Raw genomic sequence first — 142,427 nt, 5'->3', positions numbered from 1 at the left:
CATAATCTTGACAGGTGAAGTGATGCAAGGAGCATGTACATGACTGTGAGTTTCAGTAGATACGATGCTCCCATTCCTACCCAAATGGCTGTCGCACGAATGCCTTTATGTCTCTCTATTTACCTTTGCTGAAACCAGGCTGCAGCAGCTCCCAGCCCAGGACCGCAGGCAGCCTTTCAAAACCCTATGAGAGCCTGCGAGTCTGTGGGGTGCAGCTCTGAGAGATGGGCAGGGCTGGATTTGGCTGCAGGGGCTTGCACCGTTCCTGCCTGCTGCTTACAGTCCAGCATATTAGTGTAAACCACCATCCTTGGGTTCACCACTCTTTCACAATTGCATAAACCCGGGGATTAGGCAGCAAACTGAGTGCTTGCTCAGCAAAGGTCGAGAAAAGGTTGAGTGAGGCACAAAAGAGGGAACCAGGGGAGGACAGGCTGGAGCCCAGAGCGATACAAGGGACCAGCATCCAAGCAGCACTAAGAATCCCATTTACAAAGCCCACAAACTTCAGATGTATCAGGGAGCTTATGTGATTTCAGCTCTGTAAAATTGAAATTCATATGACCAAATGCAAGTGCCAAAATAGGAGTTAATCACCTAGATTGCCCATGCCATCCATGGAAAAAAACGAGCACTTGTCAGGCACTTTCCAGTCCTCTGGAAGCTGGTGCCTGACACTGGTCAGATGAGTTGCCTCTTCCCCTTCATCAACTCTAATGGGAGCCAGGGGTTATCAGCCCAGATACAAATTTCTGTGCCACAGGCATGGGAACTTAGATGAAATTTATTCTGGGACAACTCACATGTGGCACTTGCATGTCGCCACATGCCTGCCCCACGCCAGCAGCTCCTTGCCCAAGATGAATAAATATCCTTTTGACAGTCTGATATTTGAAAATATGCATCTTTTCTACCATGTCAATACAGACTAAGGACAGTGGCTTTATGTGATAATTAACAACTGTTTGGGGACATTATTCATTAAGTTTTAAGGGCGACATTATTTGTCATACACTTGTCCTAATTAAAATCAACACCAAGGAAATGCGGCTGCCTTGTGGGAAATTATTCTTCTTGCAGACAGTACAGGAAACCTCTTGAAAAGTGAAGATTTATCAACAAGTGCCTGATTTTGAGAAAAGGTTTAGAAGATACTGGGTGGCTGGAGGGGTTCTTATGGGCTTTCAAGAAAAGACAATCCACCCTTTCAGAAATCTGTACCCAAAGTACCATGTAGAAAGGCTGTACCCATGCTGAAACCTCAGCTAAGGACACGTACCATCGTGCTTCAGCACTGACCTGCTGCTTCCACACCTCGAGTCCTATTCCAAGGCATCAGCACCCCAAGCAGAGCTAACAGCAAAACCAAGAGTTAGCAACCTTCAGCTCTGGACCTGTAATGCAAGACGAGGCTAATAATATCTTTCAGACACATGGGCCTGGGTAACACAAATGACATGAGGGTGATTCAGTTTAATTATACACTTCCTGTTAGAAATATCAAGGTTCCTGCGATGGCACTGGCAATTGTTCTTCTGACTCATCCAGCTGTTGCCATAACTAGGCAAAACAAACCCTTCTTTGATTCTTAAGGTATAAATAATTAAAGAAACCATTATTTTGAAAGAGTACCCGTCATTTCATCGTTACTGCAACACCATCAAAATAAATTGCAACATGCAGAAGAAATACAGCATTCTGCTTAGGGACAGTGGCTTTTGTTATGATCTGCTCTCCCCTTGAAAGATAGTAAGAAAACATCCATCCCTCCATCCCTCACAGGGAAGAGAAAGATTAACTCCCCATCCATATGGGCTTCCAGCAAGGTTATCTTACATGGCCAGATGGATCATCACTAGTGTTAAGAAATATTAGCTGTTTATCTTAAACAAGTTTTAAATAGGATGAATTGCTTAGACTTGTAATGTTGTGTGATTCATTATGCTGTCCACTTACTTAACATGAGTAGCTAGATTCGCTGAAGCCTTAAGCCACAAGCTTTAAACTTTCACCCGGATTTGCTGAACTTGTACTGAACTTGTATCTGTTCAAGCAAAACAAGGCCTCCAGAGCCAGCACAAACCAGAAGATAAGGAGGGTACGACTGGCAACAGCAGCTGCAATTAGACAAGAAAATGGCCTGTCTGGAGCAAGTGAAGGAATCCAGCACTGAATCGGAAGGTGTTAGAAGATCTCAGACCAGAATCACCACCAGACCAAAGGGCACATGAAAAATCACTTCAAGGGGGGGATGCATAGTCTGTAAAGGGAAAAATCCCAGGCACTTCTTTGCTCAGAGTTCTCTTCTTCAGAGGCACCCAACTCGAGCTGATCCTGCTGCTGTACTATTATTCAATTATTTATTTTTGTAAGATCCAATGCCTGAGACTCTGCTTCAGGAAACCTAGGGTTCAAACTGGAGAGCAAGCAACACCAGACACCCAGACCAAACTGCACTTCTTTAACAGCTAATCAAGTGTGAATCAGAAGTCCATACCCTGCAGGTCACCCTTACAGGGTCAGTAGTTCAGAAAGTCTTGCTCGTTTGACACATAGGCCCAAATTTTCCTGAAAATTACTACTATCTTAAAGCACAGATCTAGACACCCAGATCTTAGGAGCAAAGGAGCAACCAGGGCCAGTGCTAAGGTTGCAAAACATCCCACAAAACATGCTGTTTACTGTCTTGCACAGTGAATCCCATGTCCCATACCACTGCTGCCCCTGTCCCCCCAGCTGTCCAGGAAGACCCTCCTGCAGACAGGGGGAACGATCTCCAGCCCCACTGTTGTGGTTTAGGCCCAGTTGTCAACTCAGCAGCATGCAGCCGCTCACCCATTCCTCCCCCACCACAGTGGGATGGGGAGGAGAATTGGGGAAAAAAAAGGTAAAACTTGTGGGTTGAGATAAGAACAGTTTAATAACTAAAATAAAATATAACAACAATAATAAAATGTAATAATAATAGTAATTAAAATGTATATAATAAAAAGAGAGCAATAAAGCCAAAAGGAAAAAAAAAAAAAAAAAAAACCAAACAAGTGATGCACAACACAATTGCTCACCACCTGCTGACCAATGCCCAGCCAGTCCCCAAGCAGTAATCCCAGTTCTGATCAACTCTCTTTAGTTTCTATACTGAGCATGACGGCCCGTGGTGTGGAATATCCCTTTGGCTAGTTGGGGTCAGCTGTCCTGGCCGTGCTCCCTCCCAACTCCTTGTGCACCTCCTCGTTGGCAGAGCATGGGAAACTGAGAAGTCCTTGACTTAGGACAAGCACTACTTAGCACAAACTAAAATAAAAGTGTTAGCAGCATTATTCCCACACTAAAACCAAAACGCACGGTACCAGCTACTAGAAGAAAATTAACTCTCTCCCAGCCAAAACCAGGCCACTCACACAGGTGACCTGCATGTGCAAAGCAGCCCACGTAACATGCATGGCCAGGTGGGACACACATCTGAAGATGAAGCAACTTCTTCAGCCCAGCACATGGGACCAGCTGCTGGTGCACACTCCTGCATCTCCCAAACCTGCATCCCACACCCATCCAGGCCGATGTCCTCGAGACTCAATTGCCTTAAGTTCACTCACCACCCACTCAGCTCCTGGCTCTGAAGGTCTGAAGTTTTCACCTCCAGTAGAAAAATTTAAGGGCTCTACACCCCTTTCAAGCTCAAAGCCTGACCCTTCCCCATGAGAACAGAGCCCTTGTCCCAGGCTCAGGTGAAAAAAATATTAATGGCAAACAGATGGACACATTGGCCCACACCAGCCCACGGCAAAATGGTGCTGAGACTCACCTCCACCTCAGAAGACTCTCCAGCACAAAGTAAGAAACAGCCTCCTTACCACAAGGCTTTCAGGACTCCCAAAGAAAAAAAAAAGGCCTTTTTTTAATTTAAAAAAAGTCATGTTTTTAACTCACCTCTTGGGGGTCTCAAACCAGATTTACAAAGCCTCAGGACCAAGTGGGCTCCTGCAGCACACAACAGAACATCACCCCAAGCTGGGAAACGTTAGGGCAACAATTAGTTAATTAGGACAGGGTTTACAAAAGCCTCACAGCCTGCTCTCACCCTCAGACAATACCATTCACTCCAGCAAGGGCAGGATCAAGTCATTTGTGCTTCACAGTAGCCCACTTGTTCCTCTTGATGAGTCTTTTGTCTCTTTCTGGCACAAACAACTTGAAAAACCCATGAACCTGGTTCCTGAGTCCTACACAAAGGTGAGACATCCTTTCCACTCTCCCTTCAGTGAACTCTAACATGAAGCATAACAGCCCACATAATAGTGCCCTTGCTATTAGGACTTCGAGGTCTAATTTTTTCCATCACTTTGCCTTCTATTTTATTTAAGAACTTGATTTTGGGAGGCACAAAAGGCCTGATTTGCAAAGATGCTGTAATTGAATTGGGAGGGGGGAAAAACAGATGTACAGCTCTTCTGAAAATCACATCTCACACTGCGAAACCAAAGACCGAAAAATTACCAGTGGGAACTCTATTTTTAGCTATCCAGTGTCATAATATTCACCATTCCCAAGAAAACTTTCTGGAAAATATTTAGAGTGACACTCACAACCCCATGATTTGTCAACAAAGCACAGCAATTACCTAGGAGGGCTGTAGGCGCAGCACCTGCAGCACTGCAGACTGTATTGCTGCAGCCTGTTACCATGGCACTTCTGGATGGATTTTGCCTGTTTGCCTGTGTAAGATGCAAGATCAACCTTTTATGTTTTTAATATGTGATTAGCAGGGCACAACTGACTCCAAATAAAATAGTTCAAGGGGCTCACTTAAGCCAGGGGAAACTGAGTTTTCACATTCAGGCATTTGTGGCAGCTCTGAACCACACTTGCTGGCTGCTGGAGAGCTTTTCCTGGGTGTGTGTTGGTATAAGCCACATTCAGAGGCAGATGCTGCTGTGCCCGGGTGAGCTGGGACTGCAGCAGGAAGAGCTGAGGTTGGGCACCACGCTGCAGCCAGCTCCATCCCCTGCATCACCCTGTGCCCACACCTGCATGAACACAGGCTTGGTCCTTTCAAAGCCACCCGGGTAACCACGCCAGAGGGAACCCCCCGCAGTTGTTCAGAAGATGCGACATATCCGTTTATAGCACAGTCCATTTAAAATTAATTACCAACACAGCAATACATGGTTGTCGCAGCAAGTCAGATGCACCCTTCAGGTGAAGTCACTGGAAACAAGAACCACCTTCCAACTGGGTTCAATATCACTTAGTGCTTTGTTCAGCAGTATTGGGAGGGCACACACCACTGTTTAGGCTGCCTAAACTCACTTTTAATATCTCATACTCAATTCACTGGGTGATTGCACCAGATATAAATTATTTATGGACTGACACTACCCTGAGCTGAGAATCAACCCCAGTTAGAGGATTTGCAGGACAAAATGAAGAACCCCTCTCTGCTTTACTCTCATCACACCCTCCTATCCACGCTTCTGCTTAGATTGGCTTGATTTGCTGAAGGCTGGAAGGAGAGACTCGACCTTGATTCCTGATGAAAGAAGTCAAGATTAACAGACATTAGGATCTCGCCCTGCTGAGAGCACTTTTGGTTGCATCCTGAGAAGTCCTTCTCTACATGAGCTACACTGCTTGTTTGCTACAGTCCCAGTACAGTCCAGAAAGGGCACCCACAGCAGCAGGTGCAAGAGAGCACTAACAGAGTTCTGGCATTCACTAAAACACATGGCACACCTGCTAGAAAACCATTCCCATGCTCAGTATCGTGTTGCATGGTGAATTAAGAGCATATGATGCACTTTGATGCAACCTCATGAACAGGGGACTACAAGAGGCTTCCCATGCTGCAGAAGAGGCAGCTCCCCCAAAAATCCCAGCAGCCCATACCACACTGAAGGAGAAGTTCTGCTAGAAAAATCTTGTGCAGAACAGGAATTGCATGTGTAATCTCTTATCCTGCACTCAGTAAGCAGACAAATGTGGACCCTACTTATATGAACATAGGGAGGGAAAGCCCCAGCAGCCCAGCTCTCCCCCGAGATGGGACAGTTACTTGGCACTTCATGAACAGCCAGTACTTGGCCCCATTACCTGAACTGCTGGAGCAGCTGTTGCTTTCTTTACCAAGGAGCCCCCCTGGTGACAGTCAGATGTAGTGCTTGCAATAGATAACATGCAATCCAGCACACATTACTCCAGAATAAGGTTTTAGATTACCTGCTGTGACAGGGGTCTAACTCAAAGAGAAATAACTTTTGAGCTAGCAGAGGAACAGTACACTTGCAGGCAAGAGGAGGGGAGGGCAGGTCACGCAGCACCATCTGCCTGGAAAACCCCAGAACCAGATGTGCCACCCCAAGGGGCACAGCAGCACCCCGTCAGCCAGCCCCTGCCTGCTCACCTCAACACAACCCCCGGGACCAGTTGCAGGATATTCGTTTTTGGAAAGCCCATTCCTAAATTGCTCCTTCAGGCACAATCACTCCATTGCAGTGACGAGCTTTTCCTAAACTGCACAAAATTCACTCCCCCCTGGGGAGCCTGAAGAGCTACGCTTGAGTGTATAGGCATATTTAAATGTGTCTCAATCTGGTTTTGCATGTGTTATTTGGGGATAAGTGGTAAAATCGCACCTGCTTCTTGAATATCTGCACAGCGATATTTAACATTGTTTGAAACATTTTTGCTTTAATTAATTTAAATGCAACCCAGCCATCCTATTATTTCATATATAATCCCAGGGATTTAGTGGGAAATGCAGTATCACAGCTAAATAATGGAAAGGTGGCAAGATTAAAAATTTATCATAAAATTAGCCTACTTAGCATAGTAAATAGCTTTTCAATTTGACAAGGGATAACCATTTTATGGAAATGTGTTTTAAAAAAAATAATCTTTTAAAGATTGGCAAACATTGGGTAACCTAATTCACACACCAATAAACCCAGATCAGAGCAACTTTTCCAAAGTCTGTATATCTGTACATATTTACAGTATTATCAAGAGCAACTGTAATAGTTATATCAATAGAACAAGATACAATTTTCAGCAGTAATTGAAACAGCAAAGTTATTGCTAAGCCTTTAATAAACCTACAGTGCATTCTGCTTAAAGTTATTACAGAATCCAATATACAATTAATGTTTCTATTCCTTTTTGAAGTGAATTACATTTCAGTTCTCCTTATAGCTGAGATTGCATTTAAGTGGCATTGCAGAAATTTACAGCCAGAACAGCCACTGAACGCTTGGCCCAGCTAACATTCCTCTGTTGTGAAAGGCTCATTTCTAACACACTTGCTGACTTGGAACCCTCCTGCTCACATTCATCTAATGGCCACTCATTGCTCCAGTGCTTCTCTGCCAAGTCACTGCTGTCTGCTGAATGTGAACTTTCAAAGCAGAGAAATGTAGGGAGCTTTTTTTTTTTTGGGGGGGGGGGGTGGGGGGGATGGGTAGGTGTCATGTTGCATCACCCTGAGAATAAATTCAAAGAGAAATAATTCCATTAAATTCCAAGGAGAGGCAGGGGTGTGTGGAAATCCAGCTGTCAGCATATTCTCTGCTACTTACAGAACCGAGATTAAACTAAAGCAGGTGGCAACTCAAGACTGGTATTTGTATCCTGAATTAGGTCTCCCAAAGCAGAGGTCCAGGGCTAGGAGGATGAAGATCCATTCTGAAGCACTGACACACACATGCTTACTGAAAAGGCCTGGATCACATCAAAACAAAATCATTACATAAAAGAGCACAAAGGAAGTGATAAAGTCACCACAAGAAACATTGCTGAAGCCAAATTCTTCGTATTGACTTTGAATCACATCAGGATGTTGCTGATTGAGTGTTTCAGAGAAGTTCTTACAAAATTTTCATTTTAATGAGGCAGCATCTTCCAAAGGGCAGCAGGAGAGCTTGGGCCAACACTGGTCACAAGGCAGACTCGCTGCAGTCCTGGCAGTAGAGCAGCACACAAGGCTGCAGAAGGATGCTAGACAACACAGGCAAAGCAGGGCTTGGTGTTTGCTGTGGCCTGACCCAGATCGACAGGAGCTTGCAACTGCCTGTGAGCTAGATCATTGGGATAACACCGTGGAGAGCATCTCATCTAGGAGCTGGATTCTGACAGTAGTGAAAGGATGAGGTGGGCAGCTCCCTACCCAAGAGGATAGGAAAAATATGTCTGACAATGTAGCTACAGGCATCAGAAAAGGCGAGCAAAATGTGAAATAAAGTGCTGTGTAAATGGCCAAAGACGCAGATGAGCATGAAGTGGGACTTTGAAAGGAATAGAAGAGTCACTCCACTGTCCTCCCCTGGTGCTATAGCCCAAGCAGCACCTTTGGAGCCAGGGATCTGGAGGTACACTTTCTCCAGGAACATACTTACACTGATAGAACTGATTTGCCTAAATATTAGTCCATCTGCAAAAAATACCTGCAGGCACCTTCCTCTGGGGCAAAGCACTTGGCTTTAGACCACCGATTTCGAAGACTGGCTTAGTTACCCCACAATTCATTTGTATGCCATGAATTGGCTTGGTTGCCTGACAATCCATTTGCTAGACCCTCATTAAAATGAGAATTTAGCAAAAAATAAACTCTACCACACTGCTAGACCAGATCCAAGGGGGAACAAGGACCACCCAAGCCATCCTGGATTCTATCAGTAGCACTTCACAGTATGAGAGGCTGTAACAGGAATAGCAGCACACCCTAACCCCAAAAAGAACAGATCCACACAGCTCAACTTTTTTGGAACCTCAGTACTCCCAGGATTTGGACACCTAAGAACTGTAAAATCCCCCTTTACTTTAAACCAAATCCTACAATACTTTGAAAATACAAATTACTTACTGGTAACTAGTAGCAGAAACTGGCCTGGGCTGCTTTTTTCCCCACTCTGCATCTCAGAAGCACCAGTGCACCTAACACCAGAGTCTTCACCCTTAGGCCAAAAAAAAATTGCCTCAGCACAGGAGTGTTTAGCATCAGGCAAATGCTCCCAAGTGCTGTACATCTCAAGCATCTCCTAGTAATTCACTGTAATCTTCATCTGATGAAGAAAGCAACATTGCCTGAGGCACAAACTACACACTGTATTATAACCAGGGAAAAAGCAGAAGAGCGATTTGGTTATTGGAAAGATTTGCAAAGCCATTCCACTGGGGTATTTTTCTCTATATATTTGAAGTTTAATAAAACAACTAATATCAGGGGGAAGGAATGGTGTTCATTTTAAACTCCTTCACCTCAGATGCATCTCAGAATTTGTACTTACAGAAAGGGGATGAGCATCCACAGTAGGGAAGGCTTTAACACAACCCATTCTTCTGGAGCATGAAGCACTCACCTTCAAACTCTTTTCTCCAGCAGATTCAAAAGCCCATTGCGGTGTGGGAGAAACCTAAAGTCGGGAGCCAAAGCCAAAGCTCTGGTGGCCAGTCAGTGCCCTGGGATTTGCTGTTTGTTCAGTTTTACTCCTGAATCATAACAGGTTTCTCAGCTGATACCCAGAAGAGCACCAGTAACACCCAGATGTGGGAATCAAAACTGGTGTTCCTTCATCCCACCCAGTGCCCCATGACTATTTAATAGCAGATATCAAACCACCACCATTCTTCTGCTGATTAACGATGTCAGTAAGATCTCATCACTGAAGTCTGCAATACACTCTAAAGGAATAAAAAGCTTTCCCTCCGTTTCTCTGCAGGCTCAGTAAGTAGCAATATTATTACTACAGCTGGGCATGACTTTAAAAGTAAAACCACTATGTGATATGAGGAGCTGATACATCAAAATTTTTCCCCAACCATTATCTTAATCTTTCAGCTATTCTTCATGTAGAGACTGTTTTACCACAAACAACTTTCTGTGCTGTGGCGATCATAGGATTTCAGTAGTGCGCTCAAGGGACGAATTCCTGACAAAAAACTAGCTGTCCATCAGCAAACAAGACACAAGACTTGCTGTCTGTGAATCAAACCCTTCCTAATGAAAGCATTTACTTCCCATAATTCATTACACACAAAAGAGGCCAAAGCATAAAGAGGTAATTGACAACTTAAAATGAGCCATGGTCAGCTGAAGAGTAGGATTTGAATGAGCACAACTCCATTCTTTTATTGCTTTCTGCCAAAGTTTGATTATTGACTGATGCAGAGGAAGCTGTTGCCCTTCAGGGATCACACCAGAGTTAATATACTTCCAAGCTTGCAGGCTGGCTGTGCCCAGCTGCAGGCACAAGAAGCTGCAACTGCTCTCTGACCTCTTCTGGGCACAAATTGCTGTAATCGCTCCAGGAAATTTGAGAAATCTGGGGATTTTCTTTTTGTCATTACACTCTAATATTGCAGTTGCTTCCTGAGGACAAGGCTGACAGGTCACTGCTCTTACTCCTCCACACCACCTTAAGTTTTCAACATTTGACATGTAACCTGAAGTAAAAATGTGTCAATGAGATACAAGAGCTTTCTCACCTGAACCCAATTTATTTTAACAACTTACAGTAGGAAATAAATATAACAAGAGAAACTATGCTCTAGATTACCGTTCTTCCATTTTATCTGCAGCTATTAAAAGCCATTAACTTTAAAGAAATAAACACTGGGGATAGCTAGGGATAAGTTCTGCATAAACTAACAGACATCAGAGTATTGCACCACCAAATAGACCTATTTGGTTTTACTTATCCTGCACTATTTTTTCCTCTACTAGCCTAGTCACTTTTCACTTACTGCAATTACTGTGCCAGAACCCCTACTAAACAACTGTTCTGATTCATACATAGAAAAAAACACAGCACTTCCATCAATTTGATTCAAATATCTCCTGGCTCTCCAAACTCCATTCCAAACATATTCTAAAGGGTCAGTTAAATTTACTAAAACTTGTTTTTCAGAGTATTGGTTTATTTTGGGGGGAAGAAATAAAGGATTGTTATCCCCTCAATGCTTAGGGAGATCAAATGTCAAAGTAACTGGTATCTCCATCAAAATGGAAAGTAACCTGTTTTCCATATTTTATCAACACTTGGACACGATCTATGCAAAAGAAGAAACAGCAGGACATGTACATCTTTGAGAACTGAGAATTAAAATAGGTAGGATTAGAGGCATAGCTTTTTTTCCAGACTATACATTAAAAATTGATCTGCATTATAGAAAGTATATAAGCCAAAGCTAAGTAAGCATTTAGATGCCAGTGGCACCAGGATAAGATTAATACCTGCCACAGCAAGTCTTATTTTCTTGTTGAATTGCTTCTAATTCCTATCTAATCTATCTCTAATGCATCCATGTCTACAGTATCTATTACCCTATAAGAGCAATGCTTGGCTGAAAGAGACATGCTTCCTACCCACCATTAGAAATGGTTACTTGGCCATCACACATTCATTCTAAGCAGTCCTTCTGTATTATATTGAAAATACAGTTCCAGTTCATATCTCCCAGAATTAGGGATAACAAATTAAAGCCTTCCACCCTTATCATTTCCATGTATTGATCCTTGGCACAAACTAAGAATCAAGTGGGAAGAGACAGTTATACATTAGAAAAATCTTATTCTTTCTACATTACTAAAATACATAAACAGATTTAAATATAAATTGAATACTGCTAAATCATACTTAGGTCCAAACTGATCTCAGTACATTACCATCTCATTTAATCTCTAAACAACATAGAACTCAAGGTGTAGGTCTGATACTTTATCAGACTTAATTTGAACAAAGCTATGCTGAGAAGCCAAGAAAAAGCACAAAGCCCAATTTGCTGAGAACAAAATGCTGATATTTATCCAGAAACCTAGCTTTAAAACCAGCTTTAAGTTTCAGTACTTCAGAATGATGTGTCTGGCTATCCAACTCAACATGTCCCTATGCCAGTTCCTAATACCTGATCCTCAGACCACTGCAATCACTGACCTGTTACCCACAACAGTGCTGCAGAGGCATTAGAGAGCCATCAGTTAACAGTCTTCTATCTTCTGCTTTGAATTCCAGTCTTTGGGTCTTGGGATTTTTCGATTATTTATGATTTTGCTCCCTAGGATAGCCTTGGAAACATGCACATGGTTCTAGCTTCGCAGATCCAGAGAAAGAACATACACCATCACCTTCAGTGCAATCAAGAGCAAAGACCAGCAAGTCCATTAATTTTATACCAAGGCAGAATCTCTCAAAGAAGCACCACGTATTTTTGTATTTCAAAAGAGGGATCATGTTCAATGAAAGAAGCAAACTCCAGCATTCTTTCAAGGGAATGCTTTAAGTTCTCTAAAGTTTATTTTCCGTATCAACTACACTTGAGGAAGAAAGGCAGATGTGTGGGACAGCCCTTGTTAGGTGTTAGATTAGATCATGAAATAAACCACTTCTTGTAAATCAAGTCAGTAGCTAATTTCAGTCTATCCCATTGTTATTTAATCTCTCTGCAGATCATTTGCAAGAACTCTAAGACCATACAGAATGCCTTCACAGACCACGTGCCCTTACCAAAGTCATATTAAGCCTACTCATTCCTGTTGCTCCACGTTTAGTGTGGAGTAGCAATGTTGTAGCGCATACTGTCTTCACTACTGTTCTGTATTAAAATCAAAATTGCATGATGCAGAAGCCAATAACAATGGTCCAGCCTGAATTAGCTGAATTTCCCCTGAAATGCTATCCATGTAGTGCAATCAATCTTGAGAGTCAGAGCTAAGCATAACGATTTCACTTGGCATCTACCAGCCACACAACTAGGCAGTTATTTCCTGCAGAACTTGTATTTCCTCAGGAAGTTTGCAATTTAGAAGGATATTAACACATAACTTTGCCCACTGAAGCACTGGAGCCAGTACAACACTGAAACCAACCAGCTCTTTATTCCTATTGTGAAATACTGTCCACAGATATTAAAAGAAAAAGCAATTAAGTCCAGAAGCCAACTGCATGTTATTTTTCAGTACCCAGAATATCCAACTTAAGTTCTTCGCTTTCCATACCAAGTTGTTTCCTGTTCTTCAATAGATTCCAGAATCATTTGATTCACAGCACCATTTAAATTACACACCCAGAAAGAAACACAAGTCATAAAAAGGTTAGGTTGCAAAATTCTAAAGGTTTAGGCTTGCATTTTACCATTGTCGAGTATTACAAGACAGTTCTTTATTTTAAACATTAAAGTGCCAGGTTTATGTACAAACTATTAAAATAGTAAAAAAGGTAAACTTAAAACCTGCTAAGAAAGCAGTGAGGTCACGTAGCTGCCTCCAGAGTTTCCTGCAGAGAATTCAGCAAGTTTAAGACTAGAATTTCTCAACTGCTCCTTTTTTCTACAGGGAGAACAGCAGAAGCTAGTGGTCCCTGCCTATAACCTCCCATCTTGCAGAAGGAAGGCACCCATCTTTCAAAAAATGGAGTAGCATATGTTGTAAGAGATACATCTAAACATTCTATGAATTAACACCATTGGCAAAGTCTAATAAAAAGGGATTTTACTGCTGGAGCTACACTAGCCTCCTGAAAAGTACCAATATCACCACACTTTAAGAGTGGGATTTTAGTACAGGAATCAAGTCAGACTGTGACTCAATGGTTCCCTGTGAACAGGGGAGTGTATACACTAACTCATAGGGTCTCAGCTCATTTAAAATTCCGCATCCAGGGTGAAAGAGTTGTCTGTGGGCTTCGACATGACTCCCATCCTCTGATATTCACCTACTCGCTTCTCAAAGAAATTGGTCTTGCCTTCCAGAGAGATGTTTTCCATGAAGTCAAAAGGATTCTCTGCTTTGTATATCTGAAATGCAAAGGCAATTCTACAGTCATCACAGGTGCTCACACCTTGAATATGTGAGCATTAGAGGTCAGCTGGAAGGAGTCTAATGACATCAGCAGGCTTACTATGCAGTGAACCAAAATCTGCCCCAAGACTTCACTACTGCATTTGTTCCTGTCTTTTAGCAGCAAACAAGCTCAGCAACTTTTGTATATAGTTCTTTTTCCATAGCATCCTCTTGCTTTTCCTTTTGTGGGTCTCCAAACAGCATCTAGCAGCAGGACTGCTAAATGGCTTTACGAATGATACCAACACTGCTGCAGCCATTTTAGGATTTGGGTTTCTGGAAGAAATTAAACTTACTATTATCTTTTTCCCATGAAAGAATCGGTGTATTAGGGCCTTACCTTGTTAAATCCCAGTTCCAACATAAGCCGGTCTGCTACAAACTCTATGTACTGTTTCATTAAAGTGCAGTTCATGCCAATGAGCTTTACAGGCAATGCCTCCGTCAAGAATTCCTGCAGATAATAGAAGACTTTATGTACAGAAACTGATATTCACTCTGTATTGTCTAGGTAAGTTTTATACCCAACAGCTCCCCAGCTTTCCACTTAATTGCTATCAAGTTCCTGAACAAGGAGCAGACAATTACCTGTTCTATGAGAACAGCATTCATGATGATTTCCTTTACTCTTTCCTCTGATGGTTTGTGTATCAAGTGCTTGAACATGAGGCAGGCAAAATCACAGTGCAAGCCCTAGAAATAAGTTTCAGAAAATTATTTCAGGAAGATTGATTTAAAAGAGCCACTCAAATCAGTAGCACAGAATAAATAACCCAATATCTAGACATTTTTGCACTTGCCATGTTATTTAGGGTAATCTACAGACAACTTTCTGCCTAACCAGAAGGAGGCATAAGTGAGTTCAGCCAGTACCAGCTGCACTTGCTCCAAACAGGAAGGTATACTGAGCCCAAGAGTTGGTGAGAACCCTTAAACTTAGATGAAAGTAAAATGCCAAATTCATTCATTCTCTGCTCTAAGATCCTTGATGACACATGTTTACACACTAGTGAGCTTTACAGACTGCCTGTTTTTAAACATACTCCTGTTTTAAAATGTAGGCTCCAACTGAATGTCATTACTTTGAGCTACTGTAGCACATTACCATCTTAACTGCTAGAATTTGATTCATACCTCATCTCTACTGATGAGTTCGTTAGAAAAAGTGAGTCCAGGCATTAATCCCCTTTTCTTCAGCCAAAAAATTGATGCAAAAGAGCCAGAAAAGAAGATTCCTTCCACTGCTGCAAAAGCTACTACACGTTCTCCTGTTAAGAAAAGATTGACAGTAGTATCTCACATAGAACTTAACAGGATTAATACTTAGAAGTTGCAAATAGGCAAGTGAAGAAGTTCCTGCTCAAGTGTGCTACAGCCTGTCCTTAAGAACTATTACAGTAAAGGCTTCTGGTCATTAAGAAAAGTTTTAAAGAGAGGGAATAAAAATTAATTAGAGTAGCTTCTACATAACTGAAGCCAAGGCTCCTTCTCCCACGTTAACCACCAATACCATCCTTTTTTAAAGACTGCACACTGTAAAAAAAGTCATTTTAGCAGCTGATTTAAGTCAGTGTCTGCTCATCTTTGATTAAGTAAGGAACTTTGGCCATAAAGAATGCTTTAATACTAGTGAAATAATGACCTGTACCATCTCATCTCACCTCTGAAGCAAGACGTCAAGAACAGTAAGGCAGAGGAGCTACAGCATCCAACTGTGTATGTCTGCTGGAGATAGATGGCCACCACAGTTCTGAACACATGACAACAGTTTACAATTTGATCATATATCCAGGCATACAAAAATTGCCACGTGAGCTGCTGGCATTTTGAATGTTAATTTTAGAGATTCATGCCAGTAGCTCATTTGCTAGATTAAAGTTATTTTCTTCATATCTGGAATTATACCAGTATCTTATACTGGAGAGTATATATTCTCCCTGTGACAACAATCATTTCTGAACTGTGAAGTCTAGAGAAATGGTGGTTCCTCCACCTTTAGGGAAGAAATTTCACTTTGCTTCCAGTAGATATACTCACCATATGTTGCTTTCTTGTCCCCAATCCAGCGCATGGCCCAGTCAGCCTTCTTTTTAACACATGGTAACGTTTCAATAGCATTAAAAAGAAATTCCCTGAGAAGGACAGAACTCATTAGGATCAGACATGAGCAGTAGTACCATAAGGATTCACTGCCACCCACCACCCTGTTCACTTACAAGTGCTCTTCACCTTTACCCTGACAATCAAGTCTCCTTCCCCATCTTTGCACCAAGCTAACTCCATTTGCATCCATCAACTACCTTTTCATCACATCAACACCAGTTCACATGAATTCCCATAACAATTATCAAAGGGAGCACTAGTTCAAAGGTTGTATTTGAACAAGGCTTTCAAAACGACAGATCAACCAGGTACCAGAGCTCTCCTGTAAGCAGTTCTTCCTTAAACATTTGCTGGAATTGTGCCTCTCAGTACACATGGCATGGTCAGCTTTCTACAAAGTAGCAGCAATTAAATATATCTAGACTGCAAATAGCACTGCAATACCACATGACATTTTGTTCAACAGGGTGTTGGTCTGACAAGACAACACTAGAATAACTCAGTCTGGACCGCTCAAAGCCCTGTGTTTAGTTTTAAGATACCATTCTCGAATCGATTCATCTTGTTATGAAACTTTTACACTTTGGTTTTATTTTTAATCAAGACCAAAAGCCACTTTTCAGCAAATGCAACATACTTTTTTCCCCCCAAGCAAAATAGGCAAGTAAGGGCAGCACACACTATGCGAAAGTGCTAGCCTTTAACTAAATGCACTGGGTTTTAGAGATAACATTTTAATAAGTGATACCATTCTCAGAAAAACTTTCCTATATAGCTTTCTACTAGGTGCAGGGATCCTCCATATGAGGACTTACTGTAATTTAACATACTGCTCCATTTTTTTTTACATAGTTTAATTTGCTTCTTTCAGTATTAAGTGGCTTCAGTTTCACTCAATCTAAGAAAGTTCTTGCTCATAACACTTCAGAGAATAAGTATTCTGAAGTAAAGATACTCTTACACAGCAGTGGCATTTTACATAAATCTAGTTTAAATCCTAAAAATAGACTTAAAGTCAGAGAATGATTGATATACATCATTTGAATCTCAACACTTAAAGTTTTGAACTTTTCATCACCAAGCAATACAAACCTCTCTTTAGAATCTTTAATGTAGGTGTCAATAAGAAGACTGTACATTTCTGAATGTATATTTTCCATGGCAATCTGGAAGCCGTAAAAGCAACGAGCCTCTGTGATTTGTACTTCTTGACTGAACCGCTCCACCTAGAGGAAATAAATGGGTGTTTGCAAAAGGCATTTATAACTAAATTGCAGGTTAAGGACATCGATGCTGTCTATAACAGTTCTTGCTCAGAATGTATTAATCCTTTTCAGATTAATTCCAGATGTGTGGATTATTAGCAGCAATATGAACAGCAGTACCCCCTCACAGCTCCAAGCTGTGAGTTATTCTTTGGTCCCAAGAGAAATAGGAAAACTTCTTAGCTTTCCTTACCCCCTATTCGGAAGAAGAGCACTGAAGCAGAACAAGGGCTCCAAACCAGTCAAGAACTGTTGTAAGGCATCACTCAGTGCCCCAGGGGGAGTGGGCAAACTAGGGGGTTACAAAAGCAACCCTGATTTTTCTAATTACCATAAGGCAGCATTACATGCTGTAATGCTGGAAGACTACACGAACTAACAGGCTAGAGCAGTCAGCCAGCACATCAAACTTGTAGTTATCGGGTTACCTTCACCAAGTGATGTTTCTGTCAGGATTGGTTCTACACACTTACCAAGTTTTCGTTGACAATGCCATCGCTAGCAGCAAAGAAGGCGAGGACGTGAGAAATGAAGTACTTCTCCTCGGGCTTCAGGGACTCCCAGTGCTGGATGTCCTTGGAAAGGTCCACCTGAAACATTGCGAAAGAAGGATGAAAGGAATAGGCCAAGGCCTCGGGTTGCGCGGCCCGTCGGGGGGCCCGCCCACCCCCTCACCTCCTCCGCCGTCCAGAAGGAAGCCTCGGCCTTCTTGTACATCTGCCAGATGTCGTGGTACTGGATGGGGAAGATGACGAAGCGGCGGGGGTTGTCCCGCAGCAGCGGCTCCTCTCCCTCCTCCTCTGCGCCCCGCGGCACCTGGAGCGGCGGCAGCGGCTCGGGCTCGGCTCGGCGGCAGGGCCGGGCTTTGGCGGGAAGCTGAGGGACGGCAGCAGGCCGGGGGGGGGAGCCCCATGAGGGGCCCGGGGGGACAAGCGGGGAGAAGAGGGAGACCACCCGTGGGGGAGAGGACAGCGGGGCGGGGGTTACGTGAGCCGCCGGGGGACGGGGAGAGGGAGGAAGTGAGGGCGCGGCGCCCGGGTGTTCCGCACTCACCGGCTTCCCGTCGCCCTCCTGGAAGATCTTGCGGGCCGCCTTGCTGGCTAGGACGCGAGTGCTGCTGAGCGTGGGGGGCTGCGGGGAGAGAGGGACCGGGTGAGAGCGCTGAGGCGCTGCTCCCGGGCGGGGAGCGGGAGGGCGGGCGGGCGCTCACCGTGTTCTCCTTGTCGCTCAGCGCCAGGCTCTTCATGGGGGACAGGCTCTTCGCGGGCGACACGCGGGGCTGGTCGCGGCGGGCAGCGAGCGGGGCGCGGGCGGACAGCATCGTGGCGGCGGTGGTGGTGGTGGTGATGGCGGGAGCGGGCAGCCTCCGCGCCGCCCCTTTATATCCCCTTCGAACTTGGCGCCAGAACGCCTGGCTGGCCACTCACAGCCCGCGCAGCGCCCGCCACCGCCCGCCCCCCGCGCTCCCATTGGCTGGAGCGCCGGCCGCAGCCCCGCCTCCCACTGTGGCGGCGAAGGCGGGAGGTAAAGACCTGCCCTTCTCTTTGGCGCCGGCTGGAGCGCGGGAAAAGGCGGGAGAGCGGCCAGGCCCCGCCCCCCTCCGCGAGGCGAGGCCCCGCCCCCCCCGCAGCGGGGCCGCGCCCCCTCTTAGCGCTGGTAAAGCGGGGCTCAGCTGCGGGTGGGGCACCCCGTTTTAAAAGATTCAGGGTGCAAGAGGAAAGCAGGAAACTCGTTTCCAGATATGGGAATGGCCATAAATCTGGGTTTAAGGTAGAGATCTTGGAAACGCCTTGCTCTCCCCCGCTCTTTTCAGGTTCCCTCCTACCTACTGATTCATTTTCACTTTCAACATGGATGCGACATCTGGGGACAGATTCCTGCATTTGGACACAGAAATTGGATTCCTGGAGAAACTGACTCCGTGGGCCACCTGGTTCCACATGTTTTAAATAAATAACACAAGAAAGGGAGAACACAGGTATGATGAAGAAGAGGTGAACATTCATCTTCTTTAAAATGTCAGCATTTATTTTATATTTATTAAATTGCCTTTATTTAAACAACATCGTTTCCCTCATGCAACTCTGCGAAGGATCTGTTCCTATTGACCAAGATGGTTTCCCTGAAACAGTTTTACTGAAACCAGGAGCTTAATGAGACTTGGAGGCTCTTCTCCCATGTGGGATGCACAATGTCCTGGAATGACACTGAAGGGTCACTGTCATCTGAGCACATGCTCCCGGGAACTGGGACGGTGAGTTACACGGCCCAGCACTGCGCTGAGCTTGGCTGGAGGAGAAGCAGGTAAGGCAGGAGGGCAGGAGAAGACTGACCCCCCAGGGGAGCCAGTAGGGTCCTTTCAGCTGTGTGATACTATGTTAAATTCACTGCTGTAAGGAGTGGATTTGGATGAAAAACAAGAGTATTCCTGTCTGGCATCACCTTTGACACTGTAAATTCAAGCTGATTATTCATTTCAGCAGGTCGGTGTCAAGGTCACAAATTTGGGTTAGAGCTCTCCTCAGCTGGGACATGTCAGAAACAACCAGCAGAGAGGTTAGGCTTGTTGTATTTACGAGTCTTGTTTAGTACATTGGACTGATGCAGGCACCGACCCAGGAGATGTTCTGTGGGATCTTCTGTGCTAAATATACATCCAATATACAAATTAAATATACATCTCCATCCCAGGAAAGCAAGCACCACAAAACCCCATCCCAGTAGGCAGCCTGGACAGGCACGGACATGCTCCAGCTCTGTCCCGGGAAAGCAGGTCCCAGGGGCAGGAGTGCCAGCCAGCTCCCAAAAGGGCTCACCAGTGCCCACGTAGCGCCCTGCTATCTCCTGCCACCTCCACAGCTGCTGGGTGGGAGTTGGCAGGGAGCTACAGCAGCACCCTCCCCGCCCCAGCCAAACTCATTTACCCTCCCACCCCAATAAGGACCCCAAAACCACCAGCCCACAAGCCCTGGGCTGCTGCCAAGGGCCATCATGATGCAATAGCCGTGCTATCACTGCAGCTCAAACGCTCTTCTCAGAAGCCCATGGCAGGGGATCAAAGCCCTGCCTTGGGGACAGTGGCTCTACGGGGAGAGAAAAACCCAGGGAGAGCACAGAGGGGGCCTGTGAGGAAGCATGTTGCACCTCTGTGCTGCTGTAGCTGCAGCAAGTGTTTGAGAATGAGTGTCCACACTGAATCTTCCTAATATAGCAGTATAGCCCATTACATTTGTTCCTTGAGGCGCATCCCCAAGGCTTATATGCTGTGCACAGTACTTTGCCGTGTACCTACTTGTGGTGTCTTGGAGGAAAGGAAGCATGAGGAGCCCTTTCCCCTTCACAAACACCCTCGTCCGTGATGCAACTGCATTTTGGGCCCAGTATTTTCAAGCCAGCTCCTTTGCCAGAACTGGATTCAAGGCAGCAGGCTCCTGCCCTGCTTTGAGGTGCCAGCGCTCAGCATCACACCGGGGGATGCCAGATGGCTGGTGCCCTCTCTTTGGGTGTGTGAAAGGATGCTCTGCTCTTCTGACTCCTGACCTGGAGTGGAGTCCCATGTGTTTTTAAAAAAAAAACACCCCAAAACTTGAATTAGTTTCACACCTTCTTTGTTTACAGGAATTTAGACATCCAGAAAGGTGGAAGTAAGTGCAGCCCAGGGCGGTTGGGCGAGGCAGGGGTGGTGTGTTGTGTAACCATGCTGTTCATACAGGTCCCCCTCCAGACTGCCCACCCAGGGCTCCCAGCCAGAGGAGTGACCCCAGCACCCACCTCCACCCAGGCCCTGGCATGGCTCATCAGCTGCAGGTGGAGCTCAGCAGCAGCCTCTGCCCCGGGCACTGCTGCTGTGGTATCCTCAGCGCCAGCACAGCAAAGCCCCTTCCCACCAGGCACAGTTTACGGCCCTCAAACCTCATGTCCCCATGTCTGCTTCTTCCTGACGGTTGCTGTCTTGGCTCTCAACTGAGCTACCCAGTGGCACTGGGTAATGCTCAGGGCAGGGTCTTCCTTTCTCAGAGGATTGTGTTTCTTCCATTTTAATGCAGATTGCTCACAGGACAGATAAACAGTGACTCCAGGCTGCTGACTGCCTCCCACCACTGCAGCGACTGGTCTAACTGATGGAAGTTGGTGAGGATAACTCGATGGGAGACATGGGGTAACCCACCTCTAGCTGAGGACACAACGTTTGCTGGTGGTTTTCGCCCAATTTGAGGAAGGGGGTTTGTTTGCATGGCCTCATCCAACCACATTCATCCATGGCAAATCCTGAAATCCTCATCCAGTGCTCATTCTGTCAGGTCCGATATTTTTATAGAGCATTGTGCTGAAGTGTCCCTGCTTAGGCCTACAGATCCCAAAGCCTGAGTTCCACATGCAGCAAAAACAAATCTAAATACTCTAAATGTAAGCTGGAGGCAGGGTAAGTGAGCAGGAGGAGGCCATCAGCCAATACTGCCAAGATGACAAGTGGTGATCTCAATGGCCACCACTTTCTCCAACAGCATTTCTTCACAGCTGTGCTGAGGAGAAGGATACTCTGCGTCTCCCTAGAACTAATCCAAGCCATAAGGATTTAGACCAAAACTTCAATGGTTTGAATGAAAAATTTGCCCAAATAGCTTGCCTCCCTGTTTAGAGGTGATTGCCTTCCACTCGCTGCAGGGTTTATAACTTGAGGGAGCACTCTGCAAAAACTAAGGGGCAGGGCTCTGCCTGTTGAGCCAAGGCACTTTAATAGACTGCCTCACTGAGAAATGTAGAGCAGAACAAAACAAGTCTTTATTAGCTTGATTCTAGCTGGATATCACCTTTGCTGACGCAGCCCATTAATTTGTGGGTCTGAGAGCATTGTCATTAGCTGCTTGCTTACCTGATGACCAGCATCTCTGGGGCTAATGAGCAGCTGTTAATAAGCAAAGCCCGTGCATGCTTAGCATCCCTAATGTCTTTAATTTTTTAAACCTATGTTTCTCACCTATTCAAGGTCCTTGTCCGCCATTTACAACTCTCAGGACAAAGTCTGCAGGTAATATATGACCTCATATGGGGCTATACTGGTGTAGCTGGACGTGTTGTTTCTTTGCTGTTAATGAATCTGAGCACAGTGCTGAAGACACCATCCCACAAGTGCCAGGTAGGAGAACCAGCATTAAGACTATCAAGAGCTGGAAAAATTAAGCCTTCCAGTCAGCTGCACTTGCTGGTCATCGGTGGTCAGTAAGAAAGGTGTAAGAGCACTACTGATTTTGGTGCCTTCCTCAGGCTCTATGAGCACATTGTGGAGCTGGAGTTGCAAGACCTGGCACTGCATTCATACATATGCTAAAAAGGTTGTCGCTCTTCCTTTCTGGTAGCACCACCTTCTTGTTTCCTGCAGCAGAAGGCAGCAGTGACAGCAGCAGAAGACTTTTGGCCCACTGTTGACTTGCCTCAAGCAGGTGCTGTGCTCTGAGCATGGAGACTGTGGCTGATCTCTTGCCACACATGGAAAATTACAGGTCATTCCTGCTCTAGCAGCCTGTCAGTCACCACGGAGGAACAGCAAACTTTCCTCAGAGTTACATTCCTCAGCACTTACTCATTGGAAACTGCATATAGGAGGAAGGCAGCCCCAGGTCCCTCATTTCTGGACCGGCTCATGTTGTTTATGTTGAGCTGGGCTCTTGCACAGCAGGATTTCTGATGCATCTCACTCACTGCTACCACTCATACCAAGCGGTCTGAGCTACCCTTTCCCTCTTGCTCCAGAAAACAAGCTTGTCATCTTATCGGAGCAGCCAGGAGCCCCCCCCTGTACTTCTGAATGGTTTCAAAGAAACCCAGCCTCAACCCATGAAAGTCAATAACTGAGGAGACAAAGGCAGGGCTCCAAATCATTTTTCTTAACCAGGCCAGTGACAGGCAGCTTGGTTATCACCCAAGCCTTACTCATCTGCAGGGAAGTCCTGGGTCCTAGGTAGCCCCCATCCCTCCTCTACCTGTTCCCAATGATATTTTCTTCCCCAGCAGAGATTTTTTTCCCTGGAAGATGCCAATTATCTTCAACAAAGCGGACACCTTGTACCACCAGACATTCTGGTGTACACTGGCATCCCTACCCCAAGAAATTATCTAGCCAAGATTGGCATGAAAGAAACAAGAAAGGATCCTGCCTCTTGTCTTTGGGATAGTACATTTTGGCTCTGTTCTGCTCCAGATGCCCATGATATCTACACTCTTCCAGCAGGGCAGAGAAAACAGGGATACTTATCATTGCACATTTTTCTGGTGGCATCTTCCAGACACTTCCCTGCAGAGCATGAAAAGGTTCAGTATTTGTCAGGGTTCAGTTGCAATTATGCCCAAAAAGGGACTAGGAAAAGCAGGCTCCTACCATGCTGTGTCTTGTTCCTCTGCCAGGGCAAATTTTGTTGTGGGGTCTAGCAGTGACTCCATGGCGATAGGACAAGGTGCAATGGACTGTTTACCTGATCAGTCCCTGTGCACAAACAGCAGTAGGAAAGATCCAGAATACATTCAGGTAAGTGAAAGATGAGATAGGCATACGCCTACGTAGAAGGCAGTAATTGACCCTGGGAATTGTAACTGGGTTAAAAAAGAGGTAAAATGGAAATTAGAAAGACAGAGGCAAGTGCCCCCAGCACTCAGGGGACCATGAAAACACAGAAAAGTGGTTTTATATTGCACTTGTATTCAAAGGGATAACCACAGGTGGACAATTTAATGCAGGTCTGACATTAAATGACATAAACTTGTATGGGGATACAGAACACAAAAAAAGATTGGCATCAGTTATCCTTTTGGCAGCACAGTCACGCTGATCAAACAATATCCCTTGCTTTATAAGGGCACATTTGATTTACTGCTTCATGACATGTAGAGGATTAAAACTGGTTAACCGATAGACTTTAGAAAGTCATTGTAGACGCATATCATTACCAGCTCAGTGTCCTGAGATTGTCTGAAAAGTTTTCACGTGGTAGATGTGGTGGGTGGTGAATAATGAGTGTAAAAGCAGCCTATCACACTTTGTCCTTGGTGTTAATGAGGCTAAAAGCAAGATCACGCACTAGGGAAGAAAACTGAAGATCACATTTAGGAAATGCTGGACTGGCCCTGCAGAGAGGGGGCCCCTGGGTGATGATACATAGGAGGTCCATCAGAGCCTCCCAGGCTAACACATGGTCAGGGGCCAAACCTTGTCCTTCGCTCCATAGGCAGAGGGATCGCAGCTGGAGGCAGCACTGCTTCCCTCCTGCGTTGCCTGGGAGGGTGTCCATGGGGCAGCCCTGGGGGGGCTCGTTTCAAGATTCAGCCACCCAAAGGCAGCGTCCACCCGTGGGTGGGGTGTGTAGACAGACACTGAGGGTACCCAAAGCCATCTTAAAGCTTCCTGTCTGCCCTCGCTGATCCCTAAAGGTCTTTCATACCTCTCATGTCACCCCTGCCAGCCATACATCTCGGCCCCCCTGGAGCCTCTCAGATAGCACCAATGTCCATATTTAGGCAACTGAGTCAAGCCATCTGATACGAGAGAGACAGACCTGCGTCTGGCTATCTAAGCACATTGCCATTATCTCAAACAGAACGCACTCGCTGTGCCCAGTCCCGGCAGCAAAGGGTTGAAGGGGTGTTGACCGTATGGGAGCAGTTCAGAAGACACCTCCAGGGCAGACCAGAGGCTTAAAAGCCTGTCCTGGAGCAAGACATTGGAGAAAGCTGTCCTATTCAGTGCTCCTGAGAAAAAGCTGAAGAGTGACTAGATAACCACTATGACCAAGCACTGCTGTAATCAACTGATGAGGAAAAAGAAAGGCATAAAATCTTACAGCTTTGAACAGTAACCAGAACATGGGTTTCAGAAAGGAAGTATTTCTCATCAGTGGTAATTATGCACTGAACCAGCTTTCCTGGGGACACGGTACATTCCTCAATTCCCAGTCATGATTTCAAGACTTCACGTGACAGTTTTATTCAGTCACATTATGATTTGCTCAGCAGTTACTGGCAAGTTTCTCTGAGGGTAAAAGGATTAGGATAGATTATTTTATTAGTCCTTTTGTCTGGCATCCATCAAGATGCTTTTTCATTGCACAGCAAGCTCAAGGGCATGCCAAGACCTTAGTTCCCCCCAGGTGTGCCTGTTTGCACACCCAATTGAAGGGGGGAAAAAATTATTCAAGGTAAAGTTTTAACTATGAAGACACCAATAAATCAGCCACTGACATTTTGTTTCAGCAGAACAAGCTGGTCTCATGTAACTTTAATCAGAAAAAAAATATAAAACAGGAGACAACTTTTAGCCAAGAGAGACCCACTGTACCTGCTCCACCACATATTGCCACATGTCCCATTTGGGGGTTCAGTGACCTCTGGCATTTTCAGTGAAGCTGAAACACAAATAATTCCTTTAAAAGACACAGCATTTCCCACACTCCCTTCCTTCTAAAACCCTTAAACAGATCCACTCTCTCCTCCTTTCCCACACCAGTCCTTGGCGAAGAAGAGGGGTTATTTTGTTGTGTTAAAAGATACGTTTCTGGAGCTGAATTACTACTGGTGTTTCCTTCCTAGCAGGAGTTGGGAAAGCTTCCACTGTGTAAGCACCCTAGATCAATTGCAGATGGATACAGCAAGGCATTATATGACCACTCTTTGCCTACACTGCATTACAGAATTGCATCATCTCCTCCACAGTTTTCTACAGTAGTTACCTTCCCTGTGGCTGTCCCCATCTCTTCTCTATTTTTTTCCAGTAATTTTCAGTGTTAGCTTTAAGTTCCCATCTATTCCATTTTCTCTAGTGCTGCCATATGAAATCCTCAGGACAAGGCAATTTGGACCCTCTTTCCCCTGGGATCTTTCCCCAGCTTGGCCCTGGGGCTCAGGTCTGAGCTGGTCCTGCTGAGCACAAGACTGCCTCAGCCGCTTCCAGCCTCATTTTCCACAGTTGCCCCAAATCTGGATCCCTGTGCCTCAGCTCCCATCCCACCGCAGATTCCAGCTGAAAAGAAGCTTTGAAAAGCTGTATGGATGTACCCCATGTGTGACACACCCCTTCCCTGGCCATAGTCCTGACATCCCAGGTACACATCCTTTATCATAAGACCCAATGTTTCCAGCTCCATGCAGTGAGGATGCAGGTACATGACAGCCTCGACTTGAAGTGGTTTCCTAAGGCCACAGTCAAAAAAAGGGATGAGTGCTCCACAGCTACTAGCCTGCCTATTGTCTCTTCTCTGCAGAGCTCATAAATGTTCAGCTGCAAAGGTAATGAGCACAGGCACAGACCTGAGAGCAGCAAAGCCACACAGGTGAGAGGGTGCAGAGGATCTGCACTGTTTGGACTTCATAATTCAGTCCAAAAGGCCATAATCCTTCTTGGCAATCTCTGGGCACTGCCTGGAGGGGGAACAAGACTTCACACGGGTTAGCAGACCAGACAGGGGAGTGGGAGTAGAAGAAACCAGAATGAAGGGATCAGACCCTTTGCCAGAGGACAGCAAGGGCAGGCAGCAAGCAATCACAGCCCTGGGTCTCAGCTCAGGGCTCTGAGGAGTCCAGGGTAATGTCCCAGGGGATGCATGGATGAAGGCATTTTAGTCTTCCAGATCCCAGACACCACGTGCAGTAGCTGCTCTTTTAGCAAACAAAACAACCCAGAGATGTTTCTCCTAGTTCGGATCATCCATTTTTAAACTCAGTCATTTGAACACATTATAAAAAAACAGAAATGAAAAAGAAGCAAAAAAACAGAGGGCTGGAACATCCCTCCTATGAGGACAGGCTGAGACAGTTGAGGTCATTCAGCCTGGAGAAGAGGAGGTTCCAGGGAGACCTTATAGTGGTCTTCCAGTACTTAAACAGGGCTTATAAGAAAGATAGAAAGAGACTTTTCACCAGGGCCTGTTGTGATGGGACAAGGGCCAATGGTTTTAAACTGAAAGAGGGTAGATTTAGATTAGATATTAGGAAGAAATTGTTTACTGTGAGGGTGGTGAGACACTGGCACAGGGTGCCCAGAAAAGCTGTGGCTGCCCCCTCCCTGGAAGGGTTCAAGGCCGGGTTGGACGGGGCTTTGAGCAACCTGGTCTAGTGGAAGGTGTCCCTGCCCATGGCAGGGGCTTTGGGACTAGATGATCTTTGAGGTCCCCTCCAACCCAAACCATTCTGTGATTTTATGACAGACAAGCGGTTCCCAGGAGGTTTCCATCACTCCTGCAAGCGACGTGTGCGTGGGAAGAGTGTTCCCCCCATGCCTGTCCCCAGAGCAGGGACCCCCCCAGGCAGGGGCAGGAGCGGGAGTTTACAGGTCTGGAGGTCAGACACAGGGCGTGGGGCTGCTGAGGGTGAGGGTCCCTCCATCCCACCCCTGCTCTGGGCCTGCCATGATGCTGTACCTCAGCACACACACTTGCCACCCACCCTGAGCCTGGTTATATCTTGTATATTCAAAGCCACTTACTTGGCACATGTGGAGAACAAGGTGCTGGTCGTGGTCCATGTGTCCCATCGCACTGCTTCTACAAAACACCTCTCGATGACCTGTAAATAATCTAGAGCAATAACCCCAAAACCCAGAGACAGATGTGCCACGGGAAGAAAGCAGAAGGAATTAAGGCCATCACCAGTTTCCCAGGTCCCTGCCATCACAAGGAATTAGTTAACCATCAAACAAATGCATATTCACACAGGTGTTTAAATGCCAAGAGGAATGGTCCTCACCAGATGAGAGCAAAGAGCAGGCCCTTGTCTCCCACAGTAGTGCTAGTGATTAGGGAAAATATACATTAACTTCTGGCCGAGCCTTTCTCGCTCCCACCGCTGCCGGGAGGAAAACATGCTGTTTCCTAATCTGCTGACACTGCTTTCATATGGAAGCACTAATAAAAACACAGTGTCTGTCCAGTGTGTCCTTTCTTGCAATGCTAGAGGGGAATCAGCTTTTCTTGTCCAACTATTTGGCAAATTTGACGTCTGCGCTCTGCTCCTGGAAGCAGAGCTTGGGGCTGTGCCAGTGGCAGCAGCTCTCTGACGATACACATCTGCACCGCAGCATGCACCGGTGGGCTTTGGGAAGTGGCTCACGTCAGCTGGCAGGAGCCTGCTGCTGAGTCTCTTCTCAGCCTCTATTTGTCAATTGGCTCAACATTTAAAAAGACATTTTCAATTTGCATCACCCAAACATGCATCAAGCCAGCATCTTCTCCAGCGTGGTGCCTCCAGGGGAAGTCAGGGATCAGGAGGAGCATAGTCCATAGCTTCACAGGGCCCACAACTGCTTCGTTTTTTAAGTCAGTTCAATTGACTGCAGCCACAAATCATGCAAGGTTTTGTTAAATCAGGAAGAAAGCTGTATTGAGCTTGCCTGGCAAGCACAGGAGGAGCAACCACAGCTCAGGAGAAGTTTATTACCTCTCTCAGTGGTGCTAAGCTGGCCCTGCTCCCTTTTATTGCAGAGAGAGGTGAACAGCTATCATCTGCTCTGATGAGGCAGAACAGAAATACAGCAAACCCAGACATATTTAGCAGCTGGGCATTTATACAAGTACCTGACGATGTAAAGAGTAACTGCCATCCTACTGTCACCAAAAAAAAAACATTTGGCTGCCTGCCTTGACCGTGGTCCAGGCCTTGAGGAGCACAGCACGGCCATTGACACCTCCCTCCACCAGCTCTTAGCCTCCAGAGTCAGCTGGGGCTTTTGATCCTAATTTCATGGGGTGAGCCCAGATTTCAGCAGGCAATTTGCAGTTCCCCTGCAATCTACAGCTCAGTGAGTTGCGATGAGACCTGGGAACAAAGCATTGCTAACTTCCAGAGGTGATGAGGTGAATGTGGTCGTCTCTAGAAAATGCTGAAAAGCATTTTCAGGGCGCTTTGAAAAGACTCCCACAATAGCAGAACCTCAAACCAATGGGGAAAAAACCCCAACCTTGGTACAGCACAGTGTCCAAGGGCAGGAGAGCAAAGAAACCTTCCCAATCAGGTATGCCTGAGATGGTTTTTACTCTCTGTCCCCTTCTCACTCCACGAAGTGGCAAGAGTGCCATAAACCCACTAAGGACTTACCTGCCACCACCACTGTTAAGTGGGGGTGTTATACCCATCCCAGCGGGAGTCTGGAGAACCAACATCTGTCTCCTAGCAGGTACCTCAGACATTTATCCCTCATCAGACCTCCGGCAGACTCACCCATGTGCTTGCAGAGAGGTGAGGGACATCGTGTCCCTGCAAAAGTCAGGCAGCACGGGTGCAAGAGCTTGGCCAAACACTGGCCTCCCTCCACTGGTTTCATGGAGATGGCTTTATTTGAACAAGGACTGCAGGGCTCCGCTAGACCCTGCTCACAACCGCAGGAAAGCCTTTCACAGCTGTCGTGAGATGTGGGTACATCACTCCCCCTGGCTATTAATTACTCTAAGCCAGCTAAATTTAGGGCAGGGGCTAAAACCAGCCCTGGCTGTTGCTGCTGAGGCAGGAGGAGGCTTGTCCCCGCTGCGTCAGGCGTACAGCAATGCTCTGCTTGCACTCAGCGTGTGTTTGCACACAACAAAACCCACACCGGGAGCAGCCAGCAGGCCTGCAGACCTCGGAGCTACTTCTGAAGACTCAGGCAATGGCATGTCCCACGATCAGGGGACATTGCACCCAGCACAAAGGTGGTGGCCGTCCCCTCGGGGGGCTCTGGCACAGCCCAACAGTTGGCAAGGCTGGCGAGGGACCTTGTGAGCTGAAAGCCTGATCCTCCATCTCCTGCCACTTCCCAGGCTGCAGCCACAGCGTCCTCAAGGGGTTACAAGAAGCGCAGAGGGGGACAGCCTTCAAAACTGGGTGGCCATGGCCAAGCCACCCAACAAGAGCAGTCGGCAGTGGTGTTAACTCCCAGGGTACCAGGACCTGGTGGGGAGAGCAGAGTTGTGCAACAGGAGGTGCCACTGAGCTGGGCATCCCTTTCCACCCTTTTTTTTGAGCTCCTGGGTCTGATCCATCCTCTGTGTCGGGGACAGTGCTGGGCAGCGGCCACCCTGAGTACCCCAGAGCATTGGTGACACATCCTGGTGATAAATACGGGTTTTCCCAGACACGCAACAGTTACAGTCAGGTTTTCACTCTCCCTCAGTGCCTGACGTTGGCTGAAGCAGTAGCCAATTTCCACATACATCTGTGCTTCAAACTGTGTGGTGTCAGAGATGAAAGCACTGATGGCTGCACCCCTAGGATCTACTCCTGACTCCGAAAGGTAACACGCTTTAGATGTTCACTGTTTGAGAGGTGCTCATAAAAATCACCATATACTGAGGTGACAGAAAACAGTGACTTCTGTCACCAAATAGGACAAAAGTTTCCCTGTTCATTGTTATCTCCTTTTCACAGGCTTCCAGTGCTGACATTTTATGAGCATATTTTTAGATAGCTTCTTCTCACTGTTTGTTCAAGCCAATTCAATATGTTACAACATTGTACAACTGGTTATGGTTGATTTATACTTAGCATTGTAACAAAAAAAGACTCCTGACAGTTTGGGTTTAGACAGGGAAAAAACACAGTGGAGTTCGGGTTTCTTTGTTGGGTTTTTCTGCACCTAAAGCCAAATTAGCCTCTAGGCAGTGAGCTAGAAAAAACTTGTTTCTAATCCAGAAAAGCTCACTGGTCTCTATTAAGCATGAAATGTCTGTGTTTTACTCATCAGGGGGAGGGTGGAGGGTCTTCCACTCAAGGTCCTTTCGAGATTATTTTTTTACTTAAAATGCCTTTAAAATTCTGCTTTTGAGTCTAATATGTGTTAAACAGGAGCTGGGAGAAAGCTTTGTCTGGTAAGCTCAGAAGCCTTATTTCAAACTCAAATAACCTCTTTATGGAAAATTCTGGAATCAGTGTAAGAACAAACCTTAAAAAAAAAAAAAAAAAAACAACCACAAACCAAACCAAAACTAACAAACAAGGAAGAGAAGAAGAAATCATGTCCTCCTTCTCTCCAAAGCAGACCTCTGTTTCCACAGTTACCCTCCATGTTGTGAGGAGTCCTTTTTTGTAATCCCCCTTCCCTGGAGCATGTGCAAATCCCAAGTCTATGTGCATTTATTATCAGACTCAGATCTGTAAGGGTTAAAAGGCTCATTTATGATAACATGAAAATTAAGTATATTTAGACTCAAAGAGAGTAAGAACTTTCTTACAGATGCCTGTACCCAATATTCAAAACTAACACAAATAAACCATCATAAAACTGTTTTAAAAGACCTGACTTTTTCTTTTGTTTTCCCATTTTTTAAATAAAGCTAGATGAAAAACAACAGAAATCTTCAGTAAGATGCCTGTCAATACCAGCCTGTGTTTGTAGCACAATGTATGTGCCTATGGAGTTGTTTCAGCATTATTATAAATGTTTAAAATAAAGACTACTAAATATCCATGTCTGAAATTCAAATAGAAATCTGATTATTACAAAAAAGCTAAAGAAAACAATATAGTTAAATAACAAATCAAAGCACTGAGAAGTTCTCATGTCTCTCCAGATCATATACATTTATTTCTCCTTTATAAAAAGTTACTGAATCTAACTTTAAAAGGGCTTTGTTCACCTGATGTCTTAAAATGACAATGTAAGGATACACCTGTAACAGCAGCACGCTCTAAAAGTCACTGCATCACTCTTATAGCTAATAAAATCAAGGTAACTTTGGTACAATATTAAAGCAGTCAGTGTTAATGGATTACTGGATTTGTAAGCAATCCTGCTGCAGAGGCATCCAAAGCACTGCAGGAATGCGGTGGTGTTCCCAGCATGGACCTGAGGTCTTGGTCTAGGACTTCTCCACCTCAGGAGGTGGTAGGTCATTCAGACCATGGCCTCGTTTGCTTTGCTCTTGCAATAGAGAGAATATCTGCAATAGCAGAAACACTGCAAAAAGCAGGCAGAGACAGTGGCTGAGGTTATAAATGTATCTCTCAGCCCAAGCGTGCAGCTGCCGTGATGGGACAGAGGACTCCATGCCAGTCACACCACAGAGTAACCCAGGGATGAGAAAGCTACTCTCAAATGGATGGAGGAGGTATCACCACTCGGACACGTAGGGACAGACACAAGCGCCCAGCAGGGCCCTGTGCCTGGCATATTTTCCCTGTACTTTGGGCAGCATGGTCTGGCATGTGTGCATCCTCTGGGCACCAACATTGGGGTGTGGATGTTTCTCAGGTCACTGCATGACCAAGAGCTGCATGGCTCAAACCACATCTTCCGTGGGCACAGCAGGACCCACTCTGCCTGGTGCTGTACATGCAGCACAGATCTGAAAGAAAAGAGAGAAAGAGAGGGGAGGGAGGGAGGGAGGGAGGGAGGGAGGGAGGGAGGGAGGGAGGGAGGGAGGAAGGCAGGAAGGAAGGAAGGCAGGAAGGCAGGAAGGCAGGAAGGAAGGAAGGAAGGAAGGAAGGAAGGAAGGAAGGAAGGAAGGAAGGAAGGAAGGAAGGAAGGAAGGAAGGAAGGAAGGAAGGAAGGAAGGAAGGAAGGAAGGAAGGAAGGAAGGAAGGAAGGAAGGAAGGAAGGAAGGAAGGAAGGAAGGAAAAGAAAGAAAGAAAGAAAGATTGATTCAGTCACAGAGCAGGTCAACAGCAGAATTTTCATGTTTTCTGTAGACCCCAAGAGTCTTTGGACTAATTCTATAGGTCTTCAGAAGTCAACTAAACCTATTGCCACAACAGGCTCAGGCTCACACCTCTAAGAAACATTCTTTGAGGATCCCTCAGATCAAAAGGGAGCATGAAGACATGCTGCATCCAACCAAACAGCTTCTGAAATGTGGCCAGCTGTTGAGAAAAGGCTTTTGCCAGTGCTGAGGACTGACTCAGCTGAGAGCAGTATGGCATTCAACTGCCTTATGCAAAATGTGCCACCATCAGCACAAAGTGAGTCCACGGACGAAGTTTTATAGCACACAATTTATTATTTCCATCCTTATTACACCAAGGTGTCAAACAAGATCCTGAAGATGAAACAGCAACAGTTAGCATGCTAATAGCCATACTCATTTTCAGCCCTGCACCCTACTTGACAGCATACAAACCACTCGGAAAAAAATTGCAGCCTGCCTCAGCATTAGCACGTTGCAATTAAATCCTTACCTTTTCATCTCTTGCTCACAGCGCCATGTTGCTAGAAATAGTGCAACCCTGTGCTGGCTGCCCACTTTTTTGACATTTTTACTCTTCCAGCAGACTGAGACCGCTTGGTGTGGGGGGGGCAGCAGTTCATAAAACCTTGCCTTGATTTGTGGGAAGCCATATCATGATAGAACAAAACCCACACTGACGTTGCTCTGTACACACAGGCTTTGAAAGCTTTGCAATTAAATCTATTAACCATGTGCATTTAGAGGAGATGCAATTACTCAGCCTGTAACTGCACATAAGCGAGAGATCCTGCAGAAACACCGTGGACATTGACTAACAACCAACTAGACCTCCATAAAGCAAGAACTTGCTATCTAGTCACTAGGCCGTACAGCACGTTGCCAGCTAAGGGCAGTGAAGGCAGCCTCTTCTACTTCTCTTTGTAACTGTGGTTTTGAAGGAAAAAAACACAAAACTTTTAATTAAGTAAGTCTATGCTTATTTCAAAACCAAAACCTACTCACATTATCAGGAGATTTAGCATTAACGTCTTCTGGGGATGTGGGAAGCATTTATAGCAGCCAGCAAATCATCTCTGTGCTTTCTGTTTTGCCCTCTGCAGAGCGGAGGTGACCACATCCACCCCAACAGGGGCAGGGAAGCTTAATTAACTCACGGTTACTCAACGCTTTCACAGGGAAACCACGTGTTTACAGTTTCATTTTGTAATAATTATTGTCACATACTACAGCAATGTCTCCAGGACTTTAATACCCGATCTGTGTAAGGGGCATTTCACAAAGCTCAGCAAAAAAATCCTTGTTATTAAGCAACCTATTATTCCCACGTAAGTATGCTCTGCTCTTATAGATGCCCTGACATGTCTCAGAAGAAGCAGGTAGTAGGCAAAAGTTTGACTTGCTCATGACTCAGTGACATTAAATCAACTTGCTTTAACTAACTGTCTCCAAAGCACTGAACACTATTTACCCCATGATTAAAAAAAAAAAAAAATGTTCTACCTTAATTGAAAGCAAGCCTGGCTCAGATGGCCATCTGAACACAGGACTGGAGAACAGACAAATGGCTTGGTGCCTTCCAGGCTAAAACCAATACATTTTTCAGGACTGGTCAACAGAGACATGCAAAATCGTGTTGTTCATTTTGAGATCCGAGTTTTAACTGCAATTCTCTTCCATTGCAATGCTTCACTGACCCAAAGTCTAGGCTTTGGTCTCTCTTGGGCTCAAGACAACTGATCAAAAGAGCAGATGTGACAAAAAGCTTCCATATGGTCTGCTGATGAAGATCACTAAAGGCATTCAGCAACTATATCTTTTTATATCTCCTGGACAAAGCTATGTTTTCTTTTGATCACTGTCAGATGTCATTTGAGTATTAACCCCTAGAAATACCTGAGGCACTTGACCTCCTTCTTCTGGGAACCACTCCCCATGTTTTGGAAACACAGACTTGACTGTGAGCACTACTGAAGCGTTGCTGACATTTCATGGCATCCTGGAGCTGGCTAAACAGGGACAAGAGCCCTAGAGGAAGGAAAAGGATTTTTGCAGAGTTGATGTTCAGGTGGCATAGTACACAGATTTTTAAAATCAAGGGCATAGAGGGTCATTTAAGTTCATGCCTGACATCATGGTAATAAACAGTTCAGGCCTATAGAAAAGCAGATTAGTGGTAGCAGAAAATCACATGTGAGATTAAAGGTAATGAGTACATAATGTGACAGATCCCATAGTTTTGCCTGAAATTACTTCTCTATGCAGAGCATATTTGCTCCCTGGGGTCTGTCCTCATATGGTATCCCCATCTCCCCGATTCTTTTGCTTAGATTTTCAATCTTTAGTCACACATAGGTGGCAAATCCACCAAGATGATCATTTACACACATCTGTATCTACCTCCAGCTTTCTATCATCTCCAGAGAAGACTCATAGGGTTCATCCATGCTGATAAATAAAGCTAAATGGGGCTTGTGCGTGACCAGAGGCCACCTGTCACAACCTGGCCACCTCTCCATATCTCCAGCCTCATCACGCTAGTCTCCAGGCTGAGAGGTGTGGGTGTAAATCTGACCTTCCCAACACTGGTGGAGGCCAAGGGAAGGATGGAGCTGCAGGGAGTGTGGGCACGGGGCTGGCCTGAGCTGGGCACGGGGGGAGGCGCAGATGGGAGGAGGGAGGGTGAGCTGAATGGATGAATTCAGAGGAAACATTTCCCAGACTTTTCCCAAGTCCTGAGACCCATCCCAGATCACACAGCTGCCTCCACAGCTCAATACCAGGGACACGAGTTTTGCCTGAACTCACCAGGCACTGGTGGGGGGGACAGACAGGGACAGCATTCAGGCTCACCCCCCTGTGCTGAGACGGACACAGGCTCCCAAGAATCAGGGGGGCTGTGGCAGAGTGAACTGAAGGACCCCTTCCCCAAAGCCTCCTGGACCCCTTGCCTGGGCTGATAGACCTGCTTGGGGCTCGTCCAGGCCACGGGTGGGCACTTCAGGGTCCAGAGAAGCACAGCACTTCCTTCCTCCTCCTCCTCCTCCCAGAAGGAAGGTCTCTGCCACCAAGAACCAGCAGCTTTGTGCCCTATGGCTGATACAACACCCTGGCAAACCCAATACAGGGTCACAGGAAAATTTAGGTGGAAAGAGCTTTGTGGTTGTTGCCTGCTCCAGGCCCATGATCACCACTGTGCAGAAAATCAGGCTTTGGTGCTCTTCTCTGATTGCCCTCTCGTTCACACTCCAGCCATTTATTTGCCACCCTGACTTACTTGTCCAGCCTTAGATGCAGCTCAGAGAGCCCAGCGGGCAGCCTGGGAGTGGGGTCCTGTGAGCTTCAGGTACATGCTGGCCCAGCCAGCTTTGGGGCTGGGGGTCACAGCCCGTCTCTTGCCCTTCTTCAGCAACAATGCTAGGTCATGGCTTCAGTGTGTCCATGACCATGTCACATGGACGTTTTGAGAGAACTAATTAACTGATGGTGATGTAAATGTGTATTGGGAATCATCCTGAGCAAAGAACCTGAGGGTTTCAGTAGCCCACTTGTGGGACAGGTAAAAAAGCAAGCACTGTCATTTAATTCAGTTGTTTCCACAGGTCAGAAGCTGGGCCATGTCTTGTTTCTCCACCCTGTGTACACAGGCTGCATGCACATTAGCAAAAATACACCATTCCCCCCCTTCCCGAGGTGGAATCTGATTGCTCAAACATAGGCTGGTGTCAGTGATCTACTCAGTCACAACATCCATGACTCTTCTCAAAGGAGCTCAGCAACAGGACAAGAGGCAACAGCCACACACTGGAACAAGGGAAATTAGTTTTTACCATGAAGGTGATCAAGCACTGGATCAAGTTTCCCAGAGAGGATTTGGAGTCTCAATCTTGGAGATACTCACAACTGGACAAGACCTCGAGCAGCCTTATCTAGCTGGCCCTGCACTGAGCAGAGGGTTGGACTAGAGCCCCTTACAGATGGGACATCTCTAGGGCATCTAAAATGGTTCTGTGTTCCCATGTGGAGATTCAGTTGAACAGTAGATTGCTGGAGTCTCTGCTCCTCTGTAACCCAGAAAAGCAAAAATCTTCCTTGCCAGGAGTACCGACTTGCCCATCTCCATTCCCAGTCAAGCTACTATGTGTTTCCAGATTTGTCTCTCAGAGAAGATGCAGTCACTGAGGTTACAAAATCCAATCCCTTGGATGTGTGACCAGTATTTCTGGGGAGATCAAGGGAGCAATCCTGGCTCTTTTCCTTCCTTTTTGTAACTTTGCAGCAGCACAGAGGTGGAGGCAATGTCAATCCCTGTGCTTCCAAACCTCAGGCTCACCTTCTGGAATAGCACAGCTTGACATCATTAACTAGATGCTGGAAAGTATAATGTACATTAGATACATGCTGTATGGGTCAACTTTTTTTATAAAGGAAATTCTTTTAAAATCTTCCCTGCCATTAGTTTCTTCAAATGTGAAATACCAAAAATTGTACGAGTTCTTTCAACAAGAAGAATGCAACGGCTTCCCCTCTAGGTAAAAGCACATGATTTTACATATTAAAGCCAAGGTAGATGAAAGGAAGGTCTCTTCACAACTGTTACTGCCAGCAGAAGGGATCTGATCCCATTCACACCATCCTTTACAGATAAAGCCCTGCAAAGTCCTACCCTGCCTCTCCCTTAGTCCACCCAACTGGTGGGCCCCTCTCTACCCCACACTGGAAATGGACACGCTCTATCAGTGGCCAGCTTCAGAAATCTTTGTTACAAACCTGCCTCATCCCTGGGGCTCCATAGGAGACACAGGTTTTCTAGCACCAGGATGGGTCATGCATACCATGAAGGGACCAGGCAGGATCCCGTTACAGCCACTCAGCAAGTTATTCCATGGCCTGAGACATAAAACCTGTCATTACCCAAGTTCATGCTTTTAACTCAGCTCATCCGTGAGCCATGGGCTTAGCTCAAGCCTGAAGCAGGCTGCGGGCACAGAGGGACAGTTAACACAGCCCTGCTGCCAGGGGATAACCCTGTCAGAGCCCATAACTCAGATGTGTGTCTGAATACCAGGTCAGTCTTATTGCTTGCTGGTAAGGCATTAACCTCAGCTGTTTTCTACCTCTGTGCAAGTCAAACCAGTTCAATTGCATCTATATTTGGGGTTCGGTCTCTCTCAGGCTTCCCTGCACAAACAGGGCTTGGCCCTAGCTTCGCAGAGCTGAATAGCAGAATATTTATTTAATAACAGGAGTCCCAGTTTGGTGGTGATAAAAGGCACAGAGCTGGAGACCAATGAGCATAACAGTGTCTCAAGTCACAGCAGTTATCCCCTCGTCACCTCATTTGCAGGGCTCCAGGCTATCAGGCTGGAACAGAAAGCAGAGGTGGAGGTGTAAGAGGGGAGAAGTTCCTGGTGAGAGACCTTTGCAGTAGCTCAGCTTGGTGAAGGTGACCAACAGCAATACCTGAGATCACTGCTGCCTTTTGCTCTCTGAGCAAAGCAACACCAGCCTGCAGCATGTCTGCGATGAGCAGGCAGCCGGGGAAGTGCTCCTGCGGCCCGCTGCCTTCTCCCAGGCTGAGACAGGGCAAAAGCCACGGGAGAATTGGGTGCTGCACAGGCAAGAAAGTGACTTCTGCCATGGGAAGCCAGGTCTGGTGTCACCTGCCTGCTCACCTGGTGTCACCCCAGGCTTGTGCAAATCTGTTGAGGTCCAAGCCCAGCAACCCTACATCACGTTTGACTCTGCTGGGATGTAGCGCCTTGCTTAGCTCAAATCCCATATCTTGCTGGACACTGGGGACATTAGGCTTTGTGAGGTCAGCCAGTCTTCACAGACTTCAACCTTGTCCACACCGAGGATGAGAAGCAATCTCACAAGACTGGAAGAAGAACAAAGTTTCTACTGGGAAGGGGAGGTTCATCCCTTTCCAATTAGCTTCATACACCTATAAGATCTCTGCAGAGATCTTCTGCTTCCCTACACCCTTGTGTGTACCCAAGAGAGTTAGACGTAGCCATCTCTAAAGGCCACCCACAAAGTCCTACCTCGAGTACCAGGACAAAGAGAAGAGAAGGACATGGCCAAGGAGCCACAGCAGGAAGCCCAGCAGGGCTCTGGAGAAGGATAACCCACCTAAGATGGGACAAGGTTGCAGGGTCCACAGGGCATTCCTGTTTGGAGAGACGGGAGGGTCGAGAGTCATGGTGGGAAGGACAGGGGAATCCAGGCTTCAAACAAGGAATCTGGGCCAAATTTGAAGAAGCCAAGTGGGGCTGGGGTGGGGGTGGGGGTGGTGGTATTTATGCTACCAGTGGAGTGTGAATATCACACAGACAGCTTGAATCATCTCCCCACCTTAATAACTACATCCTTACTGTGGTCACTCACTTGAAATTATAGGTTGAGTTGTAAGTCGCTGCTGGGAATGCAGCACTGCCAGGTGGACACCAACTCATCCGCATGGCGCTGTGCCTCCGCTGCGGGATGCCCCGAGAGCATCCCTCCCCTCTGATGCAGTTGACAGTAGGATTTTGGCCTTTTTCCTCATCTGGCCGTAGCTTGAGCCTCTCACAGGGACTCGACAGAAAGGGCTTGCCTTGTCAGCACGCAAGCTGCTCGTACGGGACATGCCGTCATACTCCAGCTGTGTCACAGCTGCCTCTCCGGCACGCAGAGCTGCCCGGGCAGGAGCCGGCTGCAGCTGGAGCGGGCAGAGGTACTCCCACAGCACGAGCCCTTTGTGCTCCCCAAGGAAAGACCACAGAAGGACAGCCTGGTGAGACACACAAAATGTAACTCTTTGCTGGGTTGGGTCGTTGTTCTCATGTTTTTGAACAAAGCAGAGCCATTCCCTTAAAATGTGGGAAGCAGGGAGGAAAAAACTGTTTACTGACAATGCTTAGGGTGCAGTAAAATCCAAGATGTTTTGAAAGGACACTCCTAAAAAAGATGCTTTTATATTTAAACATCTGTTCTCAGCAGGTTTTTTGCAAATTAGATGAGTCAAACTCCAGCCCTGGGCCAAAGCACGGTTCTTCTAATTACATAGGGGAAACCTCCATCCTCCTCTAGCTGTGGCTTCCCTGCTGCGTCCTGGCCCTGATCTGCTGTAGGACGGCTCTTCTGTAAGGGAACTGCTCTCCCCTGCTGTGAAGCACCCACCTTTCCAGCTCATCTCAGCCGGTGAAAGGGGTGCTCAGCATACAGCAGCACTTTGAGCAGCAACAGAGATGAGACAGGCTTAGGAACATTAGCTCCTAACCATTACCTTCCAACTCAGCCTCTTGGACCTTTCCTCTCTGTGTCTCACTGGCCTCTCTCTTGTAGTTATTTTTCTCTGGACAACTTGTGACAGCAAAGCCAATTCCCTCCTCCCGCTCCCCCTTTGGGTCCCCAAGCAGACAGTGCTGGCTCTGTGCTCGGTTCTCAAGCCCTCCTTTTTCCATATACTGTATTTCACAGCACATCAGGTCAGGACATGGCTCAGACTCACAGGACATGAGATCTCTGCACCAAAGCAAAAGCCTGAAGAACTGTCAAAGTCAGAAATAAATTTTGCAGGAGGTTTTGGTTCAGAACTGTAGAAAAACCCAAGTGAAGATGATATCTGGAAAAAGGTTTGGAAAGCCAGGTGATAGAGGCTGTCTCTGTTTTGAGCAATGTACACATTGCCTTTGCTACACACAAGTTAATGCTAGAAAGGCAGATTAATAAATAAACCTGTTCACTGAAGTGTAACAACAGCCCAGCAGTTTGCAGTGGGAAAGATGAAGGTCTTCCCACTTGCTCCGTGGAGACCAAATCTTATTATTTTCTTAGAGCGTGGCAAAAGCTGTCTAAGCCAGTTTGGAATCTAAACAGACATCTGATGGACATTCACTGGGCTGCTTCTAACAAATCCAGAGCAAAAATCTGTACCAAGATCTCCAGGCTCACTCCAAACTGGCAAGTGTGTCCTCATGGTGCAAGATGAGAGTGTGCAGGTCCTGGCAGTGGTCAGCCAGTGCCCGTGCCGCGGTGGGGGACAGCCAGGAAGATGCAGCATCTCTCCATGCCACATCCCAGGGAAGCGGTTACCTAAAGGGAAGACTTTGGGATGCCCAGACAACACAGGAGAAACGACCCTTTTAGTCAGTGAGCAAGCAGGAGAGATTCGTTCTGACATGATGTAGTTTAGCTTTGAATTTTAATCCTTCTAGTGGTTAATATAGAGGACCACAAAAAAACCTATAGCTTTCCAGAGCTCTTATGCCAAGGAACCGTATTTATCTCTACTGAAGACTTGCTGAAAATACAGAAAGTGTTAGGAAAGAAGACAAAACCTGAACACGTGGCGTCATATTTATTGTTACAAGATCAGCTCCTTCAATGAACTAACTGCAAATAGCCTAGAAATTTCTGGTGGAAACAAAAACCTGAAAAAACAGTGCTCCCCAGGCTCTGTTTTGGTTATTATATCAGAGGGAGCCCGTTATTTTACCCAGCAAGGAAACTCCTCATATGTTTGCTCTCTGGTGCTCCCATAATAACTACTGGTAGTGCTGCAGCTGCCCCTCATGCCTCGCTGGGGTGAAGGGCAATACAGCCCAGCCACAGCACCCCCTCCCAAATGCTGGTGCTGGGACCCTCGCCAGGTGTTGCTCCTGCCAGGAGAACCTGTCTGTGGGGCAGAGGGGGTATTGGTTTCTGCCCTCCATCCTCCCCATCCGCTTCTCGCATTAATGCTGCCAAGTGTGAGGGATGGGCTGTGCTGGTCCTTGCACCGGCTAAAGCCATGAAGGTCTGTCCTGTGGCCAGGGCATTGCTTCAGGGGTTAGAGCCAGAGATCAAAGTCCTGAGGAAGGAAAAATCTCAGGCTCTGGATTCCAGAGGAACAACAACAGGCCCTGGGCTTCAACAGAGAGAAAGCCTGGGACTATGGGGTCTCATTTGGAGGTTGAGATGAGGTGTGGGGTAAAGTCTGTGAGACCATCCCACAGTGACCAGGGGCTGGGGACAAGACAGGGAATAAGCACCTTGGATGGAGCTGGCTGCAATTTTTTACGTGCCATGTCCCTTCACAGATGAGATACTGTCAGGAGAGAGAGGAGTGACAGGCCTACCTGTAGCCTGGGGATAGGATGAGACATGGGATGAGCCAGCGTCAGTCTGGCTTATTCTCATACTCGGGGAATGAGCAATGAGAAAATAAGATCTGAAAGTCACATTTTGTCCAGGCAATTGCATATCTTGACTCTACTTTGGCCTTTGCTCTTGGAAGTCCAGCAGGACAAATCAGTGCTGGTTGCTTCAATGGACAATAGCAATCTTAAAATAATCCTATATCCCTCAAATAAAAGTGATGATTTGGGCAAGATGTGGGTGTTAATATGTGTAAGTATAGATGTGTGTGTATGTGCACGCATATATATATATCTCCATAATTCTTTTATTAGAAGAAACGATCGCCAGGTTTGAAGAGTGCTGTCTAACAGAGATAGGCAACATTTAATTGCATACAGCATACCTCCTTTTCTTTCCCAGAGCTGAGGCTGAGGGTGCCAGCACAGCAGGAGTCAGAAGAGGCCACCAACCATGTAGCTCCAGCATTGTTCTCCAGAAGAGCTCCCGGGCTCCTGCAGGACTCGGGCGAAACCAGGAGCCAGCACCACCGGCTCTCTCAGTGCTGTGCTTTGGATGTGAAGGCCACTGGCCCTTTGCCGGCCTGTCTGGGTGCCATCCAAAACTGATCCACATGCCATACTTGGCACTTTCACTACGCGCTTCCAACACTTGCTGTTGAAGATCAGCCAAGATATTATCCATTGGTCCTGCTGGGAAATGGCATTAAAAGCCACCAGTCCATCCTAAAGAGGAATTTGATAGCTGAATTTCATTGATTTTCCTGAGAGGTCATGTGCTTATTGGGCCTTTAGCTTTTGGAAAGTCTTCTCTTTAATTCTCGGCAGTCCTAGTCTTTGCTGCAGGGAAATATCACTGAACAGGCTCAGAGTCCTTCAGTGTCACTGCTAAACCACAGCAGTGTTTGGGGTCATCGCTGCTCAAACACTTTCCTGGCTCCAGCAGTGAGCTGCTTCAAAACACAAGGCATTTGGCTCGTTTCAACAGCTGGCTTATGCAGCCAGCATCGCTTCCAAGCAAATCTGCCCTGGAATGAACTGTTTCCATGGGGGCAGCCAGGAAACTTTCCAGGAGGCTCCAGTCCTTCAGAGACAGCCCGCAGGGATGGAGGAGGAGGAGAAGGAATTTACTCACTTCTTGTTGGGAATGCTTTGTGTCCCTGATGCCTGCAGAGCCCTTCCCCTTGGGGAAGGATGTGCCACACATGGTGAACCTCAACCCGCAGGCCCCCCAGGAGCCCGAGCACCTCTCTCTGTCTGAGAAAAGAGGCCGGGAAAAGGCAGCAGAGCCCCGTGACCCCACGAGCCCTGAGGAAAAGCCCCACCACAGCCCATGGGGGTTGATGACACCTCTGTTCCCACCCAGCCCAAAGCCCCAGCTGCCTCCTCTGCTTTCGGAGACGCTTAAGTCTTATCCAATGACCAATATGACTACAGGAATGTTCCTTCTCGGGATGAAACGATGTAGGTTGGGTTGATTCAAGGAAGCACCCTGAGTAAAAGCTTGGGACTGAACTCCCTCAGTGTAGTCAGCAGGGCCAAGGTCAGAAGTCCTCTCCTGTCCCTTCCCTCTCCTCCAGCTGGAACAGCCCATCACACGGATGCACGTGAGATGTGCCGGTGCCCGGAGCCAGGCACTGCATGGGGAGAGATGGGGCTGCCCTTAACTGCTCAGTAAATATGACCACATGGCCACTGAGAGTGCCTTGGCCTCCCTGCCAAGAGGAAGGTCTTTATAAAGCGTGTGCTGCCAGGTCAGAGCAGAATGATGGCAGTTCCTCATCTTTCATCCCTCAGCCATTTCGTGTGTTGAGCATTTTGCTTGGAGCCATTTAATTCACACACTCAGCTCCACCATTTCCTCCTCAACAGCCAGGCCCCTTCACTTTTCCTTTTTCCAAGACCTGCCTCAGATCCAAAGCATCTTTTCTGTCCCGGAGCCAGGCCCTGGATGTGACCGTACACTCCCAGACTCTCAGCTGATCTCTTCCTGCAGAACATCCTTCATAGAATCACAGAATAGTTTGGGTTGGAAAGGACCTTTAAAGCTCATCTAGTCCAACCCCCCTGGCAATGAGTAGTGACATCTTCAACCAGATCAGGCTGCTCAGAGCCCCGTCTAACCGGACCTTGAATGTTTCCAGGGATGGAGCATCTAAAACCTTGCTGGGCAACCTGTGCCAGTGTTTCACCACCCTCATTGTAAAAATGTTCTTCCTTGTATCTAGTCTGAACCTACCTTCATTTAGTTTAAAACCATTACCCCTTGTCCTACCACTACGGGCCTTATCAAAAAGTCTGTCCCCATCTTTCTTATAAGCCCCCACTCTTATAAGCCCATCTTTCTGGCAGTGATCTGACCGCTCATTGCCTTCCCTCCTCTAGCCCCTCCATTACAAACTTTTGGGCTTTAGCTTGGTGGTTTAGGAAGAACCGGGAGAAAGGTAGATGCAATCATTGCAATCGGGGATGAGGAGCAGCAAGAGGAGTCATACCTCCACCCTTCCTGCTTTTATCAGCCTCTGGCTTGTGAGGAGGGAAGCAGCAGCCCTGCGGGACCTGCTCTCCCTCCCACTCACATGTGTGCTGCAGACAGGGGCTGGGAACCAAAGAGCCGCTTTACCCCCCTGCTCTCCTCCCCAGGGGGGAAACAGCAGCCTTGTCTTTAACAGGTACTTTTTAATTTAAGTGCTACCTTCCAGAGCATCGAACAGTTGCGCAAATAGTTTCTTGTCGGAAGCAAAGACAGAAAGAAGCAGTTGAGGATGGTTAGGGGAAGCAGACAGTGACTCCGTCCACGGGGATGGGGAGCGGAGGTGCCCAACTGTCCCACCCTTTGACCTGGGGCTGCCTCGAAACTCCACTCCTTTCACCAGCCAGTCCAAGTGCAGAAAATTTCCCCAGCACAGGAACAGTGTCAGAATTGCCACTCAGTGCCCCAGACCTGCCCCAAATGACATTCTCCGGGCTGTGTTACTCTCCAAAGGTCTGCAAGACGGGTCTGAGTGAGGTGTGTGCTTGAATTTAGTCCAGGATTGCTGTCCCTGCTGCACGGTCCCTGAAGATGACAGTGTTCCCTCCCCCAGCTCCCGGAGGTGTATGTAAGGAGGGAGAGGCTTAGGAGGCCTGAGATAACAGGCTGCTTTTGAAAGTTATTGAGATAACGGGCTGGTTTTGAAGGTTTGGGAGGGATTAAGCAGAGCGAGGCAGCCTGTCCGCGCTCTGGACTCCGAAAGCGCGGTTAGAAACGTCCATCCATCCCTCCCCTGCATCCAGCTCCCTCCCTTGGCCTTCGGGGCGCTTCTGGGTGGGATTCTACCCCCCCGCCAAAAAAAAAAAAAAAAAAAAAAAAAAAGGGTTTTGGGAGACCGAGTCTCCGGGGAGCGGCCGAGCGCCGCGCCCGCGTCCGCCCCGTCCGGGAGAGGCGGCGGGGCCCGGGAGCGCTTCCCGCCGCCCCCCCGCCGGCCCAGCCCCGGGGCCGGCGGCCATGGGCAGCGGCAGCAGCCGGCGGCGGTGGCGGGGGGCGGCGGGGGAGCGGCCCCGGGAGCCGCCGGAGACGGCGCTGGCCGAGCGCGGGGGGGAGGCGGCGGCGCCGGCGGGCCCCGGCCGCCGAGCCCCGGCCGCCGGCGGGCCCCCCCCGGCCCGGGACGGCCGGAGCTGCGGGGAGGCGGCGGCGGGAGGCGGCGGCGGGTCCCCGCCCCGACAGGCGGTAAGTGCCCGCCCCGGCCCCGGCCGGGACCCCGCGACCGCCCGGACCCTCCCGGCGGCCACCCGGGGACCCCCCCATCCCCCCGGGGGGGCCGCGCTGGACCGGGGAGCCCCGCCGGAGCCGAGGGTAGCGCCGCAGCCGTGGCTTCCTCAAACCGTAAACGGCGTTCAGTCTTTTTTATCTTCCCTGGCAAGCCGAGCTCGGTCACGTCTGCTGCGGCTTTTTGCATTTTCTCCCTCTGGTGCACGGGAAACCTCGTCCCGGCAAGGGCCGTCCCGTTCTCCAGCTTCCCTCCGCTACTGAAAATTTCTTTTCCTGCCCTGTGGAAATAGCTGGACTTGATGAAGTACAGCTCGTGCTTTTCCCCGGCTCGGGCTTGTAAACAGAAGTTTAAATATGTGAGCAGAAAGCTGCCGTTTCACGTTTGCCAGTCTGCTGCAAAAGCAGTCTGGCTCCTGCTAAAGAAACGTTTCAGTCTCTATTTAACAAATAATGGATTTGCCTCTGAGGGAGATGAGATTTATCTTTTTTGGGTTTGATTTTTCCCTATCCAAAAGTAACAGCAGCATCTACATAATCTGGTGATGAGACCAAAAATCACCAGCTTCTTTATCTTATCTTGGCTTTGGAAGTTGTGTGTTGTTTGTTAGATAAATGCTTCTCTCCACAGATGCACAAAAGTCAGAAGACTAAAGCAATAAATTTAAAAATAGAAATTAGTATTTAGGACTTTCTGCCTTGCATGCCTCAGTTTTGCTCTTTAGATGTGTATTGTTTCCACTGCCAAACTGCCTGTCCATGGGGTACGGGTAACTTCAATACAAAACAATTTCGGCTTTAGGAAACTTGGCAGGCTTCAGTATGAGAACCCTTTTTTTTTAGACAAGCTTTAAAGAGAAGCCTCAAAAACAGTAAGATTTGGAAATGAGGAGGAAAGAAAAAAAAAAAAGAGAGATATCTTGTACTGTCATATTTTTTCCTTGCTCTTTTAACTCCAAACCCTCTGGTGGTATCAACGGGAGCTCAGTCCAGCAGTGCTTTTTCCTCTGAGGGACTCTCATTTATGAGCAGTTCTCCTGACTTCTCCCATTTATCTTTACTTACAGGAATAGAGGCTGCTTGTGTGTGTTTTCCCTCGGTTTCCACATGTGAATATCATGGTTAGATCTTTAAAAATAGTAATTATATCTGTTGTGAATTTTCCTGTGCATAAAATGGTATTTTAGCTGTACTATGAAGTGGTGTATATTCTGGGTAATTACATATCAGAAGGGCAGTGGAGCCGACCCCATCTTTCTTTACAAAAATCAGTAGAGGGACAGTATACCATGGCAGTGGATACTAGTGAACTAATGATAAGGAGCAAACCAGAAAGGCTGAAATATTTAAGACGTGACCCCTGGGGTGGCACAGGGGGGTCATCATGCCCAGCTCCCTGCTGCAGACCCCCTCCTCTGGCAGAAGTGAGGCTGAGGAACCCGTAGCATCACGTCGGCCGCCCCGGGTTGGGGGTCACAGCCAGTGCAAACCCAGGGCGGGAACACCGTCAGGCCTTGCAGCACAGACGTGTCCTCAAAGGGCCCTCAACGTTCAGCCTGAAGGAGGGACGTTGGGCCTTGGCCACCCAGTGTGGCCAGTGGGCCAGCATGCAGCTTTGCAGCCCGCTCGGCGACGGTGATGCCGAGCATCTTCTGCATCTTCTCCGGCAGCTGCTGCTGCTGCCTCTTGTTTGGGAAGGAAGGTCACATCTCTGGTTGCACCCAGGCAGGTTGTTTGAAAGACAGCAAGGAGTCACCTGTGTTTTTCAAAGATATAAAAGGCATACAAGAGAGGTCTTAGATACTTTCAGAGCAAACTCAAAGCTCTTCTTGGTAGCACTTTCTTTACCTGAACCTGAGGTGGCCATGGTACGGGCAGCAGTCATGGGCTTACTGGTCTGACTCCTCGAGGCCTAAAAAGTCACTAGCCTGTGAGAAGGAGGGATGAAATTCCTTGCAGCACCAAGTTTTGTTTGTTTACTGGATGCAATTTAGTCTTTCAGGTCATTGTGCAAACTGCAGTCCCACCCTTCCCATGAGGCTGTTGGAGGAGGTTTCTGGAAAGGGATACCAGCTTTGTTGCATCACTAGTTCCTTGCTAGAAATTTTGAAGACAATTTCTCTCAGTCTTGCCAGCTTCTCAACCAGTCATTTGCAATTTCTGTCTTTGTGGTGGGAACTTGCTTGCTTTGCCCTTTTCAGCTGTGCAAACTGGAGGATGAGCAAAGAAAGGATGAGATGATTTGACAGAGCTAATGGGAAAAAGATGAAGGAGAAGGAGAGAAGGCAATGAGGAGATGTTACAGTAGGAAAGCCTGATGAGAAATAGCCCATGGAGGAGCATATTCTGGCCCATGGGAGGAGAGGAGAGGTTTGCACCAGCCAGAAGAGCGCAGTTGCCTGCAAGCAGGACTCAGCTCTCCTGTCACGGTTGGGTTTCTCCTGGGCGTGATGCGCGTCACACCTGAACCCCCGATGCACTTTGTCATCCAGCAGCAAGCCAGCAGCACCGATGGCCACCAGGCCAGCTGGAAGGGCTGGTGGAGAGGGGTGTGGCTGCATTTAAAGGCTTGAGCCACCTCTATTGCATCCAGATAGTGCTTGGGAGTGAGAAGGGTGAGAGCACGTCACAGCAGCGCGCTGGGAACCAAATCCTGATGGGGAACCTGAGTTCAGCTCGAAGCAGACCCCAACACCTCCTTATCAGCATCAAATATCCATTTTCAGGTTTGCCCTCAATTCCAGATGGTCATCCATGCTTTTTTCTCGTTTCTTTGTTCAAGACAGAGAAAAGTATTTGTGGTTTTGCAGGTGCTGCTGCAGTACAGAGCAGGGTGGAAGCTCCTGGTAGAAAGCAGGGGAGAGGCTGTGGCCTCAGGCATTTCCCGATTGGTTTCCTGAAATGGAAGAATCACACAGACATGTTAGAGTCTTGCTTTTAACAGCTTTTTCCACAGCGCTGTCACTCCTCCTGACTGGAGACGGGATGTGATTACAGTAAGTTGATCACCCCAGCCGCAGCGCAGGAATAACACGGGTAGAGGGTGTATTAACTGACTTTTACAGGGACTGTCGTATACTTTCAAAACACCCAGGCCTTCAAAGCTTTGCCTGATTTGCCAGATAAATGCTCTTTTTGCAGATTGATGTGGTGCAGCGTCATCTCGTGGCTGGCTGGTCCCAGATGCAAACACTTAGGGGTTCTGTGGGGACATTTAATGTCATGCCCCATTAGTTTCTTACAGGAACTCAGATAGGTTTATTTTTCTACTCTTGTTAAAATGTGCTTCCCTCAAACAGAAATTTGATCTTTCCAATTCAGCGCTGTTAGTAATTTATTTCAGCATGTTCTTTCTGGTTGTATTAATGGTCAAAAATTCCGAGTCGAGATGTTCTCTTACAGTTGTGTAGGGAGCCATGCTCTACTGGCCAGGGTGCTTCAGAGAAGGTCTTTTCCAGCTGAACATCTGGGACTCCTTGAACTCCAAACTAGGGAAGCAGCAAAGTGAAAAGTACAAATTCAGGTTATTTCAGATTCTGCAGTTAATGTCCAGGTGTGGATCTGGCAGTTGCTGAGCAAAAGGTCTCCCTCTCTCTCACATTATGCTCCTTGTCTTTTTAAAAGCACCTGAAACTTCACCAGAGTCCAGCAAGCTGTGCTGTCCCCTCAGCTGTGTTGCAGCTGCGCTCGGAAAACTGATTAGGTATTTTGCCCCCCCCACATCACTTGGCAGAGCACAGGTTGCTATTGCCCCGAAATCATTCCTGATCTAAGAACTAAGCACAGGGCATGCGCAGAATAGGTGGGAACTGGTGTTTTAGTTGGCAGGAGAGGAGAAGCGTGGGAAGTCCCCACATCCCTGACCACTTCCCAGCCTGCTCCTAATTCCTTTGCTGGCCAGAGGATGTTGCTGCAGACCAGAGCAAGGCTGGGATTCAGTGGGGGCTGTACATCCCGTTTGGTTCCTACTGCCACGTTAGGTAAGCTAGATTTTTTTTTTTTTTTTTTTTTGCCAGCAATAACTCCGGCTGCGGGTTCGTGAGGGGCGGTTTTCGGCAGTGACGTCTGGCTCAGCCACACACAGCATTTGCTGGCTTCGCTGGAGGGTGCTGCCCTGCTGCTGTACCTGCTCAGCTACCTGCAGCTGTGCTGCAAACTGCATCCGCGATGCGCTCCGGCCGACATCGCCTCCCTCCCCACCAAGGGAGGGGATTTTAATTTCAGCTCAGACCGGTCCCCTGATCCAGTTCATGGGGTGTTGGTGAAGAGAGATTTAGGAGGAGCAGAGGCAGGGAAGGAGGCTTATATCCTGCAGAAAAGCTGTGCTATGTAACCACAGCCCAGTGGCCCAGCGCTGGCAGGGGAACCACGGTTCTCCCCTGTAGATGTTTTAGGTGGCTCAGTCACTCTCTAGGCTCCCCTGTACATGGTGGGACCACTCAGGGTCTATATCTCAGGACTATATCTGTACTGGTAAACTATACCACAGCAGCTGCCTGGTATTGCACCATGATGGCCTGCCCCACTCAGCTGGCATGGTTTTGGCCAGGACCAACTTGCAGCTTCCCAAATAATGCTTGGGCAGGGCTTCAGGGGCCAGCACGGGGATTCTCGCTAAGAGACCACTCAAATTTGGCCACACAGTTTTGGAGACGATGCAATTTTAAGGGTCGAGACTGTAGTTGACTGGTTTTAACACAGCTCAGGGGCAGCTCAGAGCCCCTGAAGGTGCCCGGCTCCAGATTGCCCCGCGGGTCCCAAGGGAAGGTGTTCTCACCCAGCTCACCCACGGCAGCTAGAGCTGACAGAGGGAGAAGGGGGGAGCAAGGGGGTGAGGGCTTGCAGGACCATGAGCAACACCAGCCACAGCTTACACCGGGCTGGGGGGAGTGGAAAGCTGCAGCCCGTGAGTGCTGGCTCATGCACACAGTAAGGAGAAATAGCTCCTGCTTCCAGCTCTCCGCTCCACCTTGCTCCCAGGAGCCGCTGCCCTGACATAAAGGACAGCTGAACTGTGTGTGCAATGGCTGTCAAACCACTCCACCTCACATCTCATTACATTAAGTTAAACCCAAGTACATGCTGGGTGAGCTTGATATCCGAGCCTTTAAACTTGGAGGAGGGGGTGATGCGGGGCTTCGTAGCACAACAGACCCCAGCACGAGATGCCAACGCTGGGAACAGGGTGGAAAACAAGGAGACACTCTGTGGTCTGGATGAGTAATAAAAAGATGACTGCAAGCTGTAGAAAGGAGAAGCTGACTTCATTTATCTTTTAACAGGGCATAGTCCAACCAGGCCAGCAATACTTATTTAGCTGTCGGGTAGGAACCCATAATATTAAAGTGTCATAATGTGCGCATCATCTTAACCCACATAAAGAGCTAATACTAATTATATGCTGAACTTGCAACATACACATTACAGCAATCCCGAGCGGGCTGGGTGGGGTGGGTTTTTATTATGTCTCACTGCCTGTGACAGCCCTCACTCCGCATCCCGCCCGCTGCCCGGCACGGGGTGTCCCTCGGGCAGTGCCGAGTCGCCCGCCCTTCACCCGGATGAATTTGGAGCAGCTCCCAAAGCTCTGAAGGCGTTGGAAAGCCAGAGGCTGGAAGCGCCTTTTGTTTTTTCACTCGCTGCTTGTTTTTCCTTATGAACCGGGTTGAACGTAGGTAGAGATCTACCTGCACCAGGGAAATAAGTGTTGTTGCCGACGGATCCCTTGGAGAAGGTGGGAGCTGATTTTGCACACAGAAGCAGATTTTGCTAACCAGAGCTGCTCCGTCCCAATGACTAATTAATTCTGTCTTCCACCCACACAACACGTACAGCTCGTAATATGGAGGAGTCAGCCACAAGGGAAGAAAAAACGACAACCTACTGTACAATTCAAACCCCTCCCTAAAATGATCCAAACCCATCCTTTGTGCAGAAGTGTTGGAAGCTGAGTTCTCGCTGTGGGAAGAGCAGCATCAGAGCACTCCTGGAGAACTGTATTCCCCTTGGTGCTGAGGATGAATAATGTTCTTTGCCTGGTGGAAGGAAAGCGGGGTGGCAGCAGTAGCCCAGTGGGTGATGGTGATGACGAGGATGAGGGGCTGCACCGTGGGGAGAAGTCAGCTCTTGGAGCTCAGCACGGAGTCCTCCCGGCACTGCTGCTTGCTCTTGTCGCTTGTGGGAGATTGCCAAAAAAACAGTGCTAAATAACCAGGCGGGAACTCTCTTCCCTCATCGTCAGCTTTTCACATAGCCTCATCTCCGCTTGGACCCAGGAGCTGTTTCTAGAACAGTTCAGGCTTTTCCAGAGAAAACAAAGTGTTGCCAAAGAGCGGGGGTTCTTCTGAAAGGAAGTGGAGTGCCTTTTGACAGGTATCAAAAGATGTTACAAGTCTCTTGTAGATTTAGCTTGTAATTTTAAGCAAGCAGCTGGGGCATGAAAGCCTGTGGATAGCAGACACCTTTCCCAGCTCCAGAAATGGAAGACACTTAGGACTCACCTGGAAGATGTGTTGACCCAGTGCCATGAGAGAGGTCTTTGCTGCAGCCCCCTTCACCTGCTCAAGCATGGGAGCCAAAGGTGACCACGGCAGCACAAAGCCTACCCGGGAAGCAGGGAAGAGCCCAACAGTTTGCTGCCAAGCACCGACCTGCCCAGCAGTGTCTGAGACCACTTTGTTATAACCTCGACTCCTGTCCATCTGCATGTGAAGCAGCTAAGGAAGGAGAGCAGTGAAAGCATCTCCTCTCAAATTAAAATCAGGTGCCATGGAATAACAGCAGTTAGAAACGCAGGTGGACATTTCTATCCAGTGGACAGCACATAAGCCTGACCGATACCAGCTGATTTAAATCAGAGCAAAACTGCATAAAGCCATCATTCCTGTGCTGGCACTGCTCCGACACTTACCAGAACCAGTCCTGTGCACTGCTGGACCTCAAGGCAGTGCAGGTTTGAGCTGTTTCAAGAGCAGATACATGACCTTACTTAGGAATCACTTGATTCCATCCAGCCCGGCAGAAACACCACACAGCAGATGTATAGGTGTTGGCTCTGAAGTGCAACCTTTTCCACACCACTCCCTGGTTCCTTTGCTTCCCTTTTTTGTTGTACAGAAAAGTATTTTTCTCTTTTCCACGCTGATGGAACAACTTTTCACTTCTATTTTCTGGAAGCCAAGTCCTCACTTTGGTTCTCCATACCACCTGTTTAACATCTGTTGGTGTCATCGTGAGATTCAGGATAACTTGTATGACGGAGGACCACCAGCTTTGGGACTGTGACTCAGAAAAAATAATGGCAAACCAAAACAGGTCTAGTTTTGTGCAAAGCCACAGCCCTTGTCCCGGTCCCGCTCCCTTTCCCTCCGAGAGTACAGTAAAGATGTAGAAAAAGATGAAAGTTATAATCTTCTCAGTAGCAGCTGGCGGCAGGGGGTTCATTTTCTTATTGGGAAAACTGGGGGCTCAGACAGAAACAGGGTCCCATTGTCTTCCCATTTTAAATGCCATTAGGTTTGGCTTTGGTTGTGCCCCCTGCGCTGGTGTCCCATTGGAAACCTGTGGGCTTCCAGCATAGGAAGGTGGATGTCTCACTCCAAATGGATCATTTCAGGGAAGCAGCTTTATCAGGTGAAAAGAATTAGATGCGTGTTGCCATAACTCCCTTCTTTTGAATTACTTTCGTACTGCTAACTGTCATCTGGCAGGGCAGTGCCTATTCATAGGAAAACGGGGAAGTTTCATGAGTTAATGTTTGGTGATTTCAGTTCCGTTGCCTGCAGCCACCCAGCTGCCCTGAATGCTGAAACATAGCTAGCAGAAGGGTGGTTACTAAAGGGAACTCTCTTGTATTGTCTCCACAGGGGTTGTTTGAGGGTGTAAACCAGGGCAGACATGGCTCAGAGATAGCTTTCATAGAAACACGGAATGGTTTGGGTTAGAAGGGACCTTAAAGATCATCCAGTTCCAACCCCCTGCCATGGGCAGGGACACCTTCCACTAGACCAGGTTGCTCAAAGCCCCGTCCAACCTGGCCTTGAACCCTTCCAGGGAGGGGGCAGCCACAGCTTCTCTGGGCAACCTGTGCCAGTGCCTCACCACCCTCACAGGAAAGAATTTCTTCCTTATATCTAATCTAAATCTACCCACTTTCAGTTTAAAATCATTACCCCTTGTCCTATCACTACAGTCCCTAGTAAGGAATCCCTCCCCACCTTTCCTGTACCCTCTTTAAGCACTGGAAGACCACTATAAGGTCTCCCCGGAGCCTTCTCTTCTCCAGGCTGAGCACCCCCAACTCTCTCAGCCTGTCCTCACCGGGGAAGTGCTCCAGCCCCTGATCATCTCCATGGCCTCCTCTGGACCCACTTGAGCAGGTCTATGCCTGTCTTGTGCTGGGGACCCCAGAGCTAGATGAAGGACTCTAGGTGGGATCTCACAAGAACAGAGTAGAGAGGCAGAATCACCGCCCTCAATTTTAAAATGTTATAACTGAAATGCGCTTTTTTTGTTCTTCCCCAGGCCTTGTCAACCAGAAGCCTGCCAGGCCCAGAGAGCAGCACTGACCATCAGTGAGTACCCCATGCTTTAGTTTTGTCTTCAGAGGGGAAAAGCAGCTGGAAGGAAGGAAGCATAAAGGAGAAAGCTATTCCTGCATGCCTCCCACTGTGCAAAGGAGAGGTGGGAGTGGTGTCAAATTGTTCATAGCCCTAAATAGCCTGTCCTCTACCTAATTGCCGATTAAAAAAATTTCAGGAGCTGCACTGCCTGAAAAGATCCAGGCTCCAGCTCAAGTACAGCATATAGATTCAGTGCAGAATTTAGGATGTCCACATCACACAGGCGTCTTGAAGGAGCTTGTGAAAAGCTGGAGAGGAGTGTTCCAACAAGTACCTCAGGGCCTGGTTCACCCACAGGTCATCTGTGGGCTCTGCAACATGTAGAGAAGGAGGATAACATCTCCTTGCGCCACAGGAACCATGAGGAAAAACTCGTAAGACTCTGCCATGCTACACCTGTTAGAGACACGAGCATTCCTCAGGGACAGGGGAATGGTGATGACCTACTGCACTGTGTATCAAACAAAAGAAATGTGAAATCTTCCTTCCACAGGCAAAAGCTACCGAGCAGAACCCAGAGGGATAGGAACCATTTGACCCACATGTTAAAGTAACTCACATGAAACAAAAAGGCTTGGAAAACCACCTTAAAATACCATCTCCTTATGCTAAAGAGTAACTCTCTTCAACCTTAAGCGTTCGCGGACTCTCATACTCTGCTCCTGCAGCACTCGAGAGCAGACGGATCTGCGGGTCCCCGCTGCCGGGTTGTGTGACCTGCTAACGCTGAGCGGTGCTGGTGGATGTGACACGAGAGCCCGGGCACCAGCCACCGTCCCCCCCCCCTCCTCTCCCTCCCAGCTGGCAGGGAGCTCGCCTGGCGAGGCCGCTCATTTCGGGAGCGCTCGGAAAACACGGCTGCCCTCGGCGTTCCAGTCAGCGAGGCTCATGCAGGGGCTCTCATGGGGACTGTAACCTCTCTTGGGCTCTCCAGCGTCGCCGATGGGCTTTGGGCTACGACGGCACCTGAGCAGTCTCCTCTGGGGGTGCACACCCAGCCCTGCCACAGTCCCCCACCAAGCTCCCCAGCCCCAGGCTCTCACTGGCCCCTCTTGTCCCCTGCCAGGGCTTTCTTTCTCCCTCCTTCTTTGAAACACAAAGGGGAGACTTAAGACAGCAGAAACCGGTTTCTGATCTGGGATGACTGAGCAGGAGCTTATTTTCATTTAGATAACATTTACTTTACACCCACTGCAGAGCCCCATAGTGCAGCTCACGCGTGAAGTGCCCGGTGCGCCCATGATAAGCAGGGTTGCAGTTTCTGCTGGCAAGAACTGCATGCAAACATTTTCTTGGAAATTGTCCAGCACCCAGCAAAACTACATTTTGAAGAAATCAAATCAAACCAAGCCCCAGAAGCAGCGGCTAATGTGTGTAGGTGTTTCATCCTTCACATTTCTGTGGCTAGAATTATTCCAGGTAAACACTCACGTTACAAGCAGCAAAAGTCAGCCTTGTCTCGATAGAGTTACTGACCCAAGAAATTCCCATAAAGCCATTTAAAGAAGAAATAAACGTCAAGCAAGGAGGAAGAAAAATAGATATGGAGACTTAATACTATCTGCCAAGAGAATAGTCACATGAGATAGATGCTGTAGGTGTGCACCTCCTGTACTGCAAACATGCCTGTGTGACACCACGTAAGCATCTAAACCGGACCATAACACATACTTTCAGTGCACATGGGAACACAGCTGGATGTATTCTTGATCGTGCTGTGTTACCTCTCTTTCCCCCTGCAATCCTTTTGGGAACCCCTCTCTAGCATCTGGTAGTGCACGGGCGGGATGACACAGCCCGGGAACGCTGTAACGATCTTACAGTCGCTGCCAAGGCTCATGTCACTGGCAGAGTTACCGGGGCGTTGTTTTGACCCATTTTTCAGCTGCAAGGTCTTGCAGAAGGCATTTTAATGATTAACCCTGGACTTTCCCATCCTCAGCAAAACAATGAAAAACACTGGCCTAGATTCACCCCAACCTAAATTTCAGCCACTTAACTCAGGTTTCTACCTTGGAGCTGGTCACCCTAGCCACCCATCAGGGACATTGTCACCAGAGCCCACAGGCAGCTCTCCCCCACACCAGGCAGCTGCCTGACTCCAGGGACGTGGCACTGCCAGCCATCCCCACCCCTGGGATCTTGCTCAAAGGTGGTTTTGCTTACTTTTGGTCTAATTTTGCCTTTTGCATTTCCTTCTCCTCATTGCATAGTTCCATTAAAAAAAAAAAAAAATAAAATTCCTCCTTAACAAGCTTTAAATACAGAGAGGCCTTTAGCTGAAATGGAGCACATTTCTTACTTTCCTCTTCCCTAAATTGCTTTGCTCTAGCCTCTTAAATCACTTTTATTGCTGCTTTCTAAACTCCCTCCAAGCTGTTAATAACTTTTCAGTAATGAGATATCCAGAAGTCTGCACAGTAATCTTGGTGGAGGTGCACTGCCCTTTTTTTTCTTTGCTGTCCTACTATGCTGCAGATTCCCTTCTTTTATGCTTTTCGGCTAGCTCCTTCTCTCTCAGCTTTGCTCCTTTACAGGTTTCTCTTCTCCCAGAACATCTGGGGTTTGAAAATTTTTCCCCTCAACGTCCTGACTCGTTATTTTTCAAATCGGGAAGTCTAACATCGCTCAGCTAGATTCAACATGATTGCAAGCCCTGGCTGCGTGTGGGTGAGGGCAGCAAGGGGCCTCCTCTCCTGCTGGAGTGGCTGGAGGAGCACAGGAGAAGGCTTGTGGTCCACCAGCTCCTGTCCTGCCCACAGGATTTCCCTGCCACAGCCTCTCCCTTAATTCCGGGACCAGCAGAAACAGCTCCACCAACGTGCGTTTGAGATCAAGGTGCAGTTCGGGAGGGCCTCAGGAGGGCTCTAGTCCGATCTCCTGCTCCAAGCTGGATCAGCTGTGAAGTCAAAGCAGAATGCTCCAGACTTTGTCCCGTCAGGTCTTGGAAGCCTCCAAGGATGGAGCCTGTGCAACCACAGCCTGTTCCTCTGCTTGCTGTCCTCAGGGTATAGAAGTTTCTCCTTTTATCCAGATTGAACCTCCCATTTTTAAATTTATTTCAGTTTTTCCATATAAAATGATACAGAACTTTGTGCCACAAAAATAGAAAGAACAACTTTCTTCTCCTTTGCTCTTGAAATAAACACAGCCTTCTCTATTCCTCTCAATTCTGGAATATGCATGGTAAGTGGGGTTCACTTTTGTCTGTTTAAAGAGACATCTGTGTTTCAATAAATTCTCATTTTACCTGGAGATTTTCTCCCATGCTTGGAGGTCACCATGCAAGCCAAAGCATCAAGAATAATTAACAGTGGGAAATTATGTAAACGCTAAGAGAAACAATGACTCTTCTGTGGGCCTGCAAGCAAGCTGCCAAGAGCTCTGCCTCTAATTCATCACATAATATAAAATTAGTTTAAGGATTGTCACAGTGCAGAGTTTAAATCAATAAATCATGTGTTTAAGTCAGATTTCTGCATTTCCTTTTCCCAATTCTTGCTTTGTGGCTGCTGGTGTATGGTTCGAGCTCTTGGACTTTTAACTTTCTTCCCAGCTCTCATTTACTGCGGTGGAAACCAGATTGCCTGCAGCTCATCAGAAGACTGAAAATGAATGAAAGGATTAAACAGAAGAGTCTACTTGCTAAATCCTACTTGCTGCCATCTTGCTACCAGTAGAACGTGCCATCAAGGGCAAGGGGCAGCATAAATAAGTGTAGGACATCCACATGACCCAGCTGTCATGCCAGCTGGTCATCAGGTGGCTCCAAGGAAAAACACCAACTATTTCTGACATGCAGGGTGACGGCATTAACACAGCTAGGTCAGAGCAGCTGGACTGGGCAGGAGCCTTTCTGACCTGGACAGATAAGAATAGAGGAGAGGCTGCATTGGTGCAGTTGCTCCCCAGCAAAACGGCAGGATGCTGGCTGCTGCCTGTTTGAGGGACATTGCAGATGCTCCCTCGCCCAAGGAGGGCAGTTCCTGGCTGTCAAAGACAGCTGAGGGTTTGTGAAAGCGCCTCCTCTATGAGACAAAGATTCCTTAGAAAAGCATTTCAGAGCTCTTCTATTCTGATTCTGCATTTACTTACCTGCTTTGGGGCAGCTCCTGTGACTTCATCTAATAAACAGGTCTTCAGTTTTGTCACTAAAGGATGCTCATGACCAAATTCATCCCAGCTGCAAGACCAAGGATGTGGGAGATCTCATCCTTAGAGAAGTGGTAAGCCAACAGATGCTACATAACAAGTCTGGGACAGAGTTGGAGCCATGCTATTGCATATGAAAATCTCTCCTCTGGCAACTAACCAACCACCATACAAAAAAAAAATTTCTTGCTTATTTGTTCTCCACCAGTGGATGGCCACAAAGTAGCCCCACCAATCTCAGTTAACATGGCATCACAGAGCACTTTACAGTTTGGATTTACCAACTGAAGTCTTCACTTAGCTCTGTACCTCACCGCTACCTCCATTTCATGGAGCCACATGCCCCAGCTTCCAGAGACTAGCCTGATGGCCTGGGTTGCTCACCTTCCAGTTGTCTACAGGGTCAAGGAGGAACACTCACTTGCCAATTGCTGTCTCCTCTCTTGAGTCCTGGAGGGCAAGATCAAGTAGACCTATTGGTACTGTGAGCTACAGTGGTCAAAGCTTGCAGAAGACTCTTCACTGTCCTCCCTTGGGCAGGTAGGGACAGATTTCCCTTGTACCCAACATAATCCACCTCCAATCAGAACCATACCAGTTCCCTTCAAATACCAATAAGAATCATGCCTGTTCCCTTTGGATTGTACATCAGTTCCCACTTACGGGAGAGTTGTGCTGATGTGAAAATAAATAAAAACTGTAAGAGCAGTTTGAGATAGCTGAGTTCATATTTTAGTTGCAACTCAAATCCCTTACAAACAAAAAATCCCTTTCTGGATAGAACTTTAGAACTGGTAACTAGAATAAAGGTTAGGCAGTGCTTTAACTGGGGCCTTGAACCTACACTCACCGAAAGGTTATGGAAGTTTGATATCAGGTGTTGTAAGGACTGTACTGTAATGAACTCGCAGACTAAAATAGATGCCAAGTGATAGCAAATGTCAGCAAGCGATGTGCCGGGGGGGTATGGGAACTAGACGTGACAAAGTATATGTGTCTCAGCAAACCACATGCAGTTTGATCTTTCCATTCACAAAAAAATGACATAAGGGTCATCTTGTGCCTTCAGAACTTGATTCTCTCCCATGACACCAATAACTCATTCCCTTCCCCAGCAGGTGCCCACAAAGGAATAGCAAGAAGCCGGTGGGAAAGTCTACAATATCATATGATTACTCGGAGGAAGAACTCATGGCAAGCATTGAGCGGGAGTACTGCCGCTGAACCCATCCCCACACCACAAGAACTTCAAGCATGTTCCTGGAGGCCCAGCTGAGGCAAAACTGCTGCTGACAAAATAACCCCTCACACAGCAAGACAGCACGGGAGAGGTGGCTTGCAAAGGAAGGTGAAGTGTGGGAAGCAGTTGTGGCTGCTTGGGAAGCACAGAGGAGAAAGCCCTCCTGACCAGCTCTGAGTGAGAGCATGAAGATCCTCACCAACTGTTGATTTCTCATCAGTGCCACTGGAAGAATGACCAATTCATCTTGTGAGTCAATATTTAGAAGCTCATTTCTAAATGGTATTTACAAATGAAGACATATAGGAATCAAAGTGTCACGGTAGAAGGGTTGAGGCATGGTGCTTTGAAGAAAGATCTTGTTTTGTCTTAGCAGGAAAAAAAAAAAAAAAAAAAAAGCAGTAAAACAATTTGATTCAGATCTCACTTAGGGGGGATGTTGCATGAAATTCATGTTCCTGCCACTCAAAACAGGCCAAATTCACTCCTTGTGCTGCACAAGCCTCCAGTTCAGGTCTGAATTTGTCACTGTTTCATCAAGCATGGTCCTCTCCCCAGCATGGGATGTAAGATGAAAAGGGGAGTGAGCCCACCATCCAGTACGTACACAGCATCATCCCAGAGTTAAAATCCCACCATTTAGGAAAATTAGGCTCTTGGGAGCCATCAGGGAACACAGGATTTGTACAATCCCTTTGGGTTGAGATCCCAGTGTCAGTGTCCTACCTGGGGCTCCTTGGCATGGATCCTCCAGCAAAAGCAAGAGGCATGTCCCTGGTGCTGCCTCACTGCAGCCAGCAATCACCCATCCTGAGAGGGAGTTGCACACCATTGCACAGCAGCTGCTTGCGATCAGTTTTCAGAATTATCTGTCTTGGCCTTCCCATTTATTTCTTGTGGGTTACCTAGAAGAAAAGTCACTACCTTTTACCATTAGTTGACTGCAAAATAAAAGAGAAAGTCTGCTCTCCAAAGAAAACCATATATTTTCAGTGCTCCCTGACAGAAAGCCTAATATTTTAGGGTTTCTGCCTTTATTTTACCTCCATCTTAATGTATTACTAGTAAGTTCTTATTATCAGAAGTAGGAAAATACCTTATTTCTGTCTTCAGCTGAAGCATAAAAGACATCAGAAGAAGTCGTCACATAGACTGTGTAAATGCAAGATGAAACAGCAGGACACGTCTTAAGATACTGCATTTTAACTTTTGTAATTCCTGGTACCTGTGGAACAGAAATAATGCATCTGTACTCTATGTAACCCTCAGTAAAGGCATCAAATGTTGTTTTGAAAAACCCTCCTCAGCTTACATAGCAAATTGTCTTACCGTACCTGCAGAAACTAAGCAAAACACATCCTTGGAGAATGGCAGGAGGGATGCCATGAGGCAGACACTAGATTACACCCCTGGCACATGTACTAACGCTCCAGTTGTCTTTCCTGCAGCAGCTTTCGGCGAGGCTGGTCATCGTGCTCTGCCTGAGGGCTCGGGAGCTGCTGGGCAGCCCACAGAGGTGGGCAGCAGAAAGGGAGCCGACCTCCTGCAAAGCTACACAAGCTTGGAGGCAAAGAGCTCCCAGCACGGCAGCCAGCACGCTTTGTTAGAACGAGGGATAATGGTTTTAAACTGAAAGAGAGTAGGTTTAGATCAGATATAAGGAAGAAATTGTTTACTGTGGGGGTGGTGAGGCACTGGCCCAGGGTGCCCAGAGCAGCTGTGGGTGCCCCCTCCCTGGAAGGGTTCAAGGCCAGGTTGGACGGGGCTTTGAGCAACCTGGTCTAGTGGAAGGTGTCCCTGCCCATGGCAGCTCTACAACACATTTCAGGCTCTCCTAAGGCAAAGCTTAAGTACTAACAATTTTGCAGAAAGTGACTATTTAAAAAAAAAAAAAAAAATGCAACATCTAAACTGACCATGTATTTGTTAGGCTGCAACAAACCTCTCTTAACTGAACACAGCATATCACTCGGCTTCATTACAAAAATAGCTTGTCAAATAGCCAAAAGACAAGCATATTTCTGCACCAGGAATTAAAGTGCAGTGGGTTTAACAGGTAACATTTTCAGAATCCCCAAGAGAAAAGGAGGAGCCGCGGGAACACAGGATGGTCCAAGGAGGGAGTAGTGCATCTGGGACAGTCACTGCACCAGGGAAGAGGTGGGAGAAAGAACTTTTGGAATGCAAAGAGAGGCCTCAAATCATACCACAGTCTCACAGGCTTTCTCTGTGCTGTAAAATGATGCATGCTCAGAGCTGTGCTCTGACCATAGAGCCAGCCGGCACATAACCCCTCCCAACCTCCCATCGTATTGTCATACCATGCACAATGGGGTGGTGGTACCCACCCAGCTCCCCCGGTCTGCCCAGGAATTGTCAGGGACTGTGCTCCTCCACCTGCGTCAAACCTGTGCCAAACAAACCCAAAAAAAGGGAGGGTGGCAGTGGGGTTGGTACCTAGGAAGGCACGATTGCACTTTTGAGCCATCCTTCACTCAGGGAAAATAGTACACTAGATCATTGGCAGGTAAATAATCATATTGAAGTAGTACCTGAGCCCACAACTAATTTCAAGGGAAACTTCTTGAATGAATTACTCTTCAAAAAAGAAAGGACAATTGCACTATAGGGATCACTTTGTCACATCTCTGGCAGTGAATGCTGCTGTCCCACCAGCTGAATTATCAGAAAGTTTATTTTCTTTTCATTGTATTCCTCTAACCATCATCAAATCACAACCACTTGCAAGACAAAAAATGGTTTGACTTGCCAGCACTTCTTCCTCTCCCCAAAACGGTTCTGCTGGATTTAAATAGGGTTCTGCAGAGTCTCTGGTTCATCATTTTGGAATCTATCCTCCTGTGTGGTACACGAAGCATAAGACAGGGTAGCTGAGCACAGGTTTTGACCTGACACTATTAATCTCCATTAATAAAACAGCAATCAGTCATGCATATTAAACAAATTGCTACATTATTCATCTAACAAAGACAAATGCTGCACACTGTGTTTTGCACCAGTCCAAAAGGAGTAAGAGGGCCTCTCTGGCCAGCTGGCCATCTATACGTACCTCCTATTACTACTATTTTCTAAGTGAGGCAAAACCACAGCTGCTGAGAAGACTGAAGAAGGTAATTTTTTCAGCTAACCATGAAAAATTACACTTTAGTGCATGAACAGATATTGCCACTTCTGAACCTAGTGACTTCCATGAGTTCTGGTGGTTTCTTGCCTGGCTGGGTGTTGTGGTTTAACCCCAGATGGCATCTAAACACAACACAGCCACTTGCTGACTTTGCCCGCCATGGGCTGGAGAGGAGAATCGGGAAAAAAAGTAAGACTTGTGGGTTGAGATAAGAACAGTTTAATAATTGAAATAAAATATAACAATAGTTGTCATTAAAAGGAAGATAACAAAAAGAGAGCACAAGAAGAACAAAACCAAGTGATGCACAAGGCAGTCGCTCCCCACCCGCTGACCGATGCCCAGCCAGCCCCTGAGCAGCGATTGCCCCCCCCAGCCAGCTCCCCCAGTTTCTATACTGAGCACGACGGCCCGTGGTGTGGAATATCCCTTTGGCTAGTTGGGGTCAGCTGTCCTGGCCGTGCTCCCTCCCAGCTCCTTGTGCACCTCCTCGCTGGCAGAGCATGGGAAACTGAGAAGTCCTTGACTTAGGATAAGCACTACTCGGCAACAACTAAAACATCAGTGTGTTATCAACAGTATTCTCATACAGAATCCAGAACACAGCACTGTACCAACTGCGAGGGAGAACATCAGCTCTAACCCAGCTGAAACCAGGACATTGTGCAACAAGATTCCAGTTAAAAGGTTTTGATGGTGAAAGAATTGAAGCCATCTTTTTTAAATTATTAAAGAAAAGATCTTAAAAAACAAAACCAATGAACCTGAAACTACAGAACCAATTTGCACGCTTACTCAGACTCTGAGTTTCACTCAAATCTGGGTTTTTCATGTGCAAACATATGTTTTTAATCCTTTTTTCCCCTTTCTTTGTGGATGCCTCTTCTTTCTGGCAGCACTGTGATGGATGCAGACCCCTGTCTTTTCAGTAGCCCAGAAAACGGGCATAACGCTTTCCCAAAGAGCAACTATGGAAACAGACGGATGACAGAGCAGTTTTAGGAAGCAAGTTGTCTTTTACCTGGCACGTAGTCATACAGTGAAGTTTCCTGCAAGCTTCAAGAATTCAGTCAGGAGCTGTAGGTAGACTTGAGTGAGGAAAACAAAGCTGTGATTTGATCTGTGCTTGGATGAGGTCGCTGGAAAGAACTATGAACAGCTAGTCACCATAACCATAGCTCCTTGGGATAGGAGGTCTTCATAGTCCATCTCTGGCCCTGGGACCCCGAACGCCAGTCCTTTTGCCTAGTGTACGTGAGGATGGCTCCTGTACATGCGTATCTGCCAGCATCCCATTGCCAAGACCTCTGAGAACAGAGCAACAAGTAGTTTCCCGATGCATCGTGTCCAGTGCCCTGCTGTCACCGAATCACCTTCACAAATATTAGAGGAGAAAGAAGGGTGGCACCCTCACCACCCCAGGGATGCTCTTCCCCAACCTCCTTCCTTTGAGGATCAAACCCCCCACAAGCTTTCAGCCAAACTGTTTGCACATACACCCCCTGGGAGCTGAAAGGGCCCCAGATGAGGTGCAGCCCTGGAGTTGTGCCACACGAGCGTGGTGGAGCTCCCCAGCACACCGGGCAGCAGAGGTGGAGCACCAGCTGCCCGGCATGGATTTCATCTACAACAGGTTTTTTTCCCCCAGCCCCACTCTGGACACAGGACATGGCAATTACTTGCACAGGGTGAAGCGGGTTTATCTGGACAACAATAAACAAGAGAAGAGAAATCACTCTGAACTCGAGAGACACTACAAGGGAGAAAATTAAGGTATTCTTCCCATCTAAGAAAAAATCTCCCAGGAAGGGGTATGCTCCGGCTTCCTCAAGTTTTCTGCACATGCAAGATGTGCCTATGGCCTCCTGCACACACCGGAATGTAAATGTCACCTAATTTCCTCCTCCTGCACTCAAGGACTGAAGCAGAAATTGAGGCAGGCTACATTTGACAGAGGACAAAACCAGTCTGGAAAGAAAATGCCTCAGTGCCAACATGCTTGCTGCAGGGCAGGTAATCCCACGGACCGCGAGCAGATGTAGCTGAGGCTGTGCAGCATCCTCCTGAACTGTCTCGTCATTTCCTCAGCCTGTAGGTTGTGGGGTTTGAGCCATGACTTTTGCTACACGCATCGAAGAAGTTTGCCTTCTCGTGGCCATAGCCTGCCTGCCTCAATCTGCCTTGCCAGGTACGAACAGAAAGTAAACAGGCAGATGGGCTCACAGATTAAACTTCAAAACCGGTTAGATTTATCCTCACAGATGAACTCAAGCCAGATGCAGCCCTGAGGCAGGATCCGGCTCACCAGAGATGACAGATGAAGTGCCACCTTCATCATTCACAGGATGTTGAGCACAGCTTTCCCAGCTGGATTTGGAGTTAGCCAGAGGAGCACACCAAGCGTGCAACCACCTGGCAGCACGGGCCACCTCTGCAGCCTCAGAACAGATTCACGTTTCCAGTATCTTAACTGCAAGCGGTCGGCACACGTCGCTTTGCGAGGCAAGCTGCCGCTACGCTGAAGGTTTGGCTGTATGACCACATGCAGGAAAGCAGAGCTGATCTAACTGCAAAATGTAGCATTAAACCGATGGACACGTTTGAGCGCACCTGCATTTTTCTTCAGAAAAAGTATTAGTTTTCATGGATTTTGAATGGCTACAAGATAGAAGGACTTTTGCTCGCATGATGCCTGTGTTACCACAGGGGTAGCCAGGAAGGTTTCCTCACCTGTGAGCTGTTTTCCCTCATGGGATCAAGCTGTTGCAGACTCCAGCCCCATCAGAATCTGTACTGACTGCACCTCCTGGCTGCGCCCAACAGCTCAGACCACAGCTGGGGTCTAAGGAAAAGCAGGAAGATGAGCACAGAATTCTGAAATCCATAATCGTGTTTCATGTAAGCAAAGCAAGGGAGACAACATAAAAATCAGCAAAAAAAAAATATTGTTTAGGGTATGACTTGACATTCAGAAAAAACGTTCCTTGAAAGACAGTAGTAAGCACATCTTCCCCTGGGAGACAACAGCATCGTGGAGACCTGCGGAGCACGGGGGCCGAAGAGCCTGTGCTGCCCTGCCAGAGCCCTGATCCTGCATCAGCTCCTTCCCTCCAGCTGCTCTCCTGAGGCAGAAGCAGGACCACCCACAGGATCTGCTTTTCCTCCTCCTGCGCTTGCGGGAGCGAGGTGCTGCTCTCTGCGCACAACGCTTCGAGCCGCCGCTCCCGGTCATTACACCCTCTCTCCCCCCCCCGCCTCCTCTTCCACGAAAAGGTGACCCTGCTAGAAATAAACACTGCTGCCGCTTGGGAACTGGTCAGAGGGAAACAAACAGCAGAGATGCTTCAAAATTTAAAGTAGTTGCTGCTGCCGCCAGCGCGGCCGGGCACCTCCTTCCCAGCAGAGACCTGGCGGTGAGACCCAGCCTGCCAGCACGCAGGTACGCGGGAACGGGAAGAACCAGGGCTACCGCAGCCAACTTTTGAGTCAAATTCTCATCTCTCCTTTATTTCCAGCGTTCATGCCATGCACAGCTTGCAACACTAACAGAGCAGCACTCGGACCATCAACTTTTGTCGATAGCTTCTGGAGGCCATGCTAGAAAAACAGTTACGAACCCCGCGACTCTTGTTTTCAGACGACATGCAAAAGCAAAAAACCCAAACCCTGGCGGTGGTGTACGCATCCTAGCAAACACACAAGAAACGTGTAAAATTATAAATGGACAAGCACTGGTCAATTTACAACAGGACCCAAAAAAATCCTGCCTTTACAGGTGAGTGAGCTAGAGAGCCCCAAAGTCTTCCACTGGCCTAGATATATCACCTAATCCAGATGGATTTTCAGAATTCTGGAATGGATGCGTACGAAACCTGAAAATTCACTTTTTTTTTTTTTTTTTATGATTTAAAACCAGTCACGTTACATATTTTTTATTTAATAAAAGTTAAGAACAGGTACAAAAATGTGATTCCATTTCTTTAAAATATAGGCTCAAAATAAAAAGACTGAACAATAGAGTTCAGGCAGTAAAGTGCAAAGAGAGCAGTTACCCCAGTCATGCTTAATCCACAAATAACCCTTACACAGCAGGGAGGAACAGGAAGAGCAAACGGAGCAGCTGCAGCAGTGGCTCAGCTGTTTATGCACATCCAGGAGAGAAGGAGCCACAGGCCCACGCAAGGCAGCACCACCCGGGGCAGCGGGGCCGTGCCGAGGGGGGCGTACACAATACACACTTTTTGAAATTCCCTAGGTTCACTCCATTTCCTCCCCCTGCCACCGCGATGCAACAAACTAACATGACAACTTATTAAGACAGAAGTTTCCAAACTCTTTTGCTCAGGTGAAGTCTGTGAAAAAAAAACTAAATTGGCTACTGGGCTGAGGCAGGACGCTCTTCCCCTGGTTCTTAGCATGCCAAAATGGCATCCAAAAGTCAAACTTTTTGTTCTAAAGGACTTCTAAGAAAAAAAAAAAAAAAAGAGCAGCAACGTCTCTCTCTTCGCCATGCAAATTTGGAAAACTAGGTATCGATGGAGCACAGCAACACTACAAACACCCACTCTACCAGGAAAGGGGGTTTCAACCGAGCCCTTGGGAGAGCACAAAGCGAGGTCTGCACACGCGCACCGGCACGCACGCTGCGCTCGGTGGGGTTACAGCCTGTGTCCAGTGAACAGGGTGTGGGCATTTTAAAGGTCAGGCACAAACACTGTGGTACTCTTTGCACAACACTCTGACTTAGTGCAGTTTGAAAACTTACTACCCTTAATTGTAACTATAGATTTAAGCGTAAAAAATAATGACATATACTGCTTTCAGCTGAAGCAGGTCTCTGCCCGTTACAGGAAGTGCTAGCTGAAATCAACAAGTCTGCACTCACCGAGATGAGAACCGTGCTTTGCCCACACCGGGAAGCAAGACCAGAATTTCAGAACAAAGCAGTGCAAGAGATAGTGCATTCCTAGCCATCCACATTTTACACATCCAGGAGGAAAAAGCTCTCCTCGGTGCTCAACTAAGCTTCAGTGCACAAGTGGCTGAAGGAAGAAGAGTCCAGAAGGAATAAACATGACGGAAAAAAAAATTCATTCAGCAGGTGAGCTGTCCCCCAGCAAAACAACACCTGGTGCTTCACAGCACAACAGCTCTACCATCAGCTCTGCTACAACACGTACATCCTTCCGCACCGCGGAAACCGAGCCCTCCGACTATGCTACGGGCATTTTGTTTTATTACTCACACCATGCCACTACAACACAGCACTCCTGCAGCCAGTGATTCCACTTCTTAGCCATATTTACACTTGGTGTAAAATAAAATCCATTCAACAGGGAGAGTATCTCGTTTAATAGAAAAGGGTGATTTTATACAAAGTACTGGGGGGAAGTATAAGGCCACATGAAGAACATCATCACGTTGACATGGTGGCTGTTTCTTAAGTCAAGACATAATTAGTACTTCCTCTGGTGCTTTGATACAGGTAAATGAAAGCCTTGAACAATTTCCTATAAGGTGCACAAGCATCCATGATACATAAAAAAACCCTTAATTTTCTATTTTTCCTGTACTCAAAAAAAAAAATAAACAGAAACCCAGCTAAGTATTTGTGGGTTATCTTACCATTTTTGCATTTTTCAGTAGATTTTGATATGCTGGTTTAGTAGGACTGAAAGTAAAGCATCATTTTTAGTGTCAAAGTTTCTAAGCAGTGTTTGTGCTTCTACCTCCAACAGAGTAGTCTGGCTCCCCCAAACTTTGCTCCGGTGGAGTGTGGACTCAGGAATGCCCAGTATGTCAAACTTCTACCAAAAGCCACAACGGCTTCCACTTGCAAAGGGTATGAATTTATAAAATGTTGAGGATTTCAACACTTGTTTTCTGAAAGAAAGTAATTCTGGTTTGGTTTGTTTTAAAAATGATGACACAGTTTGATCTTAAACCTCCAATGTCACCTGCGTAAGGAGGGTATAACAGCACCAGCTCATTGCAGGATCAGGATCTGCAAGTGTGAAAACCCCAACCACTATAAGTTATCAAATATTATGGGTTTGCAAAATGTTCTGAATGCTATTCTTTAGGTTTACTGAAAAGAAGTTTCCAAAACTCTGGGTCTCATCCTGCACACCCTTACTAATGCAGGTCAAGTAATTTACCTGCATATCAAGACCAAAATGAATAAATACAAAATATATTTGGTATAGAAAATACTAGTATAAAAATTAAAAATCACCCTGTTTTACTGTCCATCAAAATATTAACAGCAAGCATTACAAGTGACTTTTTTAACCTATTGCCAAAATCATTTCCAAATAGTTCTGCTTTCCTGAAGTGCTGGTGATTGCATTTGCCCAAGTATTGAAAAGAACAAATAGGGAAGGGACGAGGAAAGATAGGATAGATTTCTCACACAGCGTTATTAACAGAGGACCTAAACTGAAGGAAACTGAAGTACGCACAAACACGGGGGAAAAAAAAAAAGCCATTGTCAGTTCTGTTGTAGCCATCGGAGCTCTTCCTAATCTTCAGAAAGAGTGTAGAGAAGGAGCTTTCTCTCACTAGCCCTGACAGACAGACGACGGCACGGGGATGAGCATACTCAGAGCACTGCTGCTTTTCGGTTTCTCTGTTGTGGCAATTCTGTTGAGTTTGCCAACCTCTGTCTGCCAGCTGGGGATCTTCTTTGTGGTCATATGGCGGCGGGTGTGCTTTGTCAAGTGATCGCTGCGCATGAAGCGACGCTCACACACAGGACAAGCAAACTTCTTCTCCCCCGTGTGGGTTCTACGATGGCGTGACAGTTCATCTGAGCGGGCAAACTTCTTGTCACAGCCTTCCCAGTTGCAGCTGAAAGGCTTCTCTCCTGCAGGACATAAAAGAAGGGTAACTTACTTTTGAGAAGCCGTGTTACAGTTTTACCAAAGAACTAACTTAAATCCTGCCTTGTAAAAACTGATGAATTCCACAGAACTGCTTGCATGTGCAGTCAACACTGAGCTTAAGCTCAAGCTGTGTTTCAGAGAAAAATCACTGTTGTTTATACTTATTCCCTCCTATCTCTTTAAATGTTCTTCAATTGAGTCTATTTTCTTCAACTATCCCACGCTCCAATTATCCAAGATTCTTCACCTTTTTCTTTAAACTGGGTTTGAAGCTCCCTCACCTGCTGACCGAAGTAGAAGCAGCCCCCTGCCCTGTGTGACCACAGCTCTAGGGCTGCCGCACGTCACCGGCCAATACTGCGGGCGAGCAGAAGCCTGGAACGGAGCCCGAGTGTCCTGCTGCTCCAGTGACCCAGTGCGACACACAGACGCACCGCCCCGGCCTGCCACCCCCACGCAGCTGGAGCTCCAACAGCCAGCTAAGGTTGTTCTGCTCGCCCGGGAGGGACAGCAGTGGGGAAGGCTGCTCTCATCAGCTTCTGCTCATCCCGCGCGACGGCTTAGCGTCGGACCTCTCCTAAACAATGTGATCTACCGCCTGCAACCCCTGTCAAGCTCAAGGTAAAACATCTGCCACGTGACCCAAATTTATGCTAACACTTTGGAGCAGAACAAGCGTCCAGCAGAAAGGAAGCCCCACAAAAGCCTTATTCTTATTTCAGATATTGAGAGCAAATGTCTAGGTTTGGTGTGTGTGGTATCACCTAGCTACTCAGTGTGCAAGGGAAAGGTGAGAAAAGAAAGCTGAACTACTCTGCCCCTCAATCCTGTAACATGAACTGGCTAGTGAGAGGTCAGCGTGCTTCACCCCCCATAGACATCCTAGTCTTAATCATGACACAGGGACACACACAGCTTCCCCATGGATCAGCAGCAGCACATGCTGAAAGCGGGACACTTGTTGCTAGTCTGTGTTTATCCTGCAGTGCCGGGTTAATTCAGCAGCCTGCAGCACTTGCTCTCAAGCCAGAAGCAGCAGCATCATTCTACCTCTGAGCTCAGGTTTACAAGGATAATCAGCTTCATACGAGGTTTAAGCTCTTTCCCCAAAGGAACTGTAAAGACAAGCTGGCAAACTAAGGCAAATCCTGCCATAGAAGCTGACATCCAATAAACCACAGTGTCTGTGGGGCAAGGGAGAATAGGGGGAAAAAAATGAAGGAAACCCAGAATTAGAGAGACTTTTGAATGAGCTATTCTGTACCAATCTCCTGCTATGACTGTCCTTCAACATCAAAAACAGTCCCTGAAAACTCAAAGTTAGTTTTAACTTAAAAGGATCTTGGAGTCAGAAAAAGGATAAGTAAAACTCACGTACATACTGTCTCCACGTTGACCAGATTTTACGGAGCAAATCAGCTTCATATTAATTACAATTAATTTTCATTTACCTTTAAAATTCCCCTTCTGTAACTGAATAAACTGCCACGTTCCTGTAGCAGCTCTACTTCCTACCACAGTAGCCCAAAACCTCAAATTATTCCCACTTAGCTTAAACAAAACTCTGGGAAAATGTGCAGTTTCTGACTTTCTTTTACTTGGGTAACAATTAAGACCAACTACCTGTACTATGGTTTGCTTACTCCAGACCTCTCCGTGCCCCAGAAAAAGGGACTTGCACAATTCATTTCAAGCCAGTCCAGATGGCAGGATTCCACTCAAATCTAAACACACACAGACGGCAAAGCTTCACTCCAACTAAAGCATGTGAAATTCAACTAACGCTATGGGGTCAGCTGAGGTCTCGGCACAAAGTCTGTCTTGTTTTGCTTGCCCATGGAGAATGAATATTCCTCCCTTCCCCGAGATGAGCAGAAGTTTGCCGATCACCTGCCTCTTCCCTTCCCCACCCTCTCCCCCAAAGAAGGTGCCTTTCAGCACCCCAACACAAGCCAGTGCCAGAGCGACAAAGGACTCGCCCTGTCGTACACACCAGTGTGGGTGCGAAGGTGGGCTTTGAGGTGGGAACTTTTGAAATAGGTTTTCTTGCACCCAGGGAAGTTGCAAACATAATTCCTCCGTCTAGAAAAGTCCATCTGGGGGGCGCAGCTTTGACCAGAAGCGATGAGCACAGGAGCAGGGGCAAGGGGCAGTAACTTGGTGTTCCCAACAGTCATTACTGCTGGCGGGCACTGTGGTGTTTGTGTGACAGCAGTCTGTGGAAGAACCAACATGACGGTCCCCTGAGGCACAGAAGGTCCCATGAGTACAGGCTGAGAGAGCGGGGCCGCCTGCGGTAAAATAGGTTTCATGGGAGTTGAGACTGTTGGAGTTGAAGGCTTGACGTAGGCATTGATCATACTGCTTTGTCCATTTAAAGGGATCATTTGACAGAGAACCTGGGGACTTGAAACGGGGGCAGGTGTCACTGGGGTAGCTCTTTTTTGCAAGTCATTCTCACAATTCTTTGGTAAGTGGGTCTGTGGCGAAACGGGCCTGACTGGTAGTTGTCCTTTATTGGTCACAATATCACTGGAGTTATGTGCATAAGGTTGGTGTACTGGAGAGGTTTTGTTAGTTAAATTATCTGTGGCACACGTGTCCTGTGGCAGTCTGGAATGTCTTCGGTCATCCACTCCACACCAGTCTCTGGAAGTGCTGTAGTCTGAAGTTACCTTTGTTTTCTCTTGCCCAGCAGGAATGTGATGGTAAGCAGAACTATCACCTGTGTGGCGTATGACGCTTGTTGCCATGGCCCTGCAAGGCTGAGGGGCAAAGGATTCAGATCTCACTGGCTTCTGACTGCACTGTTGCTCCACGTTGATAACAGATGGCTTGGTTATGGGAGAGGCACCAGTCGCTGATGTGACTGAGCAGGCAGCTGTATTTGCCATGACAGTCCTTGGTTTGGAATAAGTGACTTGTGAGGAGAGGAGCATAGCAGCTGACATCTCAACAAAGTCAGGGCTGTGCGGAGGGGTCATGCACTGCAAAAAAAAAAATGCTGTTATACAGCAGTGTCATTTCACAGCACAGTTTTTCACCATCTTTACTGTGGAAAAAAAAAAAATTACACTCCTTCCCCAGAATCCCAGAACCTGCCTCTTAGGACAAACTGATTAAAGCATACATTGCCTCATCTGATGGTCATCCTGACTATGCTCAAAGGAGGCAATGAGGCAGCTGTAAACCTGCATAAAACATTGCATGTCTACTCACTGCACTACAAAAAACTCTCTCATTCCTTTCTCCTCAGCAATGGGTGCAGCTGTAAGAGGCTAGAGCGCTTTGCTGTTCAGAGAAAACAGACAGAGTAACTGTACCCTTTCAATTCCAAGCTTCCAGCAAGCCCCAGATCTTTTATCAGTGATTACCCATCAGCTGGTGGCTACTTGTGAGATAAAGACAAATGGAACTGCTCTCTCCCTTCTTATTCATCCATTTCTCTCTACTCTCTCCTGCTATCACCATCTCTCCTTTACCACTGAAAACTCTTGCCTAGCTCCTGTGCTGCTCCAGAGACAGTACCAGCACTGCAGGAATATGAGAAGTCCATCCAGCAGCTGCCATACCATCTCAGCCTCTTTCATCTGTTATTCCCCTTTTTCATTGACATAACTGCTAGAAGCCCACAGATTGAAATGGGCCTTAACCATCTAAAACCTGAATGGCACCAAGCCCTTTTTTAATACTTATTTTTGTTGCAACAAATAAAATATTTGTGATTCAACCAACGTTAGTCAGCTGGAGCAGACCAATGCTCTGGAGAAATAGCAGACTACATGTACAAACACATAGCATAGAAACTAATTAAATTGTCTGTTTCATAATGGTAATCTGTACTTTCTCTTATAATGACCAGAATGAAACCAAATGTCATCTAGAACCTTTTTCATACAGTGCTTGCAGGTGAGTTGGTGCCGAATCACTGAGGCTCACTCTGTCATTCTTACTCAAAGTGCTCCAAGGAACCTACAGGAACCATCCAGACAGCATCCTCAGCGCACCTGTCAAACTGTCAGATTAAATAACCTCTCAGCAAGGGCTTTCACATCAAAATTTAACAAAGGATCAAACTCCTACATTTGCCATTCCAGAGACCACAGAAAAACCCACACTCGGTATGCCCACCTCACTACCCTGTGTACACACACACAGCACTGGCTACACTGTGGCTGTTCTACACCGGGCACATGCACAAGCTATCTTTTCCAGCCAAATTAAAACATCGCAGAGACATAACTTCCAGATGTGAGGTATATTTATTTTGCATTCATGTTTTTCTTACCAGTGTAGATAAATAGTCCTTTGGTAATTCAGACGTAGCCTCAGCATGCATTGTGAAATCACCAGAATCCGAGAAGGGCGTAAGTGGCCTTATCTTTAATATGTCACCTTTCTGTGATCTTTGACCCCAGGAGCTCATACAAACAAGCGCTTCAACGGCTTCAATGTCGTTCTGCTCCAAGGTGCTGCAGGTAGACCTCTCACTGTCATGACGCTGCCTTTCACGGATAGACTCATAGATGTCCACAATGTCAACCTAAATATAATCGGATTACTGGCTATTAGGACAAGTCAGAATACAAAGCTGACACCACCCACATACTGTCTGCTCATGATGAAGGTCATCTGAAACAGATCCCATGCCTGCGGCAAGACTTTTACCAACCAGCTCAACTCTTACCCTCCCCCCACCAGCTCATCTCCCCACCCCTGTTACTCTTAAAAAAAAAAAAAAAAAAAAAAAAGTGTGATTTGCAGGAAAGGAACAGATAGATGTGTAGCTCACGTTTCCAGAATTATTTTCCTGGATTACACTGCTTTGAATAAACGCATCTCATGTTTGCAAACAAGCAAAGGAAGAAAAAAAAAAAAAACAACTTTCAACTTTGTTTAGCCAAGGCTGTTTCCTGGACTCAAAAGACGACTGCTATTCAGCATTAATCTCATTACGGTAACATTAAGACAAATTTCAGCTGACAGCAAGATGCTTTAAGGTATGATCACTGACTCAGAGTTCCACACCTTGCAAAAGCATTTTAATCTTATTTTTACCAATAGGGAAGACAGGGTGGGAGGGAGGGAAAGAAGGGAAGAAAACAGTCTTCAAAGTGCAGTGGGAATTGTTTGTATTGCACTTTAGAGAGGTATGATACTACACTGGTGCTAGGTATCTCAAAACACACAGGAGTAACAGGAAGGCAAATGTAACCATACTGATTTGTTTCCAGCTGCAAACATCACATAAAATTTATGCGTGTGCACATGTGTATGTGCATGCAAAACACTTGACTTCTCTGCAAAAGGATACCCAAACTTCATAAAGCTCTCACAGTGCTTGGCAGCAACTCCAAAAGCTACGTCACACTGCTGGTTTATCACTCATGTGCCAGCTCAGTCTTAACTAGGCATCCAAACTCTTCCAGTCTTTAAGCACACCAGCTAACTGTGAAGGCTGGGATTCAGAAGCGTGGACCAAAAGTCCTGAGCCTACTGCTGCTCTACATAGTATTTACGTACTGCAGCAAAAGGGGTTTGACTTAAAAAGCACCACCACACCGTTAGCACAGCCTAAAGCCCTAGAGGGAACTATATTTGTTGGGTGACATCACTTACACACCTAAGTCAACAAGTTTTGTTAGCGAGTTAAGCAACGTGGATTGATCCTAGCTCAACAGTGCCACAGAGATGCAAAGCCGTGTGACACTGTCTCCACTATCCGGATGGGCGCAGCAAACACAATGGCTCCAAAACGCCGGTACAGCACTGAGGACTTTCGCCTAAAACATGAGGTACCAGGCATGGAGATGTCAAGATCGGGGGGCAGGGGCAGGAAGGAGTTAAAGCACCCTAAAGCTATTAACTGCTCTCAGAGAGACTTCTAAGGATTTCCACTGAAAACAGTGAGAATGGGAATGAGGGCAAAAAGCGATGTCTCCTGCAAGCCTGAACCTAGACCGCCTGTCAAACAGGAGCCACACCAGGCTTGGCTCTGCGCTAAGCTGCCAGAAAGACTGTGAGTGTTCCTCAAAGTGTGACTGCAGGTAACCAAGACAGCAGACTTTTTTTTTTTTTTTCTTTTCCCAACCCTACGTTTCAGGAGAGCAGTTTTCGCTGAAGAAACATGCGAAAATATACCCCGCTTCAAAGAAAAGGAGAAAAAAAGCAAAACAAAACAAAAAAAAAAAACCCAACACACTCTATAAAAGCCCTTTCCCAAAGCGAGCGCCCCAGCCCAAGCCCTGCCGCTGCCAGGGGAATGGCTAACCGCGCCGGGCTGCCTGTCCTCACGTCACCCCGCCGGGGACCTACGTGCGCGGGCAGCGGCTCTTCCTCCCCCGCCCGCTCCCCGCCTCACGGCGGCTGCCCCCGGCCGGGCGGCGCCGCGGGGGGGGCGGGTGGCGGGAAGGGAAGGAGGAGGAGGAGGAGGAGGAGGAGGAGGAGGAGGAGGAGGAGGAGGAGGAGGGCAGCTCCCGCCCCGCCGCCGCCCCCACAGTGCCGCTGCGGGAGGCCGCCCCCCCCTCACCCCCCGCAAGCAGCCGGGGCAACACCCGCCCCGAGAGCTCCCGCCCCGAGAGCTCTGCCCCGGCACAACCGGCACCCCCCCGCACCCCTTCCCGGCGGCACCGACACCCCCCCTCCCCCCCCCCCCAGCCCCTCGCACCGGGTAACGGTCCCAACCGCCCCACACACACACACACCCCCCTTCCGTGAGTAACGGCCCCACCGCCCAGACCCCCGCGGCGAGCAACGGTCTCGAGGCGCCGCCGCCCCCGCTGAGGCGATAACGGTCCCCCCGCCCCTGCCCGCCACAGAGCACGTGTCCGCGTCGCACCGGCTGCCCCCCGGGCTCGCGGGGGGGGGGGGTGGGGGGGGTGGTATATGCCCGCCGCCTCCCTCCCTTCCTCCCCGGTGCTTACCGCGGACGCATCTCCCATCTCCGAGCAGGGCGAGCCGTGCATGGCGCGGCTCCGGCGGGCGGCAGCGTGACCGGGGACCCGCAGCAGCAGCAGCAGCAGCAGCAGCAGCACCAGGAGCAGCAAGAGCAGGAACAGCAGCAGCAGCGCGCGCGCACGCAGCAGCAGCCGGCGCCGCCCCCTCCCCCGCCAGCCGGGAGCCGAGCAGCCCGCGCGCCGCAGGAAGCGCGCCGGAACGCCGCCTGCACCAGACACCGCGGGCGGGGCGGAGGGAGGGGAAGGAGGGGGGGGAGGCCGGCGCCTCACCAATCACCGCCGGCCGCGGCCCGCGGCCAGCCAATGAGAGGCGGGCGGCCGGCGTGATGGCGGCGTGGCGCGGGGCTGCCGGCAGGAAGGGCGGCGCGTGGGCACGTTCGGCGGGCGGCGGCGGGAAGGCGGGGAAGGGGGCGGGGTCGAGGGAGGGGGGAGGGGGAGGGGGAGGGGGGGGGAGGGGAGGGAAGCGCGCGCTGGAAACTGGGGGAAAGGTCGGGCGGGGGCGGGGCGGCGGCCGGGAATGCCCGTGCGCGCGGGGGTGTGGCGGGGCGCGGCGCGGGGGCGCGGCTCTCCCCTCCCCCCTTCCCCCTCCCCCCCCGCGGTGCGTGCGGCGCGGCACGCAGGCACCCCCCCCCTCCCCCCACCCCCTACCCCCCCCCCCACCCGCGCGTCCCCGCAGGGCGGTGGGATTTTGGGGGGGAAACACCCGTTTTCCCGCATATTCCCCTCGCTTCAGTTGTTTTGCCGTCGCGTTGGACGAGGCGGCGGGCGCCCGCCTGGCCGCGGCACGGCTCCGCCGGCGGGATCGGCCGGAGGGCCCGGCGTTCAAACAACCCGAACCCCCCCCAAAATAAACGCGTTACTCCGGGGGGGTGGATCCGCGGCCTCGTTGGGGGGCCGTACGCGGCCAGGGGGGGCCGCCCCAGTGCCAGCCGGGGGGGCGTCTTTTTAAAAAGACCTCACATCGCAACATGTTTTTTGATAAAAAGTACATGCCCTTTGTTTCTTCACCTTCCCGTCCCCAGCCCCTTGTCTTCTCTTTTTAATGGAAGCCGGAACCTCTCGGCCCACCCAGCTCCCAGCGCCAAGCGAGCGCTTTCCCAGCCCGGCCCCCCCGCTGCAGACAGCAACAAGCTTTTTTTTTATTATTTTTTTTTCCTGCTGGGTTATCTCTACTTGTTCCTGCCTCAGTTTTTCAAGACGCGACATCCTCATTGTCAACACAGGGGACATGAGTGGGATCATCTTGAGCCTTTCATCTCCATTCATTGTTAGCTTCAGTTGACCACAGGGGCTCAATTTTTTTCCATCACAGCTCTTCTGAATCCTGGACCTTCCCCACTGTCCACATAGTTTCTAAGACATCGCCATACTCTGCTCATCTCCGGACTCCGTTACCGCACATTTCACCTGCTTTAGCTTCCATTGCACTACTACTTCCCAGCCCATCAAACACCGCATTAAAGCGATCTCCCTGACCTGTCCAACCAGGCATTCCCATTCCCTCCTTGCGTCTCTCCCCAGTGCCTCCCGTATTTAACCTAATTTTTTTCTCCCACTGCCAGGGTTCCCCCGCAGAGGGTCCTGCAGGGACTGCCGCAGCCAGTGCATCTCCAAACTCTTCTCCCTTGAAGGTCCCACTGGGTTCCCTGCACGCCGTTGGTCCTGCCTGCAGTTTGCAACCTGCAAGTTCGTGTCCCTGCCCAGCAACTCGTGCTGTACTTAGGCTGCAGAGGCAGCTTTCTGTTTGCCTGGTACCTGTGAGGCAGAGCCCCATGCCTCATGATAGTAAGAAAAATGCTGATAATTCAAACTGCAAATCCAACATTAAAGTGTTACGTTTGCAGAAGGAAATCAGTTGTGTGACATGGAGCGAAACAAATTCGGGGAAAATGTCAGCGACTAAAAAGCACGGTGGGGGCAGAGAGTATTTGCCTCTTCTGTAAATCTAGCTGTTCCAATACCAAAGCCACTCACACACTCCCATTTCGAGGGAGACCTTTAGGGAACTGTAAAATTAAGAAAATACTGTGCCATTCTATTTTGCATTTTCTCCAGTTCTGCTGTAATTGAGAAGCGGTTGTGTTTGTCTCTCCGCTGCTTGTTGAAACACATGCAGTTTCTGCTTAAAGCACTTACACACACAGCCTTAGTCATTTATGGCGCAGATTTTTAATTGAGTAATAGCATCTGAAGGCAGCACAGCAACCTCGCCAGTGAAGCAGCGGTTGCAGGGAAGCAGTGTGGATCACTTCTCCCAGTTCCCAGCGAGATTTTTTCCCATGTCATGTACCACAGGCTGTGCCTACATGTTCGGAGTACCCAGGTGGAAATTCCTGGACTGGGGGTCCTCGCTACAGTGCACGGATGCAAGACCAGTTAAAAGAAGTGGTGTTACACGTGTGTACTCCGACTTGCGCCGTAGGGAAAGTGTGTTTGATTGTGTTCCCTTTGCTGAGCTAAAAATGGCAACTAAGGTTTTTAATATAAACCCTCAGAGCTCTTACTGAAATCACCTGGTCTGCCTTGATCTGCCGCTGCCAGTTGAGGCAGTGTTAGATGAGATGAGTTAGCATCTCCTCCATCCTCACACCAGATGTCAGTGGCAGGGCGTGGGTCTGAACCCCACAGAGCCCAAGCTCCCACCCCTAACAGCCTCGAGCTTCTCCTCGTCTACCCCCTCTTGCTTCTCCCTCTTCTCTCTCTCCTTTCCCGAGGCTGCACTAAGGTGATTATTAATGCAGTTAATATTATCTCGCTTCTTTGTACTTCTGCCTACACCCACCGACTTCCCGGTGGGTTTTGGCCAGCTGCACGGCTTCCTGAGCAACGTACGGGCGTGCTCGTCGGGATGATCCACGCTGGCCATGGTTTCACTCCTGAAACCAGTAACCTGGAAGCGGGGCCCAAATATCCCCCCAGACTCCTTTCTGAGGAGCTCGGGGGAGCCTGCCCACGCCGGGGGCCGCAGGGTGCCGGTGCCCCTGCCCTGCCGGGCTGTGGCTGAGCCATCCCCGCCAGCCTGAACTGCCGCGCTGCCGTGCCGTGTCCTCCGGCCCGGCTCTCCCAGTGCCATTTGGTTTTTATAAAGACCTATTTAACTCGGACTGTTGGCAAACACTTCAGCGAAAAGCTCTCTTTGTCAGAGACAGACAATGTCTTTGTTCTGTTGTAGGAATGAGCAGATGTAAGTTGCTTCGGCAGAGGGCTGAGAAGGCTCTGCTTGGGTTATCTTATCCTTTAGGCTGGGAAGACAAGAAAAGAATCAAACATTGCATGTGAGTAGGAGGGAAAATGTTTAATACCATGGACTGAAAACAACTAAAGGGCACACAGTCAGGTCTCCCTCCTTCCCTTTTTGCAGATAATTATACAATAAACTATTCAAAAGAGACTAGAGGAAGAGTCTTATGGGCTCAGACAGTTTTCCTAATGTTTACCAGAAGTTAAAAATAGACCAAAGCAGTTGTCTGGAGTGCAGCTTTAGAGTTAGTGCAATTTGGCAGCGGCATCTGGTCTGACTGAATACATCAGCAGGCTACTGTAGCAAACACATATAACCTAGCAAATGGCATGGGATTAAATAAATATAGATAATTACAATCAGAGCTCTCGTACGGGAGATGTGAGAAGATACATCGGAAGAAATGGAAGCCTGCGATGTACGTGTAGGATGCGTCTCTCTGTCCCCTCTCCCCCTGTTGTGCATCTGAAGGATGGAGCAGTCGGAGCTGCCTCAGCCCCAGATTGCCCCAAAAATACACTTGCTGGGCCAACAGCAGCAGCCAGGGGAGAAACTCCCCGCCCCAGAGCAAATGAAGCAGCTCTGGCAGGTAGTGCCCGTCACCAGCTGATGGAAAGGGCTGGAGGAGCCCCCGGCCGAGGGCAGGAGCGGGACCGGAGGGATTCACCCAGGGGGTGAACACACCGACCTCAGCGGGAATAGCAGAGTTATAGAAGGGATTTATAGTCATAGGGTTATGTGTGGGATATCTGTGAGGAATAGAGGGAGGGAAGGGATAACCAGGAAGAATAGAGTGGGGGGAAAGGGAGGAAAAGGGAAGGAAAAGAAAGCAGCCTGACCGGCTGTTTTCCGCTAGAATAATTTTTGGACGCAATAGCAGTGATAAATCCTGGGCCGGGCTGGCAGCGAGGGCCGGTGTGCGCGCTGTGCGGATGGATGGATCCCCGCCTGCCCGGTCAGGCTCGGCCGAGGCGAGGGGCCGCGCTCCCACCGGGCCGGCGGAGGCCCGCGCCGTGCCGGGCAGCGCGCGGGAGGGGAGGGGAGCGCGAGCCCGCGGTCCCCCCCGCGCGGGAGGGGAGGGGAGCGCGAGCCCGCGGTCCCCCCGCGCGCCGGCCCGCTGCGCCTGCGCCAGCTGCCCGGGGGGGAGGACTCGGTGGTCGCTGCGGGCTGGCGAACAGCACAGCAAATCCGCCCCCCCCCCCCCCCCCCCCCCCCGCCGGGCGAGGAGCCCCAGCCCTCCCCGGCAAACTGCGTACGTGTCTGCTCGCAGGGACAGGCTGCGTGACACAGCAGCCTTTGCCCGGAGGGAGGACGGAAAACACGGCCCTTGCGTGCCGTCCCCGACCGGTGCGAGTCGAAAGTCGGCTTCTTCCTCGCCTGCATCTCTCCTGTTCGCTTGCAGCAGCGGATTGCGCTTTCATGGTGTCGACAGGCAGCCAGCGCAGCGTAAGGAAACACACCCAGGTTATGGCAAAAGGAAAGAGTTCAAGAGAAGAGACACACAGGCTGTTTCCCACTTTATTTTGGACCTGGGGTGCTTATAGAATAAACAGACGCTGCCATTTTTTTTTTTTTTCCCCACCCCCAAAAACATGTTTCTACCTGAAAAAATACCGACTGCATCAGACACTTCCTGAGACCTGGCAGTACTACAGAGAGAAATCACCACTCAACCGGATTTTTTTCCAAGTATGTGAAGCATAATGTTTACTGAATTAAAAAAACCCAATCCAGAAATATTGATTACAGGTGAGGATCGTCCAGAGATCCACTGTAATAGAAATAATAAAGTAAGTGACAGTAATAAGTATGACACACTAGTGCACCATCTGCTCGCTCGAGTGCACCATCTGGTTTTTCTACTGCTGCTATTCGTGCCCCGATCTTATTTTAGTGGCACTAGAAGATGGATTCAAATACCAGCAAAAATAAAAATGACATGTTATTTATTGTTCTGCTTAAGCGGATGTCTTCGTTGTTTTCACCGTTCTCTTGACCTCCATATTACTGTTAGCTAAACCCGCGTGCGTTTTCTGACACACAGTATATTAAAGCGTTAGCAATGCTGACAGATGCTCCCCTCTTTTGGTCATCTCACAACTTGCTAGGGCAGGTATCAAGCCTATGTGCAAACACGTGTTTCATCCTGAATCATCTTCCCCGTTTTATTAGCACGTGCCTTCAGGCAGCACTCGGCTGGTGGGAAGATGTCCCGTGTGACCAGCGGCTGACCCCTGGGCTGTTGGACATCGTTCACACTCACAGCTGGGGGTGACCGGGACCACAGGCTTCCCCGGGGCAGGAGCGGCCACGCACACAGAGTTCGTGATGGTGTCCTCCCAGTCAGAAAGAAGGTCCTCCACTACCTACACTGCCACCTCCTCGAGGACGTTGTCCCTATGCACCCGAGTGCTCGTGCAGCACCGAGCCCAGCACGGTGCCAAGCCCAAGGGAGGTCTGTGGGTGGGGGGATTTGACTGATTGCCGTCATCCAGCTGCCTCGTCATATGTGTTCAGTTATCTCTTCACCAAGGTCCATGTGTGGTCAGAAGAGATGGTCGATGCGGTCTTCCCGCGTGGCCCCTGCGGGCAGCTCACTAAGGCTCATCTCCTTTGACACGGAACAGGGTTTGGTTAAGATCCTGGCACTTCTTCCCATCCCTCGACCCGCTTCTGGATTACCCAGCTGATACCGGCGGGGCTTTCTGCATGGCTCAGATGTAGGAGCCATGTACGTCAGTCCTGTCCCCTGTCATGTTTGATAACCTGAGACACTACTGAACATCTTCAAAGGCTTCCCCCAATGCCCCTTTCTAGGAATGAGCCCTTCGTATGTGCCTGGAAAGGGCCATGACATCCCAGACCTGGTTGCCCGATGAGAGGTTGCAGCCTCTTGGGTCACATCTCTAAGCAGACCTTAAAATAACTGTCCATTTTATTTCTGGGCTAGTGCCTTACCTGTATTTTTTCTCTCCAAACCCCGTGGTGACTCCTGACCCTGCACTTCCCAGGGCGTTAATCGCTTATATGTCTCTGATCTGCATCATCCATCCTGCAGCTTCCCCACCTCCTCCCCGGAGCCGCATCTTCCACCATTCCCTTCCCCAGCCCTGCAGAAAGAGCCTCCCCTCTACTTTCTTTGCACTCTCCTGGCAAAACGTTAAGATCAAGGAACATCCATGCAAAAAAAATAACTATCTTGGCTTGCAGTTAATGACCATCACTGAAAATGAGACAGATGAGGGGACTGAGGAAGGGCAGGAGACCAGCCAGGGCATCCTTGGACAGAAGTAAGCACAAGAGCTTGTGTGGAGGAGAAGGGGACAGACAAGACGGCCACTTGCAACTGACCAACCTTGGCACGAAGCACACTTTTTACGGCTGCCCTCCTGCACACAGATGCCCTCGCAGACACCAAGGCTCAGCCCCGCTTGCCTCCAGGCGTTTCCTGGCCAGGGCTGAGGAACCTGGCTGTGGGGCCACCGGCGCAGCGGGAGCGTGGTCCTCCCCACCTCGGCGCTCGCAGGTGCCTGGGGTCCGCAGGAGCAGATGAGCGGGAGGCAAAAGCTGAGTTACCCCTGCTCGGCATGCTCAGCTTCGCTTGCTGCTTCCTATAACAACATGAACGCCTGAAATAATGTCTGAGTGAGTGCCACCGTGAATTTTGCTGGATAAAATCCTCCCCGTGACAGCTAGCTGTCACGCTACACTGGCATCCGAACTGAGATGAACCCATTATATTTATAAATAAACTCCCCACCAACCAATGTGGTTTCTGGCGGCGGCATCACCTTCTTCATTTCCTTGGACTGTGCTGTGCCCATTCCTGTCTCTGCTCCTCATCCCCGGGTCTCCATCTGTGCCCACCCGACACCTCCCTTTGCCTCCCCAAACACTGCTTGGTGGGAAAAACAGCAGTGCTCTTAAAAACACGTTGCTCCCAGCTGAGTCAGCCCATGCTCCCTCGCAGGTGATGGGGTTTCTGTGTCCCCCTCCAATGCCACCTCCCTGCTGGGGGGCCCAAGAAGAGCTGCGTGCCGCAGGACAGACGGCAAACCCAGCGCCAAGGACACGTCCCTGTTTAACAGCAGTCAAAGCAAGGGGAGGCAGGAGCTGGAGATGGAATCACTTACAAGGGTAATATCCCCCCACAAAGTCTGCACTCAAACTATGCAGCTAATAATTATATGCCCTGAGCACCCTCCATATATAGAATGCTGAATTAACACCGTACTTCATGATTAGCTGTATGTATTAAACAGATACAATCAAGTATAGGGTTTTACTACCGACAAAGATGTTTGCCATTTAGAGCTGAATAAATAAAAACTATTTACGTTCTTTCGAGCCTTTGGGATTTTGGGGGGAAAGTCAGTAGCAGTTGAGTCCCTTAACAGTTTAAATCCCTGTCCTAGTGTCTAAGGGGGTTGTTTCACCCCAGAGATGTCCACATTCCATCCCTGCCCCGGCTAAGGAGCTGAAAAACTGAAATTCCTGCTCTTGTGAGACTTCCCCAGTGGTATTGCTGGTCACAGATGACTCAGCCTCTTCCACCCACTTGCTCAGAAGCAGAACGCATCCTGCTTGCTGCTCGGATAAAGTATCCCACCAAGCTGGGCTGCTGAATATGACTTGATGCTTTTTCTCTTAACTGGTTCTTGCTTGGACTTACTTGCTGTTACTCCCCTGGCACAGTGGAGAACCCAGTGCCCCCCTTCAAAGGCACTTTCCCACTTAGTTTTACACTGTTTACATAAAAAGGGCAAGGAGTCTGCATTTTCTTCACAGCATCGGTAAATTCTTACGTCAGTGTTGGGTGTGCACTTCCCCTCCACTACTGCAGGGCTTCAGGATGTTAAGATGCAATGAGACGACTGATGTGAAATAAACTCAGACTCAGATTCTGGGTTGGGACTCTTCTGGTTTGTAGCTGTGCTATTTCCCCTTCCCATGTACGGACAACACTGTTTACGCTGAATTTCTTTCCCCTTGGACATCCTTCCCTGCTGCCAACAGAGCAGAGAAATGAGCCGGCACCCCGTGTTGCAGAACTTTCCCGGGGGGAGTGGTGCTGTCCAGGGATGCCCCCGTCATCTGCACACCCCGCTGTGGGGTGCGTGGGGTGAGCTGCAGCCGTGGGGAGCGAGGTGCAGCAGCCAGGCGTGGGCTGTGGGATGCCAGCCAGCGGACCCGGCCCGGGTGCTGCCGGCCTCAGGCTGCGTCACTGCCCCCGAGTCTTACAGCCAGGATCCACAGCTAACCCCCCAGCATTATTTAGGCTCTTTAGGTCCCTCCAACATACCTGTTGGGGGGAGAGGCAGGCGACTGTATAATGCCAAAAATCTGCATTTCATGCACCAGTTGCCATCCCCCCGTATCCCCAAAGGTCTGACTTTCCTCCTCTGCTGAGTAGGTGAACTACTTTATGCTTTCCTGCCCTGTTGGACTATCACAGGGTGTTGTGGTTTAACCCCAGCCAGCAATTAAGCACCACACAGCCGCTCACTCCCTCCCCCAGCAGTGGGATGGGGGAGACAATCGAGGGAAAAAAATTAAAGGTAAAACTTGTGGGTTGAGATAAAGACGGTTTAATAGGACAGAAAAGTCAGGGAAAATAACAACAACAACAACAACAACAACAACAATAATAATAATAATAGTAGTAGTAGTAGTAGTATATACAAAACCAGGTGATGGGCAATGCAATTTCTCACCGCCTACTGACCGATGCCAAGCCAACCCTGGAGGCGCTGTCCTCCAGGCCAACTCCCTCCCAGTTTCTATGCTGGGCATGACATCATATGGTATAGAATACCCCTGAGGTCAGTTGGGGTCAGCTGTCCCAGCTGTGTCCCCTCCCAGCTTCTTGTGCACCCCCAGCCCACTGGCTGGCAGGGCAGTGTGAGGAGCTGAAAAGTCCCTGATTTAGTGTAAGCACTGCACAACAACAACTAAAATACCAGCATGCTATCAATAGTATTCCCATCCTAAATCCAAAACACAGCGCTATACCAGTTACTAGGAAGAAAATTAACTTTATTCCAGCCAAAACCAGGACACAGGGCTTTGCTAGTCAACATTTTCCCAGGGCTTTCAAGCTGAAGGAGCTTCAGCCACCTTCTTCCCACTACAGATTTTCTGTCCCCTCAGATTTTACATAGTACCTGTCCTTCCCTGTAAAGTTTGATTGCACTTTCTGTTAGAAGTAACTTACAGCTCCCGGGCACAGCAAGGCCTCCTCACTGCTTGGTGGGCATCCCGTGCTGCTGGGATGCTGCCCAGGAGGAAGCACACTGGCTTTGATTGAGTTCCCAAAATAAAGAATAAGGCGTTTAACATCTGATGGCTTACTCCACTCAAAACAGTTGCTTGAGATGTTTTGACTCCAGGACTGCTTTTTTCCTCTCCCAGATTTTTCAGTTTTAATTTAATTTGTGAGTAAAACCCATTTACATCCCCTTCAATACCAAGCTCTTTCCTCAGCACTCGATGTTTTAGCCTAGGAAATGGAAAGCTGGAAAGGGAAAAGGGAAGCAGCACAAGAGACTTGCCCAGAGCAGAGCCCTGAGATCCAGGATCTTCTCACCTCCAAGAGAGCTCTGTGCATATCTGTGATGCCTGTGATGTGGATCCCATCTCTAGTTAAAATCCCCTGTGGTCGGAGCAGGAAAATGTTGGGTGTACTGGGAGGACGCTGCAGGGCTCACAGCACAGTGTCTGAGCTTGGAGCTATGACACTAATACCTGGCTGCTGGTCCTCTCCTTGCATCCTATGTTCAAGCCTCCCATCTCACCCATGAAGAAGAGTGCAACCCTTCCTTGTCTCACCTCCTGCTTAGGCTCAAGCCTCAGTCTTAGCTGTTCTCACCATCCCAATCATGGAGTCTCCACCGTCCCCTCTGAGACACCCTGGTACCAGTACGTACCATTTTATTTTCATACATGTAACAAAATCACAATGTCATCTCTCTGATCTCTTGATAGTTTCCTCCAGGAGACCCATCACACACCTTCACGGGGCAAGAGGCACAAACCGAAACACAGGAGGAGTTTCTGAACATCGGGAAACACTTTTTCACTGGGAGGGTGATGCAGCTCTGGCACGGGTTGCCCAGGGTGGTTGTGAAGTTTCCATCCTTGGAAATATTCAGAAGCTGTCTGGACATGGTCCTGGACAACTCATGGTCCTGAGTGGTCCTGCTTGAGCAGGGGGTTTGGGCCAGATGACCTCCAGAGGTTCCTTCCAACCTCAACCATGCAGTGACCCTGTGAAGAGCAGCCTGAGGATGAACATTCACAGTTCTGCTGGATGGGAAAGGCCACGGACTGGGGAGAAACACTGCTTTCACCCCAAAACATTCCCCACGCACACAGCAATTTCCAACTTTGTGGTCAGACGGAGCCCTGGTCACAGCTCCTTCTGCTCCACAAGCACCACCTCTGCTCTTCTCCCAAGCAGAGTGACCGAAATAAGCTGAGCTGTGAACACCCTGCCTGAACACCGTAACCTGGAGGGCTGTGCTTCCATTTCAGTGCCGAAGACAGACGTGCTTAGATGACAGCTTATTTTTTCTCCAGCTCTATCAGTCTCAGGCCAGGTCCTCATTCTCCTTTCACCCGGGCATGAAATCCCAGTGCCGCTGCAGCCAGCCAGGTCCCCACCGGCCACAGTTCCACCTGCTATCTCTGCACTTTATGGCAGCCACATGGCCTATTACATCACGCTCTATTACATCTGCCCGCGCCATCATCAGGGAGCTCAAATACGCTTCATAAAAGCCTCGACATGTACCTTTGGAGCAAAGCAACAGTGGGGTAATGGATAGATGTAATGCAGCGTGAAGAAAACCTTGAGGATTGGAGAGAGCGGATTTTCAAAGCAGGATGATGGGGGGGAAATCCTGCCAAGAAATTAAATATGGCAAAATTTGATGGATCATTAACCCCAAGCATTTAGAAATTGGAATATGGACCTGAAAAAAAAAAAAAAAAAAAAAAAAAAGCAAAGAGAGTGATTGGAGTGATTTAGTGATTCTGATTAGATTGACTTTATAGCTGTTATTGATATTTAGCTATTAATTGCCAGGCTTCTGTGCTTGCCATGGGGCTTGATGGCCTCTCTGTGTATTAGAGCCTGGTGTTCATTAGGGGCTGCTTTTTGCTTTCGCTGCTCGCCCTGCTGCTGCAGTGCTTATCATCCTGCCCCGCTGTGCCTGGGAGCGTTCCGATAACAGCGACGGCGACGCGCCTGGGCCGGCCGATGGCCGGGGCACCGCGGCTGTTTCGGTGCTGCCGTACTGGGAGGGCTGGAACCCCAGCGTGAACTCGAGTTGGAGGGACTGTGACCCGTGGACGAGTCCCCCACAGGAGCAGGACACCCCGAAGCATCTGTGGCCGTGGCTATGTCTGTGCCGCAGCAGGTACGCCGCTGAAGGGGTTGTGGCCCGAGGATAAGTCCATGCTGGACAAGGTACACCTCCAAGCATCCGTGGCTGTGGCTAAGTCCACGCCGCAGCAGGTACACCCCAGGAGAGACTGTGGCTCATAGATAAGGCTCTTCTTGGAGCAGGTACAGCCCCGAGGGACTGCAGTCTGTGGGTAAGTCCAAGCCGGAGCAGGGGCAAGGAGAAGAGTTCATCGCAATGTTAAACCTGACAGTCTGGCCCACGGGGACCAGGGGTGGCGACTGCAACGGAAATACCTTTCAACTGTCGCAACCCCTGGTTTGAGTTGCACGTTACAGGAATTACTACAGCAGGAACCACCTGAACTGATGGAGGACGAGCCTTACAAGCAGCAGCGCGAGAGCAGCAGTGCCCCGACCCGAGCTGGCTTTGGGGCCCGGGAGCTCCACACAGCACCCCACCTCTCCTGTCCTGAGTGAGCACCCTAAGAGATGGAGCCCAAAGTCACCGACTAAATGAACTCAACGGACGTTTTACAACATTTCACAGGGGTGGTCCCCAGACTAAGGGAATAGTAACTGGGTTATCGAAGGATGGGAAAAGGGGGGTGGTGGTTAATGAGGTTCTGTTGGATAGGGTGGGACCTGAGCATGACATAAATGGTATGGAATAAGGGGTGGAGAATGTGCTGGTTTTGGCTGGGGTAGAGTTGATTTTCTTCACAGTAGCTGCTATGGGGCTATGGTTTGGATTTGTGCTGAGACCAGTGTTGATAACACAGGGATGTTTTAGTTACTGCTGAGCAGCGCTGACACAGCGCCAAGGCCTTTGCTGCTCCTCACCCCACCCACCCACGAGTGGGCTGGGGGTGCACAAGGAGCTGGGAGGGGACATGGCTGGGACAGCTGACCCCAACTGACATCCCACACCGTATGGTGTCATGCTCAGTATACAAAGCTGGGGGAAGCAGAAGGAAGGGGGAGGGGGGGTGTTTGGAGTGATGGTGTTTGTCTTCCCAAGTCACCGTTACGTGTCCGGCTGTCCTGGGGATGGCTGAGCCCCTGCCTGTCCCTGGGAAGGGGTGAATGAATTCCTTGTTTTGCTGTGCTTCGGCGCATGGCTTTTGCTTTACCTATAAAACTGTCTTTCTCTCATCCCATGGGTTCTCACTTTTACTCTTCTGATTCTCTCCCCCATCCCACCCTGGGGGCAGTGAGTGAGGGGATGTATGGGGCTTAGTTGGCAGCTGGGGTTAAACCATGACAGTCCTCTTCCGAATTTCCTCTGCAGTCCTCAAGGAGGGCTCAAAACTTTCCTCTGAAAAAGCAAAAGAAGTCAGTATGGGGTCCCGAGGGTGCTGCTGGCCGGGGAGGGGGCAGCACCACGGTCCCCAGCACATACGGACGAATGTGGACAAGCTGTGCTTCTGCAGAGATCGGGTGGATTGGGACTTCTCTTGCTGAAACCATCACCCCTGCTGAGCTCCGGGAAGCCCACGGGCATGCAGCATCCCCACGGACACGGCTCAGCCCCTGCCAAGGCCAGGTTGGGGGTCACTCACAGGCAAAGCTCCGCACAGGACTGCCAGGAGGTGCCAGCTTATTTGGGAACAGGCCCATGGTAAGGCAAGGGGTGATTTAAGCAGCAACAGGTTTTGTTTTTTTGTTTTTTTTTTTTTTTTTTTTTCAGCTTGCCATCACTGCTTTTATAATTGTCTCCTTTTGTCTCACGTGTTATCCTGACCTGAGGCTTTGTACGCAGCAAGTCTCAACCAGCTTCTCACCTGGAGCCTGGGCTCTTTCTTAAACATGACAGAGCAGAAGCAAGCAGGCGAGCATGGGCTGGTCTGGGGCCCCAGCACCCACAGGACAGGGGGCTCAGCACTGCTGCTCCCCGAATGCCCTTGGCCAGTGCTGGCTGAGGAGCTCAAAGCAAAGTATTTCAAATGAGAAGAGTCATGGAGCAGAGACCGCAGAGACACAGCCTGCAGAGCTGGCCCCTGAGTGATCATTTTTACTTTATTTGCTTATAACTGTTTGCAAAGCTTATGTAATTATTTACTTTAAGGGGGAAAAAGATAAAAAAAAAAAAAAAAAAAAAAAAATCAAGCAAACCTTATAATGACAGAATTAAACACACCACCAAACCACGTCCTGTCAACAACCCCGGTGCTGCCGGCACAGCTGCCCGGCAGAGCCGGTGCCGATCCCTGCACCCCTGTCCCAGAGCCAGCACCCACACCCCTCGGGGCAGGGCTGAGCATCGCCCAGCGGGTCCGTCCCCACGGGTCCAGGTGGGGGTCCGGGCTCGGCCCAGGCACGCACCCACGGCCACGGGGGGCAAGTTGGTCCCAGCTGGGCTGGCCAGCCGCAGGACTGGGCTCTCTTCCCACCCCAAGCCATCAGTCCCAGAAATGGCAGGTGCAGACTTGACAGGTTGGGAGGGCCGGGGCTCCCCCAGGGAGTGGGGGGCTGCAGGACCGGCAGCCAGAGCCCCCCCAGACCCGCCTGCTGCAGGCTGGCCCTCTGCAACCCAGCACGAGGGCTCTGTGCTAGCGCTTGGGAACCGCAGGACTTGAGCCATCCGTCTTTCGCCACGTCAGTTTGCCCCCACTCCAGATTTCACTCCGATTTACACCACCTTTTCCAGCCCGGGGGCAGCAGCCACTCACACACCATGCTCCATCACCCCTCGCTCCCAGCGCTGTCCCCACTCCCCAAGAGGTACAAACATTTTTCCCCCCTGCGTTCTCATTCCTCAGAGGCGCTGCCAGGCTCAGCCACGCTCCCTTCCTCAGCCCGGCTCGTGCTTCCCGCCCCATCAAGCTGCAGGGGAGGTGACCGACCCGCAGGCCAGTGCCAGGCTCGGGCTGCTGCCCGAGACAGCCAGCGCCGCAGGGGCAGCACGCAAGCTCGACGCCAGTTTGTATCCGTGCACGCACAGGCAGGCTGGACGCCCAGCAGGACGGCTGCGCCGGAGAGATGGCAAAACAAATAACACTTAAGGCCGGCGGGCACGCCGTCCACCCACAGGCTGTGTGCGCAGGCAAACAGGGCGATGGGGTAAAGGAGCATTGCCCTGCGCAAACGGGAGGCTGCGAGGTGCACCAAGAAGCCCGCAGCTACCCTGGCCACAGCAGCTACTGAAACCGGCCAAGAAGAAAAGTCAAAATAATACACAGTATTGTGAGTTTTACAAATGTACCCGGGGAAGAGCGCTGGTGGTACGGTAGGGTAGTCGGAGGACAAACAGCAAACCGAGTTATAAGAGCTCCTATTTTTTCATTAGACCAGTTCATCTAGTTGAGGTGTCATCTAAACACTATCTAGTATTTAATCATTTAGTCGCAATAACAAATCAAATCATCTAAAATACCTATCAAACCAAATAAGGGAACAGGTAAGCTCCACGCTCTTGCAAAGCTTTGAAAACAAGCTCTTGCAATTAACAGACAAAAGATCCACCAAGAAGCTGGAGACTGCTGCAGAATTCAGCTTTCCCATAAGAGAAGAGATCAGATCTTAAAAGCTTAACTAAACGTTTGCGGTATTAGAGCCCCGAGTCATACCCCAGGGAAGTAGCACGGATCTCCCTGTAAGGCTGCCTGGCTTGGGAGTTCAAAGCGGCATCTTTGGGAGTTCACCTTTCATCCACCGATGCTCCCGCTGCAGGTAACTGCTTGAAAACACTCTTTAAATTCAGGAGAGAACAGAAAAGGACCAACGGGGCGGCGGCAGGAGGAGGAGGAGGGACTCTCTAGGTGCATACCCTGGCGTCGTAGAAGGGCTGGTGCAGAGGGAGGTGTCTGGGGCCCAGAGGACCCAGGCCAGGGCCGCAGGCAGCCCTGCAGCCGAGGCAAAACCCCGCTCAGCCTCTGCCCGCCGGCACCCACTCGGCTCAGGACACACACACACACGCTTCTGCATCCCACGCTGCGCCCCAGGACTTGCTGGGCCACATCCTGCTGCACCTCCCTCTGCCTGGGGGACAAACTCCGTGGGCGCAGCCCGTATGAGAACTAGAAATAAATAAATAAGCGTTCCCTTTTTCTAGCCCAGAAACCTTCTGCCAGCCAGGCTGCTCCCCAAGGAGCCCCGGGCACGCCGGCACCAGCCCAGCCGGCGGGAAGGTGTCCCAGGGGAGCACGCTGCAAGCGCTGCGGGGGCTGGAGGGCCAGCTAGAGCAAAAGCTCGAGGCGTTTTCCGACAGTGAAAAAGAGGAGGCGAACAGCTCCCCAGGCACTAGAGCGACAGCGGCGTTAGGGTTATTTTGCAGAATTACCCTGGATTTTAACCGAGCGTTTCCATCACGTCAAAGCCAGCTCCTGCAGCTTCACCAGCCCCTCCCCGCAGCGATGGGGCTGCCGGTGACACGAAGCCCCTTGGACCCGGCACCGCTGCAAGCCCCCCGCTCCCCCCCCCCCCCCCCCCCCCCAGCGGTGCAGCGGCCAAGGGGTCCCCCCCACAGGGCACAGGCAGTGCCCCCCCCCCCCCCTTTTGTCCAGCCTCCAGCAGAGACCCTCGGGCATCACCGACCTGCCACCCCTCCGAGTTTACCGACGGCTGTTTGGGTTTGTTTTACTGCCAAGGGAAAGGGTCTTACGGGAACAAAGTGCTACGCAGCTCCCCCGCGCTCAAAAGCAAAAGAGGTCAGTGGAAATGAAGCAGGGAAGGAGAAGGGGACCAACCACTTCTTATGCGGGAGTAACACACGGCTGGCATCGGGATTATTTTCTTCTGCAGAGAAGAGAAACTAGAAAACAATCACTGGGGCTTTGTTTTATAGATTCCCCTCTCAAAGGAAAAATAAAGGTGTAAGAGCAGATGTGTTTGCTATGTAAAAGACTCATCATTAGAAATGAACATATAAAATTTAATAGCTTGGTTTAAAATACATTTTCAATTAAAAAACAGCAGGCAAAACAGAAAAAAAAAAAAATCAGTTTCATAAAACATACATGACATTGCTGCTACTGTTACAAGACCCGTGTCCCAGAATATCTTGGAGTGGAAAACAATCGTCAGATTTAGTTCACATACTTCATTAAGCAGTAAAAAGAAATAACATTCATATCAATCTTACCTCTATGAAGACTCTAAAACTACATCCCTGACCCTAGACTGAGTTTCTGTAATAAAACTTCAATGTTCAATAAAAATGTGTAAATATATATATGTATTCTATATATCAGGTTTTAAAAAAAAAAAAAAAAAAAAATTCCCTTGCCATAGTACCGTTGCTCCCGTGAGGGCTGAGGGGAAGCCCAAGCAGGGCTGGCCTGGCTGGGGACGCGCCCCGGGGCTGCTCGGCAGGCAGTGGAGTCCTGCCCGGGGGGGGGGGGGCCGGTGTGGGCCCAGTCCCTCCAGCACCGCCCTGTCCCACACACGGGTCTCTCCCCCCGCAGCCCCAGGCCCAGGGGCCCGTCCCCAGGCCCGCAGCCGTGGCTGCACCCACACCGGGTTCACCCGCCACGGAGCCGAGAGGGGAGCACGTCCGTGGAGGAGGAGGAGGAGGAGGAGGAGGAGGGAGGGAGGGGGGGAATGGAGCGGTCTATGAACCAGCACAGGATTGGTCTGAACACAAATCCCAAAATACCATATTTCACATAAATCATTAAAAAAAAAAAAAAATACGGTGGGGAAGGACTTCAAGTGGTCACCTAGTCTCAGCACCAAGGGAGAACCAACTCTGTGTTGGGCCAGCCCAGAGGTCCCTTTGCCCGGCCTGAAGACCTCCACCGCCTCCCTGGAGAAAACTGCCCCGACACCCAGCCTCAATTTCTGCCATTTACACCCACCGCTTCTCCTCGTGCTTGCGATGGGCCGGGAGGACGCTCCCACGTCCTGGGAGGCTGCTCCCCCCCCAAAACCTTCCCTTCTGAAGGTGACCCCTCAACCAGGCAGCTCCTCCGGGGTGCAGGAGCAGGCGGTGTCCCCGGCCTGGCGCTCCAGCCGCGGCCTCGGCCACGCCAAGAGCAGCAAAAGGCCCATCTCCTGTGTCTTGCAGGCCATGCTCCTGTCTACCAACTCAACATGGCATTTGCCTCCCTCTTCCCAACAGCAGCACCACACAGCCGAACAGCATTCGGTTAGGATTTGTTTAACCGTTAAGTAGAATCGTTAACCATTAGGTAGAATCATATCCTACTTTTCCAGGCTATTTCTCCAGCCTATCCAGATTGATCTGCAATGTCCTAGGTGAGGCACGTGCAGCTCTTCCCAGCTGCGTGCTGTCTGAAAACTTTATAAATCTCTCTTTCATCACCCAGATCCCTAAGAAAAGCACTAAGTGACACCAGACCTGGTATCCATGGTTATCTGCTCACTCCACAATGCAGGTTTTTCCCTTAGAGCCAAACGCTGCTGTTTAAATGTTCCTCTCTCACTTGCTACTAACCAGAGGGCGACTTTCCTTCATAAGCACATGCACACGGTGAGTAGATACCGTACAGCCTACTGCAGAGCAGCATTTTTTGGAGGTGTTTGGCACTCCCAGCTGGGGCCAGGCTCAGGACAGCTGCCACTGCCCGGCGATATAGGCACCCCAGGAACGTTTCACCTGCTTGCAGCTCCCAAGTCCCCGCTGACGCTTGGCCAGCAGCGCCAGGATGTCACCTTCCTCTCAAAAGCCTTGCCTGTGCACTTCCAGTTGTCAACACCCTAGGACCTTGCAAGCTGGCTCCGACCCACGGGCTCATCCAGCCTGAGCTGCTGTTGCAGGCAGCATCCACCCGAGCCTTCAGTACATTGCTACGGAAAAAAAAAAAAAATAATCCACCCTCCAAGAGACCTTCTTCCTGACCCCCAGAAGTGAGATTTCGGGGAAACTGCATCTGTTCAGCTCCTCTTGGGACTCAGCTCTCAGACGTGGTCCAAATCACCTCCCAGGGCAGCAGTACGCAGCCATTTTGGGGCTCAAACTGGCAGTTCACATGAGAAGCCAGGACTGCCACGGCCTGGCTGTGCAGGAGGCTTTAGGAGGGAGCTGGTACCTTTTTCCTTCCCGCAGGAAGATCCATGTTGAACGAGCAGGTCTCTTGTGCCTTCTATCAACATACAAACGTGTGCTCACCTTTGGTGCGTGTTAAGGGTTTGTCTGTTTTTAAATAGCTACGTTAAATACCTGTTTTTCTCAGGATATGGCATCTTTTTCGATGGGCTTCATTGCATATATTCACCATATATACGGAACACCGTATTTTATATATATTATATATCACTTGTATGTACACATTTACAAACCTTCAAAAATATATTGCACTTATATACAATGTAGCTTCATCTGATGAGAGTTCACACAGTTACTAAGGCGAGTTCTTCATAAGCAAGGCAGTGTTACATTCCCCCCCCCAAATGACACAAGTGATTTCAACAGTCTGCCCTGTTCAAGAGTAAACATTGTAAAGACTTTTCTCCAACCTGCACGCAATTCCTACTAGTATCAATTAGTAGTTTTGCAGCTCTACCTAGCAGAAAACAGTCCAATAAAATGGTATTAGCTGATAACGGGCTCAAACATGGATACTGACTAGATAAATAAGATATCACCACTCTAAAAGGCCACCTTCCAGGAGTTTTCCCCTCCCGTATTTACTAGTGTTTTATACATGCTCTCTATTTAATCGTCGATCTTTGCTCGCTCATTTCAAGTGCAAATAAGGTTATGAGCATTACAACGTTCTTTGGAAAGAACAGAAACACAAATGTATTAAGCAAAAACACTGCTCTGCTCCCCAGAACAAGTCAACACCTGGCTTTCTTCTGGAGAAGGCGATTAGTGTTTTGCCCAACATCCAAAATTATGGGAAAATGTTCACTTGAGACCTTTGTTTAAAATCCACAGAGGATCCATGATCTTAGATCTCAGTGAGAGTGAGCTTGTAAGTTCCTCCAACTTCTTCAATCTGCAACTGGAAGGTATCTTCATTAGAATAGTGTTTCACAATGTTATCGTCCATGTTGACCAGAATTCTGGAAAAATAAGTCAGGGAAATATTACAGTTCTAAATGCCAAAGACAGCAAAGGTGCCCTCAAGTCTCAGAGAGCCTGGACTGTCCAAAGGTAATGCAAGAGCCCTGCTCCCCTATCTCCGACCCGTTGCTGCCTACAGCCAATCCAGCTGTTCTTACCCAAACCCGCCATCAAGGCTCGCGGCTGCGCCTCTAGGATCTGAAGGAAAGGGTTAAGCCTTGGCTCTTGGACCGGGGAAGGAGGGAGATCTCAGAACTAACAGAAATCCTTCCGAAGCTGCAGACGCTTGGGCAACCCTGAGGCTCTGAACTGGTTTGTTTGACAGCTACAGACAATCAGCACAAGACCCTACAGAGCTCCAAGGGCAGAGACAGCCATGCCTGGCCACTTCATTTGCTGCAACAGTCAATACCCGTGTGTCTGTGTGAACACAGGCACGTGAGTGTGCCCGTGTGCACGCACCCACAAAGCTGTCCTTAGCAGTGGTTTAGCGATCATCGGTTCAAACCTCTTCCAGTTATTCTGGTGGGTTAATTCTGCTATGAAAGCACAAGCCTTAAAACTACATTCCAAAAGCGATTAAAGGACATACTTTTCCAGCCAGAGGGGCTTTGGGGAAGGGACTAAGGCACCAAAGTAACTTTAGAGAAAAAAACACCAAGAAAATTACTGAGAGATTAAAAGGAAAAATCAAAAGCAGACATGTTCAGGAACTCAATTATTTACGTTACAAAATAAAAGGACTGTGGACCGTGGCCTCTGCGGGGAATTGGTCTGTCACAAGTAAAGCTCTCTTCAATTTAGCACACACAAAGACAACCAGGTTTAGTAATTGTAGCTAAATGTACACATAGCAAGTACAGGTAACCGCTGGAACAATTTAACATGGGTCCAAGTAGGTTATTCATCACTGGGAGTGATGAACACTTTAAACGAACTGAACTACTATTCTTCTGACATGATCAACTCTCCTTCAAACAGCAATTAACTCGGGGAGGTTCCCTGACTTGTATCTACCCAGGAAGCCAGACTACATAATTCTGTAGGACCCTTCTGGTCTTCTGCTCTAGGATTGACACTGGGACAGGATCAGTGTGTTGCATGCACACACACATCTGCAAATGGCATTTGCATACGTGCAAGTGCATGGAGGAATTATAAAGCAGATTCGCCTACAGGTTTGAAAAAAGGAGTTCATATTCTCAGATAGTTGCTGCATATGTACATACTTACCCTTTTTTACATTTTTTGAAGATTTTTCCTATTTTATCAAAAGGAACATCATACTTGTCAGATATCTAGAACAAAAGAAAGCAAGCGTTGGTAAAGCAAGGAGACTGCTGGCACTGTCTTCCACTTCCTATTCTACAGAAAAGGAACAAGAAAGGTCTGCAGACAAAAACAACTGCTCTGCCCTGTAAAGGCAATACTAAATCCTGAACTATAGTATGTGCCTATAGATGAGAAACCCTCCTCGGCAGTTTGACAACTTGCATGCAAAAAAATTTAATCATGTTGTAAACCTGGCCTCTGACTTCTCATACAGCAACCTCTTGCCCCCACACCAAAAAGCCCAGGCATTAAAACACCCCACAACCTGGTTCTTATCCTCTCTTGGCTCTGTTCTCTTAGCATATAAAAAAGCCGTTTTTAAATTCAGTGTCAAAGGGATCAAGAGAAAACTAGTTATCACAGTGGCTGGTGCAGGAAACAAATAGCAACAGAGCAAAGACCTCTCCTGCCAAGGACACGAGCTGATCAGAAACGTCCCCCTTACCCAGCAGGGTGACCTCAGTGTGAAACCACAGCCACCAGCCACGCCAAATCACCGTACAAACCTCCAGAAAGTCACGAGGTCAGTAACCCAAGCCTGGTTTACTTTGGCAAATTGCAAAACTGCAAGTACCAAACCAATATGTCATTTCAGGATGCAGAAGCACAAGGGGTTTCCTCCAAGCTACAGTTTTGAGCTCTGGCTTCCTTGCTTTAACAAGTCCAAGTGAAAGAACAAAGGTGCAGCTTCACTTCAGGACCGTGAGGTAATGGAGGACTTCACAGCCTTCAACCCCCCTCCCCATTAGCCCCCACCTCCAGCCTGCCTGCGCTGGCAAAGCTCCACAGCCAGGAGTGAGCTTCAGGTTACAGAACCATCTCTGGGTCCCAAAGCTAATGGCAAGACCTGGCAGTACAGCCCCAAAGCCTCCATCTCTGAGCACTGACGAGGCATTAGTCACAGAAAGAGACAGCCAAAAACGTCAGTTCTGAGCTCATGCCAAACATTACACCATTCCTTGGAGTTAAGCTCTGTATTTCCTTTGCAGCACTGCAGCAGCAGGGGTAGTAGAAGGCTATTTTGGAAGTCAAGTGCCAGAAAGCAATTTCATGCACGCGTGCACAGATATATAAAACCCCTCAAGCACAGTCAGAAGCCAGGACTTGGAGCCCTTCATAAGCAGGTTATGAAGGGGGAGGGGAGGCCCCCAAACAAGGTTTTGAAAGGCTGAAATAAACCCAAGCCACTGAACGCATGCTGGAAATCACTCCATCTTCTAATGAAACTACTCTCTCTGACGTGAGGGGTATCCACAGTGCCGGCCTGTTGACCATGTTTTGACAAAAGTAGGAAAAGACCTACACAGCTGCTTCCGCAGCTTGGCCAAAGCAGAGCCAGCATATGAAGCAAGCCTAGCAGGCACTCTCTCCAGCAGCACCTGTCATGTTGGGACTATCTCGGGTATCCAATCAAGCTTGACACCTGGATTTTCAGGAAGGCTGAGAAAGACCTTCTTACACCCTGACCCCACAGATGTGGGGTAAAGTATTTAAGAGAAAAGGTTTCTGGAGTCCCTTAATAATGAATCAAAGCATTATTTACATTAATTTCCATGTTATTGAAAGGAAATCAGCCTTATGCTGCTTATCCAGAAGAGCAGGAATATGTAGACACAAGCTGTGATTGAGAGACTAGCTCCTGTGACTGTTCAGGGTATAAGGACTGAGTAACTGGAGACTACACTCGCTTTTTCTCAAACTGGAGGCAAAAACTATAAAACAGCCTTCTTACTTACTGCTTCCATTAGACCTTTCAGAGACGGTGTCTTTAACATTAGTGCATCAAAGACTTCCTCTGACTCTTTTCGGACATACAGCAACACTGAAAAGCAAATTGGAGAGGGGAATTTACTGCAAAATTGCTCCTCAAAAGCGATCTGTCTATGATAGTGGTTAAGCACAGACTAATACACATTGAGGATCTCATGAAGACATATATATGTACATTCAGTATACACTGAAGATTGCATCAAAAACATGCATAGTTAACTCAAAACATACTTTCTGCACACAGAAATACTGCGTGTCCAAGCATCTTTATTGTCAGAATACTTCTAAATTTTTCTCTATTTCCTATTTTCTCTATTATTTGAAACAAAAGGTTATATTTAGAACAGTGTCCTGGTTTCAGCTGGGATAGAGCTGATGTTCTCCCTCGCAGTTGGTACAGTGCTGTGTTCTGGATTCTGTATGAGAATACTGTTGATAACACACTGATGTTTTAGTTGTTGCTGAGTAGTGCTTATCCTAAGTCAAGGACTTCTCAGTTTCCCATGCTCTGCCAGCGAGGAGGTGCACAAGGAGCTGGGAGGGAGCACGGCCAGGACAGCTGACCCCAACTAGCCAAAGGGATATTCCACACCACGGGCCGTCGTGCTCAGTATAGAAACTGGGGGAGCTGGCTGGGGGGGGCAATCGCTGCTCGGGGGCTGGCTGGGCATCGGTCAGCGGGTGGGGAGCGACTGCCTTGTGCATCACTTGGTTTTGTTCTTCTTGTGCTCTCTTTTTGTTATCTTCCTTTTAATGACAGCTATTGTTACATTTTATTTTATTTCAATTATTAAATTGTTCTTATCTCAACCCACGAGTTTTACTCATTTTTCCCCCAATTCTTCTCCCCATCCCACCTTAAGCAGGGAGTGGGAAAGAGACTCCATGGTGCTTAGTTGCTGGCTGGGGTTAAACCACAGCAGACAGAAAGGTGGAATGCAAAACACAGCTTTGAGACTCCTGGGTACCCACCTCACAGGTCACCTGCCATATGACTGCACAATGAAGTGACTTACAGATGCTACCACAGCAGATGAAGCCATCCTAGCTGCCTCCTAGTTTTAAAATAATTTATTTGTACAGTCCTCTGCTCCTCCTACACTGTCTCATCTCTCTTCCTACCCCTTGCCATGTTTCAGCAATACTCATACCACCCTAGCTGACACAATGCAGACTTCGTCTCCTGCTAGGAGGGGAACAAAATTATAAGGAACCCAATTAGGTAAGCATCCCTAGCATTCTCAAGCTAGCAGAGAGTCATTGTATGTAACATCAGCCTCATTAAAAACTGCATTAAGGCTGAGGAATAAGCCATAAGAGCAAGAAAGCTTAGACTTTAACAGCTTTGCTGTCTTTAATCCATTTTCTAATGACTAGGTATTGCAGCCTGGATTGTTTACAAGGGTTCATCAGCCTCAGCTTTGACACACCTGCAACACAGAACAATTACTGGCATATCGAAGTGAACAAGGTGAAGTGAGGACAGCACAGCATCTTGATGGATTTCATCTGCTAAAAGGAAGACTATAGATTTAAAAAATGAAGACAGCACACACGCTCAGTTACTGCACAGGTCAGATGACACACCAGCCAGAGGACAGAGAATGGCTGTCATTTTATGGCACACAGCAACAAGAAAAAACAAGAACTCTAATTTCCTTTTATAAAATCCATCCTTCCTTAATAGTGTATCTAGAATACAGAAGTTCAGCCCCATTAACGTCAGACTTGCTAGACTTAACCCTATCCACACCACAAGTTTAATGTTGTTCTTTTAATCCTTTAAGCTTTATCGTGGCCCTTCCACACACAACTGTCATCAGGCAGGTAATCCTCTACATCTCCAAAGGGACCTCTCATCTTCCACACCACCACAGCAACATCCAACCCCACATCAAATTGCACAGGTTGACAACAGGTTAAAAATAAGCAGACTATTCCCTCAGTTTGGCTTTCAGCAGTGAACAGCTCATTTTCCAGCACTATGAAAGATGCAATGATTTTATACCCAAGACCAGTTCTTGGCATCCATTGCTTGAAGTCCTAGAGAAGATCTCCAAAGTATTTTGTAGTGGATTACATGAAGAATTCTCTCTCCCAATCCATCAAGGAGATTGGTAAGCAGCTTACCTCCTCTGAGTCTCTTTCCCTACAGGTTCAGAGTCAATTAGTGTCTGAGTTGGCAGAAAAACCCAGAAATTCTGACACTGTAAAAGATTTGCAGTGCTGAACTACATTGCGATACACAAACTCTTTCTATTACTATTCAAAGCCAGAAAAATCAGGCTAAAGTATACCCCAAAATAAATTAAAACAACTCCTTAACCTCAGATGCATTTCTCCATCAAGATGGACAAATACTCAAATAATTCAGTCTCTGAAAGACAAAAATAATACCTCTTTTTGGCTCTTCTATTCTGGACATCTTATTCGGAGTGGCAATAAAGTCCTCTTCACCAATATAGGCTCCTCTCTTCAGGCTGGAGCTGTCATTGACAGGGCAAAAAGTTAGCAGAGGTACAATTACAGGGACTTGCCCCTCTGTCTGAGGGCAAGACTTCAGTAGGCTGAAGTAGTGCAGCTCTTACCTTTCACCCTCCAGTTCTTCTGAAGCAACAGGAAGGACCTTTTAAAACAAAGGGGAGATTTTCTTGACATAGGCAGAAAAACACATGCTGCATTAGCTAGCTAGCGAGAACCTCATGTGGTACTCAGTCCTTGGAGAACACTACAAAGGGCTCTGAAAGCTACAAAACAAAGTTGCATAAGGACAGACCCATTAGCTGGTGTAACATGGTCTTCTCAGCAATGCTCTCCCCACCCCTTTAAGTGCTATCTGTTAACAGCGACTTAGCAATAGCTAAGTCTAATTGCATTAGAGAGTCACTGGCACGGAACAACAATTCTGCTGCATCCAGCATGAGCAGAGGTCCAACAGCCTCAAGTTACAGGAGAGGGAACCCCTGAGCCCATGGCAGGAGCTGGAGGGGACAGGCAGATGGCTCACCCACCCAACTCACTCGTAAGCACATCAGTATAGTGCATCAGGGGAGAACAAGGCTGTCAAGTGGGGAGCCAGCCACGACTACGCTGCTAGAAGAAGGATATTTTGGTCCAAGCAACAAACACGGACCTTCATTTTAATACACAAATAATACTTGTGCTTAGAGTTGTGAAAATTCTATCCAGAACTAGAATTCATTTTCTCTTATCTTTCAACCCTGTATCAAAAGACGCTTTTGCTCAGTTTTCCAAATGTCAGTCAGAATCATCTTCACCTCTTTTCAAAAAGAGAAATTAAAATGATCTTAAATGGGAGGGACAGGAACATACAAGAGCTAACCAGCTTTCTGTCTGGACTGGAGTATAGTCTTCTGACAGAGCTCAGTACTAGAGCCTTCATAGTAAAACACGTGGAAAAGTCAGCCTTACAGACAAAAGTTTATTCTCCATTCATTAGGAGTTTAGGCAATGCTCTTAAAAAGTAAGGTTCAGATTCTGTTAGAGCATGCCAGAACTCCCAGCACAGGAAAGTTCAAGATTTTGAAACTTGGTTGCACTCTTAATTTTTTCCCTTCCAGCTTCCTGTCAGCTGGGACTTTCCAGGAATGCTGAGGCAGGGCGCTCTGGCAGCAGATCACAGAGCTGACACACTTGCCAGTTCCACAGAACGGCTTTTCACCCTGCAGCAGCGGGCTGGAGGAACCAGAGGGCTACAGCAGTGCACCTGGATCCCAACTGATTTTACAAGAGAAATTTAATGAACTGTCAAAGCTGGAGATGCTTTCGAAATATCATTTCAGGTTCATGGAAGTGGGAGTACATGGGTAAGTAATTTATTCGTAAGACATCCCCAGTTAACTCCAGCAAGTGTGACTAGGAGCAATGTCCCTTGCTCGCATGAAATTCAGCCTGTATTTGTTTAGAGCATCAGTGCACATATTCTGGCACATCGTATGTATATACATACATCCATAGAGCATCCTAGGCTTTTTGCAGATACATCCCACAGCCCTCCTCATACCCACACCCATGAGCTTTACTTACGTGAGCACCACGCTGAAGATTTGCAAAGTGAACATCAGGAATGAAAAGGACTGGCTGAGTGTCTAGATCCATGAAGGGCTTGAAGATGGTGATGTCTGTACGTTTGTGAGAGGGAAGCATTGGCACTTTGACATCAGAAACTGCAGAGACACCAAAGATTGGAAGAGAGGACAGTGAAGATGCTGATGGGGCTGGGGCTTTCCTACATCATTTAAGAGGCACATACACTGTTGAGCAAGGGTTCTGTGTAGTCAGGGTCAAAGGGAGAAGCTCCTGTGGTATGAAGCTGGGCTGTCTACCTCTCAGATGAGGACCTAGACCCTGAGGAAACAGCTCATTTCACAGAGGAGTAGGAGTTTGCTCCACCTCTCCAAGTGAGCTGCTTGACTTTGTTCCGATATTAAACTGGGCTGGACAATGGTCTGGCCACTCATCCCAATGGAGGAACACTGGTCTGCCATGTACCAAAGCAAACCATCTAGAGGACAAAAGCTAGTCCAAGTCCCCTCTTCTCTCTGTCCATTCCCTCAAAAGCTTCCTTGATTTCCCATACCAGGAAGGCAAAAATAAGGCAGAGAACCTGCAACCAACATGGTTTCAGTTGGGAACCTCTCAGAGACAGCACCACCACACTACAGAGGTGGTACAAATACTGTTTCTTGCAAGATGCTGCATTTAGAGTTACATTTCAATTCCACACTTTCAAATTTTGTATTTTTGTTCATCCTGATCACCTCAAGCTGACAGACTCCAGTTCATCCCCCCACCGGAACCAGCACTGTCCCACAGAGCACTCTGGCTCTCGTGACACACCAACTGACATGACGCAAGTCACTAAGTGGACAGACTTCACCCACACAAACCCGTTTGGGAGACAGTGAGCCAGAAGGTGCCTTAAACTGCACTTCAGACATGTTCATATCAAACTGACACTGGCTGAAGACCTCCACTCATTTTACCAAGTGGAAACATTTCAATTTTGGGTCAAACCAACTGCAAGCAAAACACTTCTCATGTTCTTAGTGGAAAACGATTTTTTTTTTTTTTTTTTTTTTCAAAACAGATTTTTCAAAGATTGCTCAATCCTTGTAGAAAATAACTTTGTCCAGAAGTCAAGAACTATTTCTGCTGTTGAGTCCATGAACACATGGCATTTGTGATCCTGGAGGTGGGTGTAACAGGCTACGGCTTAAAGCAATCAAAAATTTCCCACACAAGAACTAAACAGCAAGGGACTGTACTTTCCAGGAAAATAAAGGCCACATCAGGCTAAGCCCAAGCCTAGGAAATTCACACTGGAAAGCAACTTTCATAAAATCATACAGTCGTGGAAATCTGTAGTGAAACTGTTTGCACTTTCCAGCTATTATGCAAAGGGCTGCATGCAGTAGTCTTCTGCGAGCTGTCCGGGTTATTACATTTGTGGAACACTAACAGTGTGCTAAACCTACCTTTTACCATGTACTCTGGGAAAAAAAACAAAACCCCAGCCCTTTCTGCAACTGCCCTTGAGCAAGTGGGTTCCCTTGGAGCATAATCTTCTTCTGAAGCTGCTCCAGCAGCCTGTACCTGCTGCGTCAGGAAAATCCTGCCCAGCAAGCCGTGAGGTGCATGCCTGTTGAACCAGTTGGACTGTTAATAGCACACTGAGCAGAGCCAGGGAGCATGCACACCTGCCCTGTGCAGAGGAAGAACAGGGAGATACATTTTCCTCTAGGCAGCCCTGCTGGTGAATAACCAGTCATCCAAACACAGGATCTGTTGCAGTCATCTGCAGCAGTTAAAGGGAAGATGCTCAGCATAAAGAAGTTCCACAATCTTTATGTACTACCAGTGCTGAGCCCTTCACAACTTCTATTGAAATTATTTACCTTCTGTTGAAATGATTATTGATATTATTTATTATAAGGACCACTTTACTCTAGAAGGGGTGAGGCTGGGAGGCTGCAGGCTCAGTCCCAAGGCTACCACCACCTTGATGTACAGTTACAAACACATTTTTAACATAAATTAAAACCTAAGTTTAGGATCAAGCCAGAAACACTTGGAACAGCTCCAGTACTTCTTGCCACACAATGCTGCAAGGGCTCCAGCAGTGTCCAAAAGTCACACACTCACCCTAACATTCCAACAACTAAAGACCATACCTAATTGAAAACATAGCAGGATCCTGTCTTGGAAATGAAGAACTAGGTAGAAGCGAAGTCCTAAGTGACTCAGCACATTGCAAAACACAATTAATGGCTCCATAAGCAACTGCTTAAAATAAACACTATTCCATAGGGAATAAAAAATTACTTCGAGATCTACTGCACAATTTATTTGTAACCCAAATGAGATCTGACATTTAAAATACCAATATAGTAATTTCTACTTACAGGCATTCAACTGAGAGCTGGGGTCAGTGCACTTGCCTTTTCTTTTGCTTTGCTTTCGTTCTTCATCCCTGATCTTCCTCTCTGCTCCCTGCCAGACAAGATATTAAGGGGAAGGAGGAGAGGGGGAGAGAGAGAAGGTTGTTTTAATTTTTTTGTTTTTTCCAGTTGCAGAAGCAGGAACACAGATTCTTCCAGAGCTGTGTTTGTGGAGGTCAGCTCCATGGTACCTGAGCTGCAGGTCTGCCAGTGTGCCAACTTTGAGATCTTCCCACTGTTTACTTCCAAGTCCTGTCATCTAATGAAATCCAGTAACCATATCCAAGATGCAAACACCTGCTTTTCTTTCAAGTCAGATGGGGATATGATGACAAAAGAGACCCACAACTATGGTAACTGTACGAAGTGTGAGATAAAATATATCTGAAGTGTTTAAAACAATCAAAATTTGCAAGTTTCCTCAGTTAAGAGTTCATTAGATCCTGATCTATAAAAATCAAGCCACACTTCATCATCACCAAGTGCAAGATACCTCCATGTTGCACAAGGGTCCAGCAGCAGTTATACCGTCCTTAATTGATCTCAAGACGAAGACACACCTACTTGTAAAGTAGGCATGACTGCTTCTCTTTTTATTGGGGCCAGGCTATGGGTGAATCCACAGATACTTAGCCAGGTTCTTGCCACAGTTCCTGGCCCTCCAAACCAAGCAGCAGGGGGTAGAGAACTATATTTTCTGCAAGATGCAGGCAGCTATGACAGAGAGAGAAGGAAGGAAGAAGGTTTGTAATGGAATCATGTTCATTCCTCCAGCTCTGCCCAGACCTCCCACGTGACTGTGGGTTAAGGCAGGGATGTCACATTGCCAGTTGCATAAGTTGATAAGCCCACAGTAGAACCCCAAGTCAATCCTGGTGTTACCACCAGATCACTGCCCCAACTGGTATACACAAGTTCTACCTGTCTCCCAAAACCCTCCTGCAAAACAGGGTAAGAAGTAACAGTTACCTGGGCCACAAGAAGCCATTGCTTCTCATTGCTACGCTTGCAAAGCTGCCAAAATACACTCACATCCATATACAGTGCTGGAGGAAGACTAGATTAATTATGGCAAATGAGATGTCAAAAAGCATGTGGTGATGGGGTGGGCAACGGTGCCTAACACACAGCATGGTAAAAGGGCAACAGCCCTCCCAACCTCACAGTAAATCAATACCCTACAGGTCAGAGGATGCCTATGCCTGCTAGGTACCAGTGGGGATGTCTGCACTAGCAATAAAAAGGAAAATTAGTCTAGATATTTAATGTGTATTAACATATATCACATTTGCTCCCACCTAACAGAAGGGACACAAGCAGCTTCAGGTAGCTGCTGGGAAAAAGAGAAAAAAATCACTAATGAGGACACAACCATTGCCAGCTTTGCTCAACTCTGTAAAGCTGATACAGCCTACTACAGTATAGACATCCCACCGTAACCTCAGCACAGCTGGAGCCACATCCCTCTGCAACTTCCTTTACCAGAACAGTCACAACATCTCAGCCTGACAGCAGACAGATCAGATTTGGCTCCAGCCCTCTCTTCTACCTTTCACATGGGAACAATGGAGTTCTGCTACTCAAACACTGTGCTACAGAGAACAGTACCTGCTTCCTCCTGGAGAATGGGCTAATCCATCAAAAGCACATGTTTTAAGAAAACACCTGTCCTCCCATACCTACAGCCAGAGTTCAGCTTGAAAGCCAACTTGTTCCAGGCTACAGGGGCCCAGGTAAACACATCTCAAACCCCACATAAAAAAAAAAAAAAAATCAAAGCCATGTCTTGGTAACAGGCTTTTCTGCCTTGCCAGCAGAGCTCACCGACAACCAGGAGCAGACACTTTTGAAGAAAAGACACTGGGAATCCTGTATTATGCAATTAGGGAATAAATAAGCTTGTAAGGAAGAGGTTTTCCCAACTTCATCACCTAGAGAACAGTCTACAGTCTCAAAAGCAAGATTTCATACTCTCAGGTATGTGTTAAAAGCTGCAGGGTTTTTTTTTTTTATATTGTTCTTTCCCTTGAAGTTTCCAGGCGCGTAATGGATTCTTGGGCTGAGAGTGGCATTTCGGGGAGAGCTGACATGCCTCCCTCACTCAGAGAAATGTGATGTATTTGCTCAGCAATAGAGATGCAGGGAGAGGATGAGACGTCAAGTCACAACACCCTGGGGTCCTTCATGACACCACGGGACTCCCTCCTTCTGCACATGTGCTGCATCAGCCAGATGTGCTCCAAAGGCAGAGGGCTGCTCCTCGCTCCCTCTCGTGCTGGGTGCAGCTCTGGCACAGAGCTCTTCTGCCCTGTAGACCCAGTGGCAGAGCTGCCATGGGATACTGGTGGACAAAAAATTAGACCCAAGCCAGCAGTATGTACTTGCAGCCCAGAAAGCCAATTGTGTCCTGGGTTACATCAAAAGCAGTGTGACCAGCAGGTTGAGGGAGGTAACTATGTCCCTCTGCTCCACTCTCCTGAGACCCCACCCGCAGTGCTGTGTCCAGCTCTGGGGCCCCCAACGTAAGAAGGACATGGGCCTCCTGGAGCAAGTTCAGAGGAAGTCATGAAGATGATCAGGGAGCTGGAGCACCTCTGCTATGAACACAGGATGATTGAGTTGGGGTTGTTCAGCCTGGAGGAGGCTCTGGGGAGTCTTTTTGCAGCCTTTCAGTATGTAAGAGGGGCTTATGAGAAAGATGGAGAGACTTTTTACTAAGGCCTGCAGTGACAGGACAAGGGGAAATGGTTTTAAACTGAAAGACGGTAGATTTATATTGGACATAAGGAAGAAATTCTCTACTGTGAGGGTGGTGAGGCAGGGGCACAGGGTGCCCAGAGAAGCTGTGGCTGCCCCCTCCCTGGAAGGGTTCATGGCCAGGTTGGACAGGGCTGTGAGCAACCTGGTCTAGTGGAAGGTATCCCTGCTCATGGCAGGGGGGTTGGGACTGGATGAGCTTTACGGGTCCCTTCCCACCCAAACAATCCTGTGATCATGCAACAGAAGGAATGATCTTAGTGTTGCTGCCCATCCACATCAATGATGCCTCCAGCTGCCCTGCATCATCTCTCTCCTTTCAACAGGATCTCACACGTCCTTATTCCCACCATGCCATAAAGCCTTCCCCACAGCACTGCCCATCACTACAAGGGTAACAGCAAGTCCCAGTGGACACCACTCGCTATAGCTTGCGAAATCTTGTATTTAATCTTCCCCCTGTGGATGCTTAGCTGAAGTACCATTAACAGCAGAGGAGGTCCTCTTCCTCTGGGACAGGTCACCTCAACCCCCGCACAGCCCAAATATTGCTGGGCTAAGCCTGAACAAAGCTTGTGCTGTAACATGCCACAGGATCACACCATTACACCCATGCTTTTACTCAGGTTTTGAAATAAACATAGTATGAGATGAAAACCAAATATCCTGGGCAGCTGTGGACTCCCTTTCCACAGAGAAAGCATGAAGGGGAAGACAAACGCATGAAGAAACTTGGTCGCAGAGGCAGCAGCCAAAAACTAGAAAACAAGTATCAGCAGCTTTCCCTTTGACTCCAACCATGGGAACCCTCCTGCTTCACTTCTTTCTCATGCAAAGGCCACCACACAACATTAACTAAACTGTTGGACCTTCTGTAGGATATCTATCTATTTGCACGCACAAAAAAAGATGGCAGGACTGCTATGCCAGTGTCTGGGTTCAAAGTCAGTTCAGGCATGCAATGCAAGCACAGCCTAAACAAAGGAATAGAGGGGACTGACACAGAGCTGTTCCTGTTAGGTGGCCACAGCATCATCATTTTGTGCCGTTTGTTCCAACGGACCTCCACACTAGAGACTTGGCCCTCCAAGAGGTAAACATGAATAACAGCATTTCTCCAGGTAAGGGTGGCCACACGAGGACAAACACATTAAAGGATTGCAATATGTGTGGATACTATAGTAACAATGGTCCTGTAAACATTCAAGACCAGCTGAGTGATTACCCAAGAGTCAAAGCAGGGCAGAAAATACGGTTGCTCCTTCCGAAATGTCAGTGCTCCTAGAAAAGCCTGGAAAAAGGGGCCAGCGTTGGGGTCTATGAGTCAGTACCTGCAGCTGTAAGGACACAGGTCTGCTCACAGGAGCACTTGCTCAGTGCCTCAAACAAGCGACTGAGTACAGTTTGATTCTACGTGGTGACAAACAGTATCCAGCTTGTCGGCCTCTGTCTCCAGCTCTCACTGCCAGACCCGGCCCAGATCTGAAAGGCAAACTTCAACACCATCTCTATAAATAAAAATTGCAGAATCATCAGGCACTAACCTCACATTGGCTACATGTTCATAGAATAAACAACAGTGAGATTCAATACAGAAAAGTAATCTTTTCTCCTTCTCTCCTTTTAACTTTTGCAAAGTATCTGGAGGAATAAAGCAGGAGCAAAGGTCAAAATCCCAAAGGAAAAGTTATACTGCCATTACTGTACTAATAGATTTGCTGAAATTTATGGTATAGACTCAAATGATTTCTTTTAAGCTATGTACTGGCTATACATCTGCCTTTTTATTAGCCATTCTGTCGCCTTAGCAATAGCACAAGCCTGTCGGTAATCTTAGCACGGTGTCAGTAATTGACTGGACAACTGATGAGAGTAAAAGATCTCCCCCTTCCCTGAAGCAAGTCTGTACTCACTAGTATTGTAGAGAATACAGGTTGATAACACACAAGACTGTCAGATAATGAAAGAGCTTTAGATGACACAATTCCCTTGGTCTCATTTTAGAGGAAAAAGAAAAAAAAAAAAAAAAAGGAACAAAAACAGTCCTGGAAAAAAAGCCCATGAGACCCAAGCCTCTTCAGCTTACTGGCAAGTCTAAGATAGCTCTGGAGAGCATTCATTAGCTCCCTGGTAAACCCTTTGCAGAAATCATCACAACAGGAGCCACCTCAGGAGGCACTTGAAAGAAGATGACTAAATAGCTTTACACTGGCAGGCAGCTTCTCCCAACCATGCAGGAAAGCAGAGGGGCCTATTCAGAAGCCTATAGATGGACAGTAAAATGCAGCAGGATGAGTCAATGGGATGCTACAGCAGAGGCAGGCTGCAGAAGGCTCCGTATATTTTAGAAGGTAAGTGGAGGCAGATCAACGGCGTGCGAAATGAACCTTTGCAGCAGTGTCCTGGGGAATGACAATGCAAAACCACAGAGCAGGTGACGGGGGCGAAGCTAGCGCAGGACTCAAGGGTGGGGGGTCACAAGCCTGTCTCAGACCTCCAGCTGCTGGGAGGTATTTGAGATATCACTCGCAAAGCGCCTGTGCTATGAAGGCAGAGTCTGGATGCAAAGAGTGAGAGGTCCTAAGCAAGTAGGATGCTAACTAAATAGGGAGTCGGTGTGGTTCACAGCAATCAAAAGAAGGACTGGGGAAGACCAGGCGGCATTTATCCCAGCCTTGAAAGATCTTGGTCACTCTGGAAATAGCAACATTGCACATTACTTGCTTTGGTACTTCAAGAGACTGTTCGGGCAGGAAAAGGTTACAAAGGTTGGGAAACTTCCTTTCTTTGCAAACTCAGTTAAGCTTTTACAACTGCTTTCACCTCAGCTCCTGCTACATTTCTTTCACAGCTTCTGGTGAACAGTGGCTTTGGGAAGGGTGTTAATTCTCTGTGTGCTAAATGCATTAGGCAGAGCAGCCAAATTACAGCACCCGTCAAGACTGGAATAGGGCTTTGTTATACTGCTGTATCTCGCAGCAGTACAATGAAAACAGCAACACTTTTTCTTGGCAAGATATGTAAATTTTTTTGTTTTGTTTTGTTTTTGTTTTTTTAATACAAACACAGTAAGAGTCCACAAAGACATTTAAAAGGACCAACATGACAAAGTTTGGGCAAAAAGACAAGCCTCCACTTGCTCCAATCAACTGCAATGATTTCTGCCACTGAATGCCCTCTGCAGGACCTTCCAGGGTCTGGAGTACTGACAACCAGTCTTCTGCCACTGACTGACCTTTCTCCAAAGCCAATGCTCAGGAACCCTTCTCAGCACTCCAGTGTTCCGAGATCAGCAAGTTTATCTGAGGTTATCATAATATCTATGAGCCAAAGCAGAAGGGGTTGAAATTTTTTCCTTGCAAAGACTGAACACAGATGGGAGTTTTCAGTGAGCCAAAATAACAAATGGCAGACTTAGGAGAGGAAAAACAAAAGAAAAAGCTAAGCTGTGGAACAGCCCTTCCCCAAAGGGTCATGGGCATATTGACCCAACCTCACCTTGTCACAGAAGACTTTAATCTGGCAGTAGGCTCTGTGGACAGGTTTGTTACTCCTGTTATTGTAGCTGTAGGTATCAATCTGAAGATTGAGGGGCAGGCCTTTGACTCCCTTCTGAGAGGAGAAATCCGTGCTGAGGCAGTTCACAGAAATGAAAACCTGCAGAAGAGGAAAGCAGCACCCATCAATAGTGACACACTGGCACCTGGCTGGCCACTGAGCAAGGGACAACTCGGTGAGTGCCAAGATCTAAATGCTGGTCCTTGCCACTACAAACAGGACCTCCTTTCTTCTGAGAGATCAGGTAAGCAGTACAGCATCCTTAATTCTTTATATAAGCTATTACAGGGGACAAAGCCACTCCAAACTTTATGAAGACTCCACCCACCCTTGCCAGATATTTCCACCTAAGAGATCCCAAATGTCATCATCAAACTTTCAACAACAGTCATCTTCCTATACCCAATCCTCACTGCTCAACCATCTTGGTAAGAACACAACCATGCTTTGAGAAATTTCTGTTGCTTTGGGCAAGTTAAAACAAAGCTTTCTATGAGTTTTACATAAGCTGCTCTGCGCACAGCTTACACTTGAAACTACTTGGGATTTTTCTGTTTTTTTGGCAAGTGATGTTAAAAGCTTTTAAAAAATAGAGAACATGTTATCTTTAAGCACAGGAATAACGTCATTATTTCAGTGAAATAGTTTCTTTCAGTGAAATAGTTGCTGGGATTTACACTTAAATATGAACACTATTTTGCTATTTTAAATATTCCCCAGTAAGACCTACAATACTCTCTTAATGTTCAGATTAAAAGGGAAAGAATAATATTTTCATTATTCTAATAAAAAAAATCAAATTATGGAGAAAATTAATTAAGAGTGATTTTGAACATATCTGATTTCATTTTCATAACAGCCAAAAAAAACAACCCACATTCCACAACCAGAGAACAAGTCCAGTGCTGCTTAACAGAAGGAAGAAATATCCTTGTGTGGATATGAACAGGTAGACCAGAGTACTTTGTGTCCAGAACACCGACTTGCCACGTGCCAGGCTTTTCTCCAGACACAATCCTCATTATTGGCATCTCTCAGAAGAAGCTGCAACAATTAATTACCAGGAATTTACAAGCTACCTAGACCTACAATGGCTCCTCTCCTCTCTGACTCAAAAATCAAGGATGGGAACCCACTGCTTTAAAAAACAATCAAAGCCTTGAAAGCCAGAAGCACTTTGAGACAGACTTTGCAGGAATACTATCCCACTACCCCGATCGCTTGCTTACTGTGCTACTACCACAAAGCACCCATTTGACAGTCTATGCAGTGAGTTAGTGCCACCTCCCGGAGCCATCCCGGTGTTGCAAAGTCCAAAGGCAGGTTTTGAAAAACTTATGGGTTTGGGTTGGATCTGTGGTTTTGCAAAGTGCTTATCATGGGCTTCTTCGCAGAGGTTTTGCAACACCCTTTCCTGATTTTAACAAAAGCAGGGAAAGGGAAATGTAATAACTATCAGCAGATTAGGCATATAAACTCTCTTTTTTTATTTTTCCCCACATATAACAGTAGTATAAAAAGCACGAAGAGGGGAGGAATAGCACAGATAAGCGTCTTCTCTCATAATAACTTGTCTGAATGTTGGAGATTCACATGCAACTTCTTGCAGCCCCGGTGAGCCCTGGTTTCCCCAGAGCAGCAGAGCACGGCGTGCTGGCAGAGCCCCAGCCCCAGCCCAACCTGTGCTGCTGGCTCTGCAGTGGCCCAAGGCAGGACAAGACGCAGGGGCAGCAGCGCCGAAGGTGAGCCCGCGCCCAACGCCCGCTCGCCTTCCAGCCTGTGTCTTAGCATCCCAAACCCACCTTCTACCAAGGTGATTTTTTTTTTTTTTTTATTTGAAAGCGTTAAATATATCCCAAATTGCAGCCAGGAAAATGATTTTAAAATAACCTCTTCTCAGTCTTCCCCAGACTAACCCAAATGACAGCTCTGTCAGCTTTTATCCACCTCCTCCCCTTTTTGCTCCCTTCAGCTTTACAAGGGCATGTTGCTTACAGCGCTGGCACACCCCAGGGGAAAGCTTCAAGGAGTCTGAAGTGGCTTTCACCCACTTCGGAGCTAGGTAATCAGATGTATGCACATCCTAAATAATTGTGTTCCGTGAGCAGAGGTTTTGTTTTTAAAAAAGAACCTGATCTCTGGTGTTTGCATAGTTTTACATTTTAAATCTTAATTTTAAATCTATTTACCCATACTGAATATTCACACACAAAACTCAGATCTGTATGAAGAAATGACTGCATTCCTCAAGAAAACATGCCCAAGCAGCCATGTCAGCAGGTCCACCACAGCCTCAAAATTTCTTTACAATCCCTCATTTGAGTTTCACACAGCTGGACAGCAGCAGACTCAGTGTGCAGCATCAGCCAGCAGCTCCTTAACAAGCAGTGTCACTTCTTTACGGGATAATTCAGGTCCACGTTTTCAGTTTTCATGGCTTAGCAGCCACACAAAGCCCACGCATCACAGTGGGCTGAAGGCAGAAGCGTTGGTCTCAGCACAACAGGCACATGCTACAGCAGCAGAACTGCATGGGTATCCCATGGGAATTTGGGATTGCCTGTCAGATGACAAAGATTATCCTCCTACTTTGGAGTCTCCTCATTTGATTAGCTTTAGCTTTAAGCAGCTGACTTCATTTTCATGCCATTTAAGTCTTTGTGACTCTGGGCAGGAGATGACAACTAAAACCTAATCATCTCTCTGAAGCAAGAGAGGCAGCCTGTCTTCAGTTCGTACAAAGCCATATCAGTTCAAAAGGATCATATTCTACTCCTTACCCACCTGTAACTTCTATTTTTGAGCAACTTCAGGTTGCCTCAAGTTGCGCACAAAAAAAAAAAAGAAGTTTTATCAAACAGCTTTTCCAGTTTGGGTTAAACAGTTTCAAGCCAGGTGCTTTTGTTCAGGAAGATTTGACTTGCATTCGAAAAGAAATAAGGCCAAGTGACTGTGCCAGCTACATCCCCACCCCAAAATTGCCAGAAGAAAGAAAAACGTAACCGCAGAAGTTGCTCTGCGTCTTCAGCCTGCTGAGCAAGATTCCTTTTCATGTGTCCAACCTATTTTTCTAAGGGCAGTTCCGCATTCTCAGCTATATTAAGATTTGTTGTTACTTTTTAAAAAAAAAAAAAAAATTTTCATCTCACCTCCCAAGATTCAACATAAAGACAGCACTTAAAAATAGAGTATTGTCAAACCAGAGCACTTACAAACATGAGTCAAGCCCTCAAAAGTTACACAGATTTTCTTCAAAACTGAGATTTCTAAAAGGATTAGAAACCTGTTCTCAAGTTATTTTGCTTGCTTGGCAGTTAAGCCTTCAGTCTGTATTTGAATCATACTTGTGGGCTTTTCTCTCCAACCAAAGCCAGGCTTTATTTTCCTTTTCTGCTTTGTTGATTACTTCATGCTTTTTTTGTTATTATTAATGAAACCTGAGATTCTCATTGAGACAAATGGCTCCTCAACAGCAAAGTTTAAAGATAAAACACCAAACAGCATGAAACCTGTGAGCTGGTATGAGCTGTTAACCCCACTCACCACCTGGTGACCTACACCCCAACAGGCTACAAACCCTCCTCCACCCAACACCAGGTTGGGTTTCCTGCAGCCTTTGTGGCAGAGGAGCAGCAGCCTGGCCACACACGATGGAAGACCAAAGGCAGAAGGATTAAAGCACCTCCTCCGGGATCACGCGGGAAGTCAGTGTGGGAAGAAGCCAGACCTCATGACTTCCCATTCTGCTTCAACCACCTGACCACTCATGCCCCTCCTCACCTAACCTGGGAGAAGCGCATCGTGCCTACGTCCAACTCTACGAGAAACAATCTTCCAATAGTGCAGAAGAAAAAAAAAAAAAAAAAAAAAAAAATCCAGCAGCTCTGCTGTGTGCCCTCAAGGAAGGGCAGCTGAGGCAGCCAAGTTCTTTCCACACAGCACCTTTTTCTAACAAGATCTGCCTTTCAAACAAACCAGGAAAAACAGGCATAATTAAAGGGCAATCAAAGCACTGCAGGAACCTCACTGTCAGCGAGATGAAAGATGCCTTTTTCAAATGAAGGCTTGCATACCCACATCTCTTCTCAGTTTATCTTGGATGCCGTGCTCTTTTGTCACACAAAAAGCACCAGCAATTTTGATTAGTCCAAAGGCTACATATGCAGCAGCTTTAGATGAAATGTCACCTTGTACAGCCTCTTCTGACTCACTGTAAGGCGAAGTTGAAAAGGAACGGTATGTAGGTGCACATCAACAATGTCTGGGGCTGCCATCACAGGGAATGGTATGGTGCCATAGGCAACTCAGATGGGTATTAGCACACTATAAGCTCTGGCCAGTCCCCAGCAAACGCGGGCATGGGTAAAACTGTAATGGCCACCTAACAGATCTCCCCATCGTACAAATTCTTGTATGTCCTTCTGTATAAGACCCTACAGACTTGGGACTATTCCAAGTCTGATTACCTTGCTCCACATGGCTTTCATTTCAATATGAGACAGGTAAATTGAATTCACCTCCTCCTATTTATGCTCCATTATATTTCTGTATCCAGAGGATGAAGACGTCACTCAATAATGCAAGTCCATCAGGTATTTCATTCTCTATTGAGAATTCAGATAAAACTCTAGCTCTTTTCTAGAGCCTCTCATTTTAATGTTATATTCAACTTAAAATTGTCAGGATGATTTTGATTTTGGATTACTGTATGTGTACAGAATACAGTTTAAAGCCTATACCACAACAACCAGGGACAGGTTAAACTGCGACAAGCTTCTTTCCAGCGAATGCAGTTGGATACTGTTTTACCTTGACCTTGGCTAAATAACTTCAATGTTCTGATGAAAAGACAGTAGGCAAAGGGATTCTAGTGTGTCCTGGGACCACTTCCCCAACACGAAGGCAGCACCTCACCTGCGGACTGATCCCCACACATACTACACATAGATCAGCCTGAGGCCACACGCAGCCCTTGCACAACGGGACCCACACTGCGTCTCCCTCTGCTTTCCCTGGGAGCAGCAAGGCCATTCCTGTGGTCTCTGGCTGGGGGGGGGGGGGGAGAACAGTAGTCACCACACAGCTGACTTGATCTATGTGTTATTTTCACTTTTTGCAGGACAGAGGGTCACAGAAACCCTCAACCAAACTGAAGAGGAGCCTTTGAGGCTACAACAGCAGATGAAAAACCAGAGGAACAAGCAAGGTAAAGAACCCATCAGGCCTAAATAAAAGGACTTGGATATGGACCAGAGGACACAAACCAATTCCCTCCTCCTCCACCTGCACAGACTCCCTCAGAGAACCAAGATGTGCACCATCCAACACTAGGGAGCAGGAAGCTACATAGCTATGGCCAACACCAGGACACAGCCGCTCCCCACCCCAGCTGCCAGCAGCAATTCTGGGAACGTCAATGCAAAACCCAGCAGCCACCAGGTCGCTCAGTCTCCTGCAGATGAGTGTGCAATTCAGGGGTATGCAGCCATGTGGTCACAGCACTCCTTGTTGGCTAGCTGAAGGAGCAGCCCTAGGCCCAAATTCCACAAGTAACTCATTTGTCAGCCCTCCACTAAAGAAAAACTACCTGGAAATGCAAAGGTTGTTATTTAAGTGCTGATGGCTGAAAGTATGTGGTTTCTCTAAAGGCTTGGACAAATATAAACGTAAGAGGGAAAAACGAAGGGTCTTTCCTAAAGATTTGTCCACATGGATGTGTACAAAAATAGGCCTTAACGTGCTTCATCTGTGCGGTGAGCCAGCTGGATGCAAATCACCTCCAGCCCAAAAGCCTTATAAATTACACCAGCACAGATCTAAGCCCTTCTGAGGGGCAGAGCTGTCAGACTGAGCACCCTGCTGTGCTAACATAGCTACACGGCTTCCAGGATTGGCCCTGGGTCATGGCCAGGCAGCTTGGAGTGCAGGCAGGGCAAGCACAGGTCTGCCCGCACACATCCACGAAGACATGTCTTAAGAAAGCAGCACTGGGAAGACTGTTCTGTCTTTAAAAGAAGAAGTAAAAAAAAAAAAAAAAAGCTTGGTACAGATCACCTGAGAGGTGGCTGATCTTACTGCTCTCACATTTGTTTCTTCACCTCCCACATGCACCACAGGTTTTGCATCAGCAGGAGGCGAGCCAGGAAAGAGATAAAAAATTGGGCAACTCATGCACCTGTGGGCTCCCCAGCCTCCTCCTGCCTTTGGGATCGGACGCTCCAAATAAGGCTTGTCTGGCAGATGTGCGATAGAGCCGCATCCGTCCCGGCTCTGCTCAGCCAGACCCAGCACCCTCCTGCTCCCAGCCTGGGGAAGTTAGTTTGCATTCAAACCTACCAAGCCCAATCTGGGAGACTGACACAAAACACATCACGGGTCCCACACCACACCAAGGAATGCCGAGTGGGAAATCTGACCCGGCCCTACATAGAACATCCTCCTAGCAAGCTTACTCCATCAACAAAACAAAAATGAATGGTAATGAAAGGAAAATACATATTCCTGCTCACAAAAAGAAATGTTGATTGTTATTCCAACCTGTTCTGAGGCAAGGAAATACAGGAATGTCTCTGCTCGCAACACGTGGGAAACCCAAGGATAGAGGTTCCCAGTCCTACCAATGCTTCCTCCCACCCCACGCACTCTGATAAGATAAAGGTACAGGGCCAGGTGTCAGCTTTTGTTGGGTTGGTTGGAAAGAAAGTAAAAGCAGCAGTTTGGCAAAAAAATTGGCAATATGTTAAAAAACAAACAAACAAAAAACCCAACTCCCCCCCCCCAAACAAACAGAAAACCTACCTACCAAATAACCTCAAAAAAAAAAAAACCAAGAAAAAACACAGCAACAATAAACAAAAACAAACACAGAACTGAATGAATTACATCTATGAAGGCACAAAAATAGCTGAAAATGAAGTTTTGCCATCAGGTATGAAAGGAATGGAGAAAAGGAAAAAAGTAACCTCCCAGCTTTCTCTATAGAAGAGCTAACTTCAGATTTTCCTTCCAGCTCTAGAAAACACACTGTGAGCTCTGCAGTTGGCTGGAAGACCATACAGATGGTGGAGACTGGGACACAAAGTTATGAAGAAAAACTGTTGAGTTGAGAACCTGCTTCTAATTTGCAACTCTTCAGATCAAGGGCAACAAGTTTGTTTTTAAGAAAACCCAGGACAGAGTAGAGAGGTCTGCATTAAGAGGCAGGTAAGCAATACCTGCTATGACTTTCCTATGTCACTGCTCCTAAAGCTGTGTGTACTTGTGCCTCAAAGTACTTATGGTCTGCAGCCTTGGCTTCAAACCAATCTCTTACCTTTAAGTATGTTTGACTCATCACATTTCATAGTTTCATTTCCAACTAGGCAAACCTGTACCTCCTCAATGCTGCTGAAGGTGACAACACCTTCTTTAATGAGGCATATGACTGCTGTTTCATTACAATGGCATCCATATAAATGCATGCAATATTCATCAATCAAAAAAGTTTAAATTCTTCCTACAGTGAACACTGAGTGAGGATTGTGCTAGAATAAACTCTTAAAATAGATCAGTGGTGTACACCCCAGCCTTACTTCAAGTCGTAGCAAGAAATCCACCCTCTCCAAAAATTGAGCTCATCTGAAAAAAAAAATCCCGGCCAAGAACTGCAGTCAACACATATGAGGATTTGCCAGAAGACCACCCTCATTGCCCAATCTGCTATTTCAAAAGGCCTACCCAAATTAACATCAAATTACTTGAATACAGGACCATTCCACTTCTCTTGGAAAAAACAACAGAAAACCCCAAAATAAACACAAACCAAAACACCACCCCCAAGCCCCCCAAAACATTAATTGCTCAGCAAGGGTATCATTTAAGAGACACCACAGCACCTTCCCTTTGGTGGAAAGACAGCAAAAAGCTCTACCACAATATTCTCCAACTCTGAATGCTCCTGTTACACCCTCACCATGTATCCCTTTTTAGTAGAAAGGGTCTTTTCACACAGAGTATCTGGCTTACAATGCCTTTTTTTTTTTTTTTTTTGGAGGGAAGGAGTGGGAGGACAATAGAACCCTTAATGTGCAGTGACATCATTTCTGGCTCCAGTCCCACCATCCAGCCTAAAGCAAGCCAGACAGAAGACCTCCACGGAGGCCCTTCTGTGGGAGCTGCTGGAAGCAATGTTACATTTCAGAAGGGACCCACTGGCAAGCGTGGAAGGGAGTGCCCCAGCACAACAGCAGGGTCCTCGCACTGTTAGGACTACAAAAACAGGACAAAGAGACTCTTGCCATCACCACGAAGACAACAACTTGCCCTGCCCCACCAGGCAGGAGCTCAGGCAGGATTTGAGCAAAGCGGGATCCAGCAAAGCCAGTTAACCCTGGGGAAACTGATCTATCCAGATTGTTCAACTGCCACTGACCTGAGAGCGGGCCATGTCCCCAGGCCAGAGTTAAGGGATAGAGAATTTGCTTCACAGCCTAACGGGTAACACAACAGAGGTAACAGGATAACAGCCAACATTATGAAGAATAGCAGGAAACACTGGTAACAAATGTGCATTTAATCATACATGTAGGGGCAATTCTCATCAAAAGACCTCTACCAGGTACCAACCAAGAGAAGGAGAACCAGGCATGCTGTACAGACCTGGGAAGAGATGGTTCCCAGCCTCACAAACTCATGTCCTAAACCTACAAACGCTTCTCCCAATTGACAGAGAGGAAAAAAGGGCTGCAAGGACAGGATTCCTCTTCCCTACCTTTAAAATCCCCTGATTTTAAAGATGACCAAGCCTGCTCAGGCAACGAAGAGGGGCAGGCACCTCCAGAGAAAGCTCCATCCCAGCTCTAGACATCCCATCCCTAATGAAGTCACAGAAGCAAAAGATGACGAGCTTGTGTTCAGACATCTAAAAGCTGTTTGCAGGAGAAGAACCCCACCTCAACTGTCTGCCCAACGCGGCAGACATCCAGGACAGGGTGGGAAACTGTTTGAAGTCTCCACAAGCCTCAGGGTAACTCCAGCATTACCTGTTGCGTGTAAGTGAGTGTATCAGCTACACATCTTTGTCAGACTCATCAGACAAAGCTTCCACCCAACCAGGATGGATCCTGACTGAGTAACTGTGCTGCCTTTCCTAAATATCCAATTCAACAACACACCAGTTTATCAGCTAATGTCCCAGTTCTCCACCACCTCTCTCTCTTCACAAAGCCTAATTGCTTCCTCATCCAAATCTTCCCCTCCCTGATCGGTCTGGTGATGGGGTCAGACCCCACCTCTAACATGGACACAGCTGGATGCCCACCAGAATCGCTGCTTCCCCACTCCACAGTGTCTCCTGTCAATCTTCCTACCCTGTTCTTGCTCTCCTTCCAATCTCAGGAGCACCACTTCGGGGCAGTCTGTCTTTTCCTCCCCACCCTCAGCTCCCTTCACTGTTTCAGAGCAAGGAGGCTTTGGATCCTGGGTCCTTTTCCAGCTTGAACACACTCAGAGAATACTTAACTCACCACTATTCCATAGAGTGGCCACTTCTAGCAGCTCCTGTGATGTTCCAAAGCAACAGAAGAGGGCAGAGAGGAGCTGCCAGAAAGAAGCACACAGCATTTGCTCCAAAACCCACAGACACTGGTCCTGGTGTGGGAAGTGTCTGTCATGCATTAAATACTCCTGGTTCCTACACTCATGGGCTCACAAACAGCACACCAATGCAGCCAGCGGTGTGACAACTCCATCTGTGCAGAGCCAGACTCCTCTGCTGCGTCCAGTGTCTGAAGCCCTGGCCTTGCCCTCGGCTCTCCCAGCACAATGCAGCTGGGAAATACTGGGTGCCGAGGGCTTCTCAAACATCTTTTCCATCCCCCAATTCCGCAGTTGCAAAATCCACACACTTTCCTTGCTACAGAGCGAGCACATGACTCGCATCACCTGAAAAAAGTGTTTCTTCACCAGAAAGCTGTATTTTACAAAATCCCTGAAGTGCCCCAAGGGGACTAGTAAACCACCCTCTCGGGCAGGTGATACCCTCCCTGCACAGACAAAGTGGCAGAGGCCCAAAATTCCTGTACATCCCCACAGCGAGGACTAGCACAAGAAGGGCACATACCTGGTCCCAGAGCTTCCAGGGGCAACTTCTTGTGATAATATGGTATTTCTCCCTTAAATCCAACACGCACCCAGAGCCCTAAGTGCCTAAATGAGTAAATTACATCAGAAATGCCAGACGCAGAGCCTCATCACCTCCCATTTGACACCACTGCACAGGATCAAATCATTCCCACAGCGAACTGGGAGCAAGAGGGAAACAGGAGAAACAACAAGCCCAGAAGAATCACCTGGCTCGGGTCCAGGTAACACCAGGGCTCAGGAAGCAAATTTCTAATAATCAAGGCTTGCTGCCTGGTTAAACATACCATCTATGCAGCACTGCTGCTATTAATAAATGTAAGACTCTTTATTACTGTAGAAGACTTTCTGTAGCATCAGAAACTCAGCTCTCTCTATTCCCTGCCCTCTTCATATACTTCAAGAGTATTGGGGAGGGTAGGGAAGAAGAGGGAAAAAAAAAAAAAGAAAACAAAAAAGGAAAATAAAAAGAGAGAGAGCATGCAAGGTAAGTGAACCATGCAATAAAAAAATGTTGAAATTGGCTCAGGCATCTCCTGATAAGATCATCAGAGTTGAGAAAGAACTGCAGCTCTACTGGTGAGAAATCCAACCATTGACAAAACGCATCCACTCAGGGGGAAAAAAAAAAAGTTAAACAGACACTTAAACACACATAGCACATGCTAAAAATGCCAGTTCTTTGAACACTGAAGCCCAGAGCACTTCTGTCTTAATAAAATTCTGATCCCAGGAGCCAAGGCTTGCACTCTCGGTACCAACAGTCCCCTCCACAGATTCATACAAACCAACACTCAACGTACATGGATCTCACACACTAAGAGTGTGAATCTGGAAGCAAATTTGCCTCTGTAGCTACAAAATAAGTCTGGCTCACACATCCCCACACCACCTCATCCCATGGAGTTCAGCCTGGAGCTGCAATACCACTGTGAGGGTATCCTCAAGCTGCTATTAGCAATTTTACTGTAGACTAAAACTACTCATTCAGGGGTCTGCAGAGTACCTGGGCAATAATCACCTGCTTGATCCATCCTTGCATGCAAATCCTTAGCCCTGAAGTACCTTGCAGACACCAATTATCTGTGTTCCATGAATGTTAGGCTGACTATAGCAGCAGGGTAACATTTTAGGGAACACTTACTGCCTCCTTTTGACAGCCCTTCTAAAGCTTCATCTGTCTGTTCACATAGCAAAGTGCTTCATGATTCAAAAATCATGTCAGCCTGTGAGCATCCTCCAGCAGGTAAGGCCCTCCCTACCCGACTGAAGCTCAGTCTGGTGAACAGGGAAGCCTGGCACCCAGTACCAGCCTGAAGCAACGTCAGCACTTTCAGCAGCAGCACACACAACTCCTCACCGCTGCCTGGCAGGCATACCAAACTTCTTCCACAGAGCTGAAATCCAAGAGTAGCCCCCATACAACCTCTCCCTGTCTCTTTTCTCCACAGCCCTTGTGCAGCACAGAGCAAAACTCGTGGTGACAGTGAGCTCTGTGCAATGACACCACCCCTTGTGTGTCCTGCAGAACACAGTGACACCCAGCTCCAGAGAAGGACCTTTGCATTCTCTGCTGACAGCTCTTATGTCCCCCAGGCTCGGCTCTCCCTAGACTTGGCACTCTGCAGCCACCAGTTTTCCCCACAGTGCTTGCAACCAGTACGTGACATATTAGCAAGGGAACAGCCAGTCTCCAAAAACTGAAGGAAACCATTCCCAATTCTTAATGAAAACCCAGGCAGTAATGAAACTCTCCAAAGACGACTCCTGCACTTTAAATCCAGCAACAAACCAGTAGGAAATGCCTTTGGAACCAAGGTGACTCCACTCTCTGACCTGCTGTCCTTGCATCCAGAAGCTGCACGGGCCTTTTTCAAAAGCTGGAGTGGCTTCAGACAGCTGCAGTTAGCTACGAGCTAGGGAACCTGACCATACTTACACATCTACCGTGGTGCCCGCAGTTCTAAAAAAAGATCAAACCAGAGTTCACCAGGAGGCTGCTCTAGCTTGAAATAGGTCACTGAGTGCTGGGAACTGTGGTTTCAGCAACACACGATTTGGGAGCTCAATGGCAGCAGCTACTCCCTCTTCTGCTCAAGGCAAGCCCATTGCCACAGCCTTAACTCCCTCAGAAGTTGCCCCCTGCCACCTGCGGGGATCTTCCGAGAGAGTGTACTCCCTGCCAAGCCCAGCTACGCTCCATCACTCCTCCCGCACCACTTCATCTGCTCTGGAAACGCTCAGTGCTTCCTTTTGTCAGTACTTGTCTGTCAGGTAGGCAGTTCTGCCAAGAACCTTAAAGCAGCTGCAGAGCTCTCTGCAGTTGCACATGCAAAGCCTCTTAAGAAATAGCCAGAAGGTTTTGCCTAATGTAAGAGCGTAAACAAACTTGTTACATGCTAATCACCAGGTAGGCCACACACCCTTCCCCTCCCCCAGCCCCTGAATCTGCTAAAAGGACAGGAAATATAATCGTGGTCACATACTTTTGCTTCCTCGTTGATGTCCCAAGTGAAGGATATGGCGTTGTAAGCAATCTCCTCAATGTTACTGATGGTGTTGAAGCTCTCCTTGTAGTCAGCTGTTAGAAAGAAGGACACATAAGGGAGAGGAAGAGGCCATACCATCTGGAGTCCCTAATCACACAAAACAGCCAGAAACTGCAACTCCTCAGCAACTCTTTGGGGGCAAAGGAAGCTGAACTGTACTTAAGAATGGAAATGGTTCTCATACAAAAACAAAAAAAAACAAACAGAAGGAAGGAGGAAAGCAGAAATTCCAAACTAGAAACTCCAGTGAGAAAGGCAGACATCCCAAATATCGCATGTCCTGTGCCATAACCTGCTAGGTGCAGGGAAACTCTACCCTCTACAGCAAGGGGATAAGCTCTCAATAAAACTCCTTCAATAACAAACAGAGATTTGCATGCGCGTCTGCTTTAAGTGCCAAGTGATTAATCCCTGCTTTTATTCACAGAAGGAAGGGACGAGGAGTACAACCCAGCCTTCAGCCAGAGAAGGCTGGAAGCCAGCCAGCCCCAGCCTTGTCTGGAGGCAAGTGGAAATTTGCAGTGTTTTCTTTTTTTACACGTACCAAAGACCAGTTGTGAGCAAAGCTGTGGGAAGAAGGATCATTAATGTCGAGGTATTTCTACGAGGATCTTGTCCTTTGAAGAAACACAGTATTTAGGACAGCCACAGAGTCTATAAGCTGCGATTTAGCTACAGGCACCAGGATATGCCAAAGCAACTACAGTTGGGTGTGTGTGTGTGGGTGTGTGTGTGTGTGTGTTAGATCTCCCGATGCAAAACCCTAAACTCAGCGTGCTCACCAACAAAAACCCTCCAAAAAAAATCAGCCTCTTTAAGGAGTCCTAAAAACTACAGTATTAGCTCCAAGCAATCAACAGCTTTCTCTAGGCTTTCAGCAAAGCTATGTGTAGCAGAGTATGATCTAAAGGTTCCTTAAAATAACAAAGCTTTAGCAGAAAACCAAACCTTGCCAAGGAATTAAGTTTGGAGTTTGACATCAGCAACGAGAGTGTTCCTTACCTATGTCAATGCATCTTTGTTTGGCTGTGTGCTGTCTTGAGTGCCAGTATTTCCAGTGCCTGAGCTGATCTTCCCTTGTTTTGTCTTCAGCAAACACGACCATGATGACACTCTGAAAGGACAGGGGGAGGGGCAAGCTTAAAAAACAAAAACACACCAAAAAACCCCACAAACATGCAAAAGAGAAAAGGCCAGAGTACATTTGTTTTGAAGTTCTTGTTGGTATCAGGTTTTCTGCTTCAGGCTTTCCAACTTGACTCACTGCAGTATAGCTGGCACACGGCTGCCAAGCAGGAAGGCAGACAGCAGCGCTTTCTGGGTCATAAACAGAGATGAGCAGAACTGCTCTCCTAACTGGAGTTCAAGGATCTCATTGCAGGTGTTGCATCACCTTTATACAAGTGCTGACACCACTTCTTAACAGACTGAGCCAGGATGGGCTGGTCTGGAAGTAGGTGGACAGCAAAGGAACGAACACTGACGTAAGAGAGCGGGTAAGCTGGCCTTAGTGCTGATGCTCTGGTTTAGATTACTGCACTTTGGGAGAGTTCAAGGCTACCATTGTACACACCCTCTTTCCCAAGAAGCCACAAGAGCTGCCACTCACTCGGACTTTACTGATGGGGTGATGGATTCCTTCACTGCTGCTGACTTCTTTCAGCGTGATCGGGTAAAATTGACCTTTGTTCAGGTAAGTCATCGTGCTGTCCCCTGGCTTCTGTCGAAGGGACTTGGAGGCTTCCAGAGTGTATTCAAAGTTATTCCTACGGAGCGAAGAGGGTAGTGATTGCTAAGGCATTTTCCTGGAAAGCCGATTAAACGATCCACATTTAATTTGGAGAAATTCCAAAGTCGTTAGTTGACTCACTAAGCCATCAACAGGCAAGGAAGTTGGAAAACAGGATGAGCCCCTTTTTCAACCATTTCCTTCATGAATGAACATTTAAGAGAAGTTCTTGGCAAGCTAAATCCCAAGACACATCAGCAGGCAAGACTGGAAGCTCCCTATTCAGGCTGAGAGCAGCAAGCTGCTGTCATGGAACAGAAAAGTATCTATTAGCAATTAAATTAAATGCACAAGCTCATAAGGCATTCAGCGGCCATGGTCTTCTCCTCCTCCCTCTTGGTCAACTGCAACTAACCGAACAACTAGTTAATTCCCCTCAGAGTTCAGATGAGTTTCATACGTCCTATTTCTGCTGTAGATTTCCAGCAGAAAGAGTGCAAGGCGAGCAGGGCAGGGAGAGGGACACAGCTGGAAGCCAACTTCAAGACCACTGCAGAGCTGACAGAGAGCACTGCATCGTCCCATGCGACAGGGAGTTGGTACAAGGACAGCAACTGAAACTGGGTGGTATTTCCAACCCTGTAGGCAGTTTTCCTTAAAGACACAGGTAGGATTTTTAACTATGAAATTCAAATGAGCAGACACTGTTGTGGTTTTGAGATCCGCAGCCCCCCCAGTGCCTAAGAGAGACTCAGTGCAGAAGGGAATGAGCTGTACTGCTTGCTCACACACAGCTAAGAGAATGGAAGGATACAGGCAAACAGGGGCCTTAAAGCATTACCCAGAAATGCTGTCAAAAACATAATCTTCTGAATTCATGTTGGCCATCCGGAGATTCAGTTCAGTAGGAAAGAAAACCTGGGGTAGACACAAAACAAAGCAACACAACAATTAACACAACAGCAACAAGAAAAGTCAAGATTAAACAGATGCTTGTTACCACAGAACTTCTGGCAGGCAAACTGATCATCAGATAACAACTGATTTTTGGTCTGTGCAAACAGGACACTTGAACAGGGTTTTAAACCAAAACTCTTGGGTGTCAACTAAGCACAGTATCTCACAAGCTTTCTGAGTCAGCTTAGGGCAACATTTTAAAGCTTTCCCAAATCTCAAAGAAAGGGCATAGCTACATAGTTCCTTGAGATCTGGCTTAAAAATCAAAACATGGTTACTGTTGCCTTTAGTTGGCGCCATAAAACAAAAACCCACAGATTTTCATCCAGGTTTAACACTCATTTAAGGCCCCTAAATAAACCGATTGTTTTTAACTGGCACACACCACGCCTAGAAACTGGCAGTAAGGAAGCTTACAGGCAGGCACTTCACTTCAGTGCCTGCAAAGGCACTGCAGAGTGCTGAACTCTTGCAAAACTTGGCCCGATGCTGTGGATCAAGGTAACTATTGCCACACTCTCCAAGCCAAAGCCTGTGTCGCTGGTAAGATTAGTCATTTGCTTTTGATAATGATTTCATGTTGTGAAGGTTTTATTTACTAAGTAACACTTATGCATCTTTCTGTGAAAGCCTTCGATTCCTAAATCACTGGACAGATTTCTGGCTCATGTAAGAAGAACAAGTAAAGATGGAACTGGATCTCTCCACCCAGATCAAGACTCGTGCACACACACACACACACACAGAGCAACTGCCTCTCTTGGTACCTCTTGCACGCCCTCCTTGAAAGTCTCTGAGAAGGTGGAGTCCGGCGTTCTCCTCTGGGAGTTTTGAGGCTGGGTGTTGGAACTGAACTGGTCGGGATTGAGGTTCCTGTCGAAGACCACCACCCGCTCAGGGGGCTCGGGGTGGTAGACGCTCGGCGGGATGCCCACTGCAAAGCCGTGGGGCTGTGTCTCCGTTTTGATGGAATGGGTGGGCATAGTGGCAATTGAAACAGTGACCGTTGTGTCAGGGGTTGTAAGGTGGCCTCTCTTGTCCATGCCCATCTGGGGTGTGTGAGGAAGGACAATATTGAAAGGCACATTTTTCAGAACCTGGACTCTGTTTTCTCCAGCAGAAATAAGCGACTGTTCCGTTACATTTGGGATGCTGTTCCTTTAAAGGACAAAGAAAAAAAATCATTCATAAATTAACAGCTCATTTTCTCCTTGAAAAAGAGCTAGAAAGACTTCAGCCTTCTGGGACAAGGACAGCTGACACCAACTCTTGTTGCAGAACAGCTCAATTCTAACCTGAAAAGCTGAGAAACTCATTCAAAAAAAAAAAACCACCAACCTCACCCACTCCTACCAACCCCACCTTGGAGATGAATTACCCTGGAGCAAAGGGTGAGGGTTCACAGCTGAGATGCTCAATGCTTGAAAAAAAGCAATCCAAAACTAAGCACTTTGAGGCCTTTCCCACCACGCACCAGCACACACAGGCTCCATTAAACTCATCTTTGGCAGATGGAGAAGGACTGAGAGCAAGGTTGCTGCTCCTCTGCCCTGGGACTGTGCACCACCCGGGAAGCACTAATAGGGAAATTACACCCCTCTTTCATGCACAAAGCCCCAAGAAAATCCACACCGAGACTCCCGGGAGTGGTTTGCATAACTTCCCACTCTCCACCCCACCACACTCATTTCTGCCAGGACACATGGAGATCTGTGGCTGAGCTGACCTCACTGCTAGTAGCCACTAGTCAGCCTGCCCTCCCTTTCTCTCTCCCCACAACATGGTCCTGCCCTCTCCTTTGCACCAATTCTGATGCTCTCCTGTCCCCTTGGTGAGCCAGTTTGGCTTGTTCCACTGGCAGAAAACTAGCCACTTCTTTTTTTTCTTGCTAGGTTATGGGTCAGTGGAAGACCAGAGCTGGTAAGAGGGGCGCTGTGGGAACTAGACTGGTCTTCTCAACGAGTTGTTCAATTGGCTCAGTCAGACCACAGAAACCTCACCTTGAGCCCTTAAAGCCTTCTAGTCTGTCCAAAGGAAGAGGATGGTAGGAGTGGAAGTCTGGCTTGAATGAACCCCACATTCGTAATATTTACTTAATCAGTATCATCTTCTGCTTGGGAGGCATAAGAAAGGGAAGGCAGGAAGAGGGAAGAAAGGAGTTCCAGAGGATACAAAAGAAGTCCACAAACAATACAAAACCAAATCACAAGTACTTTGAAGTCCTTCCCTATCAGTCCATGCATAAAGAAGCAATACTGCTAGTGCCTGAGAACAAAATCAGCAGTGAGCAACTGAGGCAACCACATGCAAAAATAAAAGGGTCACCAGTCACCTCCACAGCCTTGGGAAGGGGTGCCTGTGCTATCAGGCTGTGCCTAGTGTTAACAAGAGAAGCTGTTGCTACACCGTCTGTATGACTGTACACATTTGGGGCACAGAGTAAAAGCAAACAATTTCTCTCTTCCAGCACAACACCGTAGTGCAGCATGCTTCAGTGGCTTTGGTGGTCTAGGAGGGAAGGATGATAAGTAGACATGCAATAATAGAAACTAATACCTTTTGCTATGGTCTTGGTCAGGATGTTCTACCTCTGGTTTAGCTGTAGAAGATCTCCTCTCCCTTGGAACCTGGGAAATACAAGACATGCTGTAATTACATTCTTCCTCCCATACAAAAAAAAAAAAAAATTAGCTCCTCAAAACACAGTCATTTGGTCAAATTAAGAAAGCAGCACTTTCTGATACCAGTCAGTCTTAGCATTACAGTTTGCCCAGTGTTCACAGTGCTTTGGGATGCCAGGCCCACTCCAGATGATGCCCCACAGATTCCCCTGTAGCTGACCCAGCCTGCTGTGCCAGCCCTGAGCTCCTACCAGCGCCAGGCAGTGGGAAAACCAGTGCCGAAAACTGGCCAGCCCTGGCTGAAGCACCAGCACTGGGGTGAGCAGGGCCAAGATAAGAGCACTCAAGGCTTGTGCTGGTGGTGCAGGTGTTCTCCTCTGCAGGCTGGATGAGCTCAAGGCCTGTGAAAAGATGCTGCTCCACAGCCCCTGGCCCAAGAACACATGCTCTCTAGGCCACTTCCTCAAAGACCACTCAAGGCTTTCCTTTTTCCTCAGAGACCAGGGGATTCCGGGAGGACCAGGTCCAATAAGTGTACTGGGATACTACAGCTCATTTTTGTTCATGGCTACATACAACACACAATGGCCCAAATGGTATTCTATCTTTTATAAACAAAAGGTAACCACCAGTGCTCTAAATTTAAGACAGCTCAATACTGCTTCTCGTATTTTATGCCACGGACAGGATTTGCCCTGAAAACACCACATACCACAACATGGATCACAAAAGCCACCATGTCCACACACAGACACATGTCATCTTCCTGCACCCTGCAAGGCCAAGGCATACAGAAGATGAACTCTCCAAACCATGGCAACTCAGTTCACTGGAGCACACAGCCAGCACCCCGAACGGCTCTCACCATCGCTGGCACAAGCGCACAGTGCTCAGGTCCCCTTGATGGTGCAGCAAGTCCACACAAGCTCCTCTGCAAACCCACACGTGGTGCCCAGGAATTTTGTTACCCTCAACATACCTCCTGAATGAGGAAAGCAAACATCTTCTGGTGTAAAAAGGAGTGAACTCCCACCACTTTCCTTCACTGAAGCCTGTTCAGATACTGTCCACGTTTGCCAGCCTGGGTACATCCTGGGGAACCACGGCTTTACTGCTAAATTGAAGGCTGATGGCATACTTGGGAGAACAGCCTCTGTCTAAAACCTAAGTCCTGGCTCTTCCACATAACCTGGAATCTCCAATAATTCCAGAATTGTTGGATTTTCCATGGTAACCAGCAAAACTTGGAGAACTTCCAGCTGGAGACTGCTAGGAGGCCAATATTAACTAGTCACTGAAAAACAAGGGCTTTCCAAGCTGCATTTGGCCAACGCTCCTAAACTCTAGACTTTCATCAAAAATTTGTTTCCCATAAGGCCTTATTAATCACAGCTGAGCTACTACGGTAGCCCATTAGTCAAATGGAAGAAAACTCAAGTTGTTTGGGTTTGTTGGGTTTTTCTGACATGAAAGTGATCTCATCGGCTGTCTTTAATATTGCAGAGAAGGCATATTAAAAATGCCTAGACATCGTTCCTCTGGCATTACTTCATAACCGCCCTCAATAAATCTTTCAACCTCTAACCATTTTGCTTCACCCAAGTGTGCAGCATACCTGTTCTTCCACTGATTTTTCTAAATACCCACTGATACCCAAACATAAGAGGAAACCCCGAATTAGACATTAATGTACAGTAAATCCCTTCTGCTTTGCCAAGCGTGAAGAATAAACATCAATGTTGTCTTTGCAATCTAAAGGTTTAGAAATGAAAATTGATTTTGTAGATTAAAATCATTCTGGTGAAAGTGTTGGTATTTTTTTTTTTCAAAAGCATAGCAAGCACGGGCACAAAGCGGAAAGCCAGTTTTCTCACAAAATTAGCTGAATAACATCCACATCAGTGAGTCTGTGGCATTTTGCCTTGTGTGTGGAGTGTTAATCTCCATATTAAGCATTACAAGAATATTTTGATATGTAAGACATGTTCAACTCTTAAAAGGGCGGGCAAGGATTCTGTATGCACAAAGCAACCTCTCCTTGTGCTTGAAGAACAAACCCAGGCTGACAATTGCACTCACTGCTGTTAAAAGACACTAACCAAAGTGTCAGGCACGCCAGCCAAGTCAGCCTCCTGGCCTCTCTGCACGCTCAGCAAAGAAAAAACAGGCATCTCCACCTGGTGAGCCAGGCCACCATAACGCAGGCGTCTACCACGAGCAGGACACCTCCCTGCCTGCAAATGCCTGCTGGTCTCCACTGGCTTGGACATGGACTGGAGATAACTACCCTGGCTTAGACTTCTGGTATTTAGGAAAGAAAGTTTAGCATGATGTATCCCATGCAAACCAGGAGGTTATGTGTTTGACTGTGATCAATTCACCTGTGAGCATCTAGGAAGGTGTATGTCTCTGAAAAGACCATGAACATTGGGGAAGACAACTGCAGTTGTCAAAGAATTAAACTACGGCAGCTGAAGCTCACTGAAGATTAGAGGGATGTGGACAAACTCCTTCAGGTGGACATTTCCAACCCCAACACCACCAAAAATCTGTAGTTATAGCTTAGTATCAACTGATACTAAGGTAGCACATCAAAGCCCCAGCAAAAGCAAACACTTCCATCGGAATAGGGATCACGTGAGCAAAAGGAGAAAAGGATCTTTCTCCCTGCGTATTTACATTCAGATAGGGCCATGTTCCCAAAGTCTAATTCGTCATGACTATTTCTATAATACATTGCCTACTGCAGAACCTGGAGCTGACAGGCAAAGTGCTACTGAAGCTTTTGACCCATTACATTAAGATCCAGGGGCTCTTATTTTACTAAGCTAAAAATAAAACAATTTTCAGAAAAAGGGACATGGATCTTTTTTCCATTTAAAAAAAAAAATCACACAGTTGAAGTCCTTATGTTCTATTCATAGCTTCTGTAAAATCCTCTAGCAAATGACACCTTTTCCACAGGTGGAACAAGAGCTCTGCTAGCTGCCAGAGCGCACCCACGCCAATCTACCTTGTAATAATCATACAGCAGTCCGAGGGCAGCTGCGCTGTCTTCATCACCATTGATGCTCATCATAGCTTTGGTAGCTGCTGTAAGGGGATTTTCAAGAAAGGTTTTCCAGGCCTCATCTTCACTGGTGTAAGGACGTCTCTGAGAGTAGAGAGAGTCATTCTGAAGAACCAACACGGGTCTTTTACTTGAATCGTAAAAAAAAAAAAGAAATAAAAAAGCCACCTGTTAGAACACATGAAAAACATTCCTGAAGTTCTTCAAAATTAGCTGCCCCAGTTTCACAGGGTTCATATTCTGATTCAGTGTACTGCAAGGATTAGTCAACATAAAAAACCCAGAACCCTAATTCTGATCTCACTCACGCTCTGTGTAAATCAGGATTAATTTGACCAATCTCAGCTGGATTACACCAGCCTACATAAAAAGGCAAAGCCTTTTAAGAGCACAACTGACCTCCTCAAACTCTGAATCCAACTCAGAGTTACACACAGAAACTAGCCTACCACCTCCAAAACCTCTAGCACATCCTATGTAATACTACCAAGCCACAACCTGCTCCAGTTCCCACATGAAACCAGTAAATGTGAATTAACAAAACATTTACTTCCCCCAGAGCTTTCAGAAGGTGTCTTTGCTCTCAGAGTATATCTGGAAACACCACCGAGAAGCTGCCGATTAGTTATGAACTATACAGGCAAATTGGTCAAAGGGACCTCAAACCAATTGGCAGTGAATTTTTCTCACAAAGGGAAGCCAAAAGACTTACTGCCTGGTTACTGCTGAAATAACTCATGACAATAGTTTGAAACACCCTCAACAGATGACTGGGGGGGGGGAAAAAAAAAAAAGAAAGAAAAACTGGAGTTCTTCCTTTTATGCTGTAATATATAAAAAATATCTATCTATTCTGAACATTTTGAGATTGCTGGAAACAAAAAAGCTCCAAGATGACTTGGACCTTCTGCCCACAGGCAAAAGTGGGACATCTGCAGAAAATGCTGTGCTACTAGCTTAGACAATATATTTTGGGTCTATTGGTAAAACACATGCTCCCTCTTCCAAATCACTTCAAGCTAATGTTGTTTAAATCTGACTTTTAATCCAGTTCAAACAGGTTTTCTTCCAGTGCAAGCGTAACACTAGTTTATTGCAGACCAGTACGGAGAGAAGGGAGACTATTTCCTTAAATAATCCCAAACTTTGCATTTCTTAATGAATTGGTAAAAGTTTAACATAACTAATTATTTTAAAACCCAATCTCCACAAAAGGCTGTTCCCTACCACCATCATACCCCTTCCCCAGTAGCTAATCATTCTTTTAATCTATTTACCCAGATGCATTCAGAGATTGAAATATACTACAAAAAGTTGCGAAATAGAAAGTTGTGAAATACCCTAATCACTATAATCAGCTTAACAGTATCCTACATTTATCACCATCTTCTACCAAAAAGGCTGAAAAGCACTTTGCTAATTCAGCCTTCGATCCTTTATCAGTTACACAAAGAGTCCCAATGAGCTTCAGTGGGACAGTTTGGCTGAGTTGAAGACACTCAAAGCGAGTGGGAGTTTCCAGGACTTGTAAGAGCACTTTGTGGCTATAAATCAGTATTATATAGTTTGATAAAAGCAAACAACAACGGAAAAAAGAGACAAGCTCTTGCACCAAGCCCTTTCTTTAGGTCTTCATACGTATTTTGTGTACACACTGACTCAGATACCAAAATGCAGTGTACTAAAACGCAGATACTCCTGGGATCGAGGACATCCACTTTCTATCAAGGACTGCACAGCAAAAGATAAAGCGAAATTTTCTTCAGGGACATAGTACAAGCTCCTATTCTTATACAATGTGATAAGAGAAACCTCGAATATCCATAACAAATGGGTAAATCCTCCCATTAAAGTCACTCCTAAAGAAAAAGGCAACTGAAGTAACCTCGGTGCAGGTCACTCGATCCATCCAAGCTGAAGGGCTAAATCAGCCTTGCTGGAACTCACAAGACCACTAAGCTGATTCCCGCCAGCAACACAACGCTCACGTGGGAAGAGAGAACCAAGAGAGAATCAAAAATACTGAGAACTAAAGCAGCCACCAACCAGAAACTTGGCAAATGCAAACCCGACTATTTTTGTGCAATTTCTTTGTCATTGCAACACCTAAATGTAACGCACATTGCCCTACAGGTAACTAACTCTCCCCAAAAGCAGCATAGAAAGAATTATCTGCAGAATTATCAAGAGGAAAACAGGATTTGGCAGTAACTCAATCCCTTAACAGAACTACAGCTTCTTTCAGGAAAATGAGAACATATTAGTAAGAGAAGGAAAACATTTATTTTTCTCAAGTTTTAGGTTTCAAGATTACTGGCACGTGAATCTGCTCACAAAGCAGCAGACATGGCCAGCAAAGGCTGGAAGTAAGTTTCCTACTGCACTTCCAACGATTTCTGAATTTTGTTTTCTAAGTGACCAAAGTAGGAGCAGAAGAGTATTACAAAAAGCAGATACGCCCTCTTTGCTTGTGAGGATCCCACAACCTACCATGTTCTGTGTTCAGATCATTGAAACTATTCCTGCTTACTTATTTCACCGATCCAAAACCCACCCTTTCTTTCCCTCACCACGCAATTTATCTGGAGACGTTAGGAGATCCTCAGCCACACTGCACTTTATAGCTGGTCTTGCACAGAGAACACCTTTAGCGATGAGGCAGCAGAGAAGATTTCTTTCACGGACTTCTACGTGCCAGAAAAGTGCACGTACCTGTATTGTTACGGCCTCATTTATTAAGCATCATGAGAAGTAAACATACGTTATGAAAAATTGCTAATCACGGAGTGAAGCCAGTGAGCTGTGCCATTAGAGTCCTCTTTCTAGAAAGTGATATGTTAAAAAACAAAAACAACACAACCTTTGGTAAAAACCCTGTGCTTGCCCTAGGAAATGAGTGCATTTGAGTCACCGATCATTCGGAACACAGTAATTTGATAGTCGGTTCTTCAAATCACCTCAGAGTTGCCCCGTTTTCTATCCGCTTACGGCGTCCACAGCCCCCGCCTCCAGACAGACACGGTGACAAGCGTAGAGATAAACCCGAGTCGTTAAACGCGGCCGGGGATCCGGTTTGAAGAAGACGCCTCGGCATCCAACACCGTGAAGTTACAGAAAACGCGCCTTAAGCTCGGTTTTAACCCCCTCCACACCCGCCTTCGCGCAGCAAGGAGGTGGCTGCAGCCGGGCTCACCGAGAGCCCCCTCGGCGGGGCGGGGTGCGCGCCGGCCGACCCCCCTTTACCTGCCGAAATCCACCTTGCCGGAGGGGTGCGCCTCGTAGAAGTCCATGGGGGCCGCTCCCGCCGCCGCCGGGCAGCGGCTCGGGGCTCCGGCGGGGGGGGGTGGGGGGGACGGGGACAGCCGGGCGCTCCGGCTCCGCCCGCCTCCCTCAGCCCCCGGCAGAAGGGGCAGCTCGGCGCTGCGGCGGCGCCCGCTCCTCCCGACGGCGCGGCCGGTTCCCCGCCGCCGCCCGCATTTAAGGCGCGGCGCGGCGGGGCGGGGGGCGGACGGCGGCGGCGCTGACCCACGCCTCGCCGCAGGTGTCGGGTTTCAAAGCCGGCCCTGCCTCGCCGCTCGCTTCGCGGGGCGGGGTGGCCGCCGGGGTCGACCCGCTGCGCCGCTGGGCTTTTCCCCCCCCCCCCCCCCCAACTCCCCCCCCCCCCCCCCCCCAACTCCAACCCCCCCCCCCCCAACTCCCCCCCCCCGCCATTTCGCACCGCCCCGCTGCAGCCTCCAGCGACTCCTCCGAGAAGATGGAGGGGGGCGGGTCCGCGGGGAGAGCGCGGCCCCACACAGGAGAGCGGGTCGCGGGCGGCGAGCCCCTCTCGCTGCATTCCCCCCCACCACCATCACCACCACCCAGAGGGGCGGCAACACCGGTCAGACCGGACGCCGTCTCTTCTTCCCCCCCCCCCCCCCCCCCCGGCTCACTCACTTGTCGTAGTCTTGTGTCATGTCTGGCGGAGGCAGCGGGCGGCAGAACTGGCCCGGCTGGTCGGGAGGGTGAGGCGGGGGCGAGCGGAGAGAGCAGCGCGCAGCCCGCCGCTCCGACGGGTTTTGTCGGCTTTTCTCGCCCGCTCAGGTGGCTGCCGCCGCCGCAGGTGGACGGGAGCCGCGCGGCGCCTCCCATTGGCCGCCGCGGGCCGCGGGGCGGAGCCGCCGCGCCCCCATTGGGCGGCCGGGCGGGGAGGGGCGGTGCCGGCGCCCGTGCGGGGCTCGGCCGTGGCGGAGGCGGCGCTGAGGCGCCCCAGGGGCCCCGGGCAGCGGCGGCCGCTTCCGTGCGAACGCGGGGCACCGCGCAAGTGACGGACGGGTAAAACTGCGCGGTGCAAGGCCTCCCGGGGGCCCGGCGCCCCGCCGCCGCTCCCACCAGCCGCTTTCCTGAGGGGAAAAAAAAACCTTCCCCGCCGGTTTCATCTCGCCCCCTTACGTACGGCGTCCCCGGGGGGGCTGAGGCGCCGGCACCGCCGCTGCACCGGAGTCCCCGGCGCTCTTCTCCCGGCCGCGGTGCGTAAGGGCTCCCGGCCAAGGCCCGGGGCCGCGGTCGAGAGTCCGTCGCCTCACGGGCCCCCGGCCTTGGGCCGGGACTCGCCGTCGGGTTCGCGGGAAGCGCCTCGCCGTCTTCCCCGGGCTCAAAACGCGTTTCCCTTCTTCCTCTCCCGGCCCGTATAACCTTATCTCTTTTTCCTGTACAAGCCCCGCGTTTAGGAAGTCTAAACCCGATTTAATTTGCACCAGGACTTCGCCCGACTGCCAAAGCGCAGTGGATCCTGGTGTCGTTAACGTGCCTCCTGGGGTGAACCCGGGTTTGGGGAGAAAGGGGGGGGCATACGATGGAGTTACTGCAAGAAATTCATCTAAATCCTCAACGTTACAAATACATCAGATACAGCCAGAGTGGCGTGCATGAATTTAAATCACAGAGATCTTAAGTCTCTCCTTGAGAAATAAGGGTGCGAGGTTGCTTGTTTAAGTATCAAGCTGAATCAAACCAATATAGCAACAATGCTATCTATCATGTGTCAAGATGCTTCAGATAGCTACTGTAATTTAAAAGTATGCGCACTAATAAGAGGTCTCTCCTTCCAGGTCAAAATCTCTTCCCTATTTGTACAGGATATACTCCAATGCAAAATTATAGAAGGGCAATTCAAGCAGCCAACTGAAGGAAATATGAAACTAAAGGGAACAAACTTTCTTTAAGGGTCTAATCCTGGAAGTTGCTTAATATCCTCTGACTGGATCACAACTAGTGTTCTAGAAACAAAATGCTTTGTTTGGTTCTGCAAACATTGCCACTTCGATGGCAAAAAATAAATATCATTACTGAAGAAGGATCTTGCTCTACAAAGTGATATGAACTGATGTAAACAGTTCCTTGTGACATGCAATAAAAAGTATTCTATATTTTTAACCTATTTTAAAAATCTAGTTTGAGATTATATCAAAGAAAATTTCCTGTTTGCTCTCACATATGAAAAAGATACTGTCATCTGAGTAAGATGTTAGAAAGTTACATTTTTCCAAACAGGTATAACTCGCTTTGTATCGGAAACAAATTACAAAATCAGCTCAAAATTGCAAGTACTGGGAAGGACTGCTAACTTTCTCAGGTGTTATTCACTCCTCGTGCTCCCTGCTTCTGCTCGTGCATACTTTTCATTAACAATAAAATATAATACTACCCTGTAGCTGTAAGTGACCCAGATGCAGTCACATGTTTACATTGCGCCCGAATTGCTAAAATCCTAGTAGTGTGCCATGCTTGGTATTTCTACTTAACTAGAATTCACCGTGATTTTATTCCAAATAAATCAAAGCTGTTGCCTCTGCAAAAGGGATGGCTTTTCTCAGCAGCCTGCTCCACCGATGAAAACTTTGTTATCAACACAGCAATCGCTTCCACATTCAGGAGACAATGATATAAACACCGGATTGTGACACCGCTGACTTAATCTGCCGGTCACAATCTAGACTCTGTAACACCACTTGTAGGTGTATTTCTGTGATGTCACTACCTGGGTTGCATCATTGCTGAATAAAATCAGGCAAGAAGCACAAAGGGATTTAGCAGAGCTCTGGCTTGGGCATGAAGCCATGCCAGACCGATGCGGCAGCGCCCTGGCAGGGCTTCCCTTGCCCTGCGCTGACTGGCGTTCCCTCCAACTTCTTCCCTCGCTCAGCCCTTTCACCTCGATCTCACTGCTCTCCTCCACCTCTCATACCCTCCCCTTTGCCTTTCCCTCTGCCTCGGTCCTGCCTTCAGCATTCTCCTTCCCTTCTTCATTTCCTTTTAAATGAATCCCACTCGAAACACGCGAGGAACCCCACCAAACTCTCACGCCAGTTGCAACCATCTGGCCGAGCACTGTCTCAACACGCTCACACTTCTTCCTCGTCTGTCTTTTGACATCACTATCTAGAGAAACTGGGAATTATTCTGGACAAGGACTAGCTACTGTTAGGGCTTACCTAACAAATAAGGTTTTAAAATCTCACACCTGATAATTATCAGGTACAGGCACTGGCCATTCACACCTGTGCAATAAACAAACAAGTTGCATCAAGTTTGTAACAGTATTTTTGATTTCACAAAACACGTCAGGGAATCAAAACAAGATACTTTCTACTTAACCTGAGCCCTGAAGACGCGAGGGCCAGGCTGCAGAGCCGGCCGTAAAGAGCAGTGAATCTTCTCTCCATCACACCACACACCAGGAAAGATTTGCTTTTCTGCGGCAGGGCTGTGGTCACTAATGATAGAGCCAGAAAAGTAAGCCTGAAGCTGATCAGTGACCCCCACAGAATAAGCCTGAAGGCATCAAAGGGCTGGGGAAAAAAAAAAAAAAAAAAAAAAAAAAAAGAGAGAAAAGCCCAGGCAGAGGTTCATGAACTCACTAGGAAGTGAGGTGAAAGCTGGCACAGCGGAGAGAAATAGAAAGACAAGTGACAGTGGAAAGGGAAGCTGGAAATGCCTCGTAGGAAAGAAAAGATGGAAAAAGCTGAGGGGAAGAAGGGGTAAAGAAATAAATGAAAGCACGATGTGTGAAATATGGAACATGAAATTTAAAGAAACAGTTTTCACTTCAGTCATATGCAATCTTGCAGGCATTCCTTAAAGATTCCCCCTTCCAGTCTGTATTTAGCCCTGAAGATAACATAGGCACTGTTGAGAGCCTACAGACTATTCAGGAGCAGTTCCATCAGCCTGACTGAGGACACTCTGAAAGCACTACCACATAAATTAATCGATTTTGCAGCAGTCTGTATATTTAAAAAATAGTCTGAAGCCTAGAATTTTCTTGACGAAAAAATCTTTAGCATCTTATCCAGCCTCACTGAGCATTTATTGTCTTTGCTCGATAGTGCGCTTCCCCTGAGTTTGACTTCTGTGTACAGAGGTCCTGCCGCACGGGCCGATAGCGGTGTGGCAAGAGACCAGCGTGTGCAGCTCTTTCGCTGCGTGCTGTTCTCTGCCTAATCCGCTTTGCTCCGCGGCACGGAAACCACCCAGCCGCCCAGCTCCGAGTTAGGAACGCCACGGAGCTCAGTCCCACAGACAGAACTGTTTTGTCACAATTTCGCATCGATGCAGCACGGCTCAGCTGTGCAGGTGAGACCCAGGGCCAGGTGGTTTCGCTTCACATCCTTGCGTCGGAGCAAGCGGCGGGCGGCGGTCACGGGGAAGCCCGCCCCTGCCGCACGGCGGGACTGCGGTCGGAGTCCTGCCCGGAAGCGCGGGAAGCAGCCTGCCCGCAGACGTGGGGCCTGCTGGCTTCTGAGGAGCTGACGGCTCGCCGGGAGCTCACCCTGATAGCCTGATCACAAGAGCTGGGCACTTGGATACAGTTTTAGGACACCCTTCTCTTCCCCGGGCCTGTGGAGAGGTGGCACCTTCACCCTTCTCTCTTGCAGCAGCCTCTACCCCGCACCCCTCAGGCAGCCCTGCCAGAGGCATGCAGTGCTCCACCAGCCAGCCCCTGGAAAGGCAGCACAGAAACATCCCAGGATCCAGACCAAGCTGTCAGATCGCAACACGGACACAGAACAGACTCGGTGGTGTTCTCGGGAGGCGACGGCAGGGTCTGCAGCTGACACACAAAGCCACTGCTAGGACAGCGGGGAGGTCTACGAGCAGATTCAGAATACTTCTGCAATACAGAGCAGCCGTGTGAGATTATCAGAGGAACGTGCTTGTATTTTCTTTTAAAATTACCTGATGTACTGCCAGAGGCAGACTGTAGATGCTGAGGATTGGGGAGGAGTGTTCTGGCTCTGGAAATGCTGCTATTAGCAGTTGTACAAGGGCAGCTCTAACCTCACGTGAGGACACGAGCACTCGTCATCTCCTGTTCTGCCGGTCCTTACTCACTCTCTCGTTCACCGTTTCAGCACCATCCTAGCACAAGCAGCAGTGAGGAAACCTCGTTCGCATATGCCTTTTTCAACATTTTGGCATCCCCTCTATGCTCTCCTTCATCTAATCTGGCAGGGAACAAAGGAACTTCACACGTGAGGAGCAGCAAGACCAGTAACTGCAGAGGAGATGCTGGAAAGCAAGCATTCTGCATTTAGTGCAAGGACAAATGCAGCAAGAGATGCTGCTTTGACCAATCCATATACTAACAATGCTCAGCCAGGAAATACGTATGACCATATGTGCTGGGAAGTCCATTTAATTTTGGATCAAAAATAGGAGATTCATTAAACAGTTACCCTGACTCTTCTCTGCCTGTTAAGCAGCATAAAACTTACTCAACCTGACATGAGGAAAGGACAGATGAAGCAGGGAGCACCTTATTTGGGGTCTTAACATTTTCAGGCTTTATCTCTCCCAAACCCCCTGTGGGTCCAGGCTCTTTTGCTCCCAGCCCTGCAATAGCAGCCTCTTGACAACTTACCAGCAATACCCCGAAATAATTTTTCAGGACCATCAGCAAAAGTCTTGTTTGTCCGTAAAGGAAGAAGAGTAATTTTGAGGAAGGGACTTCTGAGCTTTCCAAGAAGTTATGGGAAAGTGAGTTATTCCTTGCATTGCCTGCAATATTGCATGAAGCTTTCTCAAATCTTCCAAACACAATTGTTTCAGGGGTCATGCTAAAAATGGGTTAGGAGAGATATCATTGCAGTGAAGTCCAGACAGCACACTATGCTCAATAAATTGGACTAGCATTGCTTGCAGGCATTGGG

General features: G+C 47.9%; 3 protein-coding genes and 2 long non-coding RNA genes across 7 annotated transcripts; 2 read left to right on the top strand and 3 right to left on the bottom strand.

The window, feature by feature from the left end:
* Positions 1–12,846: 12,846 nt before the first annotated feature.
* On the bottom strand, positions 12,847–18,539 carry RRM2 (ribonucleotide reductase regulatory subunit M2). The gene is made up of 10 exons (XM_033009981.2): positions 18,407–18,539; positions 18,250–18,327; positions 17,872–18,012; positions 17,670–17,786; positions 17,024–17,157; positions 15,866–15,960; positions 14,963–15,096; positions 14,417–14,521; positions 14,169–14,282; positions 12,847–13,782 (listed from the first exon to the last, which is right to left on the bottom strand). Exons 1-10 carry the CDS (start codon positions 18,515–18,517, stop codon positions 13,630–13,632), a joined length of 1,182 nt encoding a protein of 393 aa, XP_032865872.2. The 5' UTR covers positions 18,518–18,539; the 3' UTR covers positions 12,847–13,629.
* Positions 18,540–45,559: 27,020 nt separating this feature from the next.
* LOC116965649 lies at positions 45,560–61,013 on the top strand. The gene is made up of 3 exons (XR_006166423.1): positions 45,560–45,659; positions 54,222–54,271; positions 59,587–61,013. It is a non-coding gene; the product is annotated as an uncharacterized LOC116965649 (long non-coding RNA).
* Positions 61,014–68,184: 7,171 nt separating this feature from the next.
* On the bottom strand, positions 68,185–76,843 carry KLF11 (Kruppel like factor 11). Its single transcript, XM_042803175.1, has 4 exons — positions 76,664–76,843; positions 74,029–74,283; positions 71,734–72,727; positions 68,185–69,721 (listed from the first exon to the last, which is right to left on the bottom strand). Exons 1-4 carry the CDS (start codon positions 76,703–76,705, stop codon positions 69,417–69,419), a joined length of 1,596 nt encoding a protein of 531 aa, XP_042659109.1. The 5' UTR covers positions 76,706–76,843; the 3' UTR covers positions 68,185–69,416.
* A 12,594-nt stretch (positions 76,844–89,437) lies between these two features.
* LOC116965664 lies at positions 89,438–90,374 on the top strand. Its single transcript, XR_004409529.2, has 2 exons — positions 89,438–89,962; positions 90,104–90,374. It is a non-coding gene; the product is annotated as an uncharacterized LOC116965664 (long non-coding RNA).
* Positions 90,375–93,525: 3,151 nt separating this feature from the next.
* On the bottom strand, positions 93,526–137,303 carry GRHL1 (grainyhead like transcription factor 1). 3 transcript variants are annotated; one of them, XM_033009967.2, is made up of 16 exons: positions 137,173–137,303; positions 133,180–133,366; positions 130,102–130,172; positions 128,313–128,703; positions 127,430–127,506; positions 126,469–126,625; positions 125,862–125,973; positions 124,797–124,891; positions 112,132–112,290; positions 105,841–105,928; positions 103,463–103,602; positions 102,004–102,041; positions 101,813–101,901; positions 99,382–99,467; positions 97,547–97,611; positions 93,526–96,312 (listed from the first exon to the last, which is right to left on the bottom strand). In XM_033009967.2, the coding sequence occupies exons 1-16, from the start codon at positions 137,190–137,192 to the stop codon at positions 96,198–96,200; spliced, it is 1,890 nt and encodes a 629-aa protein (XP_032865858.2). In that variant the 5' UTR covers positions 137,193–137,303; the 3' UTR covers positions 93,526–96,197. The 3 variants fall into 3 exon arrangements, with proteins under 3 accessions (XP_032865858.2, XP_032865856.1, XP_032865855.1); XM_033009965.2 differs by lacking the exon at positions 137,173–137,303 and adding an exon at positions 136,480–136,704; XM_033009964.2 differs by lacking the exon at positions 137,173–137,303 and adding an exon at positions 136,194–136,461.
* Between the last annotated feature and the right edge of the window lie 5,124 nt (positions 137,304–142,427).

The sequence above is a fragment of the Tyto alba genome, unplaced genomic scaffold (assembly GCF_018691265.1).
Source record: "Tyto alba isolate M040663 unplaced genomic scaffold, T.alba_DEE_v4.0 Super-Scaffold_40, whole genome shotgun sequence".
Classification (NCBI taxonomy): domain Eukaryota; kingdom Metazoa; phylum Chordata; class Aves; order Strigiformes; family Tytonidae; genus Tyto; species Tyto alba.
Note: the sequence above shows the minus strand (reverse complement) of the source record. Positions and strands in the feature narration are given on the sequence as shown.

What these genes read in the sequence shown, in the direction of transcription:
- RRM2 (XM_033009981.2), bottom strand. Translation starts at nt 18,517, where the DNA reads ATGCTGTCCGCCCGCGCCCCGCTCGCTGCCCGCCGCGACCAGCCCCGC. An exon ending in TGAGCGACAAGGAGAACACG is followed by an intron (nt 18,328 to 18,406) that starts GTGAGCGCCCGC and finishes CTCTCCCCGCAG; the next exon opens with CCCCCCACGCTCAGCAGCAC. An exon ending in GGACAAGAAAGCAACATATG is followed by an intron (nt 15,097 to 15,865) that starts GTGAGTATATCT and finishes TTTTCTTAACAG; the next exon opens with GAGAACGTGTAGTAGCTTTT.
- KLF11 (XM_042803175.1), bottom strand. Translation starts at nt 76,705, where the DNA reads ATGCACGGCTCGCCCTGCTCGGAGATGGGAGATGCGTCCGCG. An exon ending in AGATGGGAGATGCGTCCGCG is followed by an intron (nt 74,284 to 76,663) that starts GTAAGCACCGGG and finishes GATTATATTTAG; the next exon opens with GTTGACATTGTGGACATCTA. An exon ending in AGGACTATTTATCTACACTG is followed by an intron (nt 72,728 to 74,028) that starts GTAAGAAAAACA and finishes TTTTTTTTGCAG; the next exon opens with TGCATGACCCCTCCGCACAG.
- GRHL1 (XM_033009964.2), bottom strand. Translation starts at nt 136,330, where the DNA reads ATGCCGAGGCGTCTTCTTCAAACCGGATCCCCGGCCGCGTTTAACGAC. An exon ending in TCAAGGAGGGCGTGCAAGAG is followed by an intron (nt 127,507 to 128,312) that starts GTACCAAGAGAG and finishes TGTCTACCCCAG; the next exon opens with GTTTTCTTTCCTACTGAACT. An exon ending in ACATCAACGAGGAAGCAAAA is followed by an intron (nt 112,291 to 124,796) that starts GTATGTGACCAC and finishes CCTCTTCTGCAG; the next exon opens with GTTTTCATTTCTGTGAACTG.